The sequence below is a fragment of the Jaculus jaculus genome, chromosome 9 (genome assembly GCF_020740685.1).
Source record: "Jaculus jaculus isolate mJacJac1 chromosome 9, mJacJac1.mat.Y.cur, whole genome shotgun sequence".
NCBI lineage: Eukaryota > Metazoa > Chordata > Mammalia > Rodentia > Dipodidae > Jaculus > Jaculus jaculus.
This window is the reverse complement of record NC_059110.1, coordinates 72058890-72180785: the sequence shown is the minus strand read 5'-3', so window position 1 is coordinate 72180785 and position 121896 is coordinate 72058890. Positions and strand designations below refer to the sequence as shown.

The 121896-nt window shown below is 44.2% G+C and overlaps 2 protein-coding genes and 2 pseudogenes across 2 annotated transcripts; 2 read left to right on the top strand and 2 right to left on the bottom strand.

Moving 5' to 3' along the window:
• Nucleotides 1-339: 339 nt before the first annotated feature.
• Nucleotides 340-959, top strand: LOC123463519 (annotated as a pseudogene).
• Nucleotides 960-8358: 7399 nt separating this feature from the next.
• On the bottom strand, nucleotides 8359-17362 carry Mboat4 (membrane bound O-acyltransferase domain containing 4). The gene is made up of 3 exons (XM_004666934.2): nucleotides 17244-17362; nucleotides 14151-14375; nucleotides 8359-9322 (listed from the first exon to the last, which is right to left on the bottom strand). Exons 1-3 carry the CDS (start codon nucleotides 17360-17362, stop codon nucleotides 8359-8361), a joined length of 1308 nt encoding a protein of 435 aa, XP_004666991.2.
• Nucleotides 17363-24815: 7453 nt separating this feature from the next.
• Nucleotides 24816-56392, top strand: Dctn6 (dynactin subunit 6). Its single transcript, XM_004666935.2, has 7 exons — nucleotides 24816-24911; nucleotides 37212-37276; nucleotides 50093-50198; nucleotides 52040-52128; nucleotides 53318-53365; nucleotides 54377-54519; nucleotides 55848-56392. The coding sequence occupies exons 1-7, from the start codon at nucleotides 24889-24891 to the stop codon at nucleotides 55944-55946; spliced, it is 573 nt and encodes a 190-aa protein (XP_004666992.1). The 5' UTR covers nucleotides 24816-24888; the 3' UTR covers nucleotides 55947-56392.
• On the bottom strand, nucleotides 34748-35657 carry LOC105944660 (annotated as a pseudogene).
• Nucleotides 56393-121896: the final 65504 nt, after the last annotated feature.

Genomic DNA, 121896 nt, shown 5'->3' with positions numbered 1-121896 from the left:
TCTCTTCTCTCTAACTCTCTCTGCTTACACAATAAATAAAAATATTTAAAAATAATAAAATAAATAAAAATAAAAGAAAAAAATAAGTTAAAAGCTGGGTGTGGTGCTCCACACCTTTCATACCAGCAACTTGGGAGGCAGAGATAGAATGATCACTGTGAGTTCGAGGCCAGCCTGGGACTACAGAGTGAGTTCCAGGTCAGCCTCAGCCTGAGCTAGAGTGAGACCCTACCTCAAAAAAAAATCACACAAACAGGTGCACCCTCAGTGAGCCTGCCAGGGACACCTTGCGCTCCCTCCATTTCCTGCACCGTGGCCCGAGCGTCCACAGCGGAAGAGATGGCCTTTGTGAAGAGTGGATGGCTGCTTCGACAGAGTGCTAGTTTGAAGCGATGGAAGAAGAACTGGTTTGACCTGTGGTCAGATGGTCACCTGATCTACTATGACGACCAGACTCGGCAGAGTATTGAGGATAAGGTCCACGTGCCCGTGGACTGCATCAATATCCGCACAGGCCATGAGTATCAAGTCATCCAGCCTCTGTGCAGAAAGCACTGACAACTGTCTGGCCTGGAAGTTTACAGTGCAGGGTTCCAGAACAAACAAGGCTTACGTTGGCTCGGCCATACTGTCAGATGAGACTGCCATGGCTGCCTCGCCCCGGCCGCATGCAGCCTGTGCTGCCCCAGCCCCTGAGGTTTATGGCTACGGTCGTACAGTGGTGCGTACCCAGCAGGAACCCAGGTTGTCTATGCAGCAAATGGGCAGGCGTATGCTGTGCCTATCAGTACCCATATGCAGGACCTTATGTACAATAGCCTGCCAATCAAGTCGTCATCCGTGAGTGGCATTGGGACAATGACAGTGACCTGGCACTGGGCATGCTTGCCAGAGTGGCCATAGGCATGGCCTTGGGGTCTCTGTTCTGGGTCTTCCAGAGTTTCTGTGTTTGTGCATAGCTCTGGTAACCCATATGCAGTGATATGATTTGCAGGGCTGTTCTGTCTGTGACAAGTGTTTTAATAATAGTTTCCATAGTTCTTTTGCAGATAATGAGTTGGTGATTATAACCAGTCTTTATGTGAACCACAAAGAAGGGCTTAACTGTGCAGTTAGCTAAAACCTGGGCTTCTTCAGGATACTGGCTCATGCCAAGTCTTTCGTAGGGATCTCTTGGAATACCTTATTTGACATTCTTGTCTTGAAAGGCATTTTCTTTTCAGTGAGGTGTAGTTCTTAATTTAACTCCCTTTCCCGTTACGCTGGTAACAACAGTGATGGAGAAGCAAGTGGCTGTGGCAGGAAAACAGCTTCCTTTGCTTGGACTCAGACTTGGAAACCTCACACCAGAGCCCCGGGAGCCATGGGCTGGTAAGCTGCCAGGTGGCTTCTGTAGGGTGGTGGTGTGAGAGTCTTGTGATCTGCCCTGTGGGGCTCCTTAGGCCCCCTGCAAGACTGACTGCTTGGGATGATGGGGGACAGCCCTCACCCCTTAAAAATGATGCTTCAGAAATCTGCCTGATTGGAGAGCTTATTCTTGTTCCTGTATTTGCTTTCCATAGTGATCTGTAGAGAACATCTCAAGTTGGAATTGACCTGAGGCTCAGAAGCCGTGCGCTTTACCTTTAAACCTTGAAGGAGGAAGAATGGTGGCGTGAGGGTGGAGTGGCTGACATTTGCTCAGAGATGTGTTTTTAGTGCTCACTTATATTTATTGCCAGAAAAATCTACAGATGGCTTATTTTTTCTACTTGTTGAGAAAGTTGGTGAGTGGAATGGGGAGAGCTTTAGCAAGAATGTTCCGTCTTCATGTCTTCTGGGGCCCACGCTATATGAGGACACTTTCTTGTCCCTCAGGAGGCCTGTTCTGTGCAGGGACTGGGCCCTGTGGATACCTGCTAAATGCTGGGATGGACCATAGCTGTGGGGGAGACTTGGTTTCTGCCTGAGAAATGGGTTGGGACCTAGGGACTTGGGAGACTTGATCTAGAGATCTCTCATCCAGCCAGGATCACACTTTATTTCTCTTCCCAACCCAGTCATGATAGAGAAGCAAAAACATTCACTGTTGGGTCTCCAGATACATGAAGTTCTGAAAAACCCTTAGTCCTGCTTTGCTGATCTGGACTCGTATTTCACTTATTATAAAATGCGTATTTCACGTATTTGTACTGCTGTTCTTTCATGTTGTAAAGTCCTGGCACCAGTTTTCCACTTGGCATTTTCATGAAGGCAGCGCACACAGTGAAGGCTCTGCCCTTAGCTCGGCGAGGTCACTCCAGGAGGTGCACGTTCTGTTGTGATTGTGCCTTTCTGGATCCGCGCATGCTCTCATGCTGCGCAAGGGCTTGCTCTCAGTCTGCCCAAGGGTTTGGATACGTCACCATTGAGATGGGTGCCAGGTGGATTTAGTGATGCCCACAGTCTGTCTAGCCACTCCTTGGGGACTGATGGGCGTGGCAGTGGCTAATTCCAGATGGCAGGCGAGTACTTCTCAGTCTTCCTCATGGGTAGGAAGGATGTGTGACAACATGGCATTGATGGTTTAAAGTGTTGCTTTAATCAATGTGACGTTTTCATGTCCTATGTCAGTAGAATGATTTTTGCCCAGCTTGTAATCATTCTTAAAGCTGTGTGGTTTACTTACAACATATTAAAAACCAATTCTCAATGTTAAAAAAAAAAAATCACACAAACAAAGTTGACTTAAAGGCAAACAGTGATCAGATCATAGCACTGCAGTCATCTCGTGGCACACGGATGGGGCAGGACTATGAGCATACCAATCAGGAGCATTACTTCAAGTTAACGTGGAACTTCTGATACCTCTCTATTGGCATATTTCAAATACTAACAAAGGAAGAAAGAGGATTTATTTAGGGAATGCCAAGGAAAAGGAACTAGAATCATCCTCAAAGTCATATTGAAACAGTATTTACTTCTGCTTTTGGTCTGTTCATTTGTACATTTTAAGTCAGATTTGTATTTAATACTTATGTACATAGTTACCAAAGTGGGTTTTCACCTGTTATTCTCTGAGAATAATAATTTCCATTTTTTATCTTTTGGGAGGGGGGATCAGTTTTTCAAGGTAGGGTCTCACTCTAGCCCAGGCTCAGCTGGAATTTGTCTCAGGCTGGCCTCAAACTCACAGCAGTCTTCTCACCGCTGTCTCCCAAACGCTGGGATTAAAGGTGTGCGCCACCACACCTGGCCATGTTTATAACTTTAAAAATATTTTATTATGTATTAATTTGAGAGAGAGAAAGAGGCAGAGACAGGCAAGTGCCTTAACCACTGAAAAATCTCTCCAGCCTATTTATTTTTTAAAATATTTTATTTTACTTATTTATTAGAGAAGTAGGGGGATAGAATGGGCACACCAGGGCCTCTAGCCACTGCAAACGAATTCCAGATGCATGCACCACCATGTGTATCTGGCTTACATGGGATCTGGAAAATCAAACCCAGGTCCTTTAGCTTCACAGGCAACCTCCTTAACCACTAAGCCATCTCTCCAGCCCCTATTTTTTTTTAATTTTTTTAGTTTTTTGAGGTAGGGTCTTACTCTAGCTCAGGCTGACCTGGAATTCACTATGTAGCCTCGGAATGCCCTCGAACTCATGGTGATCCTCCTACATCTGCCTCCCGAGTGCTGGGATTAAAGGTGTGCACCACCATGCCCGGCTCAGCCCCTATTTTTTTAATAAATGATTTTTTGACATACAATGAATAATAAAATATTAGTGCCTTTATTTCAGGACTTCGTGGCCACCCCATAGCTGCATCTTTGGACTAGGAAAGGGGGAAAAAAGATTTAGTCTTATCATGCTGGTAAAGCTGAGATAGTCAATGTAGGTACATCTAGTACAGTATGTCCCTTCTCTCCAGGCTCTGCTCCCTTCCCTGCCATCTGCTCAGGCCTCTCACAGGAGAAAAACACTGCTGGTGTTGGCAGCATGTTCAAAAGTTATCCTATGAAGAAGCCTAACCATTCATTCAGCAATTCCATGCATGTCTTGTTACTACTTTTACACATAATATATGACCACCCACCTTTCTACACATTCTCTTGATTTTTGAAAATTCCCAAAAGCTTTTGAGGATCTCACTTGTTTCACAACAAAACATCCAAAGTGGGCCCAAGAGTCAGAGCAGCTGTTTAAAGTAAGCCCCTCTTCCCAGCTTTAGCTCCTGCATGTGAAGGAAGCCAATCCAGGTCCCTAGCCCTCAGTTCACAGAAGGACGTTGGGCAGATAAACAGTAGCTATCTGTGTCGCTGAACAGGAAGAAAACAGACATGAGAAAATACAATCCACAGAAACCATGATGTCTGAGAAAGAGGAAGGCATGATTGCTACCAGAAAGAAAAAAAAAAAAACAAAAAAAACTCATGGACATAATCTCTTGAGAGAAGCAACCACTGAGTACAATTAGCATCCATTCAACTGTCACCAAGGAAACCAGGCAGACAGAGAGAGACCTGGGACAGAGCCAGGACTGGAGCCTTGGCATTCTCAGGCTAACCAGTGATATGGTACAACAGCCTTTGGATGGTGAAGAGAGCCATAGATTCCCTACCATGACATGCAAAAGGTCTACAACGGCAGCATGACTGTCCACCCCTAGCTAGAGGGAAGGTTAGACACCATGGCGAAACCAGCCTGTGCTGCTTCTTGTGCAGAGTCCCCTCCTCCAGGGCAGGAAGGGTTTCTTCATGAACTCTGTCTTCTCTAGCTCACAATCATGTCATCATCTAAACTAGGCGAGATGCTGCAAGTTTCTCAGCTGGCTTCTGATGTGGACGCGGCACCAACACTACACACATGACTGACTGAATGACCGTGTCTTCCTGGCCATTCGATGGCAGCTCATATGCTCTTTGGACTGAGTAGGTGCTATCTTGTTTGAGAAAAGTGTGTAACATAAGGCCGTATGATGTTAGTCTCCATCCCAAAAAACTGGTGGAGCATTTGGCGCTAGTACTGATGGCTTGGTCACATCTTTGTCCTGTTTTAGCCTGTCAGCAATGATTTCAGGTTTATCACCCTCCCTATGGACTAGCAGCTCACTGGCGATGTCATCAGTACCCTGCACATGAGGTGGGTTGAAGTCCAAGTGATAGACCCTCTCACCAAACAGGTGAATCCAAGATGGGCTGAGGCAATCTCCAGTGTTTCAAATGGAATATTCAAACTGATCACTCGATCCAGGTCACAGTCTGTCCAGGGCTTCAACTTGTACTAATGTGCTCAGAAAATCATCTGGTAACCAGTACTGATTGCTCTTGGTTTCAAGTTCTGATTTTATTAGGCATGTGATCACATGATCTTTCTCTAGGTACTTGTGGTTTGAATGCCCCATAAACTCGTGTGTTTTGATTGCTTGGTCCCCAGGTGGCAGCATTTTGTGGGGGGGGTGGAGACTTGCAGGGGGAAGTGTGCTGTTGGGGACAGGCTTAGAGGTGTTACAGCCACCTTCCCCTTGCCAGAACTCAGCTCAGATCCCTGCTGATGTTTCCACCTGCTGTGGCAGAGGTGATGTCCAGCCTCTGCTCATGCCATATTTTCCCATGCCTTCATGAAGCTTCCCCTCAAGACTACAAGTTGTGTCTGGTCTGCTGTTTGTCCTGACAGCTTGAAGGTAACCACAACAGTACTGCCTTGCCACATTGCCAACTTCTGTCAATAATCATTACAGAGGAAGAGGGAATCCTCAGAACATCATAGCTCTGTAAAAGTTCTATCTTACAAATCTCACCTTGACTGTAGTGATTCCCTGGGAAATGCTAACTGGCTAGAAGAGAAGTGGACTGGGAGTCAATCATGATGCATTCCACTCCACCAGGCAGCCCTGCAGACAAGCAGAGCACCAAACACCTGGCGCTTCAGGTAGGCCAAGCCTACCACTATGGGAGCAAAGAACCTGGCTTCATCACAATTTTCATTTTGTATCCTAATTTTTCTTTTCTCTTTTTTAATATTTTATTTATTTATTTCAAGGAGAGAGAGAGAGAGAGAAAGAGAAAACAGGCATGCCAGGGCCTCTAGCCACTGCAAACAAAGTCCAGATACATGTGCCCCCTTGTGCAGCTGGTTTTCTGTGGGTCCTGGGGAACTGAACCTGGGTCCTTATGTGTTTCAGACAAGTGCCTTAACCACTGAGCCATCTCTCTAGCCCTATCCATGGTTTTCAAATTTTCAAGTTTAGACCAAAATTTTCCAAGTCTGGTTCATGTAGCAAAGTACTATGATAACACAGTTGAATTTTGTCATTTTGGTTTTGGCTTGGCTTTGTGTTTTATTTTATGCTTCTACTATTTGTAAGTTAGAGACAGTTTCTCACTATGTGGTATCTACTGACCTCAGCCTTGTCATCATCTTGCCTCGGCTTCCTGAGTTCTGAGGATTACAAGCATGTGCCACCATACTTGGTTGTTATGGCTTGGATATGGTTTGATTGTCTCCCAAAGGTCCATGGTGAAGTAGGGAGGTAGTGGAACCTCTAAGAAGCAAATCATGGGCTAGGGAGATGGCTTAGCACTTAGGGTGCTTGCCTGCAAAGCCAAAGGATACAGGTTTGATTCCCCAGCACCCATGTAAAACCAGATGCACAAGGTGGCGCATGTGTCTGGAGTTCGTTTGCAGTGGCTAGTGACCCTGGCACGCCCATTGTCTCTGTGTCTCTCTGTCTCTCTGTCAAATAATTAGATAATATTTTTAAAATAACTAATGGCTAGAGAGATGGCTTAGCTGTTAAGCCAGAGGACCCATGTTTGACTCTCCAGATCCCACACAAGCCAGATGCATAAGATGATGCAAGCACACAAGGTTGCACACATGCACAAGGTGACACATGCATCTGGAGTTCAATTTCAGTGGCTGGAGGTCCTGGTGCACCAATTATCTATCTCCCTCCCTCTCTCATAAAAAAGTTCAAAAAAAGAGAAATGAATCACAATTGGAGGTCCTTGGGTCACCTACTGTCATGTCCCCCAAAGGGATTAAAGTAGTTGTCATATGACCTCTTGGTAGTTCCTCCAAGAGGGTTATTATTCTGAGCCCCACCAGCTCTGTTATCCCCTATGCACTCCTACCATGATGTAACAAATCAGCCATCAGACCCTCAGCAGAGACCAAGCCAATGAAGCCATCCAGTCTTGAACATCGAGCCTCCAAAACTGAGTCAGCCTGTCTCTAATATCTAATCTATCTAATATTGACAAACTGAATAATGCCAAACTGTTAAAAGTTTACATTCCAGGATCAAGTGAGCCAAATGGATGCTCAGTATTTGGTTGCCCATGTATATAGCATTTCCCATATGGTTCACAGTATCTTGAGATTTTATTTGGTGTTGAGGGTTGAACACAGGGCCTTGTATATGTTCAGAAAACACTCTGCCTTGCCCTCCCACCCCAACCCTCTTGTGTGTTTTTTAAAATATTTATTTATTTATTTATGTATTTATTTGGTTTTTTGAAGTAGGGTCTCAATCTAGCTCAGGCTGACCTGGAATTCACTCTGTAGTCTCAGGGTTGCCTTGAACTCATGGCAATCCTCCAACCTCTGCCTCCCCAGTGCTAGGATTAAAGACCTGCCCCACCACACCCAGCCTAAAATATTTGTTTATTTTTAGAGAGAGTGGGGGAGGGAGAGAGAGAATGGGTGCACCAGGGTCTCCAGCTGCTGCAAAACTACTCCAGAAGCATGCACCACTGGCTTTATGTGGGTACTGGGGAATCAAACCCAGGTCTTTCAAGCCAGCGCCATCAACCACTGAGCCATCTCTCCAGTCCTCCTGCTGTTTTTTTTTTTATATATTGCTTTACTTAGCCTTTGCTTCCATGCCTAGAAATGTGACTCCTAAGCTAAGGAACACATGAGCTTTTCTGGTTTATACTGCCAAAGGACTATGAAAGTAGACAAGCAGCCAGGCGTGGTGGTGCATGCACTCAGGATGCAGAAGTAGAAGTCACTATGAGTTCCAGGGCTGCCTAAGATTACAGGTCAGCCTAGGCTAGAGCAAGCCCCTACCTCAAAAAAGCAAAGGAGTGGTGATGCGTGGTGGCGCATGCCTTTAATCCCAGCACTTGGGAGGCAGAGGTAGGTGGATCGCTGTGAGTTCAAGGCCACCCTTAGACTATGTAGTGAAATCCAGGTCAGCCTGGGCTAGAGCGAGACCCTACCTCAAAACAAACAACAAGAAGAAAAAACAAAGTAGACAAGCAAATTTCTGAGGCCACCCATTGGGATGGTCCATGCACTACTCTGAAAGTTTTATTATGGAAAAGTTGAAATGTGTGGCAGTTTCTAGGCTCTGCTTCATGGCCGGGTAGGCGAGAGTGGGGGAAGGAGGTCAGTTCCGTTTGCGCTTCCTCTTCGCTAGGAGGATGAGCAAAACACAGTAGAGCGCGGGGAAGACGCTGCTGTAAGAACCGCACAGCAGCCAGAGGGAGGAGGGGCTCCTCAGCTCCACGGCCAGCATGATGTAGGCGATGATGAGCTGCGTGTGGGCCCACGTGAGGGCCCTGTAGAGCAGCCGCGTGGGCCAGGATCTGATGAACACGCGGGCAAAGGTGTGGATCAGGTAGTCAGCTTCCACCATAACAGCCCAGCAAAGGAAGCCAAACACCTGCCCCGGGTGGAGCCCGTGCCACCAGGCGGAGAAGGCAAACGTCTGCAGCAGCGGCCACCCCCGGCTTTGCTGGAAGATGAGCCTGCGGAGCCACCGAGCTGTGCTTTGGTTCCACGTTCTCGTGAACAGGGCTATCCTGTGGGTCGTCTCCAGAGTCCAGATGTCTGCGTCAGGGACATAGCCCTCCTCCCCAGGCCACTGAGCACACTCAGACCCAAAGCCTGCGGCCTGGAGGAGACAGTCGTCCAGGATCCACTGGGAGTAGTAGGTGAGTTTGAAGAGCCCAGCGGTGGACCACATGACATAGACGCATTCAAGCTGCTGGCAGTCGTCCAGTCCCGCCCCTGCACGCACCATCCTCCCTAGAGCCACCTTGAGGCACTCCAGTCCAAGAATTTGCACACCCCTCCAGGACAGGGCCCGGAGAGAGGGCTCACGACACAAAGAGCTAGACCCTTGAATACGAGCCTGAAATCTCTGGAAGGAACATAGGGAGCCTCCCAGGAGAGCAGGGAAAGAGAGCAAGTAGCTCAAATAGGGCAGAGCCTTACACAGGTGCTCAGACAGCGTGCTCCTGCTCTGGACGCCTCCTGATGCCGCCTCCACCTTCCCCTCACAGATGTCCAGAGAGAGGGATGTGACCCTCTGGGTCAAGAGCATGAGGGAAGAAAGAGTGAGGCAGAACCTGAAAGAGATTTTTTAAAATATATTTTTTTATTTATTTGCGGCCTGGAGAGATTGCTTAGTGGTTAAGGTGCTTACCTGTGAAGCCTAAGGACCCAGATTCAATTCCCTAGTAACCACGTAAGCCAGATGCCAAGGCAGTGCATGCATCTAAATTTCATTTGCGGTGGCTAGAGGCCCTGGCATGCTCATATTCATTCTCTCTCTCTCTCTCTCTCTCTCTCTCTCTCTCTCTCACACACACACACACACACACACACACACACACACTATCTGCCCCTTTCTCAAATAAATAAGTCACACATGGTGGTGCATGCCTTTAATCCAAGCATTTGGGGGGCAAAGGTAGGAGGATCACCATGAGTTCGAGGCCACCCTGACAATACAGAGTAAATTCCAGGTCAGCCTGGACTAGAGTAATAACCTACCTCGAAAAGCCAAAAATAATAAATAAAATTTATTCGCAAGAAAAGGGAGAGAAAGAGAGAGATAATGGGTGCCCCAGGTTCTCCTGCCACTGCAAACAAACTACAGACACATGCTCCACTTTGTGCATCTGGCTTTACATGGTACTGGGAAGATTGAACCCTGGTTGTTAGGCTTTGCAGGCAAGCATCCTAAGTGCTGAGCCACCCCTCCAGCCAAAATTGACCTTTTTTGCTTCGTTTTGTTTTTTTTTTTTCACTTGTTTGTTTCAAGATAGGGTTTAGGTCTAGCCCAGGCTGACATGGAATTTTTATGTTGTCTCAGAGTGCCCTCAAACTCATGGTGATCTCCTACCTCTGCCTCCCAAGTGCTGGTATTAAAGGTGTGTGCCACAACACCTGGTCTAGTGAGATTTATTCAAAAATCAAAAACTTTTTTTTATTTGCAAGCAGTGGCGGGGGATGGGTGCCCCAGGTTTTCTTGTCACTGCAAACTCCAAATGCATAGGCCACTTTGAGCATCTGGCTTTGCGTGGTACTGGAGAAGCAAATCCAGGCCATCAGGCTTTGCAAGCAAATGCCTTTAACCACTGAGCCAATCTCCAGCCCTGAAAGAGATTTTTCTAAGTGTGAAATTGTCCTATATTTTTATTATTTCTCTCCCATTCCATACTACTACACATGACTCCACAGCAAATCAGGCTCCACAAAGACTCTGAGTCACTCAGAGGCACAATTATTCCAGGATCAAAATGTAAATGGGGAAATCAAATATTCAAGATGAAAGCAAGGGGCTGGAGAGACAGTTTAGTTGGTAAAGTGTTTACCTTGCAAACATGAGGACTTGAGTTTGATTTCCAGTACACACATAAAAATGCCAAGCTTGGGCCGGGCATGGTGACACACGCCTTTAATCCCAGCACTGGGGAGGCAGAGGCAGGAGGATCGCCATGAGTTCGAGGCCACCCTGAGACTACATATTGGATTCCAGGCCATCCTGACCTAGAGTGAAGCTCTACCTCGAAAAGAAAAGAAAAATGCCAAGTTTATAATCTCAGCACTGCAGAAACAGAGATGAGCAGATCCCTAGAGTTTGCTGGCCAGCTAATCCAGTCTGACTGGTGAGCTCCAGGCCATTGAGAGAGCCTGTCTCAAAAAGAGGTGGACAGCAGGCATACAGAGGAATGATGCCTGAGGTTGTCATCTGGCCTTCATGTACACATGCATATCCACACACAGGCGTGCAAACGCACCTGCACACACATAGAGGCACTTACACTACACATGCACATGCAAAATAAAAAAGAATAGATGAGGCATACTATAGGAAAATTGATTATGATATTTTCAAGAACAGTTTATAAAGAGTAGGATTGGAGACAGATATGGTGGTACATGCCTGTAAGCACAGCACTCAAGATGCTAAGGCAGGAGGATAGCAAGTTTGAGGGCTGTCTGTGCTACACAGTGAGCTCTAGGCCAGCTTGGCTATGTCCTGAGATCCTGTCTCCAAAAATAAAAAATAAAATAAAAAGAACTTGAGGATAAAGGATCTGGGAGAAAGTTAACATTTTTAAAAAAACACAAAATTTAGTAATGAATAGACTATAAAAAGTTAAAGTTTTAAAATATAAACCAGGCTCTGATTATAAGATCTGGTGACCAAAATGTGTGCTGAGAAGTGGTCTAGGATGTGTGGTGGCTCATTAGCTTCTAGCTGTTCTGCTCCAATCACATGAACTCTTACAGCTGTCAGATCCTGCTGACAAGATCACTGAAAACAGTTGGTGAAAATTACAGTGAAACCTTCTGTAATTAAGAACAATGAGCCAGTCAGTGGTAGCACATACTTTTAATCCCAGCACTTGGGAGGCTGAGGTAGGAGGATCACTGTGAGTTTGAGGCTACCCTGAGACTAAATAGTGAATTCCAAGTCAGCCTGGGCAACAGTGAGATCCAACCTTGAAAAAAAGAAAAAAGAATGATGTCCTGTGAGAAGTAAAGTACTGTCCCACGACCACTGCCATGTCTGTGGGTCTGATTTAAGAACATCAGATCCTCTTGCTTGACTTTCCCTGAGAGCAAGATAGCCTCCAAAAGCCACCAAGCCTGTTAACTTGTATTCTGTTGTAGACTGAATGTGTCTCTCCCAAATTCATATGCTGAAGTTCCAACCACTTGTATCACAGAGTGTGACTGTATTTGGAGACAAGACAAGACAAGAAGTGATGACTAAAATAAGGTCATATGCACTACCTACACAAGACCTTTATAATAGGATGAAAAGATGATGACATCAAAAATAAAAAACTAATTAGAAGAGGGAGGGGATTTGGTGGAGGGTGGATTTGAGAGGAGAGAGAATGAGGGTGGAGGAGGGAATTATCATGTTTTATTCCTATTCTTATGGAAGCTGTCAATACAAAGATTTTTTTAAAAAATTTTTTTTAAATTTATTTATTTGAGAGTGACAGACACAGAGAGAAAGACAGATAGAGGGAGAGAGAGAGAATGGGCGTGCCAGGGCTTCCAGCCTCTGCAAACGAACTCCAGACGTGTGCGCCCCCTTGTGCATCTGGCTAACGTGTGACCTGGGGAACCGAGCCTCGAACCGGGGCCCTTAGGCTTCACAGGCAAGCGCTTAACCGCTAAGCCATCTCTCCAGCCCACAAAGATTTTTTAAAATAAGGTCACATGACAACCAAATAAGAGACTGAGATGGGAAGAATGGAGTTTCAAAGGGGAAAGTGGGGAGGAGCGAGGGTATTACCATGGAATTTTTTTTATAATAATGGAAGTTGTTAATTAAAAATATTTTAAAGAAGAAAAAAAAGATAAGGTCACATGGGCAGACCCCAGCTAGTATGACTGTTGTCCTTAGGAGAGACTGAGGCACAGACACACACAGGGAAGCATATGAGGAGCCCAGAGAAGGTGACCATCTATAAGCCAGAAGAGAGACCTTGAAAAAAATACAGAAAAGAAAAGAAAGGGGGCTGGAGAGATGGCCAGTGGTCAAGGTGCTCATCTGCAAAGTCTAAGGACCCAGGTTTGATTCTCTAATACTCTCGTAAAGCCAGATACACAAGGAGGTACATGTGTCTGGAGTTTGTTTGCAGCAGTTAGAGGCCCTGGCATGCCCATTCTTTCTCTATCTGCCTCTCTTTCTCTCAATCCCAAATAAATACAAAACTTTTGTTTGTTTGTTTTTTGAGGTAGGGTCTCACTCTACCCCAGGCTGATCTGGAATTCACTATGTAGTCTCAGGGTGGCCTCGAACTCACAGCAATCCTCCTACCTCTGCCTCCCTAGGGCTGAGATTAAAGGCATGCGCCACCACACACGGCTTAAATAAATTTGAAAATAAAAAAAAAAAAAAAAAAAGGAAAAGCAAATGCTGCTGCCAGCGCCTTCCTCTTAGAGTCCCAACCTCCAGGGAGACCCGTTCTGCAGAGAGCTGACACACTGTGGTCTGGCTAGGGCAGCTCTAGTCACCCAGCACAGCCTCGGCCTTCCTGCCGCCCAGCCAAGCTTGTTCAACTTGCCTTTCCAGCCCCTGCCAGTGCTGGCTTCATACTGAAGTCTTCACTCACAGCATCTCATTAGGGACTTCCTGTGCCCACCCACCTGCCTTTTCCTCACAGAAGCAAACCTGAAGTCTTTGGTGAACATTGTCATCATATTTTTTTTTCAAAAGGATTCTAGGTACAGTGGGGATGTCAAATGTAGTGTGCCAATGGCAGGTGAGAATCAGGTGAGCCGCCGAGAGCAGTCATAGCTCTGTTCCCTGAGAGAACAAGCCCACCGGTAACCAGAGGGAGCCAGGCCCACAGGCCTCAAGAACACAGTGATCCACAGTCCCCCTATCTCAACAATCTCTCCAACTCACAAAAGGCTTCTCTAGATGGTAATTAGCTGTTGGTTTTGGTTCTTGGTTTTTTCTAGGCTGGGTGACTGGCTCCTCAGAGCAATGGATCAGCTGAGGCCAAGTGAAGGTGACTCTCTTACCCAGCTTCACAGGGATGTACACCTGCTGGCTGTGTGGCTTCCGGCCAGGTGAGGCGAGCAAATTTTGCCACTGCTACTAGGCAGGTCTCATCTGTGGGCTCTGGGACTCCTGGCTCACCTTCTGTCCCACGTACAATGACAAGTACAGCAAAGCCAAAAACTGTGCTACGTAGACAACACACAGCAGCTCTGTGTGGTCACTAAATTGTCCATTATCCCTAACACAACAATCTTGCAAGACAGGTATTGCTATCCTCATATTTTGATTCTAGAAAAGGGATTGAGTCTAAGTGAGGCCCTCCTCAGATGTGGAAGCTCTGGAATTCAAATGCAGGGCTCCGGGGCTCTCAGCAACCCCTGGCTGGCTCAGTACAGCCGAATGAGCAGGGCCTTTACCTCACGGAAGGAGGCTCCTGCAGGTAATACTCGGTGTAGTGAAGACCCAAGTGGCACAGGGTCTGCCAGCTCATCTGGAAGGAGAAAGTCAGCCTGTGGACCTGGTGTGGGCCGAGAGAGGAGAGCAGGACCGCCGTGCACAGAGCAGGAACGAAGACCAGCACAGCATAGGCCCGCAGGGCCGCCAGGGCCAGCGCCCCGCCTCCAGCCAGAAGAAAGAGATACCTGAAAGAAAGGAGACAACCTGGTGACACCCCGACAGTGTGGCCAATGAACCACTTCAGAAGTCATCTGGAGGAACTCAGTTGAGGTAGGGCCCATAGAACACCTAAAGAAACCATGACATGGTCTCAGTGAAGTCGTGTGTGTGTGTGTGTGTGTGTGTGTGTGTCAGTCTCACTCTAGCCCAGGCTGACCTTGAACTCAAGCTGATCCTCCTACCTCTGCCTGCTGAGTTAGTGATGGGATTAAAGTCATACTCCACCTTACCTGGCTTTTTTTGTTTTTCTGAAGAAAAGGCACATGGGAGAAAGAGCCAGGGTCCATTTGTAAAGTACTCCCTTAGGAGACAAATCCTGATTGTCCTTTAGTGACCCTTGCATTTAGTGACCCAACATTTGAGTGACTCCTACCCAAAGTTTGTCACCCCTGCCCCTAACAATCCTGGAGATCTTGCTGGTAAGAATCTCTTTAAATTTTACTGGCATGTTGTCTGACTGAGAACTAATGTGGATAAAGTGTGGAGGGTGAGGCAGAGCTCTCTCGGCCTCCCCTCCCCAAAGTGAGTGCCTTTCCTTCTAACAGGGTTTGCACTACCCTGAAGAACTTCCAGACCCGGAGAAAGGAGACCCAGTACCTCCTTTGGACAAATATTCAAAAACTCAAGGAGGGGCTGGGGAGATGGTTCAGCAGTTAAAAGCTCTTGTTTGCAAAGCCTGCCAGCCCAGGTTCAATGCCGCAGTATCCATGTAAAGTCAGGTGGGAAAAGTGACACATACGTCTAGTGTTTCCAACACACACACACACAGAAACCAAAACATAAAATCTTAGTTTCCAAAATAAGAGAAGTATTAGGAGGTGGCCTTTAGGTAATAGATTTTTCACTTTTCAGAAGGATATTCCTCTAAGACTTTTAAAAAGTAGGGACGGACCAGGCAAGATGGTGCACACCTTTAATCCCAGCACTGAGAAGGCAAGATAGGAGAGTCACCATGAGTTTGAGGCCACCCTGAGACTACATAGTGAATTCTAGATCAATCTAGGCTAGAGCAAAACCCTACCTCAAAAAAACAAAAAATAAAATAAAATCATCATATCTTTAGAACTCTAGAACTCCAAGTAAGGGAGATACAGCTAATCTACAAAGATGTGTTTTGACTTATTCTCTGCCCTACAAGTCATACCAGGATATTTATTTTAATTTTATTTATTTGAGAGTGACAGATAGATAAAGAGAGATAAAGAGGCAGATAGAGAGAGAGAATGGGTGCGCCAATGCCTCCAGCCACTACAAATGAACTCCAGACATGTGCACCCCCTTGTGCATCTGGCTAACATGGGCCCTGGGGAATTGAGCCTTGAACCGATATCCTCAGGCTTCACAGGCAAGCACTTAACCACTAAGCCATCTCTCCAGCCCCCAGAATATTTTTCATTTTTATTATTTATTTATTTATTTTGGTTTTTCGAGGTAAGGTTTCACTCTAGCCCAGGCTGACCTGGAATTCACTATGGAGTCTCAGGGTGGCCTGGAACTCACGGCGATCCTCCTACCTCTGCCTCCCAAGTGCTGGGATTAAAGGCAAGCGCCACCACGCCCAGCTTCAAGGATACTTTTTAAAATCACACTTTGTTATAGATGCAGCATACAGAAAATAAATACAATTTAGCTTTATGAGAAATAAAATTAAGCTGCTCAAGCATATCTGGGCTCAGTACTGGAGAGATGGTTCAGCAGTTAAAACTTGCAGAGCCTGGGCTGGAGAGATGGCTCAGTGGTTAAGTGCTTGCTTGTGAAGCCTGAGGACCCCGGTTCAAGGTTCGAATCCCCAGGACCCATGTTAGCCCGATGCATAAGCAGGCACACACGTCTGGAGTTGTTTGTAGTGCTGGAGGCCCAAGCACTCCCATTCTCTTTCTCTATCTGCCTCTTTCTTTCTCTGTCTGTTGCTTTCAAATAAATAAATAAAAATAAACAACTTTTTTTTTTTAAAAAAAAACTCCTTCTTTAAAAAAAATCTGCAAAGCCTAACCACCCTGGGTTCATTTCCCCAATGCCCACAAAATGGCTCATGCATCTGGAGTTTATTTATAACTTCAAGAGGCCCTCTTTGCTCTCTCTCCCTCCCTTTTTCTCTCTCTCTCCATGTAAGTAAATAAATTAAATTATTTTAAAAACAGTATCTGAGCTCCATGACTGACACAGACAGATATATGTATTTGGTAACTTCCTGTACCATCTCAACATCAATCCATTTCCTACTTGATGTGAACCTATCAAATTTTGAGTCAGGGGCTGCAGAGATGGCTCAGCAGTTGTGTGTTTCTTGTGCCAGCCTTTGGGCTTTGAGGTGGCCTGAGTTCACATCTCCAGATCCCATGTAAGAGACAGCTTGCATAGTCATATGCATCCATAAACCCAGTCGCACCAGGGAGCCGAGAACTGGGAACCTTCCGAGTCCTGCAGGCTCTGGAATTAGAGAGTCTGGCTCAAAACTAGACTAGATGGAAGAGTGACAGAGCAGATTACCCCAGAGTTCATTCCAGCCTCCTCCGCCAGGCAAGCAACCCCTGCACAGGAGAGTATATGGAACACCACAAGGACACATTCATGTGCTTATATCATATTATAGTACACACACACACATGCTAAATTAAAAAAATAGTAATTGAGTCAGTGCAAACATTATGTCAATTTCCAAGTCAGCTTTACTCTACTATAGTTAATCACTACCAAGCAGCCAGTAATTGGTGGCAGGGATGGTAAAGCCAAAAACAAGTGTCATTGATATGCGATCTTCATTTGTCTACTCTCTGCTTTCCACCTCAGCATAGAATTCCCAGATGTAAGAGTAAATTAGCCATCTAGCCTACCTGGCCCGTGTGGAAAATGAATCCATGAGGCAGAGAGAATTAAATAGAAGTGCAAAAGGAAAAGCTGCCCCTTGATACAGTGACACAGGGTGGAGGAAGAATAGCAGGAGCCAGTCCATTCTGAGCTGGAACAAAGGCTAGCCACACTGCTAGAGCACCTCGCTGGCGGGCACCCCTGCAAGAGAGATCTCAGCCAGGCTTGCTCTGCTCTTCTTATGTGGTGCAGCGAGGCCTGGGTGAGCAAACACCAAACAAAAGCACTGGAGATAAGCAGTGTGGAAGTTGGCTTTCTGATAAAGGGTACCATGCTATGGAAACCAACACATTTCAGCACTATCTTACTTTACGGTATGTACTGAAAATCGCTTCCAGAAGCTGTGGTTTCAGCTTCCATTGAGCACTGTTTGCTTTTCCAGCCATCACTCAGTCATTCTTTCTTCTCCAAGTTAGTGAACATTCTGTTTCCAGTGTGAACAGACAATAAGACTGGGAGAACAAGAGCATGAACAGGAAGAAGGGACTAAACAAGAATCCCCACCTAGCTGCCAGGCTCTTACATTGCTTTTGATGTCACAACAGCACCCCTAATATATTCCTTTAGTTGTTTATTACTTGCTCTTTATATGCAAAATGGGAGCCTTGCGTGGGGAAGGTTTTTCTTACTGCTGTACCCTCAGTACATAGGACAGGGATGCAAACATCACAAATATTTGTTGGAGCTGGGCTGGACAGATGGTTCAGTGGTTAAGGTGGTTGCCTTCAAAAACCTAACAACCCTAGTTCATTTCCCCAATACCCACATAAAGCCAGGTAGATGCACAAAATGGCACATGCATCTGGAGTTCATTTGCAGTGGCTAGAGACCCTGGCATGCCTGTTCTCTCTCTCTCTCTTTCTGTCTCTCTCTACAAGTAGTAAATAAAAATATTTGTTGGAGTTAAAAGGTTTAGAGGAAGGGCCTGGCATGGTGGCACACATCCTTAATCCCAGCACTTGGGAGGCAGAGGTACATGTTATGCCCAAATTGTGGAGTCCCCAAAGACCACCAAGAGAGTCAGACATGTATGCAATAGCAAAGGGCTTTATTTCGGCTTAAGCTCAGGCTCCAGACTTTACCAACGCAGTGGGTCAGTCCAAGAGCCCTGAATGGCATCTGGGAGGAGCTTTTATTGGGTTCAAACAAAGGGGAATTTCCAATGTAGCAGTTACATGATTGATTGACACTTAGCAAGAGCATATATGTTACAAGCTGATTGGTTACATAGTAGCTGAGGAACTTTAAGCAAACTTATCTATAGTCACAAGAGCCACAGGAATGTATAACATTTACTTGTTACTTTTTGATTGGCCCGTTACAGGGATTATTTTGGGTACTGAGCAGTTTGTGGTTGTTTTTCCCAGTAACTACAAAGTGCTGTGTCAGTAATTTGGGCCCTGCAGGGAAACAGAAACTTAGGCCTATTAATATATTTAAAGACTGTCATGGTGTTACTTTGGTTTGGGCTCTTCAGTAAGAGGATTGCCTTGACTTCAAGGCCAACTAGAGTACATAGTGAATTCCAGGTCAGCCTGGGCTAGAGTGAGACCCTACCTCTAAACAAAACAAAACAAAAACAAAACTGAGTAAGGAAACATTTAAGGAGCCTTTTTTTTTTCCATTGATAGATAGGCAAGTAAAGCAGTGACCTCATAGAAGCAAAACGAGAATAATAGCTATCTCTTGTTAGTGGAGGTCCATCACTAAGCCCAGAGCATTACACAGCTTACCCTAAACAGTTGGTTTTCAACATATTTGGGGGGGGGGTAGAGGGAGTATTCACTATGCATCAGGCACTTTGGTGCTGAGGAAAGAGAAACAAATTTGGATGCCTTACTGCATTTGTGGATCCTAGCTTTGGGAAAGACTGTAAAAGAAGCAAGCTCAGTTATTGATAAGTGCTATTCATGAGAGCAGTAGAGTGAGCGTTATTGGGCAGTTAGGATGGCAAGATCTCAAGAGTAAGAAGTCCCTGGCACCGTTAGTAGTGCTGCCAGGCTAGGGCCAGGGCATCGTTCATTTCTTCTTCTTCTTCTTCTTCTTTTTTGTTTTTGTCTTTTAAAAAATATTTTTATGTGTTTATTTGCAAGTAGAGGGGGAGGGTAGAAAGAGCACTCCAGGGTCTTCTGTCACCGCAAATGAACTCCAGACACATGCACCACTTTATGGGCACTGGGAAATCGAACCTTGGATGACAGGGTTTGCAAGCAAACACCTTTAACTGCTAAGCAATCTCCCAAGTCCAGCCTTTTATTTTTCTCTTTTATTCTATTAAATATTTTAACTAGAGGCTGGAAAGATGGCCCAGAGGTTAAAGGTACTTTCTTGCAAAGCCTAATGGCCTATGTTCAATTCCCAAGTCACCCATGTAAACTGGACCCATGCAAAAAAGTGGTGCAAGTGTCTGCTGTTTATCTGCAGTGGCAAGACACATATGTAAATAAATATAATAATATAAAGTTGTTTAAAAGGGGGCTGGAGATATTGCTTAGTAGTTAAGGCGTATGCCTGCGAAGCCAAAGGACCCAGGTTTGATTCTCCAGGTCCCACATAAGACAGATGCATATGATGGCGCATGCATCTGAAGTTTGTTTGCAGTGGCTAGAGGCGCTGGTGTGCCCATTCTCACTCTCTGTCTCTCTCCCTCTCTGTCTCTAATAAATAAATTTAAATTTAAATTTAAAAAATTGTATATATTTGTAAGCAGATGGAAAACAAAAGAGAGAGAGAAAGTTTGGGCACACTGGGACCTTTTGCCACTGCAAATGAACTCCAGATGCATGTACTACTTTGTGCATCTGGCTTTATGTGGGTACTAGGGAATCAAACCCAGGTCCTCAGACTTGCAAGCAAGCATCTCTAACTATACTGAGCAATCTCTCAAGCCCAATATAAAAAATTAATTTTTTAAAATACTTCTATTTATTTGCAAGCAGAGAGCAATAGAGAGAAGAGAGACAATGGGTACACCAGGGCCTCTAGCCACTGCAAACAAACTCCAGATGTATATACCACCTTATGCATCTGGCTTTATGTGGGTACTGGGGAGTGGAACCCAGGCCTTTGCAGATCCCTGGCATCCAATAAAACTGGGAACTCAAGTGCTTCTGTGAAGGGATCTTTTGGGTGTGATTAAAGTCTATCAACTGAGTAGCTTTAAGAAAGACAGACTAGCTGTGCATGGTGGCACTCATCTTTAATCCCAGCACTTGAGAGGCAGAGGTAGGAGGATCACCCTGAGTTGTAGGCCACTGAAGGGTTAATAGCCTTTCTGAAAACTAGAAGGAACTAAAGAGTTAATAACTCTCCCTAAGACCATCAGGCAATAAAAAAGCCTCAGAGGTATGTGGCCTTGACAGACTCATCTACTCCTGATTGATAAACTTTCCTTAGCTCAGGCTAAGGCTTTGCAGTCAAGCATCTTAGCCACTGAGCCATCTCTCCAGCACCCCAAAATTAAATCTTTCAACCATCAACAAACTAATGAACATAGCTGCCTGGAGACCTATGTGTCCAGGCACCTTACTGATCTCTAGAAGTATATACCATATGTCTGGACCTAGTCCAGTCACTAAGAAAGATGAAGACATAAACATTTCATGGGAATTTATGGTTGAGCCAAGTGGACTACACAGCCACCTCTCCTTATTGGTCTCAGCCCAGTCACCAGGATAGAGAGTGTACAGGTTGTGCTGACCCTTCTCCAGCCCAGTCACTAAGTAAAGAGGAATGTAACCAGTTCCCTGACTGGTAAAGAGACACAGAGACATCACTTGAGGGTTGATGATTGCCAGAACTACACTTCTCCACATCTCAGTGAAATCATTTTAAAGATCAACTTATTTTTCTTTTTTTATCTTATTTATTTATTTATTTATTTTTTGGTTTTGCGAGGTAGGGTCTCACTCTGGCCCAGGCTGACCTAGAATTCACTATGTAGTCTCAGGGTGGCCTTGAACTCACGGTGATCAGTGATCCTCCTATCTCTGCCTCCCAAGTGCTGGGATTAAAGATGTGCGCCACCATGCCCGGCTTTAAAGATTAACTTATTTTTCTAATCAGCCTCATAAACACCCTAGGCTAAGCCACTCATTGGCAGCCTATCTAGGTCCTTCACAGGACCAAGCAGAAAGAGAGAGACCCAAGTCCAAAAAGCCAAAAGCCACACAGCACACTTCAGGAACTCCTACTAGGCACACTTTTCATATCTTTAGACTGAAATCTGAAACCCACCACCACACCTTAAGATCCACCCAGTGACACCGCCTCCAGGTGGTACAGGTACAAACTAGAAAGTAATAAAACACTGAATATATTGGGGGCCATCTATTCAAACCACCACACTGTGAAGGCAGGCCAGCTTCATCTGCCATTATGGAACTTCCCCTGGATCTGTAAGCTTCAATAAATATTCCTTCCTCCATAACTGTGCCTGGTCTGGCTGGAAGTTCATTTCTGTGACCTAAGGCTGTGTACTACATCCCCAAATTCATGTGTTGAAACATAATCCCCAAGTTAATAGTATTAAGGGGTTGGAGCCTTTGAGAGGTGATTAGTTCATGAAGGCTCTGTTCTCATGAATAGGATGTGTACTTATAAAAGGGCTTGACGAACTTATTTGCTCCTTCTATGTGAGGATGCAGCATGTGGGCCCTCACCAGACAATCTGTGATGCCTTGATTTCCAGCTTCTCAGCCTCAAACACTGTGGGCAGCAAATTTCTATTGCTGATAAATTACCTAATCTAAGGCACTTTGTTATAGCTGCCAAACAAGTTAAAAAGATAATTGAGGGTTTCCTGGATGTAAGAGACCTGTCTTACATGAACTTGGCTAGAGCTGCCATCCCTGGCATCCAATAAAACTTGAATTCAAGTGCTTCTGTGAAGGGATCTTTTGGGTGTGATTAAAGTCTGTCAACTGAGTAGCGTTAAGAAAGACAGACTAGCTGTGCATGGTGGTACTCATCTTTAATCCCAGCACTTGAGAAGCAGAGGTAAGGATCACCCTGAGTTGTAGGCCACTGAAGGGTTAATAGCTTTTCTGAAAACTAGAAGGAACTAAAGAGTTAATAACTCTCCCTAAGACCATCAGGCAATAAAAAAGCCTCAGAGGTATGTGGCCTTGACAGGCTCATCTACTCCTGATTGATAAACTTCCCTTAGCTCAGAAAACCTTGAGGGAACAGAAACCGTCTGACAGGATATCCTCCCTAGACAATTTTGCTAAAAATGCTTATTCTGAGCAAGAACACAAATAATTACAGTTCCTTGTCTACTTCCTTGGACCTGCAGCTGGTCCAGGTTGTGTTTCTTAGGATCCTCTTTATAAGCTTGCACCCCAGCCTGACCCTGTTCTTCAGCCTTCACCCTGCAGGAAACTTGCTGCCCCTCACTTTTTCTCTCAATAATCAGTGGGTCTGCAGAGATCAAGTCCGGGGTTCTCTTATGCTTTTCTCTTACACTTTCCTTACAGCCACCTTGAGACTACATAGTGAATACCAGGTCAGCCTGGGCTAGAAAAACCCTGCCTCAAAAACAGATAATAGCTGGGCATGGTGGTGCATGCCTTTAATCCCAGCACTTAGGCTGGCAGAGGTAGGAGGATCGCCGTGAGTTCAAGGCCATCCTGAGACTACATAGTTGATTCCAGGTCAGCCTGGACCAGAATGAGACCCTACCTCAAAATAATAATAATAATAATAATAATAAAATAGAGATGAACCCTCATAATCTGGGAGGGCCTCATTCACTTGGTTAGAGGACTGTAGGAGCAAAACGGAGGCTTCCCCAAACCAGAAGAAAGTCTGCCTCTGACCGGCAGCTTCACCTTCAGCACGAGGGTCCCAAATTGATGTACAGATTTTGTACTTGCCTAGCAGGCCCTTATAGCCTTGGAAGCCAATTCCGTGTAATAAATTGTTGATGCCTGTCTCCTGCTGAGTATGTTACATATGGGGTTTACAGAGTGTGAAGGTGGTGGGGGTAGGGGACAATGGAAGTATTGAGGGTGGAGGGTCAGCTTGGCTTCTTGAAGATGTGATTGGATAGAGAAAAAGCATGAGAAAGATAGTGGACTTGAACTAGACGGATTATGGAAAGGAGTTTGCACTTTAGAGGAAATGAGAGCTGGGTCTGAGGGTCCACAACTGTAATTCCAGTACTTGAGAGGCAGAGGTACAAGGATTGTGCAGGTTGAGTTGGAGGACAACCTGGGCTATCCAGCACAGCCTGTCAGAAAAAGAAATAAGTGCACACATACATGTACATACATGGAATGAGAAAATAATCACATTTGATTTTTAAAATATTTTTAATTTATTTGAAAGAGTGTGAGCTTTGCAAGTAAGCACATTTAACCACTGAGTCACCCAGATTTTATTTGTTTGTTTGAGAAAGAAAAAGAAAAGGGAGAAGATGGGCGCGCCAGGACCTCCAGCCACCGCAAACAAACTCCAGATACATGAGCCACCTTGGACAGCAATAAAATACCACCTTGTGCATCCAGCTTTTCGTATTAACCGTTAAACCATTTCTCCAGCCCCTTGATTTGTTTTTTAAAAGTGATTTTGCCAAGAAAAAGACTTGGATGGTGGTTGATCAAGGGAATAGGGAAGGTAATTTTTGAGATTAAGAATAGAAGAAACCAGTCGGTTGTGGTGGCGCATGCCTTTACTCCCAGCAATAAGAAGGCAAAGGTAGGAGGATCACTGTGAGCTCAAGGCCACCCTGAGACTACGTAGTGAATTCCAGATCAGACTGGACTACAGTGAGACCCTACCTCAAAAACAAAAACAAAACAAAACAAAACAAAAAAATAGAAGGAACTAGTAAGGGGGACAGACATGGAAGCTGGGGGTAGATGAGATGTGGTGGGGTAAACACCGCAAAGCGGAGGAATAGGGCCCAAGAGGTCGGATCAGCAGCACTTGTAAGTGAATTTCATCTGTAGGAGTGAGGAGGGGCAAGGCTGACTACTTGTCCAGCTTTAGGAACTAAGTGAAGGGCAGACACCTTTATTGAGACCCTGGTGTACCCGACCACAGGGAGAACGAAAGTATTGATCAAGCTCCTGTTGGACTTCTTAAGTTTGTAAGGCTTTGGGGCATTCATCTGGGGATGTCAAGTGGTCACTGGAATCTCAAGTGTAGAGAGCTGGGCAGAAGATAGATCTAGAAGAAGAACCTGACAGAGACAGCAGATGGAAGGCAGCACTCAGCCTATGGGAAGCACGAGCTCGAGGAGAAAAGGACCCGGGCCCTGGGGTGCAGCGCTAACGTGTGCGGCCAGGCGAGGAGGGGGACAATGTGACGCCCAGTGAGATGGCTACGGCAATCTGCATGAGACCACCAGTACCGCAGCAGCGGGTAATATGGTCAGGATGATAGGCGCTAGATTCAAAGAAACGGCTCTTGTGAATTTGATACTGGAATTTTGCACAGCAACAACATACCGCCAGCACGCAACAACGACAAGGCCCACGCACCTAGCTCCAGACCCGGCCGGCCCCGCCCCAATCCTGCCAAGGCTCTCCAATCGCGCGCAGAGATCATCGCTCTGCCCAGGCGGTGGTGTCGATCTCCGCTCCAATTGGAGACCAGGGCCTGACGATGGCGGAGAAGACTCAAAAGAGGTGGGTTCGCTGCTGGGGGAGAGCCTGCTCTCGACCACCCGCAGTGGTGGCAGTCAGCTGCTCTTGGGCGTAGCCGTGGGGACTGGAGGGGATGTTTCAACCTGGGCGCTCAGGTCCCTGGTCCCCGAACCCCAGGCCTGGCGTTCCCTGAGGGAGGAGGTGATGGGTGGAGGCTGGGCGACCGAGGAGCTGCGAATCAGTGCGGGGAAGGTTTTTGTTCTTCCTTCTCGCCGTCCCCGCGCCTCGAGGCGCCTGCGCAGAAGGGCCCCGTCGGGCGCTGGGCGCTGGGCCGCGGTGCTGCGGGACGCTGGGCCGGACCTGGCCTCGCCCTGCTCCTCCCCGTCGCGGGCCGAGGATGCGGCGTGGGCCCGGGGCCCAGACTCGGCCGCTTCTTGCGCGGTGGAAAGAAACATGGGCGAGCATCGCGTACCCAAGGCTATGTGCAAACGCCCTGGGCTTTCTTAGACATAGTCCACATTGTTTCTTTAGTGTCATAAATTACATTTAGTTTAGTTTTTTAGTTAGTTAGTTTTGTTTGTTTGTTTGTTTGTTTGTTTTTCGAGATGGAGGCTTGCTCTAGCCCAGGCTGACCTGGAATTCATTATGTAGTCTGAGGGTGGCCTCGAACTCATAGTGATCCTCCTGCCTCCAGAGTGCTGGGATGAAAGGCATGTGCTACCACACCCGGCTAGTTTTTTGTTTTTAAATGTTAAGCAGGTAATCTGTAAATTTGTTTATAATCTACAAAGAAGCAGACCGACAACTATTACTTACCACGTATTATATACATTCTACGTGAAGATTAAGGTGACTGCGGTTCCACCTCCCAGCCGCTGCTCCTCACTGCACCCCAGTGATGTGTCCAGACGGAGATGTTGGAGACCAAGTTTTATTTGCTGTAATAGTAAATTTAATTGTGTCCTGCCTCCCTAAAAAGTGTGCTTACTGTGGCATAAGGACCTGGGATCTCTCCCTAGGGCTTCAGACTGGATACAGGATACATTTGAGTCTTGCCTACATTCAGTTGGCCGAGACAAGTGTTATATAATGCTTTCTTCGTGAGAAGCCTGGGGAAAAGCAAGTTGCAACAGAAAATAATAAATAAATATTTATTTATTTATGAGAGAGAAAGGCAGAGAGAGAATGGGTGTGGTAGGGCCTCCAGCCACTGCAGACGCATGCGCCACCTTGTGCATCTGGCTTACGTGGGTCATGGGGAATCTGGAGAATTGAACCGAGATCTTTTGGCTTTGCAGGAAGCTAGGCCATCTCTCCAATCTCTTGTTTTAAGTATTATTTTCAGGCTGGTGAGATGGCTTAGCGGTTTAAGGTGCTTACTTGCAAAGCCTTAGGACCCAGGTTCTATTCCCTCGGACCCACATAAGTGAAATGTACAAGGGAGTGCATGCCTCTGGAGTTCATTTACAGTGGCTGAAGACCCTGGGACACTCATTCTCTTTCTCTCCCCCTCTCTCCACCCATAAATAAATAAATAAAATATATCTTAAAAACAAGACAGTTTATAGAGGCTAGTTTATCTGACCAGAACTTAATAAAATTGTGTATTTTAACATAAAATCTTTTTTTGGCGGGGGTAGGGTCTCACTTTAGCTCAGGCTGACCTGGAATTCATTGTATAGTCTCAGTGGGTCCTTCAACTCATGGCAATCCTACCTCTGCCTCCTGAGTGCTGGCATTAAAGGTATGCACCACCATGCCTGGCTTTTTTTTTTTTTTCCCTTTCTTATTGACAGCTTCCATAATTATAGACAATAAACCATGATGATTCCTTCCCCCCTCCCTCACTTTCCCTTTTGAAACTCCATTGTCAGCCTTATTCCCTCCCCTCTAAATTAGTCTCTCTTTTATTTTGATATCATCTTTTCCTTCTGCTATGAGGGTCTTGTGTAGATAGTGCCAGGCACTGTAAGATCATGGATATCCAGTCCATTTTGTGCTGGAAGAGTGCACTGTAAGGAGCCCTCTCCTTCCTTTGTCTCTTACATATTTTTCCGCCACCTGTGCCACAATGGACCCTGAGCCTTGGAAGGTGTGATAGAGATGTTTCAGTGCTGAGCCCCCTGTGTCACTTCTCAGCAGCATGGTGCCTTCTGAGGCATCCCAAGATCACTGCCAACTGAAAAGAGAAGCTTCTCTAATCAAAAGTGAGAGTAGGCCTGGAGAGATGGCTTAGCAGTTAAGTGCTTGCCTGTGAAGCCTAAGAACCCCGGTTCAAGGCTTGATTCCCCAGGACCCACGTTAGCCAGATGCACAAGGGGGTGCACGTGCCTGGATTTTGTTTGCAGTTCTGGAGGCCCTGGCGTGCCCATTCTCTCTATATATCTGCCTCTTTCTCTGTCACTCTCAAATAAATAAATAAATAAAAATAATTTTTTAAGTGGGAGTAGACATAATATATGGGTATGAACATTAAGAGAAGTGCTTACTGGGCAGTTTGGTGAGCATAATACATGCACTTAGCCAGACACTAGCAGGCATTACATCCCTAGGGCTCATGACTTCCCCTATCATAGGTTTTTAGTACTAGGCATATATTCCTTCCTACGGAGCAGGCCTCAGTACAATTAGGTTGGTTTCCCCCATAATAGACATGCTACTGTTGCCCCTTGGCTCATTTGGCCTGCTGGCCAAATTTAAGGCTTGCAGTGTTCACTGTTTATCTCCACTGATGACTTCTCTCTCTTCTCAAAGAGCCTTTGCAATGGCCTGTAATGTTTTGGGGCATCAGGGACCTCCCTAGCCAACAACTCACTGGAAGGTGTCCCATCCCTGGCACAGAAATTTTTCTAGTAACAGTCTGTGGCTTCTGAGTGTACCATTGTTGAAAAAAGTAATTTACCACATGGCTTATTCATACTCTCTTACATTTTGATTAACCCTCCCCTCACCCTTTCTTTGCTCAGTCTCTTCTCTGACCTCACTTAAGCCTTTCCACCCCCAGTAATCTCTTCATCTACATTTATAAAAAATACACACACACACACACACACACACACACACACACATACACACAAAATACCATTCCCTGAAGTCCTTCCCTCCAAAGTCCACTTTTAATGAAAAACATCAAACATGCCACTTAGAAATGGTGAACTCCAGCTAAGTGTATTCCTTTAATCCCAGCACTCAATAGGCAGAGGAAGGAGGATCTCTGTGAGTTCACAGCCACTCTCGGACTACAGAGTGCGTGCCAGGTCAGCCTAGGCTGGGGTTTGGTTTTTTTTTGTTGTTGTTGTTTGTTTGCTTGGAGATGATATTTCGCATTTCATTGAAGAGTATAAACTTTAAAAACTTAAAACAAGCCGGATGTTGTGGTGCATCCCTTTAATCCCAGCACTAGGGAGGCGAGGTAGGAGGATCGCTGTGAGTTCAAGGCCACCCTGAGACTCCATAGTGATTCCAGGTCAGACTGAGATAGAGTGAGACCCTACCTCGAAACACCAAAAAAAAAAAAAAAAAAATTAAGACAGAAAGATCACACTGTGCAGCCTAGGCTCGCCTTGAATTTGTGGCAGTCTTCCTGCCTCAACTGTGTTTTCACATGTGCTCCACCACTCCGGACTGATATATAGTCATAAGAATATATTATCGTATTTGTTCACTGAAATTTGGGGAAGAAAATATTTTGTAATTTTTTCTAGTTTTTGTTTTTTGGTCAGGGAAGTTGTAATTTTGGTCAGGGAAGTTGTAAATACTTATGTCCTTTTTATATTAGGGGCCATTTTGGGAAGGTTCTGGAATATAAACATCAAAACATGTGTTTTCTATTATTTATTTTGAATACTTTCAATTGCATATTAAGCTTATCTCTTGAGTATTCCTTACATCCCTCAAACTGTATTTATCTAAAATCCAACACTGGAGCTGGAGAGATGGCTCAGCGGCTAAGATCATTTAGTACAAAAGCATGAGGGCCTGATTCATGCTGAGTTTGATTCTCTAGCACCCACTTAAATAGCTGGGTATGACCATGCAAGCCTGTAACCCTAGTCCTTTGGAGAACCAAAGCCGGCTGGAAGAGTGATTTTTTTTTTACCAAGGCTCCTTCAATAATTGATTTAGATGATAGTCTGTATTAGCTATTTTACCTGCTGCTGTGACAAAATAACTTGACAAAGGCAGCTTAAGGAAGGAGGGGCTTATTTATTTATTTTGTTTTTTTTGAGGTAGGGTCTTGCTCTAGCCCAAGCTGACCTAGAATTCATTCTGTAGCCCAGTCTCAGGCTGGCTTCAAACTCACAAGGACCCTCCTACCTGTGCCTCCCAAGTGCTGGGATTACAGGTGTGTGCCACCACGCCTGGCTGAAGGAGGTATTTATTTTGGCTTACATTTTGAAGTTACATGTATCAGTGTGGGGAAGGCATGATGGTAGGAGCATGAAGCAGCTGGTCACATCGTGTCTGCATTCAGAAAGGAGAGATGGACACCAGCTCAGCTAGCTCTTTTCTTCTTTACGTGCCAGGGTGTTCAGCCCATGAAATGGTCCTGGCCACTGCTAGGGTGGGTCTTCCACCTCAAATAACCTAATCTAGAACTTCCTCACAGACATGCCCAGAGATTTATTTCTGGTGATTCTAAATCTCATTAAGGAGACAAAATTAACCATTATGTATTCTTTTATTTCATTTTATTTTATGAAATACATGTAAATATTACTTTCTACAGAGCAAAAAAGCATACTTTACGACTTTCTCTTTTAATCCTTGCCTCATTTTTTTCACTTCTTTTATTTTTCTATGTACTGTTTTCCACATTTCCCAACAGATGTATCAGAAGTTGTTGTAGTTACCTTCTCATGACTGGGACAGAACATCCAACCCAAAGCAGCTGATAGGAGGAAAGCATTTATTTTGGCTTTTAGTCTCAAGGGGAAGCTTCATGAAGGCAGAGAAAAGATGGTTCAAACAATGACTGGACATCATGTCTTGCTCTAGCAAGTTGAAAATAGTGCCAAGGAAGAAAAATAAATAAAAAAAGAAAATAGTGGCAAGGGAGTGAGCCAGTTTCTGGCAAGGGGGGGAAACTGGTCTAGAACACCCAAAAAATGCCCCCAACAACACACCTTTCCAGCACGGCTCCACCTCCCAAATTGCCACTAGCTGGAGACTAAGTATTGAAAACACAATTTTATGGGGGACATTATTCAAACCACCACATTAGACTCCTGGCCCTCAAAAGCTCAGGACCATCTCTATGTAAAATGCATTCAGTCCAACTTTAAAACAACTTTGTTGTTGTTTTGCAAGGTAGTGTCTCACTCTAGCCCAGGCTGACCTGGAACTCATTCTGTAGCCCTAGGCTGGCCTCACTGAGCTCCTCCTACCTCTGTCTCCTGAGTGCTAGGATTGAAGTTTATGCCACCAAGCCAGACCTGTTTTTTTTTTTTTTCAAAGTCAACCCATGCACTTTAAAAATGCAAAGTCTTGGACTGGAGATAAGGTACTTGCCTACAAAGCCTAAGGACCTAGGTTCAATTCCCTCAGTACCCATGTAAGCCAGATGCACAAGGTGGCACATGCATCTGGAGTTCATTTGCAGTGGCTAGAGGCCCTGGCATGCCCATTCTCTTTATATCTGCCTCTTTCTCTCTCAAATAAATAAATAAAAGTAAAACATTTAAAAAAAATAAATAGCGCAAGCCTTTAATCCCAGCACTAGGGAGGCAGAGGTAGGAGGATCGCCGTGAGTTCAAGGCCACCCTGAGACTACATAGTGAATTCCAGGTCAGCCTGAGCCAGAGTGAGACCCTACCTCGAAAAACCAAAAATAAAAATAAAGAGGGCTGGAGAGATGGCTTAGTAGTTATGGCATTTGCCTGCAAATCCAAAGGACCTTGGTTCGATTCCCTAGGAGCCACATAAGCCAGATGTACAAGGTGGTATATGCATCTGGAGTTCATTTGCAGTGGCTGGAGGCTCTGGTGTGCCCATTCTCTCTCTCAAATAAATAAATAGATAAATAAAAGTCCAAAGTCTCAGCTGAAACAGTCTCTTTAACCGTGAACCTTTAAGATTGAAATACAAGTTGCATACACATAATGGCACAAAGCAAACATTCCTGTGGCAAAAGAAGGCTTAACAAGAAAAGATTGAACCAATGCAGGATGAAAACGAGAACAAGTATCAAATCCTGTAGCTTTGTGTGCAACATCTAGGAGCAGTAATGAAATTTCCGAGGTTCCAGTTCCACCCCTCCAGCTTGGCTGCCCACAGACTTAGGGAAAACTCTATCCTGACCCAGTACTTCTCCTTGGCAGCCATCTCATGGTCCTGGCATCTCCAAAATCCTGGGGTCTCTACTACAACCCATGGTTCATCCATACCATGGCTCCTCATGACCTCTGTTCAGGGACTATGACCCTGCTCCACATCATTTATGGACACTTCTTCCTAATGTCCCAGTACTGAACACCTGGCCCACTCTTGATGGTGGTAATGTCTCACATGATTACAGCTGAACTGTGTTGTAGTCTGGCCTGAAGCTTTCATTTCTTTCTGTGTCATGTCCTACTGCTCACACCAGTCCATTGCTTCTATATTCAGCCCTTCTCAGGTCATAGGCAGAACTCAGCCAGCCTCTTACACAAAACTCTCTTTAGCCCAGTCTCAAAAAAGCTCTTTCCCCTCATAAGCCAAGCTTCTATAGTCCACAGTTCTTTCTGCATTTAGGTCTTTGAACTCTTACAAGGATGGTCTATCCAGTTTTACTTACAACACTGCAAGGCATCTGTGGTGCTTTGACTCAAGTGCCCCCCATAAGCTCATGTGTTCTGAATGCTAGGTCACCAGCTGGTGGCAACGTGGGATATGGATCCTCCTGGAGGTGATACGTTGTTGGGGGCAAATGGGTTGTTATAGTTAGCTTCCCCTTGCCAGTGTTTGGCATACTCTCCTGCTGCTCTTGTTGACCTGATGTTATCCAGGAGGTGATGTCCACCTTCTGTTCGTGCCATCATTTTCCCCTGCCATCATGGATCTTCCCCTTGAATCCGTAAGCCAAAACAAGCCCTTTCCTTCCACAAGCTGCTCTTGATCAGGTGTTTTCTGACAGCAATGCAAAGCTGACTGCAACAGCCTCTTTTAATCCAAAGTTTCAAATCCTCCCATATTCCTCCCACAAATCATTTCCAAAAGACCACACATTCAGGTTTCTGGCACAATATTCCACTTGTGTGCCAGTTTTCTGTTGTAGTTACTTTTTCATTGCTGGGTAAAACACCTGATCAAAAGCAGCTGATTGGAGGAAAGGGTTTATTTTGGAATACAGTCTTTTTTTTTTATATCAATATGAATTTTATTAACACACACTTGTCAAAGTCTGTACAAAACATTGGGTTTTTAAATGTTCATTATTACAAACATACAAAGAAATGAAAGTTGTTACTAAAAGTTAGCTACTCAATTTCATGGTAAAAGAGTACCATGATTTTTAAAAAACAACATTTCAAGACTGAAGTTTCTTTTTTTTTTTTTTTAGGAACTTATGGCAAGTTAAAAAATGTGTGGGTCTGCCAGGCATAGTGGTGCATGCCTTTAATCCCAGCACTGGGAGGCAGAGGTAGGAGGATCGCTGTGAGTTCGAGGCCACCCTGAGACTGCATAGTGAATTCCAGGTCAGCCTGGTCTAGAGCGAGACCCTACCTCGAAAAAACAAAACAAAACAAAACAAAAACCAAAACAATGTGTGGGTTTGATTTATATTAAATGCCAAGACCTTAAAAAAAGATTAAAACTAAATGTGCATTTTCATACTTCACATAAAAATTTCTGTCTTTTAATTTAAGAAAAAGCATGACTGTCATTTTTCTACCATCTTTTTCCCCAGCACAATGTAAATATATTTCAAAGATATCGTGTGATGGTTTATCTTTACCTAAAACTTTCTTGTCCAAAAAGTTAGAAAAACTAGGTAGCACAGCAGTCTCCCTTGCTTGGAAGGGAAGACTACATCCCCACTAGGGTGATGTATGAGCAACATGGTCCATTATGTTTCTAATTGGAAAGAAGAGCCTCACTTCCATACCTCTGTTCAATTATGTGCACGGCTCCTCTTAACGAGAATGAAATCATAAATTACAGAACATTTGCTTGTAACAAAAATTCACTGTTACAATTTGGGTAGACTGAGGTACAAATGTTACTTGCCCTCATGATCTGCTTTGAGTCTAGTACCTTGAATTAATGACTCTAGGGGAGTTTTGGTCTTCTCATGGCACATGTTCCACATCTCTAGTTTCTTTCACAAAAATCACATGAAGGACCTGAGAGCAGAACTAGAAATGCAAACCTGCCCCTTTTCCATGTTCCTACTAGGTGGGTCATGAAGAGAGAAGGACACCCAAAACTCCGGCTGAGGACCAACTGCTTTTGAGAAGCCCTTGTTTTTAGAACATTCCCATTAAAAGCAGGGGCGCAGCACGGGGTCAGGAATGGGAAGAAGGGACAGTGACGGTTCTCCTAGTCACGTTCGGCCCACACTGACTTGAGCAGCCAACCCACACCAACCCCTGGAAATGGTCGACATAAATATCATCCCATTTTGATTCTGTTCATGTAAAAACAAAGTTTTCTGACAACTGAGATAGACAAGTAAAGGGCTTTTTTTTTTTCTTTTTTTAAAGAAGTGACAGTATAAGAATTTTAAATCAATCACATAAAATAAGGAGAGGTGAGAGAGGGAAGTGTCCAGTACAACCTGGACAACCTTTCTTTCTGCTTTCTGCTCTTATTTAAAAAGACAGACTGTTCAAATTTTGAAAATTCCCATAAGTATCTCCTTAAATGTTCTTCCACAAAACCCTCCAAGGCACTTAACTTCAAGCCATTTTCACACTCTAAGGTAACAAGAAAAAAAGATCTGATTCTTTTACTAAAAGCTATTGAACAGAACTGGGGCTTCCACCCTCCCCTTTTCCAAGAGATGACACTTTTACCAGGACTAGATAGGCTACCATTATTCCATTGTCAAGAAAAATCTCCGTTTTTAAAAAAATTTTTTTGAGTCATTTTTTTTTTATCTATTTGAGAGTAACAGACACAGAGAGAAAGGCAGAAGGGGGGGGGAGGGAGGGAGGGAGGGGATGGGTACACCAGGGCCTCCAGCCACTGCAAACGAACTCCAGACACGTGCGCCCCCTTGTGCATCTGGCTAATGTGGGTCCTGGGAAATCGAGCCTCGAACCGGGGTCCTTAGGCTTCATAGGCAAGCACTTAACCGCTAAGCCATCTCTCCAGCCCCAAATCTCTGTGTTTTAAAAATAAATAAAACTCTGCCTATACATAGTACAAACTTCATACATAATATACCTGGAAAAAAACTGAAGAGTATACCCTGAAGCAACAACTTTATTGGCGAGAGGAAGCCTCTCTCACTATATGAAGCCTTAAGGTAGCAGTTTTCAAAGTTCAGAGTGGCAATGGTACACACAGTTACTACCAAACCATGCTCATGGGTATGGCAGGCTGCAGTGATGGACAGAAGGTATCATTGTGCACATAACACCGAGCAGTGATCACCACACAAAAAGAAAGAATAGTACCAAGATAGAGGAGAATGTGAGAGGGACTGGAAAGAAGGGAGGTAGGAGGAGGAATAGGAAAGAAAGTGAGCCCCAGAACTCAAACACTCAAGCATGCAGTCTTAATATGTCACAAACTGGGTGTTTCCCTTCCACCCACTACATTCACACAAAGAATGACAACGGTAATAAAATAGAGATTTTGTAAGAAAGCTTGCAGTTCCCAGGGAACAAAGATCTCCAAACCTGGCCAGGACGACTCCATTTGCTGTTGCTTGGGAGCCACTTTGTGGTCTATCATGGAGAGGTTATAGCTCCTGACTTCTCAGACTTCTTGCTCTTGGACAAGTCAGCTGTCTGCTTCAGGAGCTCTCAGTTTTTGGCCTGCAATTGTTCTGTGACTTCTTTGTGGGTTTTCTCCATTTGGTTCATTTTGGCCTGCATCTGAGATTCCTGGTATTGAAAATCAGCCGTCAACTCTGTAATCTTCTCTTTCTCTAAGATGCAACATCTTTTTCAGAGTGGCAACCTCTCCCTTCAGCTGGGCAATGATGACAGAGTGGTCAGTGCTCTGTGAGTCTAGCGCCAGGTCTGGGGAAAAGCTGTCTTCATTGGTTGTGACTGAATCAAACTTGGGACTTTTTCTTTGGGATTTCATTTTGAATTGAAGATGTAGAAAGTGTTTTCTGGCTATTATAATGACTGCCACTACTCACGCGGGTGTATTGCTCCTTCTCCTGATGGCTGGCTCTGCACGGGAAGAGCTGCTCAGGTGTTTCCTCTGCTCTTTGGTCCTCTGAAGGACACGTTTACATGAAAGTGTACACAGCCAGCACAGCAATTTCCCACCTACCTTCTTTCCATCATCTTTCCTGTCAGAGGCACAGTGCTGCTTGCACTGCTCACAAGAATATGGTGGTCCATACTTTTTCTCGGAATTTGTGCAACGCTGGCATTTATTACCAAGAAATGCTGCAGTTATGTTGCAATACTGACAAGGTTTGGGCGTTCCATACAACTGCACATTCTGAGCACACTTCTTGCATGTTGTGTTGGTTTTGCTCTCTTGCTGGGACCTAGTCCTGCAGTAGGTGCACTTCACAACAGGGTGTGCAATCCAGCATTCCTTGCACAGCTGCTGCCCCTGAGACAGCACCTCTAAGGGGAAGCGCTGGTGGCACTTGGTGCGGGCGTAGAGAGCTGCCATGTCCGGCCCCGGGGCCGTCCTCACTGCCCTGCCGCCATTTTTACCTGACAGTCTTAAAGAAACCCGGCGGCGGCCTGTAGTACAGTCTTGAGGGGAATCACAATAGCAGAAAAAGATTGCCAGAACAGAGGCTGAACATCATCTCCTGCCACAGCAGGTGGAAAACAGCAGCAAGAGAGAGTAAGGTGAGCTCTAGCAAGGGTAAGTTAGGTTATAACACCCCAAAGTCTTTCTACAGTAACACCTCCTCCAGCAAGGCTCCACCTCCCAAATTGCTAGCATCTGGGTACCAAGCATTGAAAACATGGCACTTGTGAGGGATGTCTGATTCAACCCACCACAGATGCCATAGAGTAGTGTTTCCACGTTCTCATTGGATAATCTGTTTTTTCTTAGTGATAGTCCCCTGAAGTTTTCTGTCCTTTGTTCTTTAAGACCATGATACATATACAACTGTTGTCCTAATCTCACTTCCTTTTTGCATATACTGAAATCTATTTCTAGAACTATTTTGTATGCTTGTTTTCCTATAGGTAAGCATACCCTGTAGCAGCTCACTCTGTAGCGGAGACTAGTCTCAAATTTGTGGCAATCATCCTGCCCCAGCCTCCCAGATGCTGGGTTACAGGTGTGAGCCACCATACCAGGATGTCTCTTGATTGCTTTGAATCCTTCTTTTGTTCCTGTACTAGAGGAGGGAAGTTTTAGGGTCTCCCTCTAGCCCAGGTGGCCTTGAACTCACAGTGATCCTCCTCATCCCAAAATCTTTACATAAGGAATTAACTCTTCAATGCCTGTGTATTAGTGGACAATGTAATATAACTTATTACCAGTCCTTTGCTGAGGGACAGCTAACTTGTTTTCAGTTTTTTGTTACTTAAAAACAGTACTAAAGTTAAATTCAAAGAAAAGATCCAAAACTGTTTCATAAGCATTTATTTATTTAAGACAGAGAGAGAGAGAGAAAGAGAGAGTAAGAATGGATGTGCCAGGGCGTCTAGCCACTGCAAACGAACTCCAGATGTATGTGCCACCATGTGCATCTGCTTTATGTGGGACCTGGAGAATCAAACCTGGGTCCTTAGTCTTCACAGGCAAGCACCTTAACCCCTAAGCCATCTCTTCAGCCCTCATAAGCGTTTAAAAAATGTATCAGGCATGATTCTGGCCTGGTAGACAGTATGTGACTTGAGAGTTTATAATATATTAAAGCCTTATATTCTCTTACAACGGACTTTCCTTGTCTCTCTTAAGGTCTTCAGTCTTTTGCTTGTTACAATGTAAACATAGCTTCTACAACAGTATTTTCAAAAAGATATTGATTTTTTTTGGCTCAGAGAGAGAGTATGGGTGTACCAGGCCCTCCTGCTGCTGCAAATGAACTCCAGACATATGCACCACTTCGTGAATCTGGCTTTATGTGGGTACTGGGGAACCAAACCTAGGCTGCCAGGCTTTGCAAGCAGGTGCCTTTAAAAATCCCTGAGCCATCGCCAGCCCTACACCAACATTTTTACTTTTCCTTTTGATGAGCATCATCTTCTTTTCCTACAGTGTGAAGATTGCTCCTGGAGCAGTTGTGTGTGTGGAAAGTGAAATCAGAGGAGATGTGACTATAGGTAAGAACAACCTTGAGAGCTAAAGTCATGTGACCTGTTTTAGTGCTTCGCTTTAGCTTGTCTTCTATGTCTGTTTCACTGAGGTGCCAGTTGTTTTTACATGTATTATATTTATTAATCTATTTGCAAGCAGAGAGAAGAGACAGAGAATGAATGTGCCAGGGCATCTAGCCATTGCATACAAACTCCAGATACCTGTGCCACCCTGTGCATCTGGCCTTACGTGGGTAATGGGGAATTGAACATGGGTCATCAGGCTCCTCAGGCAAATGCCTTACCCACTGAATCATCTCTCTAGCCCAAGATCTCAGTTTTTATAAGGGAAAGGCGTGTTTGTCTCCTGTTAGATGTTTACAGTTTCTATTTTTTGCACGTGCATGTGGTGTATGTAGGCATAACGTATGCAGATGCGTGTGCACAGTTGTGGAGGTGAGAGAACGGCAGGTGTCCTCTATCACATACATTGTTTCCTTGAGATGAAGTCTCTCATTGAACTAGGAGCTGCAGGGTTTTTGGTCAGACTAGTTGATAGGTGACCCCCAGAAATTCTCCTGTCTCCACTTCACATGGGACTGGGATTACAGGAGGGCATAGCCACACCCAGATTTTTTTTTAATCAAAAACTTGGTTCTGGGGATAAGACTTGGGCCTTCTCAGGTCCTGGTGTTTGTATGGCAAGCATTCTTACCTACTATTTCCCCAGTCCTGCTTAATATTTATAAAAGAATGTGGTGTGATGGAGGCTGTGTTTAATCTTCTATCTGAGAGGCAAGTGAGGCAGTTTAACCAGTACGCATTGAGAGAGACCACTGCCTACATGTCCTGTGCCAAGCCCTGCAGTGCTGGAGCTGGTAATGAGCACGGCAGACGGAGGACCTGCCTTGGTGGGGCTGGCATTCTATTGTGGCTCATTAGTGATGTAAACCTTCAAGTCCACAGACCTGGGCTGGCTTGCTTCTCCCTTCTCCCCTGCTGGGTTACCCTGGACCTACAACTCAACCCTTCCAGATTTCATTTTACCATCTGTGTACTTGTTCAGATCCACATTAGGTCCAGCTACAGGGGGAATGGTTAAACATGCAAAGGTTCTTTTCTGCATATAAAACTTTTCCAGGTATGTACATATATTTTTTATTTTGTTGTTGTTGGCTGATTTGTTTGTTTTTCCTGAGGTAGGGTCTCCCTCTAGCCCAAGCTGACCTGAAATTCACTATGTAGAACTTAATACATGTGTATAATGTATCTTGATCATACCCTTCTTATCCTCTTTCTACCCTTTGTTATTTCAGAGAAAGGATAGACGTGCCAGACCCTCTTGAGCCCTGGGCCAGCAGGCTTTGTAAGCAAGTACCTTTAACTGCTGAGCCACCTCCCCAGCCCCTCTGAACCCCTTCCTCTCTCCAGCTAGTCCCCCTTCTACTTTAACTTTTTTTTTTTTTGGTTACCCAGTGAGTTTAGGGGTTCTGGTATGAGTGTGGGCGGCAGGTTTTGCCACTAAAGCAAGTGTTTCCCTTCCCCATCCTCATAGTTTTTCTGTGTGTTTGTTTTGTTTTTCAAGGTAGGGTCTCACTGTAGCCCAAGCTGACCTGGAATTCACTGTAGTCTCAGGGTGGCCTCCCTAGTGTTGGAATTAAAGGCATGTGCCACCATGCCCAGCCTCATAGAGTTTTTGTTTTTGTTTTTTTGTTTTTTTCAAGGTAGAGTCTCACTCTGGCTCAGGCTGACCTGGAATTCACTATGTAGTCTCATGGTGGCCTTGAACTCATGGTGATCCGCCTACCTCTGCCTCCCGTGTGCTGGGATTAAAGGCATGTGCCACCTCATCCAACTCGCAGCCTCATAAGATTTTGAAGTAACTTATTGTCCAGAATGGAGTTCTGGCCTTAAAGGCCAGGAATGGGTGCTACAGCACCACAGGCTATCTTGGATGAGAAAAATGAAGAGTGTATATGAAACAGCTTGTTCTCAGTTGAGTCAGCGCCTTTTTTTTCCCAGTAGGTTTTGAGGTGCATTAAGTCTAGTTGTGTCCTTAGAAAGGGACAGCTGTGGCTGCTACTTCTTAGTGAGCTTTTAAGATAAGCATCGTCTGACTGCCAGTGAAGCTCATTTTGTCCCTGGCATGCACTGCTGGGATTCTGCACGCACTCCATGGCTGTATCCTCTCCCAGCCATGCCTTTGTTCTTGCTGGCTATTGAGGGAGAGAAACCAGCCATCTGACTGCCCAAACCAGCCATGAGATTTGGCCGAGTCTTGCGATTCCTCCCTTTTCCACAGGGTGGCACTGCGCACACTTCAAACAGAAACCTTCGTGCCTTTCCCAACATCAAGGAATGGAAATTTGTAATCCGCTCTTGGTCACTAACAAAATAAATGTCACCAGTCTGAAGTTGGACAGCCCACTCTCTTGAGTCAGCTCCTTTAAATACTCCTCTCCGTGTCTCATGGCTAGGACTTGGTCGTATGTGTGACACTGAACAATAAGGAAAGTTGGAAATGTAGTCTTAGCTGGGTACTTTGTCCTAATAAAATCAGGGTTCTGATACGAAGAAAAAGAGGAGAATGGATATTATTTTCATTACATGTAACATGCAACTATCTCCTGTGTTTGTTGCAGGTGCCTCAGAGTCACATTTTTCTGCTGTTTTTAAATTTAACTTAATGTAATTTTACTTATTTGAGAGAGAGAGAGAAGGAGGCAGAGAGAGAATGTGCACGGTAGGGCCTCCAACCACTGCAAATGAACTCCAGATGTGTGTGCTGCCTTGTGCATCTGGCTAATGTAGGTCCTGGGGAATTGAATCTGGGTCCTTTGGCTTTGCAGGCAAGTGCCTTAACTGCTAAGCCGACTCTGCAGTCCTGCTCTTTTTTTTTTTTTTCTTAAATGAAATCTCCATGTTTCCTGGATATGGTGCCTTTGCAGCCTTATTGGTGGGAACCTGTCCTTACCAGCAGCTGATTGTCACCTGCATACTACCAGAGTGGAGCGCTCAAAGAGAAAGTACTCTCTGTCCCCTTGCATTAAGTTTCTTTCATATAAGAAAGTGTCTTCCCTCCACCCCCAGGAAGTCTGAGCCTTCATTCAATCTTGGTATTAGTCAAAAAACCAGTGACAATTGTGCTAATAATAAAGAACTTGGTTGGAAATTTTGCCTGGTTGATGCATTGTAAATAGAATGTAAAATGACCCTGTTTCTTATAGAAGTTTCATTTCTTTTCTTTTTTTTTTTTTTTTTTTTGATTTTTCGAGGTAGGGTCTCACTCTAGCCCAGGCTGACCTGGAATTCACTATGGAGTCTCAGGGTGGCCTCGAACTCATGGCAATCCTCCTACCTCTGCCTCCCGAGTGCTGGGATTAAAGGCGTGCACCACCACGCCCGACTTTAGAAGTTTCTTAAATTAGTAAATGCTTTATCCTATGAAAAAGGAGCTATGGTTATATTTCTTATTGCTATGACAGAACACTTGACAAAAGCAACTTAAGAAAGGAAGGGTTTGTTTGGTGTCAGTTTAAGAAGGACACAGAGGACACTTGCTTACAAAATCTGATGGCCTGGATTCGATTCCCCAGTACTCATGTAAAAAGTCAAATACACAAAGTGGCACATGCATCTGGAGTTTCTTTGTAGTGGCATGTACTGAGGTATGTCCTCATCCCATGTTACGTTCATTAAGAAGCGAATCAGTCTTTAAAAGCAGGGAAAGGTTCTGATGAGGGATAGTTACCTAATGTTCTGTCGCCCACATCTTATCTCATTTTTGTCCTGCAAGTTTGTTATCTTTGTTCCTTACTCAGGCCTTATGTTTCTTTAGTTGTATATATAAATGTGGGAATTTTCCAGAATTCCCATTTAGATAATCATTTCTGTCATTGTTATATTTGGTATAAAATATCTTCAATCTTTTGGCAGCTGTTTACTTTTCTGAAATAGCTCATCAGATGTAAAACCTCCTGGGAGTTATAATTATAAAGTTTAATCAAAGCTGAGAGTGGAGAGAAATTATCTGATTACAGCTTTCCCCACTATATCTTACTTTTCATTTTAGGGCTTTTGTTGTTTTTGTTTTTGCTTAGCTTGCCAGAATAGTTGATTTAAATCTTTTTCTGTTGTGCTATAGAGTTAGAGATTTGAACGCTTAATAAACTGTGTTTACTGAAGAGCCTGGTGACAGTAAACAGAAATGTAGTGTACTGTTAGACTCTTCAGCATATTCTGTGTAAGTTTCCATCCTTTATATTTTTACCTCTATATTTTTATATTATTCCCTTCTGAACTATTTCAGGAAGAAAGCAGTTTTTTTTTTTTATTCTGCTATGCTTCAGGTCAGTGGAACTTTAAACCAGATCTGCTATTTGTCTTTTATTTATTTATAATAAACTAGCCCAAGCTGACCTGGAATTCGCTATGTAGTCTCAGGCTGGCCTTGAACTCACAGCAGTCCTCCTACCTCTGCCTCCTGAGTGCTAGAATTAAAGATGTGTGACACCACACCTGGCCAGATCTGCTATTTTTCTAGAAAAATCAGGTATTTTCTTTATCAGAGAAATTGATTAGATGCTCAGAAGTCTAAAGTCTGGCTTGGTGGCTCTTGCCCACAATCCCATACTCAGGAAGCTGGAAGTGGAAGATTGATGTAAGTTCAAGGCCAGCCAGGGATATATACCAAAATACAGTCTCAAAGCAAAGAAGGGGGCTAGGGAGATGACTCAGTGGATAAAGCACTTCACATGCAAGCCTGACTACCTGAGTTCAGATCCCCAATGCCCACCTAAATGTCTAGTGGGTATTCTGTCTCTATCTCCTTAGCATTGGTAGGATAGACCTGTCTAAGGAGACAGAATCATAATCCCAGGACAAACTAGCTAGACTGGCTGAATGTGAGCCCTGGGTTCAAGTGTGAGACCCTGCCTCAGTAAATACGGTGAAAAATGATCAAGGAAGATGCCCAACATCGACCTCTGGCTTCCATGCGCATAATATGTGTGCCCATATACATATACATGCACAGCACACACACACGGAGAAGGAAAAAGAGGGAAGGAGGAATGCTTGGAGGGTTAGTTCTTGCCCCAGAGCCCTCTGGTTGGCAGCTCTGTTGAAGCCTGTCCTCCTTAGAGGCTGCTCAGAACTGACAGCTCTCCTGCTCAGTGAGGTGGGTGACCAAGCATCAAGCTTGGTTTGCATTGGGCTGCCCCAGGTGATTTTCTGTAAGTGTTCATTTTGGCTGCTGAAGAACACGTCAGAAGGTACCTCCGAGCACACTTCTATAGTGCATTGGAGAGTGAGGGTAGACTCCTGGTAATTAGGCTTGGTTGGGAAATCAAGATGTAAAGGCAGAATGGGGCACCATAAAACAGCTTTTGTCCTGCCGCATTTACCTCATTTTCATACAGATCGGAGCCTGCCTCAATTATAGGAGTCTTTTGGTAAGGCAGAGAGCGGTGGTGTACTAGTCAAGGAGCTTGTTTAATTTTCAAAAGAAAGAGCTTAAAATTTTTCAAATTATTTATTGATACATGCAAATGTATCCAAAGACTGCTGCCTATGGCAAAGATAGACAGGAAAAGTGTCCCTTACCAAATGAGGGAGGTGGAAATGGGATGCATGGAATGTCTCCTGGCAGCGTCGTCTCAAGCCCAGCCAACCATGTAGGAAAATAATTCTTCCTCCAGTTAAGGCAGCTCCAACTCTAGACACATTTGTCCAAACAAGGAGATAAGCCAGACAGGGTTCCAGCACATTCAGTAAGAAACTATACAAACTGCCCTGCCAGAAAGAGCTCCAAAAAGGTTCACAACAGAGTTAAAAAGGAAAAATCCCAAACTTTCCATGGTGACAGATTTTTATTTTTAAAGTACTTTAGCCTTATGGCCCTTAAACATGGCTTGAATACAGAGCCATCCTAGGTAAAAAGTCTTTTGGCTGGCTGCAGAAAGCACAGGGCAAACTGTGGGCATGTCATTGTGCTGTCCCTAGTAACAACAGTGCTTGACTTGCCTGGCTGTGCTCCCTCCTCAGCATAAAGCAAGCAAATCCTTTCAAAAGTTCACCAAACAAACTCTTAGCAGTCACCTGTACTGAAATACTGACCTCACTCAACTGTGACCAAAAAGACCTATAGGAAACTTGGGGGGACTGTTCACTTAATCACTACCCTGGCATATGCTTTCGCACGCCTTTAATCCCAGCACTGGGGAGGCAGAGGTAGGAGGATCACCATGAGTTCGAGGCCACCCTGACACTACATAGTGAATTCCAGGTCAGCCTGGGCTAGAGCGAAACCCTACCTTGGAAAAGGAAAAGAGAGAGGGAGAGGGAGAGAAGGAGGAAGGGAGGGAGGGAGAGAGAGAGGAGAGACAGAGCACAAGCACTTTCCTCAATTCAGTGTGGATGGTTTCACCTGGGGACTTCAGCCCCCCCAGCACCAGGGCCTGCAGTGTGGCAGTCTTGCCAGCAGGTGGAGGTAGTGTACAAATCTCAGGCCTCACCTAAGCTCCCCTGCCTTAGCTCCCAGGACAAGGCCTTGGGATTTATAACCCAGTGTTTTCCAGTTATGTATTAAATAACTTAATAATGATTAACAAGTAATAATGACAGTAACAAAACACCCAGTTAAAACAGCTCAGGCATTATTTTAAAATACTGTATCAGATGTCTTAAGGGGCTAGGATTGTAGCTCAGTGGTAAAAGTGCTTGCCTAGCTGGGGTGGTGGTACACACCTTTAGTCCCAGCACTTGGGAGGCAGAGGTAGGAGGATTGCTGTGAGTTCAAGTCCACCCTGAGACTACATAGTGAATTCCAGGTCAGCCTGGGCTAGAGCAAGACCCTAACTGGGGAAAAAAAAGAGTGATTGCTTAGCCTAGCAGTCATGATACCCTGGGTTCCACTCCCAGAGTCTCCTACCCCCCAAAAAAGTTATGAGAATTTGAATGAATTGCTTGGGGTGTTTTGTTGTTGTTTGTTTGTTTTGAGAAAGGGTCTCACTCTATCCCAGGCTAACCTGGAACTCACTCTGCAGCCCTAGGCTGGCCTGGAACTCAACCTCTGAAGTGCTGGGATTTAAAGGCATTTGCCATTACTGTTGTTTGAATTTTATTTTATTTATTTATCTTTGAGGTGAGGTCTCTTTCTATCCCAGGCTGACTTCCCAAGTGCTGGCGTTACAGGTCCATGCCACCAAGCCCAAACTATATCCTGCACTTTTAAAAGAGATAAACAGTGTTGCAGTCAGGTTCGAATTGCTGGTAGAAATCACCTGACCAAGAGCAGCTTGTGGGAAAAAGAGGTTTATTTTGGCTTACAGGCTCGAGGGGAGGCTGCACAATGGCAGGGGGAAATGGCATGAGCAGAGAGTGGACATCACCCCCTGGCCACCGGACAATAGCAACAGGAGAGTGTGCCAAGCACTGGCAAGGGGAAGCTGGCTATAACACCCATAAGCCCGCCCCCAATAATACACTTCCTACAGGAGTCACTAATTTCCAATTGCCATCAGCCGGGGAACCTAGCATCTAGAACACCTAAATTTTTGGGGGACACCTGAATCAAACCACCAAACAGCATTGTCAGTTGTTCTCATAAGTGGAGTTGAGAGGAACTTTGGACTACATCAGTCTCAGTGGCATCTTGGTCTTAATCCTTCCTTCTCAGGTGGCATCTGACGGTCCTAGCCGTTCAGAGCCCCAGCTTGAGGGCCAGGGCAACACCCAGTGCCTCTGGCAGCTCAGCCAGGCTGACAGATCTGCTTGCCCAGCGAGCTCTTCATTTTGTCTGCTCTTTGGTTAATCTTCTTACCGTTCTGTAATCTTCACAGACGTTTCCCCCTTGGTGAACAGGGGCTGTTACCATGAAACAGTAAAAGGAGGAAGGCAGATCATTCTTCTCTCTCTGATCAAAATCAGTTATTTTGCTTATCTTGGAAAAGTTCTTAGCTCTTTGTGACAAATAGTGAGGAACTTCTCATTTTTAAGAACTACGTGTCACAGGGGGACACTGGGAAGATGGTTTGGCAGTTTAACAACTGCACGTCAGATCCCGTAATCTCTCTTTCAAACACTATTTCATATAACCCACATTTCATCCCAATGAGGTAGGCTGCTAAGGATTTCATCCTTTTATAGATGAGGAAACGGGCCTTAGAAAGAGTGAGCACATAGCTTGTTAAGTGACAGAGCCCAGTCTATGTTTTGTAGGCACAGGTCAGGTATAGATGGGGCATTAACTCCAAAGAATCTAAAATAGATTGTATCTCTTTATTATGGAACATTGTGAAGTAAAATGTAAATTCATGTTGTGTAAACTTTAGTTTTCAGCTGGCTCATTCAGCTGGAAGACTTAGAGATTTCTCATATCAGAGGGATCCGGTGTTTGTGTTAGCACTATTTAGCACCCCTCTGGGTTTGACTTCTAAATGTCCATTATTAAAGGACAGTTAAGCAAATTATAGCTTGTAGGTATAATGCTAGTGACTTTATATCCCTTAAAATGAATATTTTCCTAGATATACTTACATATGAAAAATTACCATAACAAAGAGAATTGTAGGGCTGGAGAGATGACTTAGCAGTTAAGGCATTTGCCTGCAAAGCCACAGGACCCAGGTTCGATTCCCTAGGACCCATGTAAACCAGATGCACAGGGTGGCGCATGCATCTGGAGTTTGTTTGCAGCAGCTGGAGGCTCTGGCATGCCAATTCTCTCTCTCTCTCTCTCACTCTCTCACTCTCACTCAAATAAATTGAAAAATAAAAAATCTTTAAAAAAGAGAGCGAGAGAGAGAATTGTAAAGCAGAAATCCAGAGGCTACAAAGAACTCAACACTTAATGAGACTGCCAACAGGTCAGCCATGGCTCGGGAACATTGTAGAAGAGGGGGCTGAAAGATGTTAAGAACCAGAGTAGGTAGGAATATTCTGAGACAGCCCCCGGCTATCCTACAGGGACTAACTGAGGCCTTTCTGACTCCACAGGGAATACCGTAACCCCACTGAGCAGGGTCCCCAGGGTAACAGGAGCTGGGGCTACGGGATATAAGAGTATAACCTATTATATAGAAAAGAAAAGCCAGGTGTGATGGTGCATACCTTTAATCCAGGCACTTGGGAGGCAGAGGTAGGAGGATCACCATGAGTTTGAGGCCACCCTAACACTACATAGTGAATTCCAGGTCAGCCTGAGCCAGAGTGAGGCCCTACTACCTAGGGGGAAAAAATGTAGAACAAAGATTAGTCCTAGGTTTTAAAGAAACATGTACTTGATGCATGTTTTTCTCTAAGTTGTATTTCTTTTTAAGATTTTAAAGGCCATATAGTCTGTATATGGTGGATATTTGCAGTCCTTAAGTCTACTGTAGTATTTAGTCTAGAATAATGTACCCCAGACTTTGGGCTGGGGGTGTAGCTCAGTAGTAGAGCAGTTGCCCAGCATACACAAAGTCCTGGATTTGATCTCCATTACCATGTAAATCAGGCATGGTGGTACGTTCCTGTAGTTCATCACTAGGAAGGTGGAGACAGAGAAAACAGAAGTTCAAGGTCATGCAAGGCCAGCCTGGGCTACAGAAGACTTTGTCTCTAAAAAAAAAATGCCTTTAAGGAATGAGATTTACAGGACAGAACATTTCACTGTGCTGCAGTCAGGTTCGCATTGCTGGTGGAAGTCAACCTACCAAGAGCAGCTTGTGGGAAAAGAGGTTTATTTTGGCTTACAAGCTCGAGGGGGAGCACCACGATGGCGGGGGAAATGACAGCATGAGCAGAGGGTGGACATCACCCCCTGGCCAACATAAGGTGGACCACAGCAACAGGAAAAACTGTAACACCCATAAGCCCACCCCCAACAATACACACCCTCCAGGAGGTGTTAATCCCCAAATCTCCATTAGCTGGGAACCTAGCATTCAGAACACCTAAGTTTATGGGGGACACCTGAATCAAAGCACCACTTACTGCTTGCTTTGCTTTGTTTGAATTGTTAGTAGAGATCATGCATTTATAAAGAAATGCAGGTATCTTCTCACATTTGTGTACATACACATGGGCATGTGTGTGGTGTATATGTGTGTGCACACATATATGAAAAAAAGGGCACACATGTTCACACTCATAGTCACCTTGAGAGGCGTCTGGAGATCTTAACATCCCATCTTCTGACTAGTAGACTTTACTTGGGAAACTTAACTTGAGCACTTGAAGATTTGGTCAGCAGAGGTGACTGAGAACTATATAGGCCACTCTTCCCATTCCATATTGGACTGTGTGTCCTGTTTTGGGACCTCACGCTCTTTACCAATCCCCTCAGCACTTCATTGTCTGGGGAAATAAGCTGCCCTGAACACCAGGAGCCTCCTACTTAAGTGTTTGTGGCAAATACATTAAGTGATCCAAGATTTAAGATAACAAGCTCCAAAGGCCAAAAATAGCATGCATTCTTTTTTGTTAATATTTTGATTTTATTTTTATTTATTTGAGTGAGAGAGACAGAGATGAGACATAGAAGGAGAGTGACAGAGAGAATGGGTGTACCAGGGCCTCCATCTGCTGCAAATGAATTCCAGTCATAGGCACCACCTTGTGCATCTGGCTCATGTGGGTCCTGGGGAATTGAACCTGGACCCTTTGGCTTTTCAGGCAAGTGCCTTAACCACTAAGCAATCCCTTCAGCCCTTTTCTTACTTCTTAAAAGGTTTTTGTCTGTTTAGTTGTTTGGTTGTGGGGGTTTTGTTTGTTAGTATTAATTATCATTATTTTTGGTGCTGGCAACTCAACCCAGGATGGTGCACCTGCTAAGCACATCCTAACCCAGAAAATGTTCATAGTTTGTTTCCTTACAACATATAAGCAGATAGTGATGTCTGAAAAAAGTTAACAGTTTGTATAACTGAATACTGAATTTCATGGACAACATCACCTTCCTAATATCATTCTCACCTTCCTGACCCCCCACTTCAGCTTCCTGCCTCCTCTGCTGATCTTTTGTCCACTTTACCTTTCTTCAGAGTCAATTACTTCCTGCCACTGTTTACCAGTAGAACCAGCCTTGGGAGTGCCAGCACATAGCAGGCTGAGGCAAGAGGGCCCAGATGAGGCCTTGCCTCCAAAAACAAATCAACCAAAAATGGGGGGAGGGCTGGAGAGATGGTTTAGTGGTTAAGACACTTGCCCTGCAACACCTAACGACCCATGTTTGACTCTCCTGATTCCATGTAAGCCAGATGCAAAAAGTAAGACAAGTACAAGGTCACACATGCCCACTAGGTGGCACAAGTGCCTGTAGTTTGATTGCAGTGGCTAAGGCCCTGGCACAACAATTTTCTCTCTATGTTAAAAAAAAAAAGAAAGAAAGAAAGTAAAAAGAAATAACTTTGGTTTGTATTGAGAGGTGAGTGGAAAGAGTGTTAGAAACAGGCTAAAGAAAGGTAGCGCTTTCCGTGGTTTTGTTTGAAGCAGTGTGTTACTTTAGCCCAGGCTGGCCTTGAACTCAGAGATCCTCTTCCCTCAGCCTCCTGAGTGCTGGGATTACAGATGTGAGCCAGCACACTCAGCTTTGAAGACTTTTTCTTATCAGTAGTTTCATTATCACTAGAACTGTAGACCTACAGGGGGAGGGGGTGGTGCTCACATTCCAGAATCAAAGCCCTGGTTAGTGAGTGCAGGCTCTCCGCCGTAGCTCTTGACAGGGCTCTTAGAGCCTTGCCTCCATCCCACCTTTTCTGCTTGAACGGGTCAGCAGCGTGTCCTCAACCAGACAGCCTTGCCTCCTTCCCGGGCACACGCTCGTATTCATGCAGTGACCAGCAAGCGAGGCTGAGGCCGGGTCTCATGTCCTCTGACTTCTGTCCACCCGTGTTTCCTCTTAATCACATGGGAATGCTGTGAAAACACCACATTGTGAGCAGAGAGCCTTACCTGTCTGAAAGGGAGGGCATCAGATGTTGTTTTGTTTTTAACTTTTTATTGACAACTTCCATACATATACACAAGATACTGTGACCATAATCCCCTCCCTTCCTCCCCTCTCCTAGCCCCTTCACTGAATTCCTTCTTTCCAACTAGTTCCTGTCTGTTTGCTGTCACCATTTTTCCCTCCGGTTGTGTACATCTTGTGTAGGTAGTGCCAACCACTGTGAGCTCATAAGTGCTACAGCTGCTTTGTGTCTGGAAGACAATATTGCAAAGCACACCTCCCTTCCTTTGGCTCTTACATTCTTACCAACACCTTCCATGGTGGTTCCTGAGCCTTGGAGGATGTGATAGAGATGGCTCCGTGCTGAACACTCCACTGTCTCTTCTGCTCAGCACATTGATGGGTTCTGATTCTCCACAGTGGTCACCAGAGGGCATTAGTTTTGTTTTGTTTGGATTGGTTTGGGTTTTCAAGGTAGGGATTTGCTGTAGCCCAGGCTGGCCTTGAACTCACTGATCCTCCTACTTCTGCCTTCTGAGTGCTGGGATCAAAGGCATGCACCACCATGCCCAGCAGGCATGAGTTTTTATCACCAACTATGGAGACATTCTGTCTCCAGCATCATGTCATCTAACCCTCACCACAGCCCTGCAGGGCTGCAGCCTTTCATCTCCTGCATTTCCTACTGGGATCACAGAAGGTTCAAGGTCGAGGCTGAGCTCACTGGGTCTAATATCTGTGCCATTTCATTTATCTCAGCTCCAGATTTGGCATGAAATTACGTCTGATAACAGTCAAGGAGATAGTACTAAGTACCTAGCATGGTGCCTGGCACATACTTAGGGTTCTTCCAACAGCCTCACCCATGCACAGCCTATGCTAATAATTTACCTCTCACACATTCTTCACAGGACCAAGGACGGTGATCCACCCTAAAGCACGAATTATTGCAGAGGCCGGGCCAATAGTCATCGGTGAAGGAAACCTAATAGAAGAGCAGGCCCTTATCATAAATGCGTGAGTAAGACTCTTACAGGTCCTCTGAACCAAGGGCCCAGGTAATGTTTTCAGTCATCATAGTGTCTCTACTTCTGCAGCTTTCATCTGGGAAGCCCACTATTTCAGAACTAGAGAAATACTAAGTATCTTCTTTCAACATAAAGTGAATGAGAAACCCCCAAACCAGAGCAGAGATCAGCCAGTCCAAGTGGAAGAGCTTGCTGGCAGCTGACTAGAAGCTCTGTCTCTGGGTCTGATGGGCTTCCCGTGTTCTGCATGGTATTACCTCAAAGTTACATTTGGAAAATGTGGGATCATAGAGGAAATTTGTAATATTTTTATTTATTTATCTATTTGAGAGAAAGAGGCAGACAGAGAGAGTGAGTATGGGCACCAGGGTCTTCTGCCACTGGAAATAATTCTAGACACACGTGCCACCTGGTGTATCTGGCTTTACATAGATACTGGGGAATTGAATCAAGGCCGTCAAGCTTTGCAAGGAGGCACCTTCAACCACTGAGCCATCGCTCCAGTCCCCCTAGAGACGATTTTTAAACTTTACTTCATATTTTATTTGTTTATTTACTTGAGAGAGAGAGAGTATGGGTGAGCCAAGGCCTCTTGCTGCTGCAAACGACCTCTAGACCCATGCATTACTTTGTGCATCTGGCTTTACATGGAAAATTGAACCCAGGCTGTCAGGTTTTGCAAGCAAATGCCTGTAACCACTGAGCCATCTCTGCAGCCCCAATTTTTATTTCAATAAAAACATAATAAAATATTAGGTAATGTGTGTAATCTGTGAACTAGGCTGTAATGTCCATGAAATTTTCATAAGCATTTAAATTTTTCTAGATAAAAATTTGGCAAGAAATTCAAGCTTCTACCTAATTTGTAGCAACAATTTATGGAATTTGTGTAAAGACCTTGGGAAAATATTTAACTGATAAAAAGACTGATTTGTCTGAATGCTCTGTTTAGAATTTGGGAGTTTCTTACTATATTAAGCAGTTTCTCTTTAAAATACATTTGGCACCTTCAGTGCACGTCAATTAACACAGTGATATTCTGCAGTAACTCAACTTTCAGAGATAAAACTTCTTTTAGAGCACACATTTAATCTTCTACATATTTTAGCTAACTACCTAATATCACAAAATGATTATTGATGTGAATATGTTTACTTTTCATAGTTTGGAATGGTTATTATGAATGGAAATTTTTCAAGGTAGGTATAGTTGGTATCTTTTTTTTTTTTTTCACCTTACCCTTGAGAAGGCCCTCTTCCCTTTGAGTTTAGAAAATTAAGGGAGGACAGGAGCTGTGGAGACGGCTCAGCCACTAAAGGCGCCTGCTTGCAAGTCTGCCAACCTGAGTTCAGTTCCCCAGAACCCACTAAAACCGGAAGCGTTTGACATGGACAGTGGCACACACGCCTACAGCAGTGGGAGGAGCCTGGAGAAGCCAGAAGCTGTGAGCTATCCCACTGCCAAACAAGAGGGGAAGGTGGAGAGGAGAGGCGGGATTGACACCCTGAGGCTGTCCTCCAGCCTCCACGTGCACTCCATGGCATACACACACACACACACACACACACACACACAAATTAAAACAAAGAAATAAAGGAATGCTATTCTCTTACTCACCTGTGACTTCCTCACATTTTAGGTGCAACTCAGAGTCTGGCTTTCTTCAACACAGAGGGAAAATATTCACCTGAGTTAAAAAAAAATTAATTGACCTAGTTATATATGTTAAGTTTGAGGCAGTTAAATTTGAACAATTGATCCAAATTCTGAAATGGGAGGAAAATTGCCTGTTGTGCTACTTGCTTTTGGTAATTTGTCTATTCTCTTTAGTCACCCAGATAACATCACCCCTGACACTGAAGAGCCAGAACCCAAACCTATGATTATTGGCACCAATAATGTGTTTGAAGTTGGCTGTTGTATCCTTTATAGTAATCTTCTGTGAATACTCCCACATGTCCTTTCAGCGTCCTCCCACTTAGAAATTGGCATAACTTATCTATCAAGTATATTTATATGTCATAATTACCTCTTTTTAAGACTAGGCCATCAAGCTTTTGGGACAGGTTTATTTTCAGTGTGTTAAGAAATCCTTCCTGGGCTGGAGAGATGGCTTAGTGGCTAAGGCATTTGCCTGCAAAGTCAAAGGATCTAGGTTCAATTCCCCAGGATCCATATAAGCCAGATGTACAAGGTGGCATATGCATCTGGAGTTTGTTTGCAGTGGCTGGAGGTCCTGGTGCACCCATTCTCTCTCTCTCTCTGTCTGCCTCTTTCTCTCTCTTGCTCAAAAAAATAAATAAATAAAACAAAATATTTAAAAATAAATAACAGGAAAGCACATTTAAAAAATAAAAGAAAAAAATCCTTCCTGAGGTTGAGGCTATACTCAGTATAGGGCACATGGCTTGCATGTGTGTGATCCCTAGCACCACACAGAAAAACCCTTTCTGTTCTGATGAGGAACTTAGTCAAGTAAGTACTGTATGCCATTCTCCCCCCTCCCCCAGCCCCTCTGTCAGACATACACATCTCCAACACAGCATCCTGAAAGTCCTTTACTGGAACTGTAGCTGTGGACAGGTAGCAGCGTCTGGGCAGCAACAGACAATTAAAAGCTAATTCTGGCTTCTACTCTGATCTCAAAACCACACTTTTATTAGTCTGGTTTCTGTGTCATTATAGATTATATGTTATCTGATTCAAGAAGATGGTGGGTAGATGTGAAAATATTTCTTTGTGAGTTTTGTTTTTCTTGGTGTCAACAGTGTACCTGCTTGGTGTTGTCCAGTGGACCAATAGGACCTTTCACAGTGTCAGCACGATATGTAATACTGTTAACAGTGTTGTAAGTGGATAGGTGGTTTTCTTAAAGCACTTGTGAAAATCAGGCCACAAATACTCATTTCTTTAAAAAAAAAAGAAGTATTATTCATTTATTGATGTCAAGAGATATTTGAGAAGTAAAGGTTTACTTCAGATTACTCTGGACAAGGAGTTCTGCATAGCCCGGCTTGGACCTCTGAGCCCAGGGCAGTGTAAATACATTCTATCTTCATAGGGGAAAGGGGTGGATTATTAGAGTGTTTACTTAACACTGGCCTACAGATTCCCAAGCCATGAAGATAGGAGATAATAATGTCATTGAGTCAAAAGGTAAGCTGGGTCACAGTGTAACTGTCGGTCACCTCCTTTCTCTTTGTTGTGTCCTGGGAAACAGTCTAAGGCAAACTGTGGCCAGGTGCTATGCTTGGAAGTGGATTCAAATCATTGTCAGATGAATTCTTTGCCTCAAAAGAACCTAATCTGGTTATGTGGTCATCGGATAACATGGCTAACTACATTAAATTAGAAAGCCAGCGTGTACAGTTTAAGTGGGAATTGGATCAAGCCATAAAGCCCCACTGAGAGTTGAAGTGGCTTCAGGTTGGCGGGATTTCAGTTGATTACTGTTCTTGTAGACCTAAAGAAAAACAATCACATTCTCTCCAGTAATTGCTTTTGTTTAATTTCAGGACTGCTTTACCCTAGTCAATCAAAGACACACGTCATCTGCTTATCAAAATTAGAGCCAGGAGGGGATTATGTCAGGTCACCAGCACTGCTGGGAACCTGCTCCTACAGCTTGTCCCACTAAGGTTCAGGACCCTGAACAATAGCTCTTCTGTAGAACACTGGTTTATCTTTCTTGCCCCCAATTGGCATAAAAGGAAATGCTTCTTTTTTGAAATAATAACATGATACTTTTCTTAATTTGCTTAATGGTTTTCGTTTTAATTTGGATTACCATTTGTCATCGTCATGCTCCACTGACTGACTGCTTACTGCATGCCAGCTGTGTGCTCAGCCCGTGAGCCCTCACCTCACTGGTCTTTAAGTAGAGCAGTCACAGGTTCCTGTGTTACAGGTCAGCTTAAGCTCAAAGACTTGACGGTGACATTCCCAAGGCCACACAGATGGTTAGCAGTGGAGCTCTGCTCTGATCAGCACTGCCTGCTTCTGTCTGTCTATACAAACGGAATTGAAGCATTTTCTGTTATTTTTTTTTTCTTAAAGACAGTTTACATTTTTATACCTAAATCATGGGGGAAACATGTCAAAACAACAAAAAAGGGTTGTAATCACATGATGCCTGGTGTCACAGTTCTCTCTGTGTCTTGACTGCAGCCTATGTGGGCAGAAATGTCATCTTGACAGGTGGCTGCATCATTGGGGCCTGCTGCAACCTAAACACTTTTGAAGTCATCCCGGAGAACACGGTCATCTATGGTGCAGACTGCCTTCGTCGGGTGCAGACCGAGAGGCCACAGGTACTAGAACCTCTCTTTTAAAGGGGCTGCTAGGTATCCCAAAATGCCCTCTAAGTGTCTTAACAGGCAGTAAGGTTACAATTTAGAAAGCAAGCCAGGCATGGTGCCTCTTTAATCCCAGCACTCAAGAGGCAGAGGTAGGAGGATTGCTATGAGTTCAAGGCCAGCCTGAGACTACATAGTGAATTCCAGATCAGCCTGGGCTAGAGTGAGACCTTACTTGGACAAACAAACAAACCAAAAAAAAAAAAAAAGAAAAAAAAAAGAAGGGCAGGAGAGATAGCGATAGATTAGTGGCTAAGGTGTTTGCCTGCAAAGTCAAAGGACTCAGGTTCAATTCCCCAGGACTCATGTAAGCCAGATGCACAAAGTGGCACATGCATGTGGAGCTCATTCGCAGTGGCTGAAGGCCCTGGCACACGCATTCTCTCCCTCTTTATCTGCATCTTTCTCTCTTAAATAAATAAAAAATAATTTTTTAAAAAGAGCAATTGATTAGGTGGGCATGAAGACACCTCAGGGGTTTTCCTCAGATCTCCACACACATATGCATCTATCTGCACCCTCATACACACTTGGATGCACACACATTAAAAATAAATGAATAAAACAAATTCATCTGGCTGTTTGAATCATAGTGTCTACAATGGAGAAGCTGAAAATTCCTACTCACAAGTGAGTTTATAGTCAGAAGGTTTGTGCAGTGCTGGCCCGTGAACAATCAGGGTCACATGAGGGAGCCCAGCTGAGCAGCTCAGCAGGCCATGTGCAAAGTGGCATTCTTTGGGTCCTCATTGGCTTTGGCACTCATTTTCAGAAGCCAGAATGAAATCTATAAACAAAAGTTTAAGGACTTTTTTGGTCCATTTTTATATATAAAATTACTTGACTTTATCTCATTAGTAATCATAGTGTAATTTCACTGTAACTTTTAAAGAGCAAGCAGAAAAATGCCAGGTGTGGTGGCACATGCCTTTAATTCCAGCACTTGGGAGGCAGAGGCAGGAGGATCGCTGATAGTTTGAGGCCAGCCTGAGACTACATAGTGAATTCCATAGTGTAATTTCACTGTAACTTTTAAAGAGCAAGCAGAAAAATGCCAGGTGTGGTGGCACATGCCTTTAATTCCAGCACTTGGGAGGCAGAGGCAGGAGGATCGCTGATAGTTTGAGGCCAGCCTGAGACTACATAGTGAATTCCACAGCAGCCTGGGTGGGCAAAACTAAATCAATGAAAATCATGTTTAATTCTGAGACTTCAGAACAACCATTTCTGTGTGGTAGTGTTAACCCCACTGGCAGTCAAGTCTTATTTGTCTGTTTTTGTAGCCCCAGACACTACAGCTGGACTTCTTGATGAAAATCTTGCCCAATTACCACCACCTGAAGAAGACAACCAAAGGAAGCTCCACTCCAGTGAAGAATTAGAAGCAGTGCAGGACGTCAAGCAGTTCTTTCGCTATCTGTTGGAAGGGCTATGGTGTTTGCGTAGTCTTAGCAGTTTGCAGAATAATACAAAATGACTTTAGTTTGTAAAATTGAGTTAGGGAGAGAAGTAAAAGAATTTTCATTGTAATTTATTCAAATTATATTATTTCCCTATATCCATGTTCTTGTTCTGATAATTTACAGGTTCAGTTTTCTTTTGTGATACAAAATGTTAGCCACAAGCTTGTATATAAAATGCTACCCATGGCAAGGTATTACTGTGTGTTTCTCTTCTGACATATGCCATTGTAACTAAATAAGCTTGCTGAAGGACTTTTAGTACACATATTTTCATCGGTTTGCTAATTGCATTTATGTTTCCAAAATAGCTTTCTTAATTTTTTATTAATAATTATCATCTATTAAAACTGATGTGTTCATTTTTTCCTCTTGAGTGTTTACAGTTGCTTAAAATTTCAGGTGAAACTTCAGTAGCTATTGAATTAGTTTATACTTCACTTTGTTTTTAAGAGAAACACTACAGGGCTGGAGAAATGGCTTAGCACTTAAGCGCTTGCCTGTGAAGCCTAAGCATCCCAGTTCGAGGTTCGATTCCCCAGGACCCACATTAGCCAGATGCACTAGGGGGTGCACGCGTCTGGAGTTCGTTTGTACTGGCTGTAGGCCCTGGAGCGCCCATTCTCTCTCTCTGTCTCTTCCTCTGTCTGTTTGTCGCTCTCAAATAAATAAAAATACCAAAAAGATTAAAAAAAAAAAAAAAGAAAAACACTACATTTTTCCTTCTTTTCAGTAAGACAAAAGTAATCAGAAAGCTATGTCTCCATACGATATAAATTCATAGAGAATGCTCTGTGACCAAAATGATAAGTGACCCATCATTTACTTTACTGTATTCCTGAGTTTCTGAGGACAATAAAACTGTAAAAGTTTGAAACTTCTATGCACTTATGAAATATTTTGGCATGGCACTAATCATTGAATTTTTTTTTTTTTTTTTTTTTGAGGTAGGGTCTCACTCTAGCTCAGGCTGACCTGGAATTCACTGTGTAGTCTCAGGGTGGCCTCGAACTCATAGTGATCCTACCTCTGCCTCCTGAGTGCTGGGATTAAAGGCATGTGGCACCACGCCTGGCTAATCATTGAATTTGTTATGATGCTGTGTATCTAATTACATGATAGGTAAAATATTGAGGATTTTGTTATAATTCCTTTTGTAAGTGTTGGGGATTAAACCCAAGGCCCCATACATGCCAAGTGCACACTCTACCACTGAGCCTCACCCTCAGTCCTTGAGATTTTTTTATTAATTAATTTTTTAATTAACAACTTCCATGATTGTAAACAATATCCCATGGTAATGCCCTCCCTCCCCACACTTTCCCCTTTGAAACTCCATTCTCTATCACATCCCCTCCCCTTCTCAGTCCCTCTCTTATTTTGATGTCATGATCTTTTCCTCCTCTTATGATGGTCCTGTGTAGGTAGTGTCAGGCACTATGAAGTCACAGATATCCAGACCATTTTGTGTCTGGGGAGGAGCACATTGTAAGGAGTCCTACCCTTCGTCTGGCTCTTAAATTCTTTCCACCACCTCTTCCGCAATAGACCCTGAAACTTGGAAGGTGTGATAGAGATATTGCAGTGCTGAGCACTCCTGTCACTTCTTTCTAGCACCATGATGCCTTCTGAGTCATCCCAAGGTCACTGCCACCTGAAAAGAGAAGATTCTCTAGCAAAAGTGAGAGAAGCATTAATATATGGGTATGAACATTAAGAGAAGTGCTTACTGGGCAGTTTGATAAGCATAGTATATACATTTAGCCAGACAGCAGCAGATGTTACACCCCTAGGGCTCACCCCTGTTTTAAGTTTTCAGTATCAGAGAGCTGTATTCCCTCTCATGGAGTGTGCCTCCAGTCCAATTAGAGGGCAGTTGGTTTCCACCATGACAGACATGCCACTATTATACCCGTTGGCTCATTTGGCCTGGCTGGCCAAATATAAGGCTTGCAGTGTCTATTGCTGAGTATCTTCACTGGTGATTTCTCTCTCTCCCATTGAACTGCATGTAGAATGGCTTCTTCCAGTTTTCTGTCAGCTGGTCTACATGGAGGAGATTATCAGCTCAGTTCCAGCAGGATTTCTCAATGGCCTTGCAGCCCAAGTATGTGGAGTCTTCAACAGTAGGGTCTTACCATCGATTCCTGGTGGGAAACCAAGATGAGATTATTTTTGAATAATTCAGGTGCATGCAGTTAATAGAATATGACTTCTCAACTTTTGAATTGTAGACATTGATTAATACTAAGATCCTAAGTTACAAGATCAATACTAAGATACTAAAATAAGCTGGGCATGGTGGTGCATGCCTTTACTCCCAGCACTTGGGAGGCAGAGGTAGGAGGATTGCTGTGAGTTCGAGGCCACGCTGGGACTCCATAGTGAATTCCTGGTCAGCCTGGGCTAGAGTGAGTACCTCGAAAAACCAAAAATAAATAAATAAATAAACAAAATAATAATAATAAAATACTTTTCAAAATTAAAATCAAATTTTGATATACTATATTACTAGTTTAGTATCTTTTTTTGTGTGTGAGGTAGGGTTTCACTCTAGCCCAGACTGACCTGGAATTCACTATATAGTCTCAGGGTGGCCTTGAACTCTCAGTAATCCTTCTACCTCTGCCTCCCAAGTGCTGGGATTAAAGGTGTACACCAACACACCCAGCTGAAAAGTATAATTTTAGATTTCTGAAACTGATAGTATAAATCAGTCTAATTATTTCAAATTGGAGTGATTTGGTTTTAGTAAGAATACTCATGACTGAAGTTAGATCACTGTGCTGGGCCTTTGAAAAGAGAATGCAAGGCTGGAGAGATGTCTTTGCGGTTAAGGCATTTGCATGCAAAGCCAAAGGGCCCAGGTTTGATTCCAGGACCCACGTAAGCCAGATGCACAAGGTGGCACATACATCTGGAGTTCGTTTGCAGTGGCTGGATGCCCTGGTGCGCCATCTCTCTCTCTCTTCCTCCCTCCCTCCCTCCCTTCCTCCTTCACCTACTCTCTCTCTGCCTCTCAGTCTCTCAAATAAATATATATCTTGATGGATAGAGAGAGGGAGGGAGAATGCAGGCAGCTGGAGAGTTGGCTTAGCAGTTAAGGTGTTTGCCTGCAAAGCCAAAGGCTCAATTCCCCAGGACCCACATAAGCCTGATGCACAAGGTGGCACATGCATCTGGAGTTCATTTGCAGCAGCTGAAAGCCCTGGTGTGCCCATTCTCTCCCTTTCTCTCTCTCTCTCAAATAAATAAAATTAATAAACAAAAAGAGAGGGCTGGAGAGATAGCCCAGTGGTTAAGCTACTTGCCTGCAAAACCTAAGGACCTAAGTTTGATTCCCCAGTATCCACAAAATGTTGGATGTACAATATGGCACATGCGTCTGGAGTTCGTTTGCAGTGGCTAGAGGCCCTGGCATGACCATTCTCTATCTGCCTCTCTCAAATAAATAAATATTTTTTTTAATCTTTATTTATTTGACAGACAGAGAAAGAGAATGGGCATGCCAGGGCCTCCAACCACTACAAATGAACTCTAGATGTGTGCATGCCTTGTGTATCTGGCTAACATGGGTCTTGGCAAATCAATCTGGGTCCTTTGGCTTTGCAGGCAAATGCCTTAACTGCTAAGTCATCCCTCCAGCCCAACAAATATTTTTTATTTAAAATATTTTATTTTTATTTATTAATTTGAGAAAGAGAGATACCGAAATAGGCAGGTAGAGAGAGCAAATGGGTGTGCCAGGGCCTCTAGCCACTGCAAACGAACTCCAGATGTATACACCCCTTGTGTATCTGGCTTACGTGGGTCCTGGGAAGTTGAACCTGGGTCCTTTGGCTTTGAAAGCAAGCACCTTAACTGCTAAGACATCTCTCCAGTCCCTAAATAGTTTTTTAAGATTTATTTTTATTTATTTATTAGAGACAGAGAGAATGGGTACACCAGGTACCTCTAGCCACTGCAAATGAACTCCAGACACGTGCACCACCATGTGCATCTGACTGGGACCTGGAGAATTGAACCTGGGTCCTTAGGCTGTGCAGGCTTGCACCTTAATGGCTAAGCCATCTCTCCAGCCCAATAAATAAATATTTTTGAAAAAAGAGAATGCAGGCTGGGCGTGGTGGCTCATGCCTTTAATCCCAGCACTTGGGAGGCAGAGGTAGGAGGATTGCCATGAGTTCAAGGCCATCCTGAGACTACATAGTGAATTCCAGGTCAGCCTGGGCCAGAGTGAGACCCTACCTCAAAAAAAAAAAAAAAAATAGAATGCAGCATGAATGACCCATTCCTGATAAATGCTCTTTGCTTTTCACCCCCTTGGTGGTGAATTCTGAATGCTATTGGTCATTGGACTTAAAAATTTATTTATTTATTTATTTATTTGAGAGCAATAGGCAGAACACAGACAGAGAATAGGCATGCCAGGGCCTCCAGCCACTGCAAATGAACTCCAGATGCATGTGCCACCTTGTGCATCTGGCTTACATGGGGAATAGAGCCTCGAACCAGGATCCTTAGGCTTCACAGGCAAGACTTTAACCACTAAGCCATCTCTCCAGCCCCTGAAATAATATTTTTATTTATTTATTTACAAGCAGTAAATAAATCACGAGTGCTGGGATTAAAGGCATGCACCACCACGCCCAGCATTTCTTTTTCGCCTCCTATCATGCAGGTCTTGTGTAGGTAATACCAGCCACTGTGAAGTCATGAATATCAAGGCCGTTTTGTGTCTTCTCTTGTTTGGGCTCTTATATTCTTTCCTCCAACTCTTCCACAATGGTCCGTGGGCCTTGGAGGGTGTGGTAGAGGTGTGTCATTTAGTGCTGAACACTCTAGTGTCACTTCTCAGCACTGTGGTGAGCTTTGAGTCTATCCAGTGGTCACCATTGTCTGAAAAGAAGCTTTTCTAACCAAGACTGAGTAGCATTAATATATGTACATAAGCATAAATAATTAGTGGACAGTTTGTTGGACATACTATATCTGTTCAGTCAGACAATATTAGTTTACCCCTAGGCCTTATGAACTCCCTAGCCATAAGCTTTTGATGAGATTTTCAGTATCAGCCATAAATTCCCTGCAATGGAGCAGGCCTCAGGTCCAATCAGGGAGCAATTGGTTTCCACCATAACACACAGGTCATGGGCTGCATAGCAAGTTCAAAGCCAACCTGGTCAATTTAGTGAGATCCTTTCTCAAGACGTAAAATAGGGACTGGAGATAGGGCTGAAATGTAGAGTGCTTTGCCTAACATGCATAAGGTCCTTTGAAGTTCTATCTTGGTTCTAAAAGGTTTTGAACAAGCTCCCATATGCTAGATAAATGGCTTCTCTGAGGTATAGTTAGCATGTAAGTGCAATAGTAAGATACTTCCTAAGGACTTGGTAATACCCCTCAGATAGTTAAACTGACTCAGCACATAGTGAAATCCAGGGATATACTCAGTGATATAGCCCAGCATGCATCAAAGCCTTGGGTTCAATCCCTGGCACTGGAGAAAAAGTACTGTAATGAGAAGACCCTCAACATTTCTTAGCCACACTGTAGGTTACTAGGTTAAATTAATTCACTTAAGGAAAGAAAATATGAATAGAAATAATTGCGAAAAATGGGTTTCTGGGTTGGAGAAGGTTTAGCAGTTAAGGTGCTTGCCTGTGAAGCCTAAGAACCCAGGTTTGATTCCCCAGTACCCACATAAACCAGATGAACAAGTTGGAGCATTTGTCTGGAATTTGTTTGCAGTAGCTGGAGGCCCTGGCACACTCATCCTCTCTCTGTTTCTTCCTCTGTCGCTTTCAAATAAATAAATATTAAAAAAAAAAAAACAGGTTTTCAAACTGGATGTAGTGGCACACACCTTAAATCCCAGCACTTGGGAGGCAGAGGTAGGAGGATCACGGTGAGTTCAAGGTCACCCTGAGACTACATGGTGAATTCCAGATCAGCATGGGCTAGAGTGAGACTCTACCTAGAAAAACAAAAACAAATAACAGGCTTTCAAGAAACAAAATACAACAATGTGTGTACAGTGCTATTCATGAAGGGAGGTCTTGAACCCAGGAGATGTGAGCAATTCTGTAAGTAGAGTTCTAGTTTAAGTAGAATAAATTGAGGCTAGCGAGATTGCTCAGCAGTTAAGGTGCTTGCCTGCAAAGCCTAACAACCCAGGTTCAATTCCCCAGTACCCACATGTAGCAGACAGCTTCAGGTTTGCTGAGATGAACTTCCAGACCAGGCACAGTTATAGAGGAAGGGATTTATTGAAGCTTGCAGAATTTTCATAATGGCAGAAGAAGCTGGCCCCCTTTCACAGGACAAAACATACAGAAAGAAGCACAAGCCTAAAAGCCAAAAGCCACACAGCACAGCACACTTCAGGAGCTCCAGCTAGGCACACTTTGCATAACTTTAGATTGAAATCTCAAACCCGCCACCACACCTTAAGATCCACCCAGTGACACCACTTCCCGCCGGCCGTCTGCAAACTACAAACTGGTGAAACACTGAATATATTGGGGACCATCTATTCAAACCACCATGCCACATAAAGCACAAAGTGGTGCATTCATCTAGAGTTCATTTGCAGTGACTGAAGGCCCTGGCATGACCATTCTTTCTATATTTCTCTCTCTCTCTCTCTCTCTCTCTCCTTAACTATCTCTGTCTGTTTTCAAATAAATAAAAATATTTTTTATAGCCCAGCACTTGGGAGGCAGAGGTAGGAGGATTGCTGTGAGTTTGAGGCCACATAGTAAATTCCAAGTCAGCCTAAGCTAGAGTGAGACCTTACCTCAGAACACCAAAAATTAAAAACAAATAAATAGAACAAGTTTATTAAAGCCCACTGTGCCTTGGGAAGGTTCATACCTCAAAACTAACCAGTTCTTTTGGCACTAATTGCCAGCCTAACTGGGCCACCTTCTGATTGCAGACATGGCTGTCAAACTATCACCATTCAAGAAAAGAAAAAGGGGGAACTGGATGAGAACCCCAGAACTCTTTCCTCACACAGAAATTCAGGGGAGCTCTCTGGTTACACGTCCTCTCATGTGAATTTGGTTTTTGTGGTTTTGACTTCAGGCCTGTGAATGTAATTTGGGTAAAATATTTGACCCTGCAAGATGAAAACTCAAAGGTCAGAAAGATTAGCGTGTGAGCTTTTCTGTAGCCAGGACCCACGGCCATCTCACTTCCCTAGACAAATAGTGACAAATAGGGTGTGCTTCTGCGTTACGACCAGACAGGGATGAAAGAAACATGCCATTTTCCTATTCACAGCTTCGTAGTGCAATCTGACACCAGGTCTTGGGTCAGGATGACACATTTTTTTGTGGTTGAATAGTGTCTTTACACCTTACTTCATGCATGCACACCGTCCTTCTTAGCTGTGCTGTGTAAAAATCACCCAAGATAGCAACTTGAAGCAGCAAAAGTCGTACTGTCTTGCTCTTTCTAAAGCTCCAGAACCCACGCTGCTCACTGACGGTTCTGCCTCAGTGCCCCTCGGGCCTGTCCTCCCACAGATGCCCAGGGCACTGCTTTCAGATGGCGCGCTCACAGGCCTCAGCTGCAAGCCACAATTCCTCATACTGGAGCCTCTCACAAAACCGCCAGTGTTCTCATGACACAGCAGCTGGCTGCCTTCAAAACTGGCCCTGGATCTGCTAAAACAAAGGGAGCTGGGCCCGCAGGCTACTTGCAGCCGGGATAGCTATGAGTGCAGCCCAACACCACCGCAGAGCTGAACTTGCGTAAAACATGAGGGCTTAGGTGGGTTGTTTTTTGGTGAGAATTTTGTTGTGTTTGTTTTTGTTTTTCCAAGATAGGGTCTAACTCTAGCCCAGGCTGACTTGGAACTCACTTTGTAGTTCTAGGCTGGCCTTGAATACACAGTGATCCTCCTACCTCTGTCTCCCAAGTGCTGGGATTAAAGGTATGGGCTACCGTGCCCAGCCTTTTTTTTTTAAATTATTTTATTTATTTATTTGAAAGTGACAGAGAAAGAGGCAGATAAAGAGAGAGAGAATGGGTGCACTAGGGCCTCCAGCCACTGCAAAGGAACTCCAGACGCGTGCACCCCCTTGTGCATCTGGCTAACGTGGGTCCTGGAGAATTGAGCCTTGAACCGGGGTCCTTAGGCTTCCCAGGCAAGCGCTTAACCACTAAGCCATCTCTCCAGCCCTTTTTTGCTATTTTCTTTTCCTTTTTTGTGACTTGACTATGAAGTTCTGGAGCATGAACTATGTAGATGACAAAGTCATGTCACAGGGCCATGCAAAATAAACGTGTTCTCTGCCTATTTGTACACACGCATGGCTTCAGCTTTGTAGCAGTTGAACTGACACCATCAGATGTCACATGTGCTCATGGTGACTTGGCAAGTTAATTATTACTATTACATTTAATGTTTTCTACAAAACAAATTTTCATACTTTATTACTTTTCTTTCCTTTTTTGTTTTTTCAAGGTAGGGTCTTGTTCTAGGCCAGGTTGACCTGGAACTCACGATGTAGTCTCAGGGTGGCCTCGAACTTATGACAATCCTCCTACCTCTGTCTCCCAAGTGCTGGGATGAGAGGTATGCACCACCACGTGCAGCTCTCGTACTTAACTATTAAGGGTATTTCACACCTCAGCTTCACCTCATGAAGCATCCGCCACAGCCTGTAGTCCTCAGTGACATGCTGCACCAGCAGCTGAGATGTAGACGGGCCCAAACTCTGCCTCCTACTTTCTCATCAATTCATATGCATAATGAAAGTAAATATAGTCCTCATCTATTATTACTTTGTAATCCAAGCATGGTCTCTACAATGTCTAAAAGAAAAGAAAATTATGGTGAAGATTGTTTAACAAATGGATAGGTGGCTACTTTTGTGGGGGTCTTTTTGAGGGGGGATGTTGAGTCTAGGCTGACATGGAATTCACTGTCTCAGGCTGGCCTCAAACTCACAGCAATCCTCCTACCTCTGCCTCCCAAGTGCTGGGATTAAAGTGTGTGCCACCATGCCCAGCAAGAATTTTTCTTAAGTTGCTACTCAGGTTCTGCTGCAAAATCTGTTTATGATCCAGGCATGGGGGCTGTTGCAGTCCGGTTCGCATTGCTGTTAGAAATCACCCAACCAAGAGCAGCTTCTGGGAAAAAGAGATTTATTTTGGCTTACAGGCTCGAGGGGAAGCTCCACGATGGCAGGGGGAAAACGATGGCATGAGCAGAAGGTAGACATCACCCTCTGGCCAAAATAAGATGAACCACAGCAACAGGAGGGTGTGCCAAACACTGGCATGGGAAAACTAGCTATAAAGCCCATAAGCCCGCCCCCAACAATACACTCCCTCCAGGAGGCATTAATTCCCAAATATCCATCAGCTGGGGAGCTAACATTCAGAACACCTAAGTTTATGGGGGACACCTGAATCAAACCACCACATTCCACCCCTGGCCCCCATAAACTGATAACCTGATGTAAAATGCAGTGCATTCTTCTAACTTTAAAAGTCCCCATAGTTTTTATCAATTCCAATGATGTCCATACATCCCCATAGTTCAAGATCTTTTAACTGAGTCATAATACCAAAAAAATAACCTCAAAAAACCCATAATGGCACAGAATAAACATTCATACTGCAAAAGATGGCATTGGGCATAGCAAAGAAACATTCAATCAATACAAGATTTAAAACAACCAGGGCAAATATCAAACTGTAGCTTCAAATCCAGCAACTCTAGCCAGTGACAAATCTCCAAGTCTGATAATTCTGACCAGCAACAAGTCTCTGGCATTCCAATTCCGCCCCTCCAGCTAGGCTACTCACAGTCCTGGAAAACTTCATCGGGGCCAGCAGCTCCTCAGCAGCCATCTCATGGTCCCGGCATCTCCACTGGGTCTCCACTGCAAGCCACGGTTCATCCTCATGGCCCCATGGGGTCTCTATGCAGGCAACCAGCAAACCTGCTTCACACTGCCCATGGCCATTTCCAAAACACAAGACCATGTTGCAAACTCAATGACCCACTTTCCAGCATTTCTTATACTCCACAATACCAGGTAGGTGCCAATTTGTTAATCCAGGGGGGATTAAAGCAGACTTTGAAGAACAGGACTCCTTGAGCACTCAGGCCCCTTCAAAAGAGTCTACATTATTCTTATTGCCCCAGCGCAGGTCAGTTAGCCCAGTCTCATAGGTTGTAATCTCTCAGTTGCAGCTGAATAGGCAACAGTTCATCCAAAGATTTTTCTTTCTGTGCCATATCCCTCTACTCATACCAGTTCATTTCTATGCAAAGCAACCCTGCACAACTTCTCAGGACATGGGCACAAGAGCAAGCTTCTCACACAAACTGCTAGCCCAGTCCAAGCAAAGCTCTTTCTCACCCTCATAAGCCAAACCTCACAGTCCATAGTTCTTACTGCCTTCAGGTCTTTCAGCTCTGACCAGGATAGACCATCAAGCTGTACTTACAGCACTGCAAAGCATTTCTTAGGCCAAAGTTTCAACTTCTTCCACTTTCCTCTTGAAAATCAGCTCCAAAAAGGCTGAAACCACATAATCAGGTGTCTAGCAGAAATCCCACTCCTGGTACCACTTTACTGTTGCAGTCCGGTTCGCATTGCTGGTAGAAATCACCCAACCAAGAGCAGCTTCTGGGAAAAAGAGATTTATTTTGGCTTACAGGCTCGAAGGGAAGCTCCACGATGGCAGGGGAAGACGATAGTATGAGCAGAGGGTGGACATCACACCCTGGCCAACGTAAGGTGGACCACAGCAACAGGAGGGTGTGCCAAACACTGGCATGGGGAAACTGGCTATAAAGACCATAAGCCCGCCCCCAACAATACACTCGCTCCAGGAGGAATTAATTCCCAAATATCCATCAGCTGGGAACCTAGCATTCAGAACACCTAAGTTTATGGGGGACACCTGAATCAAACCACCACAAGGGCTCACACCTATAATTGCAGAAATCAGAAGGCTGAGGATTTCCATGAGTTCAGGCGAGCACCCTAACCCCTGAGCCATCTCTACAACCGTGTGATGAGTTCAAAGCAGCCTGGGCTACAGAGTGTAGTTCTGGTCAGCCTGGGCTAGAATGAGACCCTACCCTACTTGAAAAACCAAAATAAATAACTAAATAAAAATAAGTTAAAAAGACAACTAGCTGGGTGTGGTGGCACACACCTTTAATCCTAGCACTTGGGAGGCAGAGGTAGGAGTATCACTGTGAGTTCAAGGCCAGCCCAAGACCACATAGTGAATTCCAGATCAGTCTGGGCTAGAGCGATATCCTACTTCTAACAACAACAAAATACTATGGGGCTGGAGAGATGGGTTAGCAGTTAAGGTGTTTGTCTGCAAAGCCTGAGGACCCTGTTCTACTCTCCAGATCCCACATTAGCCAGACACACAAAGGTGAGGCAAGTGCAATATTGCACATGCCCACTAGGTGCACAAGCATCTGGATTTGATTGCGATAGCTGAGGCTGTGGTGTGCTGGTCTCCACCCCTCTCTCTCCCACGCTCTCTCTAAAATAAAAAATAAATTAAAAATACTATGTTTGCATGGAAGCATTAAAGAGGGATAATGTCATGCAAATCATTGTCCAGATTAAAAATGAGGGCCCAGGGATTAGAAATTCCTTTAAAAGGCTAATGCAGGCTACTACGATAACATACTTTTAGGAAGTAAGATAACTAATTGAGGCAAAATGTTAAAAAGATTTTTTAAAATTTTTTTGTTCATTTTTATTCATTTATTTGAGAACGACAAAGAGAAAGAGGCAGAGAGAGAGAGAGAATGGGCATGCCAGGGCCTCCAGCCATTGCAAACGAACTCCAGATGCTTGGGACCCTTGTGCATCTGGCTAACGTGGGTCCTAGGGAATCAAACCTTGAACTGGAATCCTTAGGCTTCACAGGCAAGCACCTAACTGCTAAGCCATCTCTGATTTTTTAAAATATTTATTTATTTGAGAGAGAGAGAAAGAAGAAGATAAAGAGAAAAAAAGAATGAGTATGGCTGGGCCTCTAACCACTATGAACTCCAGATGCATGTGCCCTCTTGTGCATCTGGTTTATGTGGGTCCTGGGGAATCAAACCTGGGTCCTTAGGCGTCACAGACAAATGCCTTAACCGCTAAGCCATTTCCCCAGCCTGTTAAAAAGATTTTAAGATTTGAGATAGCAAGTTGTGTATGGTAACAACAAAGTTGATGCCAGAACTTGAGGCCCTGGTTTATAGGGGCTGAGGAGATGGCTCGGCAGTTAAAGGCACTTGCTTACAAAGCCTGCTGACTTGGGTTTAGTTCTCCAGCCACCCATATACAGCAGGAGGAACATTAGTTTGCAGGATCAAGAGACCTTGGTGCACGTGCACACATGCAGTAAATAAAAGTCCCCTGGAAATATAAGCCAAAATAAACTGTCCCTTAAGCTGCTTCTTGTCAGATCACAGCAACAAGAAAAGCATCTTACACACTCATTAATCACATATTAACTCCTTTAATTTTTGCAATCATCAATCAGATAAATAATAGTACCTGTATTTTTCAGGTGTGGAAACTGAGGCAGAGAGATGTTACGTTACCTTCTCAAAGTCATTCAACTAGTAAATGGAATTTAGGCTCTAGAGTTCATACATGAACCATATTCCATGTTGACTTTAAAAAATTTTTTTAATTTTTTTATGTATTTTTTTTGAGGCAAGACTTTTTTTGGGGGGTTTTTTGAGGTAGGGTCTCACTCTAGCCCAGGCTGACCTGGAATTCACTCTGTATTCTCAGGGTGGCCTCAAACTCATGGTGATCCTCCTACCTCTGCCTCCCGAGTGCTAGGATTAAAGGCGTGCGCCACCACACCCGGCTCAGACTGGACTTTTTTTATGTGAGAAAGAGTAAAAGCGAGAGCAAGAGAGAGAGGTGGGTAGAGAACTGGTGCACCAGGGCCTCCAGTCACCACAATCGAACTCCAGACATGTGTGCCACCTTGCGCACATGTGCAACCTTCATGCTTGCATTACTTTGTGCGTCTGGCTTATGTGGGACCTAGAGGGTCAGACGTGGGTCCTTAGACTTTACAGGCAAGTGCCTTAACAACTAAGCCATCTCTCCAGCCCTAATATTTTATTTATTTATTTATTAGAGAGACAGTGACAGATAGAGAGAGTAAGGGCATACCAGGACCTCAAGCCTCTGCAAATGAATTCCAGATGCATGCACCACTTTATGCATCTGGCTTACATGGGCACTGGAGAATCAATCCTGGGTCCTTAGGCTTCACAGGCATGCACCTTAACTGTTAAGCCATCACTCCAGCTTAACTTTTTACAAAATAAAGTTACTGAGCTAGGGAGATGGCTCAGTGGTTAAAAGTACTTATATGTAAAATCTGGTAGACAGGGTTTAATTCCCCACTATCCATGTAAAGCTGGATGCACAAAATGGCACACGCTCCTGGAGGTCGTTGGTAGCTGCAAAAGGCCCTGGCACACTGATACATATTCTCTCTCTCTCTCTCTCTCTGTCTTTCAATCTCTCTCAAATAAGTAAAAGTATTTTAAAAAGGAATAGAATTATTTATTTATTTGCAAGAGATAGTATGGGCATGCCAGGGCATCCCACCACAGCAAACAAACTCTAGACACATGTGCCACTTTGTATGTCTGACTTTAGGTAGGTGCGGAGGAATTGAACCCAGGCTGTCAGGCATTGCAGGCAAGTGCCTTTAACTGCTGAGCCATCTCTCCAGCACCTCCCTATGTTGACTTTTTAGAAGGCTTGTTAAGTCTAGGACAACAAGTCTATAATTCAGTTAGATGCTAATTAGGAAGACAGATTTAGATTCAACTTGATTAAAAGTCTTTGCAGGTTTTAAAATTCTTAATCTGCATGAAAGAAAAAATTAGGAATTTTTTTTTTTTAAATATTTATTTATTTATTTGAGAGAGACAGACACAGAGAGAAAGACAGATAGAGGGAGAGATAGAGAATGGGCGCGCCAGGGCTTCCAGCCTCTGCAAATGAACTCCAGACGCGTGCGCCCCCTTGTGCATCTGGCTAACGTGGGACCTGGGGAACCGAGCCTCGAACCGGGGTCCGTAGGCTTCACAGGCAAGCGCTTAACCGCTAAGCCATCTCTCCAGCCCAAAAATTAGGAAATTTTAAAAAGAGATATTTGGTGTTTCTATTGAATTTGATTAGAATTTTCCAAACATAGCCCTCATACTTGAGGTTCCCAGTCATTCTGTCCAAACCTTGTTTGTTTTCCAAGGTAGATGTCTTGAAGTAGGTGTCTTATTGTAGCCCAGGCTGAGCTGGAAGTCAGTATGTAGTCTCAGGGTGGCCTTGAACTCACTGTGATCCTCCTACTTCTGCCTCCTGTATGCTGGGATCAAAGATGTGAGCCACAACTCCCAGCTGTCCAAAACTTTAAACATGTTATTCTTAACTATGCTGATAATTTACATTGTTTTTTTTTTGTTTTTTTGTTTTTGTTTTTATTTTTCAATGTAGGGTTTCACTCTAGCCCAGGCTAACCTGCAGTTCACTATATAGTCTAACTGTGGCCTTGAACCCATGGCAGTCCTCCTACCTCTGCCTCCTGAGTGCTGGGATTAAAGGCATGCACCACCATGCCTGGCTTCATGTTTCTTAGTTTGGGGGTTTTACTGATAAAAGTGATATAATTTCATCTTAGACAATTTAGGAGTTGAAGACAAAACATTTCTTTAAAAAATATTATTTATTTTAGTTTATTTATTTGAAAGGGTGAGAGAGAATGGGCTCATCAGGGCATCCAGCCACTGCAAACAAACTCCAGACCCAAGTGCTACCTTGTGCATCTGGTTTACATGTGTCCTGAGGAATTGAACCTGGGTCATTTGGCTCGGCAGGCAAGCACCTTAACCACTAAGCCATCTCTCCAGCCCCAAAACACTTCTTTAAAAAAATATTTTTATTTATTTGCAAGGAGAGAGAGAGAGATGGAAATAGAGGGACATAGAGAATGGGCATACCAGGGTCTCTTGCCATTGCAAACAAACTCCAGATAAATGTGCCATTTGTGCATCTGGCTCTGTGTGGGTACTGGGGATTTGAACCTGGGCTATAAGGTTTTGCAAGCAAGTGCCTTTAACAGCTAAGCCATCTCCCCTGCCCCAACACTTCTGTTTTTTTATGTTTATATATGTATGCATGTATTTTGTTTTGTTTTGTCTTTTTGAGTTAGGGTTTCACTCTAGCCCAGGCTGACCTGGAACTTACTCTGTAGTGACCTCAAACTCACAGCAATTTTCCTGCCTCTGCTTCATGAGTGCTGGCATTAAAGGCCTGCTCCACCATGCTGGCTTTTTATTTATTTTTTTATTTTAGCAAGGCTCTCACTCTAGCCCACGCTGACCTGCAACTCACTCAAACTCATGGTGATCCTGAATGCTGGGATTAAAGGTGTGAGACACCATCCCCAGCTGGTTTGCTCTGAGCAGCCACCTCTTACCACTGGGGGCTCATTCTTAGCGTGTAGTGCAGCCAGTCACAAAGACAAGGGGAGAGCCCCGCCAGACTGTAAACCACTGGTTTCATACAGGATAGAAATAGACAGGACAGCTTCCCCTTGTGGAGACACCCCCTCCCCATACTATATTTTACTGAGAGAGGTTTCAAGGTTTCTTCCTACTACTGTGAACTCCAAACACATGTACCACTTTGTGCATCTGGCTTTACGTGGGTATTAGGGAATTGAGCCTAGGCCCACAAACTTTGCAAGCAAGTACCTCTAACTACTGCCATTGTAGAGACTTTATTGCCCTTAGGAATTTGACACATTATTAAGACACTTTAGACTTCAAGGTTTTTCTCAAACATAAACTAGGAACAACTTATCTCCTGCCTCTTCCAAAGGGTGATGTACTTAAATATTTTGAGACCAGGACCCTGTGACAAAGGTCATGCATGCAGAGGGAGGCACAGGCATGGACACTTAGCAGGAGGCTTCATTCCTAACCATCCTCTCCACTAGCTGTCAACACTTCTTGCTTTTCTGAGGTTTGAGGTCCTGGACTTAGATTTTTCCACATTTGAGGGGAGGGGATTGCTGTTTCTCTCTTTTTTTCCTCTTTTGATTGATGAGACAGTGTTTTTCTATGGATGGCCTCAAACTCACAAGTCTCTTGCCTCCACTTCTGAAGTACTGGACTGAAGAGACACACCACTAGGCTTGGCTTAAATTTTCCACTTATTAAACCAACTCAGCTTTTCTTCCCTCCCTGTGTGGCCTGGACCTTTGAATCAGTCTTTGCTCTCTGTGAAAAATAAGGCTGATGCTTGAGGCCCTCCACATTTTCACAACTAGTAAGTCATTTTCTCCTTGGTGGGTGAATCACACCTCTCTGTGAGCCCCACACTTGCCAAGAACTAACTGCATTTATTCCCAACCTTGCTGATGCAAGTTCTATGTTGGAAATACATAATTTAATTCAATGCTATGCAAATCAAACAATTATGAGTGTGAGAAGTGTTGTAATCTATGAAAAAAAGTTGAAAGTTGCCAGGCTTAGTGGTGCACGCATTTAATCCCAGCACTCGGGAGGCAGAGGTAGGAGGATCGCCAAAAGTTCAAGGCCACCCTGAGACTACATAGGGAATTCCAGGTCAGCCTGCACTAGAGTGAAACCCTACCTCGAAAACTGAAGAAAAAAAAAGAAAGAACATTTGGGAAAGACTTGATAAAGACTTATTATTATTATTTTTTAATCCTGTGGAATTAGGTGTGGACAAAACAAATCTGAAAGTCTGGATGGAGGAGGAGAGGGAAAATCTGCAAGAATTTCCCTCTAATTTGCTTCACAAGTGTCTTGAGTCCTCACCTCACTGGAACAAGTTGGCGATGCTCCTCACTATGTTAACAGATGCCTTATAGAGAGAGTATGGACAAGCCAGGGCCTCAAGCCACTGCAAATGGATTCCAGATACATGCTGATGCGGGAGGATAATGAGTTTAAAGCCAATGTGGGCTACCCACACTTAAAAGAAGACGCCTCAAGGCTTCCGGTTAAGATGGCGGCATAGGCACCACGCCAAAGCAGCCTGGGGGGGGGGGGAAGACCAAAAAAAACTCAGCAAAATACACACTTTTACTAAAAAGCGAGGTGTATAGGAAATTGGAACGGCAGCAGAGAACCAGGAGAGATCCAGAGCATCCAGAGCCCGCACAGGCCAGCAAAAGCGGCTCCGGCAGATCTGCCAACTGCGGCGGCGGCAGCACACCAGAAAGCTGCCAGGCTCAGCTTGAGCCGCAGGACAAGCCAGGTGCGGGATTTTCCCCTCACACCGCGCTCTCCGCAACTCGGGAAACGTGAGGGGAGAGCGGCAGTGAGCAGCGGAGGAGCAGAGCGCGAGGTAGAAGAACGCTTGGTGCAGTGAGAGAACCAGAGCAGCTGCGGCCCCCTCCCCTCCCCCACTGGCTGAGCCCAGCTCCGGCGAACAGAGCAGCGGCCTGGGACCCGGCCACGCCAACTTGGGCTGACAGCAGGACCCAAGCAGGAGCAGAGTTCGGCAGCAACATCAGCGGCTCCAGCACCGGCAACAGCAGCCCCAGCAACTGCGGATCCAGCAAGCAGCTTCAGCAGCAGTGGCAGTTATAATGGCAGCTTCAGAGGCAGCAGAAGGGTATCCAGCAGTGGTAGCTACAGCGGCGGCGGCGGCGGCGGCGGCGGCAGCGGATCCAGCAGCGGCAGCTTCAGCAGTAGCAGTAGCAGTTCCAGCAGTGGGGGTGCTGATCTGCAGGGCCACAGTCGCCAAGCTTGGTTTGCCCCACAGAGAAGCCAGTGCCCAGCTCCAGAAATCAGAACAGTGGCCCAACAACCCAGCCAGCAACTTGGCTGAGACCAAATTCATCCAAAAAGGTAACTGGATTGCACCAGGGAAAGGTCTCACTTGGTCACAAGCAGACTTAGATCCCTCAATAGACCAGAAATCTTAACTTCTTTGTTGATAGAGGATACCTACTCTTATATAAATACACAGTGCTGGTTTATTATTATTATTATTTGCTTTTAAAAAAATTATTTAATTTTTATTAACATTTTCCATGGTTATAAAAAAAATCCCATGGTAATACCCTCCCTCCCCCCCACATCGGTGCTGTTTTTGATTGAATGTATACAGTGTTTAGTTAAATTTTAGTATCTACCTGTATTTTATTCCACTCAGCCTACTTGAATACTTAGCAGGCAAACTCAACCCCTAGGAACACCTTTGTAGATACTCTGAGAGTCTGAAGGGCCACACCTAACACCTTAAGCTCCTACCCTGAAGATATATAACATCAGCTAAGAATACCCAGCTAGCTAGAAAATCCAAGCATTAACTTAATCCATTAACTTAATGCATGCAAAAATATATACATTATAACACAAGAAACACTAAAAAGCAAGACGATATAAATCCACCAAAAAGTATTAATGCATCAGAAATGACCTCCAGTGAGAACGAGTTAGAGGAAATGCCTGAGAAAGATTTCAAAAGAATGATTGTAAATACGTTCAAAGAAGTCAAAAAACAAATCAAAGGAGTCAAAGAGGAAATCAAAGGAATCAAAGAAGATGCAGGACACCAATTTAATGAAATAAAGAGGGCAATACAAGACATAAATAAGGAAATAGATATAATAAAGAAAAACAAGTCAGAATTACTCGCAATGAAGAACACAGTCAATGAAATAAAAAACTCTACAGAAAATCTCACCAGTAGAATGGATGAAGGAGAGGACAGAATATCTAAGCTAGAAGACCAGGTGGCAGATCAAATACAGTCCAACAAAGAGAAAGACAAACTAATAGAAAAGTATTAATGGGAATTTCAAGATATTCGGGACACTATGAAAAGATCCAATATAAGAATTCAGGGCATAGTAGAAGGAGAAGAATTTCACTCCAAAGGCATAGTAGGCATCTTCAACAAAATCATAGAAGAAAACTTACCCCAAATTGGGATAGAGGTGCCAAAGCAGATACAGGAAGCCTTTAGAAGCCCAGCCAGACAAAACCTGGAAAGAACCTCTCCTTGCCATATTATAATCAAACTACCAAACACACAAATCAAAGAAAAAATACTGAAAGCAGTTAGAGAGAAAAACCAAGTTACCTACAAAGGCAAGCACATCAGGATTATAGCAGATTATTCAACACAAATTTTAAAAACCAGAAGGGCTTGGAGTGATGTATTCCAAGTTCTGGAAGATAACAACTGTCAACCAAGGTTACTTTATCCTGCAAAGCTATCCATTCAAATAGACGGAGAAATAAGGACATTCCATGACAAAAGCAGGTTAAAGGAGTATTTGAAGACAAAACCAGCTCTACAGAAAATACTTGATAGAGTCTTCCATGCTGAAGAAAAGGGAAATAAAACATATAAGGAACCTGGAAAAAACAAGCAATACTCAAATACTAGTTAACACAAGCGAGCAAAGGTAGAACCGGAACCACAAAAAAAAAAAAAAAAAGGCAAACATAAATACACACCTTTCAATAATATCTTTTAATATCAATGGCCTCAATGCCCCAACCAAAAGACATAGGTTTGCAGACTGGATTAAAAAGCGGGATCCTACACTTTGTTGTCTCCAAGAAACTTAGCTTTCTACAAAGGATAGGCATTATCTTAGGGTGAAAGGTTGGAAAATGGTGTTTCAAGCAAATGGGCCTAGAAAACAAGCAGGGGTTGCTATCTTAATATCTGACAAGGTAGACTTCGGTCCAACATTAGTCAACAAAAATAAGGACGGACTCTTTATATTGATTAAGGCCACACTCCAACAGGAGGACATTACAATCCTAAACATATATGCCCCTAACATGGGGGCTCCCAAATTCATCAAACAAACACTATTAGAACTAAGGTCGCAGATATCACCAAACACAGTGTTGGTGGGTGACTTTAACACCCCACTCTCATCAATTGACAGGTCATCCCAGGAAAAAATAAACAGAGAGACATCTTGACTAAATGAGGTCATAGAAGGAATGGACCTAACAGATATATACAGGACATTTCATCCAAATGCTACAGAATATACATTCTTTTCAGCAGCACATGGAACATTCTCTAAAATAGACCATATATTAGGACACAAAGCAAATCTTGACAAATTCAGGAAAATTGAAATAATTCCTTGCATTCTATCTGACCACAATGGAATTAAACTACAAATCGGTAGCAAGAAAGGCTATAGAGCATACACAAAATCATGGAAACTAAAAAATACACTACTAAATGATGAATGGGTCAATGGAGAAATCAAGAAGGAAATCAAAAAATTTATAGAGTCAAATGATAATGAGAACACAACATACCAAAATCTCTGGGACACAATGAAGGCAGTTCTAAGAGGTAAATTTATAGCGTTAAGTGCCTATATTAAGAAATTAGAAAAGTCGCAGGTAAACGACCTAATGCTTCGCCTTAAAGCCTTGGAAAAAGAAAAACAAGGCAAACCAAAAATCAGTAGATGGGAAGAAACAATAAAGAGTAGGGCAGAAATTAATGAAATAAAAACAAAGAAAAAAAAAACCAGTCCAAAAAATTAATGAAACAAAGAGTAGGTTCTTTGAAAGGATAAACAAGATTGATAAACCATTAGCAAATTTGACCAAAAGAAAGAGAGAAGAGACACAAATTAATAAAATTAGAGATGAAAAAGGTAACATCACAACAGATTCCAGAGAAATTCAAAAAATCATAGGGACATGCTGTAAAAGCATATACTCCACAAAGTATGAAAATCTGAAAGAAATGGATGATTTCCTTGATTTATATGACCTACCTAAATTAAATCAAGATGAGATTAATAGACCTATAACAAGCATGGAGATCCAAACAGTTATCAATAATCTCCCAACTAAAAAATGTCCAGGCCCAGATGGATTCACTGCTGAATTTTACCAGACCTTTAAGGAAGAGCTAACACCATTGCTTCTTAAGCTTTTCCAGGAAATAGAAAAGAAGGATTTCTATAAAATTCCTTCTATGAAGCCAGCATCACCCTGATAACAAAACCAGGCAAAGATAGAACAAAAAAAGAAAATTACAGACCAATCTCCCTCATGAACATAGATGCAAAAATTCTCAACAAAATATGGGCAAACAGATTACAAGAATATATCAAAAAGATCATTCACCCTGACCAAGTAGGCTTTAACCCAGAGATGCAGGGATGGTTCAACATACGCAAATCGATAAATGTAATACATTATATAAATGGATTGAAGGACAAAAATCACATGATCATCTCATTAGATGCAGAGAAAGTGTTTGACAAAATCTAACATCCCTTCATGATAAAAGTCCTACAGAGACTGGGAATAGAAGGAACATACCTCAATATAATAAGAGCTATTTATGACAAGCCTACAACCAAGATATTACTAAATGGGGAAAAACTGGAAGCTTTTCCACTAAAATCAGGAACAAGACAAGGGTGTCCACTGTCCCCATTTTTATTTAATATAGTTCTGGAAGTCTTAGCCATAGCAATAAGGCAAGAGACACACATAAAAGGGATACAAATTGGAAAGGAAGACATCAAGTTATCATTATTTGCAGATGACATGATTCTATACATAGAGGACCCTAAATGACTCTACTAGCAAACTGTTAGAGCAGATAAACACCTATAGCCATGTAGCAAGATAGAAAATAAATACACAGAAATCAGTAGCCTTCATATATGCTAACAACAAACACACAGAGGACGAAATCAGAGATCACTCCCATTCACAATTGCATCAAAAAATAAAATAAAGTACCTTGCAATAAACCTAACCAAGAAAGTAAAGAATATCTACAATGAGAACTTAAAACTCTCAAGCAAGAAATTGCAGAAGACACTAGAAAGTGGAAAAACATCCCTTGTTCCTGGATTGGAAGAATCAATATTGTGAAAATGGCAATCTTACCAAAAGCAATCTACACATTTAATGCAATCCCTATCAAAATTCCAAAGACATTCTTCATGGAAACAGAAAAAACAATCCAAAAATTCATTTGGAATCACAAAAAAATCTTGAATATCTAAAATAATATTGAGCAACAAAAATAAGGCTGGTGATATCACCATACCTGATTTTAACCTATACTACAGAGCCATAGTAACAAAAACAGCGTGGTACTGGTACAAAAACAGACATGTAGATCAATGGAACAGAATAGAGGACCCAGATGTAAGTCCAGGTAGCTATAGCCACTTGATACTCAATAAAAATGTCAAAAACACTCACTGGGGAAGAGACAGCCTCTTCAGCAAATGGTGTTGGGAAAACTGGATATATATCTGCAGAAGGATGAAAATAGATTCTTCTCTTTCTCCATGCACAAGAATTAAGTCCAAATGGATTAAAGACCTTAACATCAGACCTGAAACTCTGAAACTGCTAGAGGAAAAAGTAGGGGAAACCCTTCAACATATTGGTCTTGGCAAAGACTTTCTGAATACAACCCCAATTGCTCAGGCAATTCAACCACAGATTAATCACTGGGACCTCATGAAATTACAAAGATTTTGCACTGCAAAGGACATAGTGAATAAAGCAAAGAGGCAACCTACAGAATGGGAAAAAATCTTCGCCAGCTATATATCTGATAGAGGAGTAATATCTAGGATATACAAAGAACTTAAAAAGTTAAATAATAAGGAATCAAATAAGCCAATCAATAAATGGGCTATGGAGCTAAATAGAGCATTCTCAAAGGAAGAAATAAGAATGGCATATAAGCATCTAAAAAATTTTCTACATCACTAGTCATCAGGGAAATGCAGATTAAAATTACATTGATGTTCCATCTCACTCCTGTCAGATTGGCTACCACCATGAAAACAAATGATCATAAATGTTGGCAGGGATGTGGAAAAAGAGGAACCCTTCTACACTGCTGGTGGGAATGCAATCCGGTCCAGCCATTGTGGAAATCAGTGTGGAGGTTCCTAAAACAGCTAAAGACTGATCTACCATATGACCCAGCTATAGCACTCCTAGGCATATATCCTAAGGACTCATCTCATTTCCTTAGAAGTACATGCTCAACCATGTTTATTGCTGCTCAATTTATAATAGCTGGGATGGAACCAGCCTAGATGTCCCTCAACTGATGAGTGGATAAGGAAGATGTGGCACATTTATACAATGGAGTTCTACTCAGTGGTAAAGAAAAATGAAGTTATGAAATTTGCAGAAAAATGGATGGACCTGGAAAGTATTATACTAAGTGAGATAACCCAGGTCCAGAAAGCCAAGTGCCACATGTTCTCCCTCATATGTGGATCCTAGCTACAGATGATTGGGCTTCTGTGTGAGAAGGAAAATACTCAATAGCAGAGGCCAGTAAGTTAAAAAGGAGATATAAAGGGAAGAGAATGGAAAGGAGGGGTGTACTTAATAGGTTGGTATTGTATATATGTAAGTAGAATGATTGAGATGGGGAGGGGATATGTTGTAGAACGGAATTTCAAAGGGGAAAGTGTGTGTGGGGGGAGGGTATTACCATGGGATATTTTTTATAATCATGGAAAATGTTAATAAAAATTGTGAAAAGATTAAAAAAAAGAAGAGGCCTCGCTGGGCATGGTGGTACACGTCTTTAATCTCAGAACTCGGGAGGCTGAGGCAGGAGGATCACTGAGAGTTCGAAACCACCCTGACACATGATGAATTCCAGGTCAGCCTGGACTAGAGTGAAACCCTACCTAGTAAAAAAAACAAAAATGAGGTACGGTGTCAAAGGGATGATGTGTGTATTGAATGAATTTACTTACTTTCTGTATTAAAAATATTAAGGGGGGACTTGCCTCCAACTTGCTATGTAGTCAAGGATGAACTTCTGATCCTCCTGTCTTCACCTCCTCATGCAGTACTGGGAGTTGAACCCAGGGTTTTGTGCATGGTGGACGAGCACCCTACCAACTGAACTATATTCCCAGCCCCGGTTTCTCATTTTTTAATTTTTATTATTTTTTAATTATCATTTATGTTTTTGAGGGAGAGAGAGAAACAAAGAATGAGAACGGGTGTGTCAGGGCCTTCATCCACTGCACACGAACTCCAGACACATGTGCCACCTTGTGCATCTGGCTAATGTGGGCCCTGGGGAATCGAATCGAACTGAGGTCCTTAGGCTTCACAGACAAGTGTCTTTAACCACTAAGCCATTTCCCCAGCTCCTCATTTTTTATTTTTGAGACAGGATCTTGTCATGCAGCCCACATTGGCTTTAAACTCATTATCCTCACGCCTCAGCATGTATCTGGAATCCATTTGCAGTGGCTTGAGGCCCTGGTATGTCCATACTGTCTCTGTGTCTCTCATTGTCATAGGTGAGTCAGAATCACAGACGTGTGCTCCACTTTTTCACCAGTCTTTACATAGATACAGTGAAATTGAACCTTAGCCAATAGGCCTTAACTGCTGAGTCATCTCCCCAGCTCCCAGAATGGATTTTTTTTAATGGTCCATGTAGCTACTATCTACAAGAGACAATATTCTTGCACTTACTGGTAGCCTGACAGACTCATAGAGTAATTAAAACCTATGAAAGCAGAAATCCAGAGACTGCAAATAACTCAACAATAAATCAGACTGCCAACAGGCCTGCGTGGTTCAGGGAACATTGTAGAAGAGGGGCCGGAAAGACTGTAAGAGCCAAGGGTGGGTAGGAATACCCTGAGGCAGGTCCCCTGCTACCCCACAGGGACTGACTAAGGCCTTTATGACCCCACAGTGAATACCATGACCCCACTGTGGAGGGCCCCAGGGTAACTGGAGTTGGGGTGAGGGATGATAGTATATAACATGTAACAATATATATAAAAATTTTTAAAGGGGACAGTATTCACTTTATTTTTTTCTTTTTTTAAAATTTTTATTAGCATTTTCCATGATTATAAAAATAATACCCCATGGTAATTCCCTCCCTCCCCTCCCCCACTTTCCCCTTTGAAATTCCATTCACTTTATTTTTTTAATATTTAGTGATTTGAGAGAGAAGGGAGTGAGGGAAGGAAGGAGGAAGGAAGTACAACGGGAGTGCCAGAGCCTCTTGCCCCTACAAACTCCACACACATGCGCAGCTTTGTGCATATGGCTTTATATAGGTACTGGGGAACTGAACCTGGCTGTCAGACTTTGCAAACAAATGCCTTTAATTGCTGAGCCATTTCCCCAGCCCAGAGATTCACTTTAAATATGAAAACACAAAGAGGTATTGAGTTAAAAGATGGAAATAGTTTATGCCAATAGTAACTAAGGGAATGCAGAAATGGTCAAATGACTATCAGTCAGAATACACTTTAGTAAAAAATAGTTACATGAGGCAAAGAAGGGCATTAATTACTGATATGTTCAACCCATCAAAAGATATAATAATTATAAGTGCATGTGTACCTTAAAAACAGAGCCCCAATATATATGAAAGAAAATAAGCTGGGTACATGCCTTTTATCCCAGCACTCAGGAGGCAGAGGTAGGAGGATCACCATGAGTTCAAGACTACCATGAGACTACATAGTGAATTCCAGGTCAGCCTGAGCTTGAATGAAACCCTGCCTCGAAAAACCAAAAAAATAAAAAGAAAGAATAAAAAGAAAGAAAGAAAATATCCTAATTAAATGAATGAATAGAAAGTTCTACAATAATCACTAAAATCATTTTCAGCAATGAATAGAACAACCAAACCAAAACCCCTTAGGAATATGGGAGGCTTTTGCCAATGCTTTTGGTTTCCCACCAGAACTTGATGGTAACACCCTATTACTGAAGAATCCACATGCTTGGGGTGCAGATCACTGAGGGATCAAGCTGGAGCTTAGCTGAAAACCCCTGTTGACTAGCTATAAGAAAGTTGGAAAGCACTATCCTGAAGGCAGCCCTATAGGAGAGAGAAGTCACCAATGGTGGTAAACCACAGAGCATCCTGCAAGCCCTGAGATGGTCAGTCAGGCCAAATGTATCAATTGGTGCAATAGTGGCATGTCTGTTATGGGGAAACCAACCTCTCTCTAATTGGACTGGAGGCCCACTCCATAGGAGGAAATACATGCCTGGTACTGAAAACCTAGTCAATAGGGTCTTACCATCAACAAAAACACCTGACCAAAAACAGCTTGTGGGTTTATCTTGTCTTAAAGGCTCGAGGGGAAGCTCCATGATGGCAGGGGAAAATGATGGCATGAGCAGGAGCAGACACACAACAGTAGCAGAAGAGTGTGCCAAACACTGACAAGGGGAAGCTGGCTCCAACACCCATAAGCCTGCCCCCAACAATACACCACCCCCAGGATGATCCAATTCCCAAATTTCCACAATCTGGGGACCTAACATTGAGAACACATAAGTTTATGGGGGACATTTGAATCAAACCCCCACAGTGGGTATGTTTTAAGTCTACATTAGTGTTGAGTTCTCAGCAGGTTGTGGATTTCTGCCCTGGTGCATTTGTTAGTATCCTTAGTAGTGTCTGTCTCGGTCCCATGTTCAGGTTCGCCGTGGAAGCAGCACTCTTGTTCATCTCGCCCGTTCCTCTGTGCTTTCACCTGGGTCCTGGCTGCTGTGTAAGGGCTGATTGTCTCCTGCCAGGGAGTCAGCTATCCTTATCTTGTTGATAGATTTTGATTAGCCTTTAATGGTCTGCAACATGGCCCTGCTCCAGCCTCTCTTCCAAATAAGCACTTTTTAAAATGTTTATACCCATATATTAATGCTACTCTCACTTTTGGTTAGAGAAGCTTCTCATTTCAGATGGCGGTGCACCGATGTGATGACTCAGAAGTGGCCATAGTGCTGAGGAGAAATGGCAGTGGGCGCTCAGCACTGAGGTATCTCGATCACACCCTCCAAGGCTCAGGGTCCACTGCGGAGGAGGTGGTGGAAAGAATATAAGAGCCAAGGAAGGGCAGAACTGCTTACAATGCCCTCTTCCAGACACAAAATTGCCTTAATATTCATGACGTCCCAGTGCCTTACACTACCTACATAAGACCATCATAGTAAAAGGAAAGATGATGGCATCAAAATAAGAGATTAATTGGAAGGAGGAGGGGATGCAGTGGAGGGTGGATTTGAGAAGGGGGAATGGTAATAGAGGGAGGGAATTATCAATCCTTTATTATCTATACTTATGGAAGCTGTCAATAAAAAGTTAAAAAAAAAAAAAAAGAATACAAGAGGCTTGATCAACGCTCTCAGCCAGTTAGACCCAACAGATAGATACAGGCATGCAGTACCTCGCTCGGGTAATATGGTGCTGAGATTCAACCCACCAATAGTAGAATCACCTTCCTTAAGCACACATGTAATACCTCACAGTGTAGATCAGGTGTCAGGTCAGACACAAATCTTAACTCAAAAGTTGGGCTACAGAATTGCCTCAGTGGTTAAAGATACATGTTTGCAATGCCTGGTGGCCTGGGTTCAATTCCCCAGAATCCACATAAAGCTAGATGCAAAGTGGTTCATGCATCTGTGATCCAAACATGCCAAAAGCAATGAATGGCAAAGCCAGGGGAATCTGAAGCTGTTAGGCCAGCTAGCCTGAAGTTCTGAGCTGGGTGTGGCTGCTTGTGCCTGTAATCCCAGCACTCAGGAAGCTGAAGTAGGAAGATCACTGTGAGTTCAAAGTCATCCTGGACTACAGAACAAGTTCCAGATTAGCCTGGGATACAGTGAGACCCTGCTTCAAAAAATAAAAAGTTTGAAAGAATAAGGTATCTTTGTGAAGCACAATTGAATAAAAGACTAGTCAATAACAGAAGGAAAACTAGAAATCTGATAAATATGTGGAAATTAAATGGATAAAAACAGAAATCACAAAGGAAATTTAAAAATCTATTGAGATAAATGAAAACAATACCAAAATGTACAAGATGCAATGAAATCAGAAGTAGGGCCTTTGGGAGACTCAATCAGTGACCTTATAATAGAATTAGTACTCTTAAGAATGGGCTTGAAGGATAGTGTGTGTGTTCCTTTGCCCATGCAAGGATATGTAGATTGATGGACAGAGAGGGACCCACACCAGACAACCAGTCTCTCGGGACCTTGATCCTGAATTTCCTATCCCATAAAACTGTCTAAGTTTCTGTTTTGTTGTTGATGGTGGTTTTTTGAGGTAGGGTCTCACTCTAGCCCAGGCTGACCTGGAATTCACTATGTAGTCTCAGGGTGGCCTCGAACTTATGGCAATCCTCCTACCTCTGCCTCCCAAGTGTTGGGATTAAAGATGTGTGCCACCACGTCTGGCTTAAGTTTCTGTTTTTAAATTACCTAGTCTATGGTATTTTGCTATAGCAGCCTTAATGTATTAAGACATCTGTTATGGGCTGGAGAAATGACTCAGCAGCAGTTTAGGCACTGGCTTGCAAAGCCTGATGGCCCAGGTTCAATTCCCCAGCACCCACATAAAGCCAGATGCACAAAAGGGTGCATGCATCTGGAGTTTGTTTGCAGCAGCAAGAGGCACTGGTGCACCCATTCTCTCTTTCTCCCATCTCTCTCTCTCTCTCTGCTTGCAAATAAATAAGTAAATAAATATTTTTGCTTGGTTTTTGTTTGTTTGTTTGTTTGTTTTGAGGTAGGGTTTCACTCTAGTCCAGGCTGACCTGGAATTCACTATGTAGTCTCAGGGTGGTCTTGAACTCATCATGATCCTCCTACCTCTGCCTCCCGAGTGCTGGGATTAAAGGTGTGTGCTACCATGCCTGGCACAAATAAATAAATAGATAAATATTTTTTAAAAAAGACATTTGCAGGCTGGAGAGATGGCTTAGTGGTTAAGGTGCTTGCCTGTGAAACCTAAGAAGGCATGTTCGAAGCTCCAGGTCCCATGTAAGCCAGACACAGTGACACAAGCATGCGATGTTGCACATGCACCACAAGGGGGTGGACATGTCTGGTGTTTGTTCACAGTGGCTGAAAGGTCCTAGCATGCCCATTCTCTCTCTCTCTCTCTCTCTCTCTCTCTCTCTCTCTCTGTGTGTGTGTGTGTGTGTGTGTGTCTGTCTGTCTGTCTGTCTGTCTGTCTCTTTCTCTGTCTGTCACTCTCAAATAAATAAAAACAAGCAAAAAAAGACATTTATTATAAGAATTTTATCTCAATACAAAAGAATTACACATGGGGGTTGGAGAGATGGCTTAGTAATTAAGGCACTTGCCTACAAAGCCTAAGGATTCATGTTGGACTCTCCAGGTCCCACAAAAGGCAGACATGCACTGAGGCAAGAGTTCAAGATTACACATGCATACAAAGGGGTGCATGCGTCTGGAGTTTGGTTGCAGTGGTTGGAGGTCCTGGTGTGCCAATTTTCTCTCTCTCTCTCACACACTCTCTCTCTCTTTCTCTGTCACTTTCTCTCTCTCTCACTCTCGCATTAAAAAAAAGGCAGTCTGTGGGGCTTGCCTCAAACAAACAAAAAGAATTGCACGTAAGAATTACATGTATAACCCAGCACTTGAGAGGCTAAAGCAGAAGGATGACTGAGAGTTCAAAGCCATCCTTGGTTGCATAATGAATCCCAGACAAGCCTAGGCTATATAGTGAGACTATCTCAAAAAGCCAAAAAAAAAAAAAGGGCAAGGGTGGGAGATGGCTCAGGCTCAGTAGAAAAACGCTGCCACACAAGTGTGGGGACCTGAGTTCTGAGTTCGGAGCCTCAGAACCACATAAATGCGAGGTGGGAGTGGCAGCCCACCTGGCATAGTGGCATTCCGCAGGCAGAGCAGAGGGCACTCCTGGGCAAGCTGGCTAGTTGGACTATCTGGTTTGGTGAGCTCCGGGTTCAGCCAAGAGATTCTATCTCAGTAAATGAAGTTGAGAGGATCAAAGAAGACATCTGAAGCCAACCTGTCCTCCACATATACGTGCACCCTCACACGTGCACACACACACACGAAAATGAGACTGGGTTGGGGAAGTAGTTCAGTAGCCCTGCAAGACCCTGGGTTCTGTCCTCAGCCCTGGAAAGAACAACAACAACAACAAAGAACAGAACAAAACAAAACAAGACCGAAGAAAGTATGGCAGAGCTAAGGAAGATGCGATCACCACAGGGCTGTGCACAAGCTGGGCCTGTTCAGGGTGGCATGGCCACAGTCACCACAGGGCTTTTGAAATAAAGGGATGCAGCAAAATCGATTGCTTGGGGCAGTAACAGAGGCCCCGCTGGCCCAGCACGGTCCCCACAGCACAGCAGAGTGCCCATCTCACTAAGCTCACAGAAAGTGTGCAGCTCACGGGGCTGGAGAGATGGCTTAGAGGTTAAGGTGCTTGTCTACAAAGCCAAAGGATCCCGGTTTGACTCTTCAGAACCCACGTAAGCCAGATGCACAGGGGGGCACAGGCATCTGGAGTTCATTTGTCGTGGCTGGAGGCCCTAGCATGACCATTTTTTCTCTCTCTCTCTCAAATAAATAAATAAAATATATTTTTTAAAAAGGACTGGGGAAATGGCTTAGCAGTTACAGCATTTGTCTGTGAAGCCTAAGGACCCGGGTTCTATTCCCCAGGACCCACATAAGCCAAATAAACAAGGGGGCACATGTGTCTGGAGTTCATATGCAGTGGCTAGAGGCCCTGGCATGCCCTTTCACTCTATATCTGACTCTTTCTCTCTCATAAATAAATAAATAAAATCTTAAAAAAGAAAAAAGACACAGGTTAACAGAATGGATCAGAAAACAGGATTCACTCAGTTGATGTCTTTAAGATAATCACCTTACCATCAAAGACAGAAACCACTTTAGGGTTAAAGGATATAAAAGAAAGAAAGAAAGAAAAATATGCAGCTTACGCACTAGTGGACTTTTGGAGCTACAAGCAGGTTGACGTCATCGACAGAAGTGAGGCTGCTTGACTGAGAGCCCTTGGCGTGTGAGCGCTGGGAGGTGGCTGGATGGGGAAGTCCAAGCGAGACTGCCTGAGAGAGCGAAGGTGGACAGACGGAAGCAGTCCATTGTGGGTTGGTTTTCATAGGCAAGGCTGAAGATGATTGCTCATTTGCAAAAATACATTCACAAAAGCTAGTTCTCTCTAACTGAACAGATTTGAAGCCCAGTCTGGTGGCTTCTTGTTACCATGGCTACTGAGCAATGTTTCTTTCCCTACGTTTGGAGGTTCCTTTATTTATTTATTTATTTATTTAACTCATACAAACATCCTCCACATTTTTTTTTTTTTTTTGAGGCAGGGTCTCACTCTAGCCCAGACTGACCTAGAACTCGCTCTATAGCCCAGGCAGGCCTCAAACTCATGGCACTCCTCCTACTTTCACCTCTTGTGTGCTGGAGGATTCTAGATATGAGCTACTACACCCAGCCTCATCCATGTTTTCTGTGAGCTCTTCTATGGGTGCCCTGAAGAGCTGATCAACAATAACACAGTCTCAGTCTTCATTGTCCCAACAGTCCAGAGAGGCAGGGAGGAGAGCCTGGAAAACCTGACTGAGGTCCTTCCCTGTTCCTGAAGGCCTATGGGACATTTCACAGTGTGGAGTGCTTTGAGTGGACTTTAACCATAACCCACCTCTGCAATTAAAAGTACACAGAACAAGTCAGGGGAAAGGATCTTTTGACAGAAGCTATTTCACAAAATACTGTGACTGAACTCATATCAATTCAAATAGATAGTGAATGAACATTTGTGGGTATCTTCCTGGGTGTTGGGTCTCTTCCTAGAGCTTTAAATTGATTATGTTTGTGAAACCTTGTGATTAGATCGCTGCTAATCTCATTCATCAATGAGGCAATCCAATAAGAGGGTTAAACAACTTTCCCAGGGTTATATGGTGAGTAGCAAGCAGAGCCTGGATTCAAATACGGTCTGAGTTTGATATCCTGTGGGACCTTTCCTAGATAAATTACAAAATTCAGGACAGGAAATAAAAGGGTGGTCTACAGAAAGACTTATTTAATTTCATTGAGAAATATCCTTAGTACTCTTAATAGGACATTTTCTCAAGTTTGGGGCACAGATAGTTTGCATCCAAAAGTATTTCAATAATGTTTACAAGGTCCAGATGTGGCAGCTTAAGCCCATAACCCTAGTGCTCAGGAGGTTGAGGCAGGATTGTGAGACTCAATAATAGCCTTTCCCCATACACATATTAATAATCACTTTCACAAGGTTAAACTCATTTGTTGTGGTGAATGAATGGATAAACTATTAATGCAATTTCAACTAATTCTAGATTGTGCTATACTTTAATGGCAGAAATATAGAAAACTGTATACCCTATAATTTAATAACATAATTTCATTGACTAATACTGAGACATCAAGTAAATGGGGAAAAGTTAAAAAGTAACAATGATCTTTTTAAAATATCTTGTTTTCCTGGGCATGGTGGCACATGCCTTTAATCCCAGTACTCGGGAGGCAGAAGTAGGAGAATCATCAAAAATTCAAGGCTGGGGGCTGGAGAGATGGCTTAGCGGTTAAGCGCTTGCCTGTGAAGCCTAAGGACCCCGGTTTGAGGCTCGGTTTCCCAGGTCCCATGTTAGACAGATGCACAAGGGGGCGCACGCGTCTGGAGTTTGTTTGCAGAGGCTGGAAGCCCTGGCGCGCCCATTCTCTTTCTCTCCCTCTATCTGCCTTTCTCTCTGTGTCTGTCGCTCTCAAATAAATAAATAAATTAATTAATTAAAAAAAAATTCAAGGCTGGGGCTGGAGAGATGGCTTAGCGGTTAAGCGCTTGCCTGTGAAGCCTAAGGACGCCGGTTCGAGGCTCGGTTCCCCAGGTCCCACGTTAGCCAGATGCACAAGGGGGCGCACGCATCTGGAGTTCGTTTGCAGAGGCTGGAAGCCCTGGCACGCCCATCCTCTCTCTCTCTCCCTCTATCTGTCTTTCTCTCTGTGTCTGTCGCTCTCAAATAAATAAATAAAAAAATTAAAAAAAAAAATTCAAGGCTGCCCTAAGACTACCTAGTGAATTCCAGGTCAGCCTGGGCTAGAGTAAAACCCTACTTTGAAGAACCAAAAAACTAAAATAAAATAAAATATTTTGTTTTTATTTATTTATTTGAGAGAGAGAGAGAGAGAGAGGCAGAGAAGGAGAGAGAATGAATGGGCACACCAGGTCATCTGGCCACTGCAAACAAACTCCAAATGCATGTATCACCTTGTGCATCTGCCTTACATGGGTCATGGGGAATGGAACCTGGGTCCTTTGGCTTTGCAGGAAAGCACCTTAACCACTAAGCCATTTCCCCAGACCAACAGTGATCTTTTAAAGAGAACCAACCTCCAGGTTGGAGAGTTGGCTCAGGGTTAAAGTGTTTGCTTGCAAAGCCTGATGGCCTGAGTTCAGTTTCCCAGCACCCATGTAAAGTCAGATGTACAAAGTGGCACATGCATCTAGAGTTCGTTTGCAGTGGCAGGAGACCCCGACACACCCATCCTCTCTCCCTTTCTCTCCTCTTTTTCTCCCTTGCCCTCCCTCTCTCTCTTCTTGTAAATAAATATATTTAAAAGAAAAAGAAAAGAGAAATAACCTAAATGGGAGATGTAATGAGAATAGTAGGCACTTTTGTACATGTATTAAGGCTGAAGTCAAAACACTATTTAAGCTTTTATCCTGTAGCTATCGTATGCAAAAAGTGTTTATGTTTTTGTTGTGTTTTTCTGCAGGAGACCTATTACTTCCACTGACTTTAAGAATTCTGTCCACTGCCACTCTAAAAAAAAAAAAAAATCAAACCCTAAAACCAGGGGGAATGACTGATACATTCTTAACGTCTGCTTCCACTTACATGTCTTTCTCCGTGCTAATTACTTGGTGAAGTCATGCATGAAATCTTGGCTGCCAATTTTCCTAGTCAAGGTTTTTTGGGTCATGAGGTAAAAAGACTGTTTCAAACTAGCTTAAGCACAAATGCCTTTCTGGAGGACTCTAGAGAGAGCTAATGGAATCCAGGAGCATGGAGGATGGCTGGGCGCCTCAGAGGACTGGGCCAGGATGCCAGCCAGCAGCCAGCTCTCTCTGCTGCCTGTTTAATTTGTGCGCTCCAGTGGTTCTGAGCAAAGCAGCAGACAGTGCTCGTGGGTGCACAAGACCCTGTGTACCTGCCCCAGCTCCTGGCTCGCAGACCTCCGCTCACTGACCTGAAGAACTGGCTGAACAGCATCTCTCAGTCCCGATTCAAAGATCTCAGGGTGGAGAATCTGCTGTTGTCATCTACTGCAGGTGGGAGTGAGACCCCCAACACAAGGCTGCTTGCTGCTCCTGGGGGTGAACAAGATGACTCTCACCCCAGAGGGGCAGACATGTATCAGTGTCTCCCACCCCACTCATTTGTAGAGGGATATATTCGTCAAGTACACTTGTAGCTCAAGAAATTTTCATTTACTCAGAAGTCTCCAGAATCTGAAAACACTCTCCTTTCCTAAGAGGTGGTAATAAAGAGAGAAGAGTACTTAAATAGCAGTCTTATCTGACAAAGCCCAAATGTCTAGCATGCTGACTCAGGTCTTTACTCTTTAGTAAAAGAGGGATTTGAGGCATTTCCCACAAGTCAAAGTGGCCTGTTTAGGAACTGAAAGTGTAGTTCAGTGGTAGAGCGTTTTCCACACGTATGCAAGGCCATGGGTCAGATCCTAGGCAACACACACATTGAACTGTTTGGTAAATTTTGCTATTATTTCTTTGAATCCTAACTTCTCAGAAGGCCAGAAAAACCATGTAATTTGAGCTTAGTAGAACTTTAGCATGAATGACACAGGTTAGCCTTCTATTACCATGAAAAAATTCCTGATAAAATTGGCTTTAAAAGGAGAAAAGAAGCTGGGTGTGGTGGCTCACTCCTGACACTTAGGAGCTAAAACAGGTGGATCACCATAAGTTCAAGGCCAGCCTAGTCTATGTAGTGAGTTCAGGACAGCCTGGGCTTCATGTCACCATCATAGGAAGAAGAAAGAATGATGGAAAGAAAGAAAGAAGGGAGGGAAGGAGGGAAAGAAGGAAGGAAGGAAGGGAAGAAGGAAAAAGAAGGAGGGAGGAAGGGAGGAAGGGACAGAGAGAAGACACAAAGGAAGAAAGGAAAGCAGACATAAAGAAAGACAGCTCAAGAGATAGCTCAGCAGTTAAGGTGCTTGCCTACAAAGCCTAATGACCCAAGTTCAATTCCCCAGTACCTATATAAAGCCAGATGCACAAGTGGTACATGTGTCTGGAGTTCATTTGCAGTGGCCAGAAGACCTGGCATATCCATTATCTCTTTATGTCTCTCTTCTCTCTATCTCTCTCTATCTGCAAATAAATAAATAGATAAAATATTTAAAAATAAAGAAAAAAATCCAGATGTGGTGGCGCATGCCTGTAACACTAGCGCTCAGGAGGCAGAGGTAGGGGGATCACCATGAGTTCGAGGCCACCCTGAGACTACATAGTGAATTCCAGGTCAGCCTGATCTAGAGTGAAACCCTACCTCAAAAAACCAAAAATAAATAAATAATTTTAAGGAATGAAAACCAAAAAAGAGTTATTTTGAATCATGGCTTTAGTCCATGACACTTGGCCTTGTGACCTTTGGATCTGTGACAAGGCAAAATATTATGAAAGAGCACTTGGCTAAACAAACTGCTCACCTCATGGTGACTTGGAAATGGAAAAACAGAAGAGGATCCAGGGCTCAATATTCCCTTCGGGGGCATGCTCCAATGACCTCACTTCCTATTACTGGGCCTCACCTCCTAAAGGTTGCACTACCTTGGAATAGTGCCATTGGGGCGACCTGTAATACTGAAGACTGAGGAAGGAGGATCAAAAATTCAAGGTCAAGGCTGGGCATGGGGGCACACGCCTTCAGTCCCAGCACTTGGGAGGCAGTGGTAGTAAGGTCGCTATGATTTCAAGGCCACCCTGTGTCTACATAGTGAATTCCAAGTCAACCTGGGCTTGAGCAAGGCCCTACCTCAAAACAACAAAAATAAATAAATACCCATTTGAATGCATGTGGGGTAAAATTGGAATAGACACAATTCTACAAGTGATTTCAGAACCCTTGATGGCCCTGTTACCCAACCTTCCTGTTTGCCCGCTGGCTATGCCACAAGCTTTGTCAAAGAGAGTTTATTCACTAGCTTATCAAGTGTGGAGATAGGAGAGCCTGTCTCATCCTCATGGATGGAGTTGGGCATGGGGAAAGGTGATTGGAGGTTCAGAAGGAATTGATGTTCTGACAATGCATGATTAAACTTCATCAGCATTGCCATCATGACCCACAGGCTAAAGCTCTTAGATATTGACAATTTTTATTTTGGTTTTTATTTCTGTTTTTTTTTTTTTTTTCAAGTTTGGTTTTCGCTGTACCCCAGGCTGATCTGAATTCACTATGCAGACTCAGGCTGGCCTGAATTCACAGTGATCCTCCTATCTCTGCCTCCCCAGTGCTGGGATTAAAAGCGTCTGCCACTATGCCTGCCCTTCTTTTGATTTTTTTTTTTTTTTTTGAGGTAGGGTCTCTGTCTAGCCCAGGCTGACCTGGAATTCACTATGTAGTCTCAGGGTGGCCTCGAACTCATGGTGGTGGTGATCCTCCTACCTCTGTCTCCCTAGTGCTGGGATTAAAGGAGTGTGCTACTACTCTGGGCTTCTTCTTTTGATGTTTTGAGGCAGAGTCTCACTCTAGCCCAGGATAACTTGGAACTCAATGTGTAGTTCCAGGCTTCAAACTCACAGCCATCCTCCTACCTTGACCTCCCAAGTGCTAGGGTCAAAGGTGTGAGCCACTGTGCCTAGCTCAAATGACAATTCTTTTTAAATTCACCTCAACTCTAACAGCAAATGAAGCAGGTTAGATCTCAGGGGATGACTCAGGCTTCCCTTTGGCTTTAGCTGCCCTTTGAGGTTGCTTATTACCTGGATGGTAAGGTGTTCCTATCAGTACTTAACCACAAGGGCAGCAAGAGAGGAAACAGCTGACCATGTGCCACATCCTTCTGATCTTAAGGAGAGATCTTTTCTGCTCAAGGTCATGGCCTTCATCAATCGGTCCAGCAGCCAGTCTTTCAGCCAAGCAGCAGCAGATCCTTAATAAGTTTTCTCCCCTTCTTGGAATATTTCTAGCACGAGGTCAAAGCTATGTTCAGGAACAAAACAAAGTCTCTGTATAGATATTTTTCTCAGCATAAAACGAGAAGGGTGGTTGTGGTGGTTTGAATTGGGTGAATTCTGAATGCTTGATCTCCAGCTGATGGCAATTTGGGAGATGAGGCCTTGCTGGAGGAGGTGTGTCACTGGGGTGGACCTTGAAGTTTATTAACCTTCAGTTTGCCAGTGTTGGTTAGTTCACTCTCTTGCTGCCTTGTTTTGCCTACTGCGGCAGAAGTGACATCCAGTCTCTGATGGTACCATGTTTTCCTGTTCCATCATGGAGTTTCCCCTTGAGGTTATAAGCCAAGACAAACAGTATTCCTCCCATCAGCTGCTTTTCAGCTGGGAGTTTGTCCCAGAAACACAAAGCTAACTGCACCAGTGGTGTTGACTCACTGTCCAGAAGCTCTGAGCCCAGGAAGGAGGAGAGGGGCTTATAGCATGCTTCTTGATTTCCCTTCTGATCCTGAGACATAAATCCCTCTAGGTCTAGGCTACGGCCTCCTTAGAACCTTCACTTATCAATCAATAGCCAACTGAGCAAGACCAGGACTTTAGAAAGTTAGTACATAGCGGCAGAATGGCCTCAGATGTTACCAGGCCATGTGCTATGTGCCTCAGCATAGCTTGTTAACCCGCCTCTTCCTGCCCTACCCGGTTCCCCTTGCTCTCACTGTGCCTCTGTCCCTAGAAGCTTCCCTTGAACTGATCATCACACCATAGTTTTTTTTTTAATTATTTATTTATTTGAGAGCGACAGACACAGAGAGAAAGACAGATAGAGGGAGAGAGAGAGAATGGGCGCACCAGGGCTTCCAGCCTCGGCAAACGAACTCCAGACGCGTGCGCCCCCTTGTGCATCTGGCTAACGTGGGACCTGGGGAACCGAGCATCGAACCGGGGTCCTTAGGCTTCACAGGCAAGCGCTTAACTGCTAAGCCATCTCTCCAGCCCCACACCATAGTTTTTAGCCTCTGCTCGCTCCTTGCTCTCTTCCGGTCTCAGATCCCACTACCCCACCTGCTCCGTGGCTCACTAAGTTGGTGTTTCTGTCCTGGGTCTTCCTTGCCTGAATTTACCTCTGCCTCTAGTTTCAGATGCCTCCAGCATGCTAATTACTTCCAGTCTGGGTTTCCTGTCTCCTGACGTCCAGGCTGGCCTCTCCAGCTGTCTTCTCAACAGTCCACCTTGAGGTCCTTGAGCATACCATCCTATGTGTGCTTCTACCTGAGTCTCCCAGAAGTGCCCAAGCTGGGGGAGTCTGGAGTGAGAACCTCAATCTCCATGGTAGATAGCATTGTGCATCAGCGGCACCACGCAGCAGACTACTGTTGCTTAGTCATACAGACATGTTTTGCCCATCAAATTGCCCTCTAAATATTTGTTTTGCCCGTACATTAGTGCTACTCTCAGCTTTACTCGGAGGAGCTTCTGTTTACAGTGGGGACAACTATTGGGAGACTCAAAACTTCTCAAATTGCTGAGAATAAAGTGACTGTGGAGTGCTCAGTGCTAAATGACACATCTATATGACCCCTCCAAGGCTCATGGAACACTGCAAAAGAGGGACGCAGGAAGAATGTAAGAGCAAGAGGATGGGGAGGAGTGCTGTGGAACACCATCTTCTGAACATGCTATGACCATTGCATTCATGAGCTCACCGTGGCTATCATTACTTGCACTAGATCTGCACAAAACTGAGCCCATCAACACTCCATCATGGGTGATGGAAGAGCTCATGAGACCCCCATCCCTCCCTGAAGAGTTGTTGGTAGTCAATGGCTGCTGTGGAAGGGAAAGACATTCTCCTCAGTGGTATAGCCACAGGTAAGTCGTCCATGCTCCATTAAATAACCCCTGGCCCATGCCCATAGAAGCAACCCTAATTAGCTCAGTGGGTCACAAGGAAAAGGACATCAAAGTACAGGTGTGAGTAGTTAAGAAGAAGGTTTTCAGTGAGGAGGATAAGAGAGGGTAATGGGAGTGCATGTAATCCAAATCAATTTTTATTTTATTTTATTTTTTTGAGGTAGGGTCTCACTCTAGCTCAGGCTGACCTGGAATTCACTCTGTAGTCTCAGGGTGACCTGGAACTCACAGCGATCCTCCTACCTCTGCCTCCCGAGTGCTGGGATTAAAGGTGTGCGCCACCACGCCTGGCTCACTTTTATTTTTTATACATGCATAACATTGTCAATAAATAAAATAAAGAAAAAGAAAAAAGAAAAATCCAACAAGATTCCACTTTGGCCTCCGGGTCTTGTCTTCTTTCAGATGCATCCCTATAGTTTTTCCTTTGTCTTCTGCCAGTTCTTTAGGTGATGGGTGTATCCTCTGAATCACCTAAGATGATATGGAAAGGCAGTTTATAGAAGCATTACTCTCCCTCAGGTACCCTAGTGCAGCATGACAGACACAGCTAATGTTCTACCCCACTTCCTCCATACTCAGCTCACTTCTATGTCTAAGTACCTCTCAAAGCTGTCCCCTTTTCTCTATCCCACAGCTTCCAGGCCGATTTTCTGCCATATCCTCTGTGTTAATCAGCTTCTTGTTGCTGTGACAAAATGCTGCAGAAAACAATTTAAGGGAGGAAGGGCTCATAGCCTCAGAATCTTCAGGGCGAGTTCTGTTGGATCCATTGCTTTGGGCCTGAGATGCAAGAGGATGTCAGGATTATAGGAGTGCATCACACAGGCTGCTCACCTCATGCTGGCCAGAGAGTGGGAAGAGGAGAGAGAGACAGAAGAAGAGGAGGAGGAGGAAGAGAAAGAAGAAGAGGAGGAGGAAGAGAGGGGAGGAGAGAAAAAGTGAATACCTATGATACCGGGCTTCCTCCTCCTTCCCCCTTCCCTGCTGTCCTGGCCTATTAGGTGGGCCTCCCTAAGTTGAGCAGGGTGCCTCCATTGGTCAGAAATTTTTGTAAAGACCTCCACAGAAACACCCAGAAATGTTCTCTACTAATCTAGTCTCTTCAAGTTGACCATTAGCTATCCCTGGGGAAGGGGCTCATGAGACCCCACCTCTCCCGAGGAGCTACTGGCAGTTAATGGTTGCTGGGGAGGAGGAATCACTTCATCTCAGGGGTGCAGCTGCGGGTAAGTTGTCCAGGTTCCAGTGTAGAACCCCCACCCATGCTCATGCATGGAACCCTCATTAAACTCAGTGGGTCACAAAAATAAGCCCATCAAAGGAGAAGTGGGACTAGTTGGGAATCGGGGTTCCACAGGAGTAGGTGGGGGATAAAAGAGTGTAATGTGGGGGTTGAATATGATCGAAATACATTATATACATGTGTGACATTTCAAAGATCATTAAAAGGTTAACCATCCAATTCTCTGTGTCTATCCAGTCTTCCTACAACACAAAATGCATTGTACTTAAACAGACTTAATGATGCCCAATTGCTTATTGATAAAACCAGTAATCCCAGGACTCGGGAGATGGAGGCAGAAAGATCATGAGTTGGAGACTATCCTGGGCTACAAAGTCAGAATCTGTCTACAGAAAGAAAAAGAAAAAAGCATAAAAGTCACAGACCTGTTCCTAGGTTTCATTACACTGGGACTATCCCCCACCTACCTGCCCACAACAGATATGGCATAAAACAGAATTTAATGTGATGGGCATTTATTGAAATAGTGTCTAGTTGCTAAAATCAGCTCATGGGCAGGAACTTTCTCTGTGGAAGACTACATACTCCTAAGGAGATAGAAATCCCTATGCGAGTTTTCACAGGTCTAGCCTTCTTTAGGATAACTGAGAATTAGGTAGGAGTAGGGAGAGGAATATCTGTTTCCATTAAAAAAGAAAATGTGGGCTGGAGAGACGGTTTAGCAATTAAGACACTTGAGCCTGTGAAGCCTGAGAACCCACGTTCGATTCTCCAGGTCCCACGCAGCAAGACACAGTGATGCAATGCTGCACATGCGCACAAGGGGGCGCACACGTCAGGAGTTGGTTCACAGTTGCTGAATGGCCCTGACGTGCCCAAACGCGAGCTCTCTCTCTCTCGCTCTCTCTCTCTCTCTCTCAAAAAGAAAGAAAGAAAATGCACAAATACTGTACACCCTCCCAGAGTTAGGGTTAGAACCCAGCTCCCTGACTTGTCTAATTAGGCCAAAAAGTGCCATGCCAACCAGATGAGGGCTCTTGGAAGGGGAGGTGAGCACAGGCTCTACCCCTGCCAGTTCTCAGAGCAGCTCCTCGCCTCTCCCCCACCTCCTGCTGCTGCATGATCTCAGGGTAGCCTTTCAGAGAAAGCTGAGCAGTCTGGGGCTCAGGGGGATGTGCCAGGAGCACGGTGGGCAAGGATGGAGGAGGGGGGAAACTGAGTATGGGAAGGTCTCAGCTAGGGTTTGCAATGACAAGATAGTGTGGGACTTTCTCCTGTCGCATCTCTCCCTCCTTTTGGAATTCCTATCCCCATGACCTCTCTCTGCATTGCCACCAAGCCCCCCACACCATCATTTGACTACTGTGTCCCATCACCACTCTGTTCCCCATCACTCTAGCCTCCAAACCCTACAGCCAGAGAGAGGCCTCCTGTGGGCAGCTATAACCACATATTTAGACACATACACATATATAAAGACACCCGGGGATATAGTTCAGTTGATAGAATGCTTGCCTAGCACACACAAAACCCTGGCTTCAGTCCCCACGCTACATACACCTGTACTCCCAATGCTCAGGGGGTAGAATCAAAAGGATCAGAAGTTCAAGGTCACCCTCAATTGCATAACAAGTTTAAGCTCAGCTTGGGGTACATGAGACCCTGTCTCAAAATAGATAGATGGATGATGAATAGATGATAGAGAAGATACACAAACATTCATACATATACATACAGACACATGCAGGTACACACTCTCAGACACCACCTACAAACTCACAGAAGTACACATGTAAACACATGTAGGTATACAGAGATAGATGCACATATAGACCGCATACACACCAAACACACACACACACACACACACACACACACACACACATTTGCACCACAGTCCAGGGCTGAGCTAATGTCCCTTCTCTGGACTATCATAGCATCTTATAGAGACTTCCTCTTTCTCTCTCAAATAAATAAATAAACATTTTTTTTTTTTTTACAAAAAAGAAGTATTCCCTCAGTGATTAGTTGATTCTCATATTTCATTCCCACAGTGAAATTTGCAGGAAAATGAATGGAACTAGAAAAGATCATGCTGAGTGAGGTAACACGGACACAGAAACAAAAGTGGCACATGTTCTTTCTTATGTGCATATCTTAGCTTCTAATTTTCCTGGATTACTGGGTACAAGTCAGCAGGAGTGTGGGCAGGAGGCCATGAAACTGGAATAGAGCTATGGGGCAGCCGAGAGTTTGTGCAGAGGGGTCGTAGGACACACGGGAGAAGTAAGTAGAAGGGCGGTCACAGTGAAGATAAATGCTTACGCAGGGATAGGGAACGAATCAAAACTAAGAATGTGGATGAATCATATGGAAACCCAATACTCGACAAGTCAACTCACAACATAATTTTTGCATATTTCTTTTTATTTATTTTTTAAGAGATATAGAAAGAGAGAATAAATGAGTACACCAGGGCATCTAACCCCTAAAAACGCACTCCAAATGTATGTGCCATCTTATGCATCTGGCTTTATGTGGATACTGGGGAATCAAACTTAGGTCCTTAGGCTTTGCAGGCAAGTGCCTTAACTGCTGAGCCACCTCTCCAGCCCCAACTTAAAAATATAACTTTAAGTGTTTAAACAAAAGTCCTCTACACAGGTGGATAAAACTGCTTCCAGAAGCCACAGGGTATTAAACAAAAATACTAGTGTCAAAGATGAGCTACTTCCCAAACAGTTGTTTAGGAAGGCCACAGAGACTCTTAAAACTATGTTGGTATAGTCACTCTTCTTGGTCATCCATCAAAACTAGGTGGTAAGTCCCTATTGCTGAAGACATTACACATTTTGGTTGCAGAACAGAGGGAAACTAAGCTGGAGCTAAGCTAGAAGCATCCTCTCCATTGGCTAGCTTTCTGCAAACCAGAGGTGCTATGCAAGCTGCTGGGTAGAAAAGGCATCAGCAGTCCTACCCTGCTGTGCACCCTGTGGATCTGCAAGCAACCTGCTGAGTAAGATGCGCCCACTGGTGCAATAGTGGCATGAATATTATGAGAGTAAGCAACTACTTTCTGATTGGATTTGAGGCCTGATCTACAGGAAATAAATCATGCCTGGTACTATAAATTTTGCCAAAAGTCAGCTAAGGACCTAGGTTCTGGGGGAATGTAGATACTGTTGATATGCTAAGTGGTCAGCGTGGCAAACTACCTTCTCCATATCTACATTTGTTCCCTGCTTTGCAGCCTCAAACGCAGAAGTTTCTTAATGCAAAGGGTAGAGGTAAATACATAGATGGCAAGATACCAGAATAAGTGACAACTTGTGCTCAGTCCTAAACATGTCATCTAAACCACACCCTCCAAGGCCCAGGGGACCTCACAGAAGAAGGGATGGAAAGAATGTGCAAGCAGGAAGAAGAGAAGTGGAGCTGTGGAATGCTGTCTTCTCTGGACATGACAAACCCATTGCACTCAGAGATTTAGAGCAGCTGGAGTTTCCTGCACATGATTGAGTCTGTCAGTATTTAATCACAAGTGAGGGAGGGGTCTATTAGACTCTCATACCTCTCAGAGTAAGTAGTAGGAAATGATCTCATCCTGAGAGGAAGAATCATGACTTTTCACGGTGTCCTATCCATGCTTATGCAGGCAACCCCAATTTAAATCAGCATTTCAAAAAATTAGACAGTGGAACTAGGATGGGGATCTAATGGGAAGAGGAAGGGTCTTAGCAGAAGGGGAAGAGGAAGAGAGAGGGCAAATGTGGGGAGTGGAATCAAGATGCATCGTTACACACATATGAAAGTGTCAAAAAAAATTAAAAGAAAAAGAGGCCCTTGTGCTGAATGGCAGAGTTACATAGCACACAGATGGACATATGTTATCAAACTGCAGAGATTTGTATAATAATGTCATCCTATGTTTATGTGGCACTTTGCAGTCTCCAAGACACTTTATAAACACTGACTCACTCACTCATTCCTCTAAATAAGTCTGAGAGGTAGAAAGGGGATGGTTTTTATGCCCATGTTACAGTTGAAGCCTTTGCGATGGTATAAATGCCACCTTGAAGTTAATAAGTGGCACATCTGGAAACAGGAAAGAGAACTCAGATTCCTACCGGCATCCTTCCCGCAATGCTGGGCTAGGCCATCCGTGTGGAGGACATTTCGCAGCTACTTTTAAATCCTAGCCTGCTCTAGTGAGCCAGATACAGCAGCGGAAATTACACTCTCCCTGCTTCCCTCTGCCTTCTCTACCGGCCCCTGGCCTGTCTGAAGTTCATTTAGACTGTGAGTCAGGGGTTGGAGAGATGGCTCAGAGGCTAAGGCACTTGCCTGCAATGCCAAACAACCCCAGTTAGATTCCCTAGAACTCACGTAAGCCAGATACACAAAGTGGTGCATGCATCTGGAGTTCATTTGCAGTGGCTAGAGGCCTGGGCACACCCATTTTCTCCCTCTGTCTCTCTTTCTTCCTCTCTCCCTCTCCTTGCAAGTAAATAAATATACTTTTGTAAAAAAACAGACTGTGAGTCATGACAAGCTCCTTTGAGAGGGGTTCCAGCCATATACCTGCAAGCAGAGCCCACCAACTAATGCATAACTCATGAGCTATAGGGAAGAGAAGCCAAAGGGTACACAAAAGACGCTCAGTGGGCCATGAGAAGACTGCATTCCCAACACCCACAATACCTGCACACAGTAGCCACTCAAGAGGGATTTGGTGCATAAAAGGTCTGGAGTCAACCCATGAGATCCTCCTCTTGATAGGATGGAGAGGCTACCTTGCCACAAGGGCTGCTAGGGTCCCTGGCTCCTTCCAGACTTTTCACCCCTTCTCAGAGTGAGTCCTGGCTCCGTGTTTGCTTTCAGTTGGTCACCAGGAGGCTGGGCAGGACACATCCAGATTCTTGTCTTCCTGTCAACATACAGTATGAACTTGGTCACATTCTGGCAGGCTTATGGTGCCACTAAGTTTTGCAAACAAAAGCCTCATTGCCTGTCTGTCCTCAGAATGGTAAGAGAGAAGCTTGAGGGAGGTGGGGTAGAGGTGTTGATCAAAGGACACAGAATTTCTGTTAGACTGGATGAGTAAGTGCAGCATGGCGACTACAGCTAATAATGCACTGTGGGCTGAAGAGATGGCTTAGCGGTTAAGGCACTTGCCTGCAAAGCCTAAGGATCCAGGTTCGATTCCCCAGTATCCATGTAAGCCAGATACACAAAGTGGTGCATGCATCTATAGTTCATTTTCAGTGCTGGAGGCCATGGAACACCCAGTATCTCTCTCTACCTGCCTCTCTCTTTCTCAAATAAGTAAATAAAATTTAAAAAAATAATGCGCTGTATGCAGCTGGTCCACAGCATCTGAGCGAGGCTGGCTCCAGAACTCTAAACCACAGATACTCAAGTTCTTTTTGCAGTATTCAGGTACAGCCTACTCATAAAATAAATAAAACTCCAACAAAACTCATCTCTGGGTTTCTCATAATAAATAAGCAGTACATTGTGAAAGTGGCGTAAATTGCTGTCATACTTCACTGTATAAGAAGTGCTGACAAGAAAGACTTATACATGCCCATTGTTGGTTGAATATACAGACATAGAATCCATTGATAGGAAGTGCTGACTGAACATAAAATCTGCTGAGTAGGGGTTAAAGAGATAACTCAGTAGTTAAGGCACTTGCTTACAAAGCATAACAGCACAGGTTCAACTCCCCAGTACTCATATAAAGCCAGGTGCACAAGATGGCATATGCTTTTGGAGTTCATTTGCATTGGCTAGAGGCTCTGGTGTGCCCATTCATATTTTCTCACTCCTTGCAAATAAATAAATAAAAATATTTGCCGGGCATGGTGGCGCACACCTTTAATCCCAGCACTTGGGAGGCAGAGGTAGGAGGATCGCTGTGAGTTCAAGGCCACCCTGAGACTACAGAGTTAATTCGAGGTCAGCCTGGACCAGAGTGAGACTCTACCTCACAAAAAAAAAAAAAAAAAAGATTTCAAAAAAAATTTTTTTTAATTGCTGAGTAGATTTTAAGTGTTTTTACCATACACACACACAAAAAAAACCATGGTGGGGCTGGAGAGATGGCTTAGCAGTTATAGCACATGCCTGTGAAGCCTAAGGACGCAGGTTCGATCCCCTGGAACACACCAAGCCAGATACATATGGTGGCACATGTATCTGGAGTTGGTTTCCAGTGGCTGGAGGACCTGGTGCGCCCATTCTCTCTCTCTCTAACAAATAAATAAATAAAGCATTAAAAAAAAAGACGTGGTGGTGCATGAATGCAGCCTGGGGCTACAGAGTGAGCTCCAGATGAACCTGGGCTAAAGGGAGACCCTGCCTCAAAAAATCCAAAACCAGCCAGGTGCGCAGGTGCACACCTTTAATCCCAGCACTCAAGAGACAAAGGTAGGAGGATCACCATGAGTTCAAGGCCAGCCAGAGACTACATAGTGAATTTCAGGTCAGCCTGGGCTAGAATGAGACCCAACCTTGAAAAACCAAGAAAAAAAACCCAAAAAATCCAAAACAAAATAAATCTGTGAGTTGATGGACATGTTAATTAGCTTAATTTCATTATTTCACAATGTGTGTATATATGCATATGTAGATAAATATCAAAATGTTATGTTGCTTATATATACAATTTCTATTTTTCAATTTAAAAAGGCAAGGGGGCTGGAAAGATGGTTCAGTGGTTAGAAGGATCTTCTTTCTTTCTTTTTTCTTTTTCTTTTTCTTTTTTTTTTTTTTTGGTTTATTGAGGTAGGGTGTCACTCTAGCCCAGGCTGACCTGGAATTCACTATGGAGTCTCAGGGTGGCCTCGAACTTACAGTGATCCTCCTACCTCTGCCTCCCGAATGCTGGGATTAAAGGCGTGCGCCACCACGCCCGGCCCTTTCTTTCTTTTTTTAAGAGGGAGAGAGAGAGAGAGAGAGAGAGAATGGGCATGCTAGGGCCTCCAGCCTCTACATACGAACTCCAGACGCATGTGCCACCTTGTGCATCTAGCTAACGTGGGTCCTAGGGAATCGAACCTGGGTCCTTTGGCTTTGCAGGCAAATGCAAAAAACCACTAAGCAATCCCTCCAGCCCCCAAAGCACTTTCTTAGAAAACCTGATGGGCCAGGTTCAATTCCCCATACCTACATGAAGCCAAATGCACAAAGTGGCGTAGGTGTTTGCAGTTTGTTTTCAGGGGCACTAGGCCCTGGTGTGCCCAATCTCTCCCTCTCTCTCCCTCTCCCTCTCTTTCTTTCTCCTTCTTCCTATCTTTCTCTCAAGTAAATAAATAAAACATTTTTTTAAAGGTAAGGCTGAGCCTTGGAGTGTTACCAATGACATTAAGATCCCAGGAGATCAGGCCGCTTGCCAAAGGGCACAGGCTGTCCAGCAGCGGGACTACAGTGTTCACAAAGTCTTTTGCAAGTGCTCCACTGCAGCTTTGAGTCCTTTCTTGAAGAATCCTTCTCCTTTCAGGTATCCGCCAGTTTGTCTGTGTACTCCCTGCTTTCTTAGTCTCTAGAGAGGGTATGGGCCCCTTAAGCACTTTGGGAACAGAGGACTTAACCTGGAGAGAGGCCCAGGAATAAAAGCTGCAATGGGGCCACACCAGCTACCTGCACCCCACAGCTCTGGGTTCTGATGCCTGAGATGCCAGGTCCCTCCATGCAGCTCTTGCACCCCCATCACATTCATTCCTTTGATCATTCTGATACTCTTTCATGCTCTCCTTAACCTGTCCACTATCTGCTCAGAGCTGAACTACTTTAAAGGAGAAAAGAATACAAAGTGGGAATGTCTCACAGCCTCTGCGCTCTAAGATTCAAGCCTACTGGGAGTGAAGCAAGAATTAATGAACTAGGGCTGGAGAGATGGCTCAGAGGTTAAAGGTGCTTGCTGGCAAAACCTGAAGGTCTGGTTCAATCTCCCAGTACCCATGGAAGCCAGTTGTCCAAACCGGCACATGCATCTCAAGTTCATTGGCAGTGGCAGGAGGCCCTTACATGCCCATACACCTCCCCCCTTTCTCTGTCTGTCTCAAATTCATAAAAAGATTTTTTTAAATTACAGATCTAGTAATGAAAAGACTACGAGGTTCTATGGTACAAGCAGAGGGCAGAGCTGGCTGATGGCCAGGAGAACTAGAGAAGTTCACAAACCCTTGATTCTAGTGTTGGAGGAGGAACACAAGTTTGCCAATGACAACGGAAAATTTCCCTTCTGGAAACATTACCACTCTATTATATAGGCACCAATCCATCTGCCCAGCCATGTAAACGCTGGCCAAGAATTGGGGGATACACTAGGCAAGGCTCCCCTTGCTTTATTGGAATATCCTTATTGGGCCTTGGGATTTGCACAGGCCCTACAAGGCCCTTGGTTTCCATGTAACATCTTACAAAGCAGTTAAACACTCTACCCAGAGACTGATAATGAGTGCTCTTCTCTACACCTAGGTTTTTAAAAAGGAGACTTAGTAGACCTAAAATAGGACCTGATTATAAATAGCCTGCTTAAAAATCAATAAACCCTATTTAATCCCTACAGTGGAAAAAGAGCGAGGCTGTCTTTGTCTTCCCTAAAAAGTCAGTATTTACACATAGGCTCTCGGTGCCCCGCGCTACGGCACCCTCGCGGTGGGGCTTGACTTATTTGGCCAGAGCTAATCTGGGCTCCCGGCTTGCTTACATTTTTGGGTTACCCTTTCGCCTGGAATGCAGCGCCGTGTTCTCATTAGAGCCGCCTCCCAGGCCCGGCTTGCACTCCCCGTTGTTGCGGTTACTTTCCGTGCAGCCATTCGTAATCTTGACTGCTCCCAGCCTGCAGCCAGGCCCCGTGTGCTCCGCGTCAGCCTGACACTTTCCCTTCCCGCGCCAGGCCGGATGGAGGCTGCGCCTCGCGTCCGGGCCCACAGCCACGCGCAGGGCCGCCCGCCCTGGGTGTTCACAGCAGGGCATAAAAGCAAGTCAAAGCCCCGAGACCCGCCTGCCGCGGTCCACCGAGGGCAAGCGCCCCGAGCGATGCAGCGGGGACTCTATGGCCCCTGCCCAGGGTGATCTTATTCTAGTTACAATCTCTCACCCTCGAAAGTGATCATGTTCTGCCTTTTAAAATAAACTTGGATTTGTCATTTTCCCAAAAATGCTGCGTTTTCTAACTATGAAATGTATTTTATGCTTTTTATGGGATGTATAAAGAAAACTATTAAGAAAACCCCCTTAATTAAGCAGAGTCAAACACCATGTTCTGGCATAATCCTCATTTAAAAATATTTTTTCTTGTATGTATGATGAGATTAGAATATCACTCAACTTCTATAGGCTTTTTTTTTTTTAGAGTTTTTTTTTTTAACACAAAAAAAAATGTATAAATCTGGGCTCCAGAGATGGCTTAGTGGTTAAGGTGCTTGCCTGCAAAGCCAAAGGACCCAGATTCCATTCTCCAGGACCCACTTAAGCCAGATGCATAAGGTGGCGCATGCATCTGGAGTTCATTTGCAGCGGCTTGGGCCCTGATGTACCCATTCTCTCTCTCCCTCTCTCTCTCAAAAAATTTCTTTTGCTGGGGGTAGGGGGCGGGTTCGAGGTAGGGTTTCACTCTAGCTCAGGCTGACCTGAAATACACTATGTAGTCTCAGGGTGGCCTTGAACGCATGGTGATCCTCCTACCTCTGCCTCCCAAGTGCTGGAATTAAAGGTGTGAGTCACCACGCCTGGCTAAATAAAATATTTTTAAAATGTATAAATCTATTCAAATTATGATTAAAACATTAGACAAACTCAAAGGCATATTCTACAAAAAATAAAACCTGGAGGTTGAACATGGTGGCTCATGTTTTTAGTCCTAGCACTTGGGAGGCAGAGGTAGGAGGATCGCTATGAGTTTGAGGCCACTCTGAGTCTATAGAGTATGTTCCAGGTAGCCTGGTCTACAAAGAGATCCTACCTCTAAAATTAAAAATAAATAAATAAAACCGGGGGTGGGGAGCTGGAGAGATGGCTTAGTGGTTAAAGCGCTTGTCTGAGAAGCTTATGGACCCAGATTTGATTCCCCAGCACCCACATAAGCCAGATGCCAAGCTGACGAATGAATCTGGAGTTTGTTTGCAGTAGCTGGAGGTCCTGGTATGCCCATTCTCTCTCTATCTGCCTTTCTCTCTCTCCTACTCTCTATCTCAAAATTAATTAATTAATTAAATAAATAAAACTTTGACCACTACTCTTGAGAACCACTAAGGTCATCAAAATCAAAGAAAGTCTGAGAAAACATCTGGAGGAACCAGAGAAGACATGATCACCAAACACTAAGGAATGGAAAAGCAGCATTAGCAAGGCTCTGAAAACACCACTGAAGAGCGGGGCATGCACGGTGTCTCGTTCTCTGATCTGGCCACTTAGGAGACAGAGGCAGGAGGGCCAGCCTGGGCTACACACTAAGATTTAGTGTCAAAGAACTAATAAAGGCAGAGGATGTGGTTCAGTGGTACAGCACTTGCTTAGCATGCCTGAGCCACCAGAGTCCATCCCCAGCACTTTAAAATATAAAAATTTAAAAATATACATAATAAAATATAAAAATTTTAATTAATAAAAGTTAAAACTCATCAAAGTGCGAGCAAGAGTTAATAACAGTAGTGTGCCAAGTATAGGATACTAACCATAGTGCAAACAGAATGCTGGGTATGAGAACTCAGTGTAAGCCTACAGCTAAAACTGTTCTCAGCGCTTCAGTTTGTTTGTTAAGGTATGACATGATCAGTGGGAGAAACGAATGCAAACAACCTAGAAGCATGTGGACTATGAAGCCAGAGCCCTCTGCCTCTGTCCCTGCCTCCCAGTGGCCTCCAGCCTTCTTTTCTGGGAATGTCCCTTCATTGCATACGGGGCTCATTTTGCAAACACAACTTTGCATCTTGGCCTATTTTTTTCTCATTGTTACAACAGAAGCATTTTCCCATGTCCTTAGGAATTCTTCTTAAGGACAATTTTACAGTTGCATAATAGCCATCCCAGTGTTGTTCTTAAATGAGCTGTGATCCGACCCCTACGTTTCCATGAGGTTTGCTCTCATTCTCCGTCTTGCAGAATGCTTTCTTCTGCAGACAACTGCGCCTCTGCTTTCTCCACACAGCAGGGGAGCCAGCGACATCTTCCTTGCTCTCCTCGGGCCTCCACAAAGCTGGCTCAAACATACTTCTGCAGAAATGGAATTTCAAAGCCTGTCTTTTCTCAGCCTCTTCCCTTGTCTTTATTCCTCAGGACCAAGATTTATCATCCATTAGGCCTAACCCAGGCACTGCCATTGCTGATGGCTAAAATGAGGAATGTCTAAAGGTCCATGTACTGGACTGAGCTGTGTCCTTTCCACATTCCAGAGCACCATCCTTCGTAGAATAAGACCTTCCAAAAAGGGGCTTTCTGGATGCAATTTGGGAAAAAAATTAAGTCATATTAGATTAGTGTGGGCCCTAAATCTAATGACTGGTATCTTTATAAGAAGACCATACACTCCAGTTTGGATCTGGAATGCCTCCCAAAGGCCAATGGTGTGTTAAAGGCTTGGTTCTTAGTTCGGTTCTGTTGGGCAGTAGAACCTCTAAAAGGGTGGAACTTTGGGCTGGGAGATGGCTCAGTGGTTAAAAGGTAGACCTTTGAGGCAGATCTTCCAGTCATTCGGGTCATGTTTTTGTTTGTCTGTTTTGTTTTGTTTTTCCAAGTAGAGCCTCACTGTATCCCAGGCTGACCTGGAATTCACTATGTAGTCTCAAGGTGGACTTGAACTCACAGCAATTCTCCTACCTCAGCCTTCCAGTGTGCTAGATGGAATTAAAGCTATGCACCACCACGCCCAGATGGAGTCATGCTTTGGAAGGAAATAGTAAGACTCTGTCTCCCTCCCTCCTTTTCTGTATATGGTGTGTGCATGAGTATGTATATGCATGCTCACATGTGTATGGGTACCTATGGGGGGTGAGGGTGCACATGGCTATGGAGGCCGCAGGTGTCTGACTTGATGACTCTCCAACTTACTTTTTGTTTGGCCCAGAAAACCAAACGTCACATGTTCTCTCTCATATGTGGATCCTAGCTACTGGACTTATGTGTGAGTAGGAAGAAAAACTCAGTAGCAAAGGCCAGCAAGCTAGAAAGGAGATATAAAGGGAAGAGAAAGGAAGGGGGGGGTACTTAATAGGATGTTATTGTATGTATGTAAGTAAATGAATAGATTAATAGGGGTGAAAAGACCCAAGTGAGGTCAGGGGAAAAAGATTGAGTAAAGGAAAGGTGGAGGGAGGGCTAATAAAAATTTAAGAGGATATAAATAAATCATATGGAAGCCTACTTTTTTGGACAATGGAACACTCAGGAGCTGTAGATTGTTGCTAGAAATTTTTCAGTGCCAGGGATGGGATATCTTCCAGTGAGTTGTTGGCCAGGGAGGTCCCTGATGCCCCTAAAACATTATAGGCCATTGCCGAGGCCCTTGGTTTCCCAACAGGAATAGATGGTAAGACCCTATTGCTGAAGACTCCACATACTTGGGCTGCAAGGCCACTGAGAAATCCTGCTGGAACTGAGCTGATGACCTCCTCTATGTAGACCAGCTGACAGAAAGCTGGAAACAAATCATGCTCCATGCAGTTCAATGGGAGAGAGAGAGATCACCAGTGAAGATACTCAACAGTGGACAATGCAAGCCTTATATTTGGCTGACTAGGCCAAATGAGCCAATGGGTGTAATAGTGGCATGTCTGTCATGGTGGAAACCAACTGCCCTCTAATTGGACTGGAGGCCCACTCCATGAGAGGGAATACATCCCTGATACTAAAAACTTAAAACAGGGTTAGTCATGAGCTCTAGGGTTGTAACATCTGCTGCTGTCTGGCTAAACATATATACTATGCTTATCAAACTGCCCAGTAAGCACTTCTCTTAATGTTCATACCCATATATTAATGCTACTCTCACTTTTGGTAGAGAACCTTCTCTTTTCAGATGGCAATGACCTTGGGATGACTCAGAAGGCACCATGGTGCTGAAAAGAAGTGACAGGAGTGCTCAGCACTGCAATATCTCTATCACACCTTCCAAGGCTCAGGGTCTATTGTGGAAGAGGTGGCAGAAAGAATGTTAAGAGCCAAAAGAAGAGTAGGACTCCTTACAACATGCTCCCCTCAGACATCAAATGGCCTGGATTTCCATGACCTCACAGTGCCTGACACTACCTGTACAAGACCATCATAACAGGAGGAAAAGATCGTGCCATCAAAATAAAAGAGAGACTGATTGAGAGGGGGAGGGTATATGATGGAGAGTGGAGTTTCAAAGGGGAAAGTGTGGGGAGGGAGGGCATCACCATGGGATATTGTTTATGGAAGCTGTTAATAAAAAAAAAATTGAAAAGAAAAAATACACTTTATTTGTTTATTTGAGAGAGAGAGAGAATGGGGGGGGCACAGAGAATTGGCATGCCAGGGTGTCCAGCCACCACAAAGGAATTCCAGATGCATGTACCCCCATTGTGCATCTGGCTTATGTGGGTCCTGGAGAGTTGAACCTGGATCCTTTGACACTGCAGGCAAACTCATTAGCCTTAACCGCTAAGCCATCTCTCCAGTCCTCCAACTTACTTTTTGAAACAGGATTTTTCACTGAACTCGGCACTTGCTGATTGGGCTAGGCAAACTGGCCAATAAGCCCTGGAAATCCTTGTGTCTCTGCCTCCCCAATTCTGGGATTATAGGTGTGTGCTGCCACATTGTGTGGATGTGGAGAAATTGAACTCAGGTCCTCATGCTTGCACAGCAAGTATACCCACTGAGCCAACTCCCCAGCTCGTTCTCTTGTGAGTCTCCGGTCTCACCATGTACTCTCTCTGCAATGTATTCCATCCACAGGCCCAAACAACACCAGCCATGTGCTGAAATGTCCAAACCTGCAAGCCACAATAAGATTTTCCACTTGATTGTTTATCATAGGCATTTAAAAAATATCACACACATACATATGTATATGTATATATAAAATTTACTTACTTATTTGAGAGAGAGAGAAAGAGAGAATGAGCATGCCAGAGCCTCCAACCACTGCAAATGAAGTCCAGACACATGCACCACCTTGTGTATCTGGCTTACATGGGTCCTGGAGAGTCGAACCTGGGTCCTTTGGCTTTGCCTTAACTGCTTTAACTGCTAAGCCATCTCTTCAGCACTGGCTTTTTTAAATATAGTAACAGAAAGATACCCCAACCATGTGAAGGCACAGAGACATACAGAATCCTGTGTGAAGCTGGAACCAGAGACAATAACGACACATCTACAAGCCCCAGAACAGCAGGTTTGCCAGCTTCCACCAGAAGCCAGGAGAAAGGCAGAGACAGATTTCTGCTCTGAGCCCTTACAAAGGAACTGACCCTGGTGGCATGTTCATTTTTCATTTCTGGACTCCAGAATTGTGAGAGAATAAGTTTCTGTCGTTTCGAGCCACCCAGCTTGTAATATTTTATTACAACAGCCCTAGGACATTAAATGCAACGGGCTGTGGCCTCAGCTGACCTGGGTTTGAGCAGAGCTCTGGGAAAAGGGAAAAGGCCATTGTTCTGCCTGCCAGGGTCAGTGAAATGGGAGTCACAGAAACCACATGGGTAAGGAGCCACGTCCAGAGTCCAGGTGTTTGGTGTCATTTTCTTTCTGCATTCTCCCTGACAGTGGCCATTTCTTCTGGTTGGACAGAAGAGGAGCGCAATGATCTCTTCCTCCCCTTTAATCTGCAGCCATGTTATTTCTAAAAGATTTAAGTTGTTTATTGGCCAGAACATGTCTTTAATACACTCCAACTCTAGATTGAAAAACTGTGAATTTCAAAGCTTTGGCTATGAAAAAAATAAATTACTTTAGCTCTTTGATAAGCTGTAAGTCATTGTTGAATTTACTTTGGGAACATACAATGACTGTTGTATCTTCTGATCTTCCTGAAATGAGCATGTGTTCCTTTTTTTAAAATTTATCTTTATTTATTTATTTGTGAGCAACAGACAGAAAGAGGCAGAGAGAGAGAGAGAGAGAGAGAGAATGGAAGCACCAGGTCCTCCAGCCACTACAAATGAACTCCAGATGCATGTGCCACCTTGTGCATCTGGCTTACATGGATCCTGGAAAATCAAGCCTTGAACCGGGGTCCTTAGGTTTCACAGGCAAGTGCTTAACCTCTAAGGCATCTCTCCAGCCCATGTGTTACTTTTATAATAAAAACATTGCCATAAAATTTCCTTTGAGGGTTTGAAGAGATTGTTCAGTGGTTAAGGCACTTGCCTGCAAAGACTATCTACCTGGGCTTGATCCCCAGGACCCATGTAAAGCCAGATACGCAAAGTGGCACATGCACCTGCAGTCCATTTGCAGCAGCTAAAGGCTCTGGGGTGCCCATTCTCTTTGTCTGTCTTTTTTCTCTCTAGCTCTCTCTGCTTGCAAATAAATAAAGATAAAAATATTTAGAGCTGGATGTGGTGGCACACGCCTTTAATCCCTGGGAGGCAGAGGTGGGAGGATTGCTGTGAGTTCGAGGCCATCCTGAGACTACATAGTGAACTCCAGGTCAGCCTGGGCTAGAGTGACACCCTACCTTGAAGACACAAAAGTAAATAAATAAAAATCTTTAGGGCTGGAGGGCTGGCTTAGGAGTTAAGGCATTTGCCTACAAAGCCAAAGTACCCTGGTTCGATTCTCCAGGACCCACAGCCAGATGCACAAGGGGCGCAGGCATCTGGAGTTCGTTTGCAATGGCTGGAGGCCCTGGTGTGCCCATTCTCTCTCTCTCCCTGTCTCTCTCCCTCTTTCTCTGTCAAATAAATAAATAAAAATAAAATAGTTTTTAAAACTTTAAAAAACTTTAAATTTTCCAGCACTGACTGGGTGCACAGATTCAGGACCAGGAGAGAACTGTGGCTGAAGAGGAGAATATAGGTAAGATGCGGAAATGACTCACCATCGTGTCTGACCTGGGGACTCCTCAGGTGCAAGAAGTGACTGTCTTCCAGAGGCTGTGAGACTCTGTGAGGCCTTGAGGTGAGTGTGTTAAGGGCTAAACTTCTTTTGTGGGATGGAGATGGTGCTAGGCAGTAGAATCTTAAGAAGTTTAATGACTTTGAGTATGATTCTAGAGTATGAATAGCAAGAGAAGCTATTTTTCCCCCCAGACTTTCTTGATCTGTTGTAAATAAAAAGCAGGGGTGAGTCAGGGGTAGAGTGAAACTATAGGCAGAAGGAAGGCTTCTGTCATTCATCACATGGAAGGCCACACCTGCTGCAAGGTGTTTTCAGTGTCTTCTGTTTGCTTCTCTCCCTCCCTCTCTCTCTCACTCTCTCTCTCTCTTTCTCCCTCCCCCCCCACTCTCTCTCTCAAGGTAGGGTCTCACTCTAGCTCAGGCCGACCTAGAACTCTGTAGTCCCAGGCTGGCCTCGAACTCACATCAGTCCTCCTACCTTAGCTTTCTGAGTGCTGGGTCTAAAGTTCAGTGTCTTTTGAAAGTTGCCGTGGTCACTTTCTGCATTATTTGTCTATCCTGTAACCTCAAGACTGAGACTTAAAGCAGTGACATACGTGTTGTCGGAGTTTCTTTAGGTGAGGAGCTTGTGAGTGAACTACCACGATGACTGTCCTGCGATCTCGGGGGGCTGCAGTCATGTGAGGGGTCGACTGCGGCTGCAGGACGTGCTTCCAAGGCTGCTCACTCGGCGGCCGGGGACTAGCAGTAGGGCGCCCCCACAGGCCTGGCTCCCCTCAGATCGAGTGTCAGCAAGGTAAGATGGCTGATTATTTGTCATGACCCAGTTATGACATAAATCTGGGTGGCCCACAATATCTCTTTGGTCACACAAGTTATATCTATTTAGTGTGGAAGGAGGATGTGCATATACTTGCACACACACACACACACACACACACACACACACACGCAGGAAGTGAGGATCTCTGGCACTGTCTTGGAAGCTGGCCAGAAAAGTCACAACTGCAATTCCATCACTGGGTCCCTGGCTAGAATTGCATTTTTTTCTAAATCCCTAAAGTGAAGCATTCAAGACATGTTTGGCCATATGTGATCCAGAAAAGATCCCAAGAATGATCCAAGAGATCAGAAAACCATGACAAACCACCACACTCCACCCCAATGCAATGTCTTCCCACACTTCAGCCACTCTTTCCCACTCATCATATATCTTAGATACTATTATGAGCTGCACAAATCTTAGGCATCTGGGTTTTGTATTTTCACATGTATGTGTATGCTGTGTATGGGGAGTGTGGTATGTGTGGTGTGTGGTGTATGCACATGTGTGTGCAGACTAGAGGAGAAGGTTGGGTTTCCTCTTATTGCTCATCCCCATATTTCCTCAACCTGGAGCTGCTATCCATCAGCGAGTCCAGCTATCTTCCACTTTCCTTCCTACCCACAGACAAGTTACAGACATCACTGTCCATGCCCAGCTTTTTATGTGGGTTCTGGGCAACCAAACTTGGCAGTCTCTGGTCTGAGAATCCCTCATGCATAAGCACCAAGCACTGTGAGTCCCTGATCCATCTCCTTAGCCTCATTTTTTCCAGCTTTTAAAAATGCCTTATAACAATTAATCCATGCTGCACTGTATGCAGTCTTATGGGAGACAGAAGTCATCAGCAGTGAAAACAGTGGACACTGGAAGCCTCAAGTTTGGCCAGACAGGCCAAATGACTGAACGAGTGCAAATAGTGGCATGTTTGGTCTGGAGAAAACCAACTGCTCTCTATTGGACTGAAGGTCCACTCTGTGGGAGGGAATACATGCCTGGTACTGAAAACCTAATCAAAAGCCTATGGCAGGGGAGGTCATGAGCCTTAAGGGTATAAAGCCAGCTCTTGTCTGGATAAATGCATATATTACTCTCACCAAATTTTCCTGAAAGCACTACACTTAATGTTCATATTCATATGTTAATGCTAATTTCACTTCTGGTTAGAGAAGCTTCTCTTTTCAGATGCCAATGACCACTGGGATGACCTAAAAGGCAACATAGTGCTGAGAAGTGACAGAGGAGTGTCCAGCACTGAAACATCTCACACCCTCCAAGGCTCAGGGTCCATTGCAGAAGAGGTGGTGGAAAGAATGTAAGAGCCAAATGAAGGGTACCATTCTTTACATACAACTGTCCAGATAGAAATTAGCCTCAATATCCAAGACCTCACAGTGACTAGAAATACCTACACAGGACCCTCATAATAGGAAAAAAAGATAATGACATCAAATTAAAAGAGAGACAAGTGGAGAGAGGGAGGGGATATGATGGAGAACAGTTATGAAGGGGAAAGTGGAGGAGGGGAGGGAAATACCATAGCTTGTTATCTGTAAGTATAGAAGTTGTCAATAAAATAAAAAAAAAAAAGAAAGAAAAGGTTTACAGAGGACTCAACCTCGATCAAGTGGCCTCTGAAGCTACCTCTGAAGAGCTGGAAATCATGTTGATCCTCATTATTATTATTTTTATTAGTTATGTACACAGTGTGCATACAGCCATGCGCCATCATTAGCCTCCCTCCACCCTCCCTTCTCCGCAGGTACACTCCTTGTTGGGGAATTTGGGTCGTGCATTGTAGAGGTAGCCAGCAGTTATGGGTAAGAGGCAATGTCTCTGCATAATGACCCCAAGTGTGTCTCTAACAATCTTTCTGCCCCCTCTTCTGCAAATTTCCCTGAACCATATTGGGTTCATTTTAGGTCTACTTCAGTGATGAGGACTTGGGAGCCTCCGTGTCTCTGCATCTCTGCTTTGGTAGGAGTTGAGCGTTCTCTGTGTCAATCTCCCTCACCCTTGAGCTGGTACCAGGTTCACTAAGAAAGCAGCACTCTTGCTCAGTTCCCCAGGTCCTCTGTAGTTTCAGCTGGGGCCCTGGTGAGGTACGATGGGTTGATTCCTTCCTCAGGTTCTGCATCTCCAACAAAGAGTGAGGTCAACACCAGATAAATGGGATAACCATTGTTATTTTAGAGAGAATTGAATAGGCATAAGCCCTCTTGTTGCCCAGGATTGGTCATGGTCACATGATCTCACTCATCTGTGACTACTGACTTCTTGAGGCCCAGCCCAGAGCCAGGAGACAGCACATTTCTTTTCTTTTCTTTTCTTTTCTTTCTTTTTTTTTTTTTTTCCAGGTAGGATCTCACTCTAGCCCAGGCTGATCTGGAATTCACTATGTAGTCTCAGGGTAGCCTTGAACTCTCGGTGATCCTCCTACCTCTGCCTCCTGAGTGCTGGGATTAAAGGCGTGCGCCACCACACCCAGCTAAAACAGCACATTTCTATTCTAACATCCCAAGATGGTGGCACTTTGTTACAACAGTGCTAGCAAAATTACAGGCAGACAGGCATGTTCGCTCTGCCCATTCCCCTTTCCTGACCAGAGGTGTGTTTCTATGTCTCCCACATGAGAGCAGGATTTAGGAGCAGAACCCTTCACAGGTCAAGACTCTAACTGTCTGCCGGTTCTATCCTCAGCTCTCCATCTCATGGGGTCACAGGGAGGATTGCAATGCTAACTTTCAAGCCCAGCTGAAAATAACTGCTCCCCATCAATCTCACTGTTGCAGTCAGGTTCACATTGGCTAGTAGAAATCACCCAACCAACAGCAGCTTGTAAGAAAAAAAGAGGTTTATTATGGCTTATAGCCTCAAGAGGGAAGCTACACAATGGCAGAGGAAAACGATGGCATGGCAGAGGGTGGACATCACCCCCTGACCAACACCAGGTGGACAATAGCAACAGGAGAGTGTGCCAAACACTGGCAAGGGGACACTGGCTATAACACCCATAAGCACACCTCCAACAATACACTCCCTCCAGGAGGAATTAATTCCCAAATCTCCATCAGCTGGGAACCTAGCATTCAGAACACCTGAGTTTATGGATGACACCTGAATCAAACCACCACACTCACATACACTGGAATCTAGGAGGACCTACTGGACACAAGAAAGCCCACAAGCCAAGGCTGGGATGGGCACAGCATGCTGTGTGCTCCATGGATTGTTCCCCTGGCAACACTGCGCTAAGATGGGGGACCCTGAAAGCCTGCTGCCAGCCCCCCACTCCATCCAAGCCCTAGAGATGACGAGGGGCAAATTGCACTTACTGAACTTTCCGAGTGACCCACACAGCAACATTGATTTTATCTGACTGCTGTGCCCACTGCTCATCACCCATAACCCCATGGTGAATACGCACGGTGCCACGGAGATGGACCCCCTGGGATGGTGGCAGGGGTAGGGGAACGATGGTGCCAGCATATGATGTGTCCTTATAACATTTCTACTGAAATCCAATAAAGAAATACTAAATAAGTAAATAAAAATTAAATGAAAAAAAAATTAATCCAAACTGCTAGAGCAGGCTAGCGTTCCCCGTGGTCCTTCCCAAGCAACTCCTCATCTCCATCTCCACCACACTGAAGCCACCACTGTGTTCACATCTTTCCTCTGCAGAGTTTAACATGCCCTAGAAAGTTGAATCAATGGAACTATATAGTATTTATTTTTTGACTGGTTTCTATTAAAATCCATATATTTAATCATTTATGTTATCATGCATCAATAATTTGTTTGCCCCAACTTGTTACTTTTTGCTTTTTTAATTTTTATTTATTTATTTATTTGAGAGAGAGAAAGAGGCAGATAGAGAATGGGTGTGCCAGGGCCTCCAGCCACTGAAAACGAACTCCAGACACATGCACCACCTTGTGCATCTGGCTTACCTGGGTCTTTTGGTTTTGCAGGTAAGCACTTTAACTGCTAAAATATCTCCCTATCCTACTTTTATTTTCTTTTTTCTTTTTGGTTTTTCGAGGTAGGGTCTCACTCTGGCCCAGGCTGACCTGGAATTAACTATGTAGATTCAGGGCGGCCTCAAACTCACAGCAATCCTCCTACCTCTGCCTTCTGAGTGCTGGGATTAAAGGCATGAGCCACCACGCCCAGCACTTTTTCCTTTCTCTCTCTGTCACTCTCAAATAAAATAAATAATAAACAAAAAAATTAAAACAAGCTTCTTAGATCACAGATGAGCCTAAATAATGGTACCAAACTGCCTGTATTTACTGAAAAGAAAACTAATAAATTAAATTAAAAAAAAAAAAACAAGCTTCTGAGAAGTTTCATTAAAGAAAAAATTTACGGCTGGAGATATGGTTTAAAGCGTTTGCCTGCAAAGCCTAAGGACATAGGTTCAATTTCACAGTACCCATGTAAGCCAGATGCACAGAGTGGTACATGTGTCTGGAGTTTGTTTGCAGTGGCTAGAGGCCCTGGCACATCCATTCTCTCTTCCTCTCTTTCTGCCTTTCTCTCTTTCTCCAATAAATAGATAAGTAAATAAATTAATTAATTAAATATTTTAAAAATTGAAAAGAAAAAATTTACATGGTTTACTTTTCAACAGTCTTCTCTCGTGTGCTTTATGTGGGTACAGGGGAATCAAACCTAGGCCATTAGGCTTTGCAAGCAAGGAGCTTAACAGGTGAGCAATCACTCTAGCCTACTAACTTGTTACTTTTGAACATTTTAAGCTCAGAGAAGAATTAAAAACTAGTACCATAAACTCTTATAGTTTCCTGATTAAACCTAGTAATTGTTAAACTTCTGTCACAACTTAGGCTTTAGTTCTTACAGTTGCTCTTATTTTCTTTCTCATGTGTATGTGTGTTCATGGGTATGTAGGTGGCCACAGGTATATCCTGTGTGCACGTGCATATGAAGGCTAGAGGCTGATGTCAGGTGTTTTCCTAGTCAATCTCTACCATATTTTTTTTAAATTATTTATTTATTTATTTGAGAGCGACAGACACAGAGAGAAAGACACATAGAGGGAGAGAGAGAGAATGGGCATGCCAGGGCCTCCAGCCTCTGCAAACGAACTCCAGACGCATGCGCCCCCTTGTGCATCTGGCTAACGTGGGACCTGGGGAACCGAGCCTCGAACCGGGGTCCTTAGGCTTCACAGGCAAGCGTTTAACCGCTAAGCCATCTCTCCAGCCCCACCATATTTTGTGAGGCAGTCTTTCTTTTTTCTTTTTCTTTCCTTTTTTTTTTTTTTTTTTTTTTTTTTGAGGCAGGGTCTCACTCTAGCTCAGGCTGACCTGGAATTCACTATGGAGTCTCAGGGTGGCCTCGAACTCACGGTGATCCTCCTACCTCTGCCTCCCGAGTGCTGGGATTAAAAGCACACGCCACCACGCCCGGCGAGACAGTCTTTCATTGAACCTGGACTTCACCAATTCATCTAGGCTGGCTGGCCAACAAGCTCTAGAGAGCCTCCTATCTCTCCTGCACTGGCATTACAAATCCATATTGCTGTGCCCAGACTTTTATCTGGCTGCTGGGAATCCAGACTCAGGTTCTCATGCTTGTGTGGCAAGCACTGAGCCATCTCCTCAGCTCCTCTCTTATTTTTTATTGAACCACCTGAAAGTTGCAGATATCAAGAAACACTTTATCCCTAAATATTTCAGCATGTGCTCCTAAGATCAAAGATGTGATCATGATATCGTTATGTTGCACTCTCTCTGTAGACACACACACACACACACACACACACACACACACACACACATATTATATATATATATATTGGTTTTGCAAGGTAGGGTCTCACTTTAGCTCAGGCTGACCTGGAATTCACTACGTAGTTACGTAGTTTCAGGGTGGCCTCAAAATCACAGCGATCCTCCTACCTCTGCTTCCCACGGGCTGGGATTAAAGGCGTGCGCCACCACGCCCGGCACGCAATATATTTGGTATAACAATATTATATATATTATGTATGTAATAATATTCTCTAACATAGAGTCCATGTTCAATTTCTCCAGCAGCATTCTTTAGAAAGGGGCAAATGGCCGTCTCAGAGGTGGGCGAGGGCTGGGAACGCAGGCTCGGCTGCTCTGGCACTCTTCCTCATCTCACGTCACACACATCCCTTCCTCTCCTCTCTGGGGACCCAGCGTGCACCCACCCTGGCTTGGGTCCTCACCCAGCTTTCTTGAACCTCCTCAATCCCTTTCAGGCAGTTGAGTTCAGCTCTATTTCTAATTTTATTTTATTTTTATTTATTTGACAGAGAAAGGGAAAGAGAGAACAGGCATGCTAGGGCTTTCGGCCACTGCAAACAAACTTCAGCCACATGTGCCATCTTGTACATCTGGCTGTGTGGGTCCTGGGGAATCGAACCTGGGTCCTTTGGCTTCTCAGGCAAGCACCTTAACCACTAAGCTGTCTCTCCAGCCCTCAGCTCTATTTCTAGATCTTTGCTTCCTTTTTATTGATGAACAGCCTCTCTGCAGTGCACCAAGGGCACTCTCATGCATGCCTCCCAAGGGACCATTTTGGGTAAATTTCTGTGATGGATAGGAACATTCTTACCCATTCTTGGAGTGCCACAGACATGAGGATATAATCCCTCCCTTCTTTTTCATGTTCAGGTCTAACTGCTCATGTAGCCCTCTACACATACTCCTTTCCCCTAATAATAAGGCACTGTAAAGTTTCAGAATAAACAGCACCTTCCCCTACATGCATGCACGCACGTACACACACATGCACATAACAGAGACTCCCATAGGCTTCTCTCCTTCCACGGGACTGAGCCTATGTTAAGGTGAGTCAGGAGCTGCTGAACACACCCAGGTAAGTACCATATTTAGAGGCAGATTCACAGTCCCCTCAGCTCTACAGCACTGGTGACCTAAGACCCCTCCTGCCCACACCTCTGCTACCCACCTGTTGTCACTGTTCACTTGGCCTCAAGACAGAAGCACACACTTTGCCCAGCATGGGCCTCAGTCAGGTTTGCAGCCTTTGGTCCTCACACCCGGGGCTCCATCATCCCCTGCACTGCCTGCTGTGCTGACGTCTGTGGAGCATGCAGAGCTTACAGGGCCAGTGATCGACAAGAGACCTGACCTGTGGGTTCCCCAGCCCACTTGTCCCCTGAGCAGCTTCTGAGCCCAGTGAGACCTTCCCACCCACCTGACTAAAATGAACTCAGGGAATAGAACACGCAGATGGCCATTTAGGTTAAAGGCTTTATACAGCTGCCTGTGCCTGGAAGCCTGGCCTCATAGGTGGTAGGAATAGCTTCTTCTACTTTCTTGCCCAGCAGCTGGGAGCAGAAACACCAAGTACTCCCAATGTGTAGAGCTGTGTGGCCATCTAAACATGCCTCGGCATTTTGGCAGGAGCCTGTGTCCCCTTCTGGCTGTAGCTACAGTGTTTGTACCTTAACTGTAGGAATGCCCTTTCCAATACCTCACAGCCCACGAGTGCAGACCAGCTCTTTCCTTGAATGTGGCTGAGTGCCTGCTGTGCAAGTGTGTAGAGCTGAGTTCAGATCCCCAGCCCCAGACAAAGCTGGATGCAGTGGCCAGTACTCTATAATCTCAGTGCTCCTGTGGTGAGATGAGAGGCAGGGATAGAAGAACCCCCAGAAGCTTGTGGGCCAGCTAGCCTGACATGTGCAGGGAGACTCTGCTTCAAACAAGGTGGAAGGAATGGGCCAGCTAGCCTGATGTATACAGGGAGACTCTGCTTCAAACAAAGTGGGAGGAACGGACCAGCTCCCAAGGTTGTCCTCTGACCTCCATATGTGTGCTGTGGCAAACACAGGCACCTGCAGTCACACACATGAACACAGAGAAAAACCTTTTGTTCTTTTTTTAGACCAATATTCCTGTAGGCCAAAGCAAAAGGACAAACAGCCCCTGCAGGGTCTGCACAGGTCTTAAATGGGATCAGGATTTTTTTTCTCAATTTTTATTAACATTTTCCATGATCATAAAAAATATCCCATGGTAATACCCTCCCTCCCCCCACTTTCCCCTTTGAAATTCCATTCTCCATCATTTCCTCTCCCCATCTCAATCAGTCTCTCTTTTATTTTGATGTCATGCTCTTTTCCTCCTCTTATGATGGTCTTGTGTAGGTAATGTCAGGCACTATGAGGTCATGGATACAGGATGTTGTTTTAGAAACGCTGTGCCATTCTACAAAGCTGGGAACTGAGCCCTCAGCCACAGAGCTCTGCTGCACCATCTCATCCAAGAAGACTCATCTTTGTGATGCTTTGAGATGTTTTGGTTGTTTTTTAATGTTATCTTTAAAAATTGTTATTTTCTTTTTCTTTTTTTGAGGTAGGGTCTCACTCTAGCTCAGACTGACCTGAAATTCACTATGTAGTCTCAGGGTGGCCTTGAACTCATGGTGATCCTCCTACTTCTGCCTCCCGAGTGCTGGGATTAAAGGCATGTGCCACCACACCTGGCTTTATTTTCTTTTTCTAACAAAGTCATGAGTTGACTCAAATAAGTTAGCAATGCCATTAGTAACTAAATCCTTTGGTAAAAATGTGAAAAACCATAAGCTGATGCAGATAGATTAAAAAAAAATCACAGGAGGAAGGAAAAGATGGGAGAAGCATTTTATAGCTTATCAAGGTTTCACGGAAACATTTATGAAAAGGAAAAGCCAGACCCTGAACACCCTCATCTCAGAGCCACAGGCAGAGCTTGCTACATCCCCCTGA

What these genes read in the sequence shown, in the direction of transcription:
- Mboat4 (XM_004666934.2), bottom strand. Translation starts at nt 17,362, where the DNA reads ATGGACTGGCTCCTGCTATTCTTCCTCCACCCTGTGTCACTGTATCAA. An exon ending in TCATTTTCCACACGGGCCAG is followed by an intron (nt 14,376 to 17,243) that starts GTAGGCTAGATG and finishes CCTTTCTTTCAG; the next exon opens with GTATCTCTTTCTTCTGGCTG. An exon ending in CAGGAGCCTCCTTCCGTGAG is followed by an intron (nt 9,323 to 14,150) that starts GTAAAGGCCCTG and finishes AATCTCTTTCAG; the next exon opens with GTTCTGCCTCACTCTTTCTT.
- Dctn6 (XM_004666935.2), top strand. Translation starts at nt 24,889, where the DNA reads ATGGCGGAGAAGACTCAAAAGAG. An exon ending in GCGGAGAAGACTCAAAAGAG is followed by an intron (nt 24,912 to 37,211) that starts GTGGGTTCGCTG and finishes CTTTTCCTACAG; the next exon opens with TGTGAAGATTGCTCCTGGAG. An exon ending in TGTGTTTGAAGTTGGCTGTT is followed by an intron (nt 52,129 to 53,317) that starts GTATCCTTTATA and finishes ACTGGCCTACAG; the next exon opens with ATTCCCAAGCCATGAAGATA.